Source organism: Lissotriton helveticus, chromosome 2_2 (genome assembly GCF_964261635.1).
Source record: "Lissotriton helveticus chromosome 2_2, aLisHel1.1, whole genome shotgun sequence".
NCBI lineage: Eukaryota > Metazoa > Chordata > Amphibia > Caudata > Salamandridae > Lissotriton > Lissotriton helveticus.
This window is the reverse complement of record NC_136060.1, coordinates 518,462,330-518,606,508: the sequence shown is the minus strand read 5'-3', so window position 1 is coordinate 518,606,508 and position 144,179 is coordinate 518,462,330. Positions and strand designations below refer to the sequence as shown.

General features: G+C 49.7%; 1 protein-coding gene across 1 annotated transcript; it reads right to left on the bottom strand.

Annotated features, from left to right (window-relative positions):
- Positions 1-61,654: 61,654 nt before the first annotated feature.
- On the bottom strand, positions 61,655-121,353 carry LOC144821607 (uncharacterized). Its single transcript, XM_078678838.1, has 3 exons — positions 121,201-121,353; positions 113,412-113,493; positions 61,655-64,358 (listed from the first exon to the last, which is right to left on the bottom strand). Exon 3 carries the CDS (start codon positions 63,941-63,943, stop codon positions 62,174-62,176), a length of 1,770 nt encoding a protein of 589 aa, XP_078534964.1. The 5' UTR covers positions 63,944-64,358; positions 113,412-113,493; positions 121,201-121,353; the 3' UTR covers positions 61,655-62,173.
- Positions 121,354-144,179: the final 22,826 nt, after the last annotated feature.

Here is a 144,179-nt window from a genome sequence, read left to right as displayed (position 1 = left end):
CACCTCATTACACTGTATGAGGGACAACATTCTGATCCAGGTCCGTTACATGATGTTCTGAACGAGTTGCTCCAGTATAGATGGAAAGGTTTAGGTACCGATTTAATTAGTGTCATTCTAGAACAGCGCCACAAATATAGAACGTTTCTGAATCCGCATTTTGTTCATGTCTCACCTCCAGAAAGTAAACCGTTTTACATAGATAGACAGCACCCGTTACGAGAAGTACACCCAGTTAGGACAGCGGGTGGTGAAATGCAACGAGTATTTGTTTACACCCCTATTACAAAGATGGAACTCTTAGAGATGAAGAAATTAATTCCCTGTCACGACAAAGATCCAGCAGGGTTCCATCGAGAATTAAAAGACATGCTCCGTATGGGAGAATACACGTATCCAGATGTCATTAAAATGCTAAAGGTCCTGTTGCCCGCAGGGGTATATGAAAAACTCAAGGAAAAAGAATGGGAGGTGGGAGAGAAAAAGATAGATTGGACAGCTCTAGAAGCTGAAGATAAAATACGAGTACCAGGTACCGGTCTTGGGGACAAATGTAAAGAATTGCCCGAGTTATTGATACAAGTTCTGCCAAGGTTACTAGCCACGAAAAAGGAAGATTGGGATGCAATCTCAGCATGTAAACAGAAACAGGATGAAGACACTAGTGATTTTTATTCTAGATTTGAGAAATGTTTTATTATTAACAGTGGTTTGAAGACAGGTAGCGAGTCATACCCTCATATTTTTGTTACTAAACTAGTCGAGAATTCAAGCCCACAAGTTAAAAATCGAGTTTTGAAAGTCGAAAGTACCTGGCAAGCTAATACCCCGTCACAAATGCTCCAGATGCTCCAGTATCACCAGAATAGAATCAGGGAAGAGCAAGAACACGAAAGGAGACGTATGAAAGACACGAAAATGAAAGTACTAGTTGCACAATCTGTTCCACAAGACAGTCAGAAGAGGGGTCCGAATCAAGCCAGTCATCCTGCAGCTCCCGTTAAAGGGACATGCAATTATTGTAAACAGCCAGGTCATTTTATAAACGAGTGTGCAGTTCTGAAACACAACATAGCTACTGGTAAGACTAAAGAAAGACCACGTCCGCCTAGACCAGAACAAGTCTCACAGATTTCTCAGTCACCACAGAATGCACAACAGACAGTTCCAGCTCCGCAGCCTATCGCTGCAACACAGCACGTTACACAGCAGATGTACCAGTATGCCCAGTCAGAGTATCCAGAGTACCAGCAGTACTCATGAAACAGCCTAGAGAGGGAGGTAGGCTTGCCTCTCATCGAGATACCTGTAGATCAAGAGGGTCCCTATGTGCACAGTCAAGTATTAGGGAAAGACAGAAAGTTTTTGATTGATACAGGGGCAAGTAGGACTACTATCAGTCATGACGAGGTTCCAGGGGCTCCGCTCTCAGGCTCTAGAAATGTTTCCCTTGGATTTTCAGGAAAGCCTATTGTTAACGAGATTTCAAAGCCAGTTACTCTAGAAGTTGGTCCATTGTCCCGAACTACTGATTTGTTACTTACGAAGTCATGTCCAGAAAATTTGTTAGGCATTAAAACATTGAAAGAATTAGGTGCAGTTATTTGCTGCTCTCCAGAAGGAATACGATTGTTTTTGAGTGACTTTAAAGGTCACTATGTATTACGCGATTTTGATCCAAGATTATCCAATGTACCGCAGCATTTATGGGCGCAAGGTCCAACTGATGTAGGTTTTATGCAAATCACACCCCATCGTGTGACTCTCAAGCAAGGTATAGTCTTGCCACGAATCAGACAATATAGATTGCCACCTGAGGCTGTAGCAGCCTTATCCAAAATTATTGATGAGCTCATTGCTCAAGGAGTGGTTGTAGAAACTGACTCCAATGTATGTAATTCTCCTATCATTCCAGTCATGAAACGTACTGATCCAAATGCACCTCCAGTATATCGATTAGTGATTGACCTTCGAGAGCTTAATAAATGTATCATACCCCAGTATCCAGTAGTCCCAGATATTTCATCCCTATTGACAGCTATTGATTCTGAAGCTACATTTTTCACCGTTATCGACCTCAAGAATGCATTTTTCAGTGTTCCCATTCATCCAGACAGCCAGTACCTTTTCGGTTTTTGTTTAAATGGAAGGAGCTATAAATTCACACGAGCTCCTCAAGGTTTCACAGAAAGTCCTAGTATTTACAGTCAAGCACTTAAAAGACAACTAGACAACATTCACATGCCATCAGACACTGCCCTGCTCCAGTATGTCGATGATCTACTGATCACAGCCCGTTCTGAACGTGACTGCGAGCGTGCGTCACTTACAGTTCTGTATTTCCTAGCCGAGATGGGGCACAAGGTGTCCCCTTCGAAGCTTCAGTTCTGTGTCCAGCAAGTGATCTACTTAGGCCACTTACTGTCCAAATGGGGTAGGCAGTTGACACCAGACCGTATCCAGTTGATAGCGAGTCTTCCACAGCCCAAGACACAGAAGGAGGTACGTGCTTTTATTGGCCTCACTTCTTACTGCAGACAATGGATTCCTCAGTATGCATTTCTAGCCAAGCCACTGATACAGTTAACGACACAGGAGGCAGCCGTATCGACTGTCCTCCCTTGGACATCTGAACATACACTTAGTTTTAATGAATTAAAGAAAGCCTTATGCCAAGCACCTGTTCTAGCAACACCGAACTACAGTAAGCCTTTTACACTTTTTGTCACAGAACGTGATGGTACTGCATTATCTGTTCTCACACAAGATCAAGCAGGACAGTACAAGCCTTGTGCTTATTTTTCGAGCACATTAGATCCAGTAGCCCAGGCTTTGCCTGCGTGCCTCAAGTCAGTTGCAGCCACAGCCCTAGCAATCAGACAAAGTGATTCCATAGTATTAGGACACTCCTTGACAGTACAAGTTCCACACTCCGTGGAAGTTCTTTTAAACCGAACACAGACACAGCACTTGACCATTGCACGTTTAACAGGTTATGAACTGACACTGTTCCAGCCACACATAGAAATCAGACGCTGCAACGTTCTAAATCCTGCTACCCTGTTACCATCAGTTACTTCAAATCCTGCCACACATGACTGTGTGGAAGTCATTAATACTATGACTAAGCCAAGACAAGATCTGACAGACATTGCATTACCTAACCCCGACCTGACACTTTATGTGGACGGTTCATGTATGAGAACTAGTACAGGAGAACTAGCAGCCGCGTACGCAGTGACTACTGACACTAAAGTTATAGAAACACACCGTATTGACATCCTGTCTGCTCAAGCAGCAGAGCTAGTTGCTCTGACCCAAGCCTGCATACGTGCCAAGAACCTGAAAGTAAACATATATACAGATTCACGTTATGCATTCGGAGTTGTACACGACTTCGGAGTACTCTGGCAGGAGAGAGGTTTCATGACTTCTCATGGAACCAAGATTCAGCATGGTCTCCTCATTCAAGCTCTGTTAGATGCAATACATTTACCGACAGCTATCGCTATCATGAAGTGCAAGGCACATACGAAAGTTACTGACATCATTTCCCAAGGTAACGATCTAGCAGATCGAACAGCCAAGCTTACAGCTCAGACACCAGACATTCCAGTTAACAAGACACAGACATCCACTCCAGAACAGACTACCTGTATGACAGTTAAGGACCCTACACAAGATGTCTTAGACATACAGTTACATGCTACTCCTGAAGAAATCAAGAAATGGTCCGAACAAGGAGGGGTCCAGACAGATCAGGGATGGGTGACGAAGGGAAAAGCCACATGGTTTCTCCCCGACTCCATGGTTCAAGTCATTATCAATACCGCACATAGTCCAGCACACCTAGGAGAAAAAGCCATGTTAGACAGTATACAGAACCTCTGGTTCAACAAGCATTTACGAGCTGCAGCCAAGCAGAAAGTCCATACCTGTATGATATGTTGCCAGTTCAATCCAGGTAAAAGTGTCCCGGTGGAACAAGGTGGATTCCAACCTCCTGACCACCCTTTTGAAGTCCTCCAGATGGATTATATTCAGATGGAGCGATGTCGAGGTTTCAAGTATGTCCTTGTAGTTGTATGCGCTTTGTCCAGGTGGACAGAAGCATATCCAGTTCCAGATTACACAGCAGCGACCACTGCCAAGCAGTTGGTTCGTGAATTTTTTCCCCGTTATGGACTCCCTAGGGTCGTGTATTCTGATAACGGCCAGCCATTCTCATCCGAGTTAATGAAACATGTTTCCCTTCTGTTAGGGTACCAGTGGAAGTTCCATTGTGTGCGCCATCCTGAGGCAGTCGGTCTCGTAGAGAGACATAACCAGACTCTGAAAATCCGAATTGCAAAAATATGTAAGGAGAAAGGTGTAGACTGGCTCGTAGCCCTGCCAGTTGCTCTATTTTATATGCGCATGATCGCACATTCCAGATCAGGTCTGTCCCCGTATGAGGTCGTATTCGGCCGCCCCCCAAACATGTGGGGTACACCTAGACCCCGCAGTATTACAGATGTTTCCAGCAATATGTTGACAGATTACCTAGCTTCCTTGATGTCTGCCCTACACTCTTGTCGTTCACAGGTTGCCGCTGCATTTCCAGACAATACTGAAGTGAAACCGCACGAGGTCATACCAGGGGACCTCGTCCTTGTAAGGAACTTTGATCGTTCAAGTCCGCTGGAGCCTCGTTGGAAGGAGCCGCGACTTGTTCTCCTGACCACCCGCACGGCCGTGAAGTTGGAGGGCCGCAAGGGGTGGGTCCATCTGTCTCATCTAAAGAAGTTCCATGGAGTCCGAAAAAAAACATTTGCAAAGGACATTTCTAAAGACTGCCTGAAACCAGACACTGATTTGAATCCTGAACTGAAAGTTCCTCTGTTAGAGAAAACTCCGCAACAGGAGTATAAGTTAAAGCTCCAGTCTAGTAAAATAAGTCAGCCAGTTTAATTGTCTAAGTCCCTCTCGGGTGAAACGGTTAGACAGGTCCCTGACATGTATGAGATAGACCCCCATAGTGAGAGAGTTAGTCAAAACTCTATACGATGTATCGTCATTCTAAGTTTCCTATTGTTTCTAAGTTTGATGGTTACCTGCACAAGTTATGCATTACATTTATGTTTTCCAATTTCACATGTAAATATGTTTTCTAATGCTACAGTAGAGCACACATTTAGTGATCTGCCTCCTCACGAGCTATCCTATCGTCTTGCTATGAGAAATAATACATTTATCAGAATGTTACACTATTCACACCAGACCAGCAATGCTACTAATTGTTGGGTGTGTGGTCGACTCCCCCCTTTCCAGACACCGAAGGGAGTTCTGCCACTCTTTCCTTATCCGTTTTCACATAATGGTTCGTGTGGAGCATGGTCCATGTTAACGTCATCTTCAAATGATATGTCCCTTCTGAATAGAACATGTTTTCCAGACAAGCAAGGTCTCCCCCATAGAACAGGGTTAGATCTAGAAAATGAAGTATATAATTTAGGTAATTATTCTTCGAATTTTATGGTATTGAATGTTCAGTCTGATACTACTCCAGACTTACCTGCTATTTCAGTACTACCAGTCAAAGGCGAATTATGTGTCAGAAATAATGGTTCCGCACATGTAGGACATAGTGATTGTACTACTACTGTCAAGTATAGTGACAGTGGGAAATCTATTTTCAAAGCCTCACGTCATTCTTATTTTGTTTGTGGTCAGACCGCATATGTTCGTCTGCCCCTCGATTGGGATGGAACATGTTACATTGCCTTCCTACTGCCACCAGTTTTTCTAGCCCCATCTGATTATCATAGAAACACACATCTAGTACACGTCAGACATAGAAGGGAGATTGAGTCCCCGATTGTCGATCAAACTGAAACTACTCTAGAACAATATCAAGATTTCAATAAAGGTTTCTTCTTCTTTATAGGACCTATCCAGAATAGTAAGTTAATACGTAGACTAACCAGAACCCTTGAAGCAGTAGTGAATGAGACTACTTCTGCTCTAGGTAACTTAACCGAAGAGCAATCTGCTATGAGATTTGTCGTGCTCCAAAATCGTCTCGTTCTTGACGTCATACTGGCCGATAGAGGAGGAGCATGTAGAGTCATCGGATCTAGTTGCTGCATTTTCATTCCTAATAACGCGCCGTCTGTTTATTCAGCTATAACCAGACTTCATAAAATTGCCCATCAGTTACACCAGAATCCAGGCACCTGGACATGGTCCGGTTGGCTCTGGAGTATCATATCTGCCTGGGGATGGAAAGTATTGTCATTTCTAGGTATTGCAGTAATGATCCTATTCAGTTGCTGCCTCTGTATACAATGTGGCCCTGCGATTTGCGGCATTTGTGCTACCTCTTGTATTCCTAGTCCTAAGTCCCGTTCCAAGACAATTCGAGACGAGCAAATGATGCTATATGAAATGATAGATGGTATCATGAATATTGATGTTTCCTGATGGAAACGTAGGGCACAAGGAGGGAATGTGGAAAAGTAAATTTTGCCATGTCATATGTGCCTACGTGTTCCCCATCTTATGTTATATGTGCATGATCGATATGCACGTATTCCCCTCTGATCGATTAAAGACGCAATTACAGTTGTGTCCATCTCTAGTATGCCAGTTTCCAGTTTTCGTGAATATAACGAATATCAGGCCTATGTAAAGCTACGTTGCAACGTTTTACAGTGTGCACGTTAATTCATTGAATTGTCCCCGTTTCTAGGCCTCAAAAGGGCCCGGACTCAGATTCAGCTCCTGTTTCCTGAACTCTCCGAGGAGCGATACAGCCCCCACCTGTATCCCTGACCCTTCACTTACTTTCATGCCTCGCAGTGCCCGGCTCGGCCTGGCTCTGCCTCCCAGTCTGCCAAGAGTATGTTATGTTTCTAGTTATCAGTCCAGTCCTCCTTCTCTGCATTCCTAAGCTACTGAATCGCATCAATAGTTTCAGCCATGGTCTAGCCTTTATGTCTCCATGTAAGAGAAATACTGTATTCATATTCATAGAATATTCCTCGCACATGCAATACATTTAGAATAATGCATGCACCAGTCTTAATGTCTGTTAGCCTTTGCCCTGATAACTTTTGGATTCTATCAACATGTACTATAAACACCAGATACTAGATATGCCTAGGTACATGTCGCTCTGACCCTCCAGACTTTCGTCTCCTCTTCTAGTGCAGAAGTCATAGCCCCCAGTTCTCCCTGGTAACACGTCATTGCCAGTTTACGCGCACCACTAGGTTAGAGGTCCCAGCTGCTCAGGTAGCCCCCTCCATGTTTCCGCCCCGTTTATGACATATTCTGTTACGTTTGCATCACATGTCTATGTATACGCCCTGTACACACCTCTTGTTACACCCACTTTATGCCTTATCTTTCGCGACTGCTACAAACTCCGCCTACTGCTACGCCTACTGTATTGAATGCAATGTAATTGTTTTTAGTATATATATTAATGCACTGTTATTAAAAGCCAGCCAATTCCCAGATCCTGCCCCCGGCAGCTGCCATCCTATTCCCATGCAGGCTGTCCTGTTCCTGTCCTTTTATGCCTGATTAAAGCCTGTATACTTCAGCTACCTCGAATCTTGACTCTTATTTATTGAGCTATCTGTTATTAGAGTATCCTGAAAAATAGAACCGGTAATTAATTATTTATTTACCACACAACCTCCCGTGCTCTGCCTCATTCTCACTGGAAAATATGCTAGGCTCTCTTATCACCTCCATCTCCCAACTTACAGCTGCCATTTCAAATACCGTGATTGATTGATTGATTGATAGAGGTGAATAACTGTGAACGTGGGGTGATGGGACTAAAAACCCACTCCCATGCCAACAAAACATCTACATGTGAATTGAAAATCAAGAAAGTTGGCATACCGCAAAAACAAAACAATGAAATGCATAGTATTCTTTTACATATGAGAAAACATGTCAGAAATAAATGCATTAGAAATACACCAAAATACTTTTGAAAGATGGTTAATCACTAATATGAAGTAAGAATTCCAATTTAAGACACTAGATGGCAGAATAACACAGGACAGTGAATACTACAACGCATTAATGTGATGAAAAATGGAAAATATATGTGCATATGTACCAAGATCACATCATCGTAATACACATGTACCACCTGTGTAAAACCAGCAAAAATACGTGTATTAACTGCAGAGCATCTGACCTACACATTCAAAACTGCTCCGTTGGTAAAATAATTGCCAAAATGTACCAGTGCTGTAAAACGAAGTAATAGACAGAAAAACAACTGCCATGTCCTCTGTTAGACCGGTCAGCCCTAGGGTGGTCTTTCCCTATTTTTTTTGCCCTTGCCTTATTTTTCCCACCTTTTTTTTTGTTGGCCTTGGTCTCCAGGCACCTTCCCATTGCCAATCAATGCTAAGGTGCAGGTGCTCTCTACTTCAAACATGGCTGCCACTGGCACCTGCTACTGCAGCGTGGTCTTTTTGTGTAGCACCCTAGTTGCCAGGAGCTGGCTGGGACCCCAAACATTATTGCAATGCCAGCCTTCCATCGCCTGCCCATAGTTAGAGTGGGGAAGCTCCTGGAACCTTCCAGAATAGAGGTGGAGCCTATTTTTGCCGCCTTAGAGAGTGGTCACCTGACCTGGGCATATATAAGGAAAGGAGGGAAACTTTTTATTCAGTTGGAGCATCACTGACCTGGGGGAGCCACGCAGGAGATTTAGGCGGTAGGACCTAGCCGGGGGCCTATGCCACTGGGAGTGACAGGGCTTAGGTGCTGCCTTCCAAGTAGTGAGGAACACTGAACTAGCCCACTGATCTGGCCCGGCGGGAGGGGAACCCGGGGACCATCTTCAGTGACCTGCTGACAAGCCTTCAACTCAACCCCCCTCCTCTTCAAGCAACCAGGAACCTGCTTCAACCCAAGGGCGCCAGAACCAACAAGCGCCGAGAAGAAACTCCCCTACGCCAACCAGGACTACTGGGGATCAGCCAGGTACTGTGCTGTGCCCAGTCTGCCCCCTCTGCCAGCACCTGTGGACCCTGTGCTGTCCTGCCTAACTCCCCCTGACTGAACTGTCTGAATTGCTGTCCTGCCAAATCTGCCTGAACATTGCTGCCAATCCCAGCGCTGTGCCGCCCGACTGTTGTTCCCTAGAGACGCTACATCCAGCAAGCGCCTCCCTGTCTGCGTCGCGCGGTGGCCCTGCAGTGCTATACCCATGAAGAAGCTGTAGACGGACGGAGTCGTTGTGGCCATTAAACGCGCTGTATGCCCCTGTTAAGCGCTGGGACTCTAAAGACAAGTGCTGCCCATGAAGCACTTTGGCTGAGACTGCCCCCCGCCCCAGCAGCGCTTTGAAGTCCGAGTGCGCTGGCAGGCCGACTTACCGCCGCGGCCCCTGCTGTCCTGTCCGGGCCCCCGCCTGTCGTTTGTAGCCGCCGCGCGGCACCGAAGCACGCCCGAGGCCGTCTGACTCTGACGCGTCCCCAGCGCTCCCTCTTTGGTACTGCGCCGCCTTCATCGCCCCCTCGGCGGCCCCTGGACCAGGAGAGGGTCGCTGCTTCGTGACACTAGGCCGCATTAGGCCTGAAGCCGGCCTCTGCCTCACGTGACGGGGGCGCACTCTCTGCCCCACCCCCGCCTGATTGCCACGCAGCCATTGGTCCTGGCTGGCGCGCCCCCAAGGCAGGCCCCGCGATTGGCCGCTGTGGCCGGGGCCTTCCTCTCTCAGCCCCTGATTGGTTCCCGGGAACAGCCAGCAACACTGTCGCAGGGCCCCGAAAGAAGCCCGGGCCCTCCCTACACCGGAATCCTCTGCAGGGGCTCCCTGAGGAGCCGAAGACAAAAAGGTAACCCCCAGGGGGGAGGAGGGCGGCCGCAGACTGAACGCGGGGCCCCCAGGAAGATCGAAGGAGGCCCCGAGGCCGCCCCTCCCCTGCCAAGACTGTTGTTGGCCCCTGTAACTTGAAGAAGTACTCTGAACTGGGCCAGGAGATTATTTCAGCCCCACTGAACTGCCTACAGAGACCCCTTCTATCAGAAAGTCCATGGGGGAGATACAGAGTGTTTAGAGGCCCAGAGGAGATGTGTTATATGCACAAGCCAAGTGAATATGTTTGATGAAATGCAAATTTTCCCCAAATGCCTGGGTCTCCTTGCCTAATAATAATAATAATAATAATATCCACATTTGTAAAGCGCACAATCACCCGTTAGGGTCTCTAGGTGCTGGGGGCCGTCGGGAAGATTAAGCAAGCTATTGCCCAGAGTCACATGGTGCTGGGCTAACCTGCCGCCGGTGCCGGGGATCGAACGGTGATCCCCAGATTCCGGAGTCAGTCGCCCTGGCCGCGGCGCCACACCTCTTCCTCTAATGCCTAATGCAATGTTGGAAGTAATGTAATGCTCATTTGAAGCCTGATGCAGGGCTTATGGGGGGCTAAGGAAATACTTGGGGCTGAGTAATGGAATGGTGATAATTTTCTAATGAAAGGCTGATTCCTAATTGGGGAACTGTTATTTTTATCTAAAGGAAATGGTTACCCTTGCCTAATGAATTGTTGCCCAATCTTTAATGAGACGTTGCCTGGTCTTCAGGGAACTGTTTTAATCCTGCATAGTGATTATATGTCAAATGCAACGTTCCCTAAGTATAACTCCAGGAAATGTTTAATGCTGAGTAATGTGACGTTTTAGTCTTTAATGAAATGAGTTATTGCTATTGAGATTATTGATGGCTCTACCTGAACTGTACTGGAATGTCGCTTTAATGAATTCCTTGCAGGGACGGGCTTCATGAAATGTGTTGAGGAGCTAATGTATTGAGTAATTGAATACCCTGCATTTTATTCCAGTTAAAAGTAGATTGTTTTAAATCAAAACTCAATGGTGTGGGCTCAGTCTGTGCGTGCATTTATTGGCTCAGTGGAAGTGTGTGTTGTGTTGTCACTTAACACCTGAGCTTTCGGGTGCCTACCTGCTCATGCCAGGCTACCCCCGGGGAACTGGTGACCCCAGTTCTTACATCCTCCAACTTGGAATCGTAGTCATGAGCAGCTGATCTCACGCACCCCTTATCGTCCTCCACGAGCATATTGTATATCAAGCTGTGCTGAACCGACAGTTTGACGCTGTTAGTGCCGGCCCCGATCATTACTCTTCAAAATGAAAGGTTTGTTTCCACACACACTACGATGCTGAACCCGAAATAAACTTTATTGAAAGCAAAGATGGCGGGACGTATGGGAGACACATGCCGGAAGGCTCACGGCGCGCTCCAGCTTCTGAACGTCCAAAAGTAGCATTGATGACAATGAAAGCTGAAGACGTCATGGCAGGTTGCTGAGAAGCTCCGCGCGACACGATTGAGGTGAGCTGCGCGAGCCAATTTATATTTAAATTCGAAGTGTAACTGTAATTACAAACTGGGCGTAAGAAGACCATTCAGATAAATGTCTTTCTACTCTAAATGTGACAGAGACTCTGGCATCTGTAACAGTCAGCGTGCCAGTAGACAAATAAAGCAGGCAGAGGCACAATAATAACGCTAGCACGATTTCAATTATAGAGAAATGCGTGCACTGTCAATTTCCTTTCCACTTAGCCGCTCATTTCTTTCACACTTACTTGCTCAGCTGTTTATTTTCAATTATTCCACTTATGCTGTATTTAGCTGTGTTATTTATTTTCAACAGTTTTTAAATTAAGATATATCACTCGCGGGGGCGTGGCCAACAGCATGGCCGAGTAAGCCGCTAGCCTCTGCAGCTCTAGCCAGCCAAATTTCTCCGACGAGCAAAACACTGTCCTGCGGTCCCGATTTTGACGTGGCGGTAAAGTTTAAGATGCGGACACGACCTGGGCACGAGTAAAAGCGGGCGGCACAGCGAAAATCTACAGAATTCTGTGGAAATCGGCGGTGACCCTGAGAGACGCGAGGCCGGACCCACAATGGCGGAGTAACTGCGCAGAGTGAGGGGCGCAAGGAGCTGAATACGGAGCAGCCGGGAACAGAGAACAGCGTAAGGAGAGTGGCTTGGTGCTCCAGTCCTGATCGATGTTAGCCCGGGACTGAGCGGTGGACCACCGGGGCTCTGACGGGGCCCTAAACGGCAGCACCACCGAGGAAAAACACAGCGGAGACTGGAGATCGGCAGCCGAGGCGGCGGCCCGGAGAGGTGGGTCCGCCTGGTGCTGGAGTGAGGCGCCTTCGCCTGCCATGTCAGCCGGAGCGCCCTAGCATGGCATAGGGCGTGGAGGCTGAAGCCGGCGCTACACGGAGGATGTGGAAAGCGGTCCTGACCTGGGAGCTGGAGTCGGAGGTGTGGCAACCGGGGCTGGAGGGGTGAAGAGAGGCCTAGCGGACCGGCAACGGTGAGGGGAGAGGCCATACACAGACGCTCCCACCCCAACACCGCCTTCCTGAAGGATCCGCAACACTGTGCAGCCCGCTCCCTTGGTCGGGGAGGGGGGGAGAGAGACGGACGCCTGAAACCCCAGAGGGGAGTGTTGGAGCACCAACGAGGCTGGACATAAGACCAGGAGCGCCCCTTGACTGAGAGCGGAGTGCAGGTACCGCTGGGAACTGATCGGGGGCGCCAATGCGGGCCTGAAAGCGCTGATCGGGCTGGTGGGCTGGGGTCCTTGCAGCCGCTATGGGGCCTGCCGGGATAAGGGAGATCACCAAGTGGAGGAGTGGATTGAGCCCGGGGGGGGTCATTGGTGGTCCACGATGGGCAAGAAAGAGGCTCAACAAAGGACCCCACGCCAGGGGACCATGGACCGTTATGCTGTGGCCCCCCTCCCCCCAGAGACTGTCCTGCCCGGATACGGCCCTCTTGATGGAGGCCTTACAAGCGTCCCGGGAAGATATAAAGGCGTCTCGAGCGGCCCTGGAGGTCAAGATCGGAGAGGTGGGCTCAGAGGTTACACTATTGCGGCAAGACTTTCGAAACTTGACGGAGCGGGTGACCACGGCTGAGACCAGACTGCGAGAGGCCGAGGACACCATTCATGGCCTGAAGAGGGAATGTGCAGATCATGATCTTCCCGGATTACAGTCAGGAGGTGCAGAAGCAGAGGCGCTCCTTTGATACGGTGAAGGCCAAGCTGAGGGATCTACATATTCAGTATATGCTGCTCTTCCCAGTGAAACTAAAAGTTATATATAAGGAAAAGACGCTCTTTTTCACAACCTCAGAGGCTGCATGGAAGTGGCTGGAGAATCGCCCTGCCTTGATGAGACTGGTGATCGGGAGGAGCAGGACGGCCGAGGTGGAGGACGGCGCCGCGGTCTCGTGGGGGACACCAAAAACCCAAAGACCGAGACAAACACGAAGTAACAGGCAGGCGAAAAAGACACCTTACCCTACGCAGGGACCAATTATTCGACAGAGGAGGAGTTCGGCGTCCCAAGAACAGGATGGTCAAGCAGGATCCAGGTTTCATTGCCTTGCCAGGAACGACCGTTCAGAAGGGGAGCCACAGCCAATTTGATTACTGTCCCCAAGTTTAAACTCACCACCAAGGGAGGAAAATCATTGGCAGTTCTTGGGGCCAAAGCCTGGAACACACTCCCTACAGACCTTCGTCTAATAACATCAGAACAGACTTTCAAAAAATCTTTAAAAACTTGGATATACGGACTTCCAGAATCCAAATGTAAAACTTTGGTTTGATTTTACTCAAATGTTCCAAACACAGTCGAAACATCATACTACGGGTCAGCAATGAAGAATAAAGCGCCAGGATGCTCCATGGAGTGACAGAGCGCTATATAAAAACCACAAAACATCAAACATCAAACATCAGGGGAGGAAGGAACTGGTGGCAATTCATCCGACAGAGAGTACACTGGGGAACAGTTTCTGCACCCACTTGTGGCGGCAATCAATGTTATGGAGCAAGAATCGGTCAGGGAGGCGGGAGCCTCACAGGACGACTTTTGAACCTGGCCCTCTTCGCAGGATCATCCCTGAACTTTTTGCCTTCCTCCAATATTCTTGCTGACCTGTTTTTGTTGGCTTAATGACTCTGGGCACATGCTCTCCCTGTGTAAAATGTGTACATTGTTTGGATTCCATGATTGGCTTATTTGGTTTACTGTCAGACCCCAGTAAAGTGCACCAGGAGTGCCAGGGCTTGTAAATACAAATGCTGCTAGTGGGCCTGCAGCGCTGGTTGCGCCACCCACAGAAGCAGCCTTTTAAAATGTGTCTAGGGTCTGCCATTGCAGAACCTGCGTGCAGTCTGGTACTGTCATGCTGGCTGGGCAAGTGCACCCAGTTGCCAGTCCCTAAACCTTCCCTTTTCTTCATGTGAGTCACCCCTATGGTAGGCCCAAGGGCAGGGTGCATTGTAAGCATAAGGTAGGACAAGCTCTGATGTGTGTGGCATGTCCTAATAGTGAATTACAGCCATTTTCGTTTTTCACTATTGTAAGGCTACCTGTTCTTAGGCCAGAATGGGCTGCTGGAATTATTACACTCTATAATCCCAGCAGGCTCGGGGAGCATGGTAGAAAGTCAAGTTTAGTATGCCTGAACTCAGAATAATAAAATACATCTTTTAGTAAAGTTTATTTTAATATCCTATGTTTGCAAATGCTACTTTTAGAAAGTTAGCATTTGCTTGCCTGGCCATTTCAGCCGGCCTCTGCTAGGATGTGTATCTGCTGTCTGGTTTCTGTGAGTGACAGGGCTGGGGAATTCCAGGGGACAGTCTGGGCTGTCAGGTGGTGAATAGAGGGATTACCCCCAGGATAGGTGGGAGGAGTGCCCCTTGACTCTGAATAGGGCTGTGCTCTGCCACCACAATGCTGGCTCCACCTCCTGCGGAGCGTCTGATGTCCCTGCCCTGCACCCTGAAAGAAGAAGGCAGCTTCCTGTAAATAGAGTGCAACAAAACTGGGCTGAACCAGGCTCAGGCCACCTGGCCGGCAAGAACAAAAGAAACTGTGTATAAAAAGAGGAGCCCTGCTCCTATGAAATCAGATCCTGTTTTCGCCAAGAAGAAACTCTGCCCGAAGAGGAGGACCCGGGAAAGCTACATGGAGGACTACTGTCTCTAGCCTGAGAGACTGGCTTGTGGTGGGTGCCTTGCTGCAAGAAGGAGAGAAGATAAAGACTGAGAAAGACTTTTATTTCAATTTGTGCAGGATCTCTGAAACCGATCTCCAAGGGCTTGGACTTGAGCTTGCCCCCTGACCTGAGCCCCGGGACCATTGGGCTCATCCTGTCTTCGCCCGTCTGCTGCTGGGCTGCTGTGTTTCCCCCCCTCGCCGGATCCATGATCTCTGGTGCCCTCGCCCCCTCCTAGGGCCGTGAAACTCCGGAGCCCGGCCGCCCTGCCTGGTGAGAGCCCGGCTCGAGTTCAAGCCGCTCTCCCTACGCTGTGCCGGGTCGCCTGCTCCCCTGTCACCTTGCCTGCAATTGGAGAACGCTGTGCGCACCTCACCCCTCCCACCGGAATTTGATCGGAGCGCACTCTACAGCCCCAGACGGCCCGTACATTTGAAACGTACCTGGCCGCCCCGCTCTGCCCTCCTGCATCCAAAGGGCCACGCCGCACCCTGAAGAGTCTCCAGTACGGTCCGTACTAGAGGCCCTGTGCTGCGCCTGCCTGCCCGGAAACACTACACTACAGAAGACCCAAAGGTACGCTCCCCGCAACCCATACTAAAGAAGTACGGCTCGTACGCCGCAACCCGAACATTCGCAACGCATTTTGAACCCCTGGGGGCCCCGGACGTCCGCCTCGCCTCCCCGAGTCCCGCTCCTACGCTTCGTACGCCTCAGCCTGTGCAAGCCGGACACCGCGAGGGAAGCCGCGAGTACGTCTCGCACCCACCTTCACCAGCATACGCATCCCGGGTACTACTGGCTACGATCAAAACAAGGTACTGTGCGACTCGTACAGAGTCTATTGTGTGCATCGGGCCACAGGGTCCGCAACGTGAACTAAGCCATTTCTTTTGAAGAACGAACTCCTCCAAAACCAGTTGCACAACCAGCGCGAAGCGCACAGGAATCAAAGCTAAGCCTTGTTTTTAACAGAACTTGTGAATTAAGCATTACCCAAGAACTCTTGCCTACCAAAGTATTGTGGCCTCATTTTGACATCGTTATTGTGGTCTTGTGATATCAACCTGCATAAAAACGTATTCTTATATAAAGCATACGTATTTTTTATACATAACTACGCCTGGTGTCCATTTGTGGTGGGTCATTGTTATTACTGTATGTGGTCATAAATGCTTAAGATGCGGAAATGTATTTGCAATGACTGATTACATTTTGCACGTGGAATGTGCGGTGGATACATACGCCCTCGCGTCGCTACCAAATCTATTCATACCTCAAACGACATAATATCCAAATCGCACTATTGCAGGAGACACATTTGTCTGCCCCGGAAGTGCTCACGTTACACCGTAGATGGCGGGGGCAATTACATGCAACAGGTTATTTGGCATTCGCACGGGGGGCGTTAATCTGGATACGCCCTGGGGTCCCCTTTACACTTTCCCATTCTACAATAGACACAGAGGGTCGGTATGTGGTACTCCATGGTAGATTGGATGGCCAATACATAGTCCTTGCTTCCCTATATGCCCCTAATACCGACCAGGGTCTTTTTCTTACTCACTTATCAACGGTTTTAGCTCCGTGGCATGGCATGCCACTCCTGCTCGGAGGCGATTACAACGCTGTCTTGGACGTTGCCTTAGACCGCTCTTTCCCCCCCTTGGCCAACGCACCTGTAGTGGGGGCAATGAGGGCTCTCACAGACTGGGCGGTACAGTGGGACCTACATGACGCCTGACGCAGTCACCATCCCCAGGAAAAGGTATATTCATATTACTCAGACGCCCACACACTACACGTCCGTTAGATAGGTACATGTTGACGAGTGATTTACTACCTTACGTCACGGACACCAGCTATCTCGGTCGTACTCACTCTGACCACAATCCTCACACCCTTGACTTTGCTTGGGTACGCCCCCACCCGCCGATCCCGACCTGGCGGCTCCAACCTGACGTCCTGCTGGACGCGCCGTATAGGGAGGCATTGTCACACCGCCTATTGCAGTACTTCGAAGACAACAATGGTACGGCGTCCACCCCACAACTCAAATGGGATGCCTTTAAGTAGTCATCCGGGGCCACTGTCTGGGCATGCAAGCAGGAATGCGAAAACAGATAGAGACAGACCTGACAGACTGAAACAGCGCTACTGGAGAGAGATGGTGAAGCAGCGGAGGGTGACGGTGGGGCTTTACAGTTAGCCAGGGAACGTCATACACAACTGTTGGACAGGTTGAAGAATCTGAATTATGCTGCCCACTCAGCGCCAACACACCGATCAGGCGACAAACCTGGTATACTGCTCTCATGGCTGATTAGGCGCGACACTCAGACTGCACCGGTGATGGCTATACGCACTTCCCAACACACCATTGTCTACACTCAGAGTGCTATCCATGAGGCCTTCACGTCCCACTATGAGGGCCTTTACCGCTCTCTTCTTCGTAACTCGCCTGAAGATATCTCGGAGTATTTGTTGGCCTGGCCATCGCCGGCAGCCACCGGTGAGCAACGGGGAGAATTGGAAGCGCCGCTCACAGCGGAAGAACTGCGAACGGTTATCTTTTCCCTCTCTAATGGCAAGTCCCCAGGGCCAGACGTACTGCCCGCGGAGTTCTATAAAGCGTACTCCGTTATCCTTATCACCGAATTGCTGCGCATATATAGGGCGGCAATTGCAGATTCAGCCCTTCCGCCTTCCCTGAACGAGGCGAACCTAGTGTCCCTCCTGAAGCCGGGCAGAGATGAGCTCAATCTGGGCTCGTATAGGCCACTGGCTCTCCTCAACACCGACTACAAAATCCTAGCGTCCGTGCTGGCTCAGCGATTGGCCTCCCTGGTGCCGGGCTTGGTACACGCGGACCAGAACGGTTTTGTGCTAACTCGCATACGTCATATAACATCAGACGCCTGTTTAGAATCCAAAGTCTAGCTACGACCCGCTGGCCTTCCTCCGGATGCCTGGTCCTTGACCTCGAAAAGGCGTTTGACTCTGTGGAGTGGCCCTACCTGCGACTAGTGCTAGAGAAGTTTGGCTTGGGTGATACTTTCCTCCAGATGGTGGAACTCTTGTACCGGGAACCTACGGTGCGAGTCTGCACGGGGAAACTGCTCTCGGACCCTATCCGAGTGTGCAGAGGCACTAGACAGGGGTGTCCTCTTTCTCCCTTAATATTCGCACTCATGATGGAACCCCTGGCGGCACGGCTCCGAGCCCCCGGAGAAGACTGGGGCATCCCTCTTGCCGACGGGCTACACGCAGTGTCACTATACGCAGATGATCTGCTCCTCTACCTTAGGGATCTGACCTGCTTCCCGCGGGCACTTTCCAATATCTTTCACGGATTTGGGCAAATATCGGGGCTTAAGGTCAACTGGGCAAAGTCCGGAGTATATTTCATTGCAGTTGACACGCCAGAATGTGCCATAGAGGTATTAGGCGAGCGACTTGCTTGGTACCAGACCGCATTCCGCTACTTGGGGGTGCACGTGTATCGTGACCCTGCGGATCTGTTGGACGGCAATTTGGTGCGAGCAGTCTCATCACTCTCAGCTCAGGTAACATTTTGGAACTCCCTCCCACTCAATGTCCCAAGTCGTGTCACGCTGCCAAAAATGATTATGCTGCCTAAACTGTTGTATTACTATACTAACATTCCTATCTATGTACTGATCAGAATATTCCGGGAACTGGAGACTAACCAGGCATCTGATATGGAACAAGGGGCGACCCCGGGTGGCCCTGAAGACACTGTATGCCTCGGTGGAGAGTGGTGGATTGGCGGTTCCTAACCAGGAACTTTATTATCTGGTGGCCCAGCTACAATGGGTGACCTACTGGTTAGGCGGGAAAAATCTGGGAGATACTGCCACGGAGGACATAATCATGACAATTATTATTATTATTAGGGAGTTTTGTAAAGCGCCTGGTTACGCTCAGATAGCGTGTCCCCGCGCTAAGACAGATGGAAAAAAAACGGTTAGTCTACAGGTCTGCTCGAAATGACCGTGTGTAGAGGTGAGTTTTTAACTTCTTTCTGAAGCCAAGTTCAGATGGCTCCAGGCGAAGGTCCCGGGGTAGGGTGTTCCAGCTTTTCGCCGCCAGGTAGCGGAAGGATCTGCCTCCCATGCGTGTCTTTCTTATCCTGGCGACCTTTAGTAGTCCTCCATGGGAGGAGCGCAGGGCGCGCATGGGCGCATATCTGGTAACCAGACTTTGAAGCAGCACTGGTGCCTTCCCAGTAAGGATTCGGTGGCAAGTACAAAGGGCCTTAAACTCGACCCTACTCCTTACTGGGAGCCAGTGAAGGGTCTGTAGAGCTGCTTTAGAAGCAGATCTTTTGGGAGATTTCAGAATCAGGCGGGCTGCCGCATTTTGCAACACCTGGAGGCGGTTTATTGACTTACTGGTCGCTCCCAAATACAGCAGATTACCGTAGTCTAGGCGCGATGTGACGAGGGCATGCACCAGCGTCCTACGGGCTGCCATAGGAAGGAGATCTAAAACCTTCCGCAGATTTTGTAGGACGCTGAAGCAAACACCCGCCACGCGGTCTATCTGAGGTCCAAAGGTTAGGTCTGCGTCAAGCCAGACCCCAAGGTTCCTGGCTTCCTGACAGGGTATTGGAACCTCGCCCAAGCATGAAGGCCTCCAAGCCGACAACCAGACAGATGGGTTTCCCCCCGCCACGAGCACCTCGGTCTTACTGCCATTTAATTTAAGGCAGTTGGTGGACATCGAGGTTGCTAGTTCTAACATGCAAGCTCTGAATCTGTCCACCGCAAGATCGGGTGCGCGCGAGAGGGAGATAACCAACTGTGTGTCGTCAGCGTAGGACACCATGCGCAGGCCGTGGCTCTCAACAATGGGTGCCATCGGGGAGACATAAAGATTAAATAGGGTGGGGCTCAGGGATGAGCCCTGGGGCACGCCCAGCCCAAGCCGATTTCCCTAGAATAATATTCTCCCTGGCGGACCTGAAAACCTCTCCCTGTCAGGAAGGACTGGATCCATTGGAGTGCCGCACCAGATATCCCGCCGCTATTCAGACACTGTAGCAAGGTGGTGTGAGCTACAGTGTCGAATGCTGCACTCAAGTCCAATAGGATGAGGGCCATGGTCTGCCCCTCATCCACCCCCTGTCGCAGAGTCTCCACAGCCATCAGAAGCGCTGATTCAGTTGAGTGGCGGGGACGGAAACCAAACTGGGTGTCGTGCAAGAGGGCAGCCTTTTCCATGAAATCCAACAGTTGTATGTTTAACGTCTTTTCCGCCACTTTGGCCAGATATGGTAGAAGAGAGATAGGTCGGAGGTTCTCCTTCTTCTCGAAGCTGATGTTGGATTTCTTCCTAAGAGGTAGAACCACCGCCTGTTTCCAATCTCTGGTCACGATCTTCGTCCTAAATGACACGTCCAGCAGGTATCTGATGTACGGTTCCAGCACTGGCAAGCTGGCAACTAGCCGTTTCGGTGTGGTGGGGTCCCGTGGGGAACCTGACTTGACGGATCTACAGATCTTTAGGAGGACTTCCGGGGATGGGGTGACCAAGTTGGTCAGTATGTGTCTATCCCCCCATTCCCTCGGGCTTTCCGCAAACTCTGTCCCTGCGATGGGGTGACTAGGGAATGCCGAGTAAACGACAACGACACAGGTTCATGCGCTGTTCCACCCTCTAGCCACAGTCAGATGCCCAAAACAATTACATCTAGCGATAGCACGGAAATGCTACATGAGGAGTTTGAAGCTCACAAATTCCATTACACCGTATGCTCCTAACCTACCACTGTTGGGGCTGCCCTGGGAAGGCGGTGCTCTTACAGAAGCTGCGCTGAGTAGCTGGACGCGAGCTGACCTGGAGGGGCTGGGGGACTTGTTCTCTGAAGGTATACTGCTGTCATTTGAGGCGCTGGCGGCCTCCTCTGGGCTACCGGTCGGACAATTCCTCACGCATGCGGCGATCGTACGCTCGTACTCACAGGCCTGGGGCAATTTCACGGAAGAGCCACCCACACACCTATTGATGCAGTATCTGCACATTATGGGGAATGGTTCCCACATTGTTGATTGGTTGGCACAGGCCCTACATTCGAACACCCAGTTCTCTTCACAGCGCTTGCGTGACAAATGGACTGAGGATAGGGGACGGGACTGGACTGATTAGGAATGGGTGGGGGTGTTAGCGGGAGTATTGAACATCCCGCGCAACTCCCGATTCAAAACTATCCAATACTTCATCACCCACCGTGCGTACCTATCCTTGGATAAAATAAATCGCAACTTTAACCTTACCACGACGGCGTGCCCCAGGTGTCGGCTAGTAGATGCCAACTTTTTGCACATGCTCTGGGCGTGTCCACGCTTGCTCAGTTATTGGTCAGAAGTATCGACTTCCCTTGCGGTGTCTACCGGGGGAAGCCTGCCTCACACATGGGAGGCTTGCCTGTTGGGCCTATACAAACGGACAAAACAGTTGAAAGCCCGGGCTATATTCTGGGACCTTGGGTTAATAACGGCAAAGAGACTTGTCACAAAGCACTGGAAAAATAGTAAGACCCCCCAGGCCATACATTGGCGCACTTCATTTGTTACCTGGGCGCAGGCAGAAAGTGTGGCTCTGCACAGGGAGGAAACGGCGGGGACCCGCAGGTACCCAATAGCTCATGACATGGGATGACACACTAGCTGCCTTTCACCGGGTGTGTACCCAAGGTGAGATCACATAGACGCTCTCCTCACAGGGTAACGCTTAGTCCCCCCCCCACCTTCCTTTTCTCCTTCCTCTTTCCCCCCCTCAGACGGGGACTTCCCCCGGGAGCTCCCCCTTATTGCTGTCGCCTTTGCGGCCCCTACACATGACACTGGATGACACCCACTGCAGCCACGGTTGCACATGCACTTACCCCTACACGCAGCCCCGCCTCATTTATTTCAATACAAGCCTCTTCTTTTGTTAATATTCCCCCCCCCCCACCATACTATTATTTTCTCCCCTGTCGTTGGCTTACAGCCCCTGTTTTTATGGGTTCTTTGATCACTGTTTAGCGTTCGGAGTAAATAATATTGAATATTGATTATTTGCAGATTTCTCTCTAGCGCTCTGCGGAGTGCCTATAGGACGACGTTGCACACTCAGTCATGAATAACACCCTTGGGATGAGTGTGACACTCAGGGACATAACATACGGATTGCGCCCCGTGACAGGGAGACGATGCCTAACGCTACACTTGCTTCATTAGTGCGACAGCACTCTGCCTGCCTGGCTATCCCCCAATATACCACTTCTTGAGGCTTGGATATTCTCTACTACCAGTGACGCATTACACCTGTCCTGCTAAGTGTGCTTTCGCCAGTCCTCTGACGTACTCAGACACTTCTCGCCAGACACTTTATTGTTTAGAATGTCCTGACATTTAGAGGTTCGTTTTACTATCGGGTGAAACTGGGCAGAGCCTTACTACCAGCAGACTGTTGTCATGTAGAAGTATTTTTGTACAGCTGCATTTTTTCATTCATGTCGGTCTATGTTTACAACTAATTCCTAGAATCCTTTTTTTCTTTTCTTTATGTATTCATGTGTAGATCATAGCTGTATGATGACATACCCGATCAATACTACTGCTGTACTATATTGTTTTCCTATACTCTACTGTAAGAAATGCAATAAAATATATTCAAACAAAAAAATGTGGTCATAAATGCTTAACTAAACTAACACCCTGAAGATTAGCCTTGTCTGCTCGTGCCACACTACCTAGAGGGTGAGCAGGGGTTATTCTTAAAGGGTAGGTCCCTTGCCCTGACTAGAGGAGAGGGTCCCTGTTTGTCACAAGTGCATACCTGTGCCAACCAGAGACCCCCAAATCTAACAACGACATTCAGGACTCCCATTCCTGAGCAGGGACATGCTGGACTGACTAGATGCAGGCTCATAGCAGGGCAGCACGCAAGTTGTTTCACCCCCTATATACATTGCTCTGTTGTTTATTGTCACATGTACTTCTATGCAAGTAATTATTGGAGTTAGAGGCTTCAGAGCCAGTTAGTTGGGGGTTCTTTGGGGAGGGCCACAGACCTTCTTCACCCGGAAGTCCTATGTGCAGCCCATTGCACCGGCGGGACTGGTGGGTGGAGGGAGGTAGGGAGGGGGGGGTTGGGAGAGAGAGCAGTTGTTCCCAGTTTGGGGATCCATGGGGGGGGCGGGAGAATGAGCACCAGAGTTTTGTTTGGGGTTGGTAGTTGGGGGAGGGTTTCAGCATGTCAAGATTGTCAAAAGCACCAAGGAGCCAGACACCTTACTTCCACAACACTTGAGTAACTCGCACTACGATGCCGTGCGTGTTGCCAGATAAGCATAAGGAGCCAGCCCAGGTTCAGGAGGGGACTAAGATACTAACGTGGAATGTTAACGGCCTAGGCTGTAAGATCAAGAGAGGATTAGTCCACGCCTATCTGAAGCGAGTGGGCCCAGATATAGTCCTGCTGCAGGAAACACACCTACAGGGCACTAAATGCAGCTTTCTGGCTAGAGGGCACTATATAGTACTTGCGCATGAGCTCGTCATGAACCGCGGGATTCTGCAATCTTCAGCGCACAGCGGGAAAATGCGCCGCACCGATGCGGTTAAGAATGTTTTGATCTCCTCCTTAAAGTGTGCCAACGACGGAAGACTTCTGATGGCGGGTGGGATAGAGTTCCAAATGCTTGGTGCGGCCACAGAGAAGGCCCGCTTGTAGGTTTTTTCCTCCCGGAAGCATGCTGGTTGCAGCAACAGGTCTTTGGCAGATCGGGAGTTTCTGGCTTATCTGGATACCACGAGTTTTTATGCGAGAAAGGTAGGGGAATTGGAGTAGAGAGCTTTGTGAGTAATGCAGGCCAGTTTAAATTGGATTCTGGCCTCTAGGGGAAGCCAGTTCAGAGCTTTGAGGTGGGGAAGGATATTGGTGAATTTCTTTGGGCCAGTTAGGAGTCTGGCGGCCATGTTGAGGCATGCTTTCAGTGGGGCCAGAGAGTTCTTGGGTAGCCCTGCGAGAGCAGAGCATCCATATTCTAGTCTGGACATTACTAGGGCCTGGATTGCCATTTTAAGGTCGACACATCGAGGAAGGGTTTAAGATTTCTTAGGTAGCTCATGTGGAATCTAGCCGTTTTGGCCATCGAGTTTATATGGCCACTCATTTTCAGGCTGCCGTCAAGGCATATTCAAAGGGATTTTGCCGAGTCAACAATGGTGGGACGGCAGTTTAGTGCTGTGATGGTCTTGATCCATTCCTGGATCTCTGGATTGGGTTTGGGTGGAGAGATCAGAAGAAATTCAGTTTTATTTGCGTTGAGTTTAAGCTGGTTGGCAGTGAGCCAATGGACTGTCAGCTTCAGGGCCTCATTGATGGAGAAAATGTCCTCAGAGGAAGAGATTTTTATGTAGATCTGTGTATCGTCGGCGTACATAAGGTAGGAGACGTTGGTGGCACGAAGCACCTCAGTCAGAGGTTCAAGGTAAAGGTTGAAGAGGGTAGGGGAGAGGGTTGATCCTTGGTGGACTCCAACCATGACCGGAGAGGGGGCAGAAAGATTACCATTGAAGAGGACTCTCTGAGAGCGGTTTTGGAGGAAGGAACTAAACCATTCAAGGACGATGCCATCCAACCCCACCCTGAGTTTGAGGCGTTCTAGGAGAATTTTGTGGTTAACCGTATCAAAGATGGAGGAAATTTCTAGAAGGATTAGGAGACAGGTTTTGCCTCGGTCGAGGGCTTGGAGAGCGTCATCCACAATGTGGAGGAGGGTGGTTCCCGTGCCGTGCCCAGGTCTGAAACCTGATTGGAAGTCATCTAGCATGTGAACGTTGTTGATGTGTAGGCTCAGCTGCTGTTGCACACATTTTCCCAAAACTTTGGCAAGGAGAGGGATGTTGGATATAGATCTATAGGTCTCAGCGAAGGCAGGGTCCATTGTGTTTTTATTTTTTAGGATGGGGACAACTTGGCCAGCCTTGAGCAAATCAGGAAATGAGCCCTGTAGGAGAGAGGTGTTGATTATTGAGGTCCAGGAAGGGATGATAGCCTGAGAGGCGGCAGCTAGGCAGTTAGAAGGGAGAGGATCATTAAAGTGATTGTTCCATTTTAAGGAGGCAAGAATTCTCGAGATAGAGTGTTCGTCACAGATTTTAAAGTTGGACCAGTGGGCTAGGTTTTTGGGTGGATAACGTGGAGAGAAGAGGTGGAGCTGGCAGATTTTGATTTTGGTGGCGAGTTGTGGATTTAAGTTCATTTCCTAGGGCAGAGATTTTGTCGCAGAGAAGAAGGAAGAGAATTATTTGCTTGATATTAGGGGTTTAGGTGTTTCTTTAGAGGTTTTCGCTAGTTTGTTGGATTGGTGTTTGACCAAGTGAACAGCTTGCAAGGTCGATTTTTGGCGTTCTCCAGTTCAGTTCTGAAGAATTCTTTTTTAGTGTTGAGGATTTTCTTATTGTAGGCATTTCTGGCCTGGCGGAGAGTTTTTAGATGAGCTGCTGATGGGTGTTGTTTGCAGATTCGTTCAGTCTGTCCAAGGGATCTCCTCTCCTTGTTGAGGGATCTGCTGAACCAGGGATTTCTGTCTTTGATCTGGGTTCTTTTTAATTTTAGTGGTGCTAGGTCATCGAGAATGTCGGATATGGTTGAGGAGTAATGATCCGCTCAATCAATCATATCATTTGTAAAGCGCCCTACTCACCCAAGAGGGTCTCAAGGCGCTGGAGTGGGGGATGCTGCTACTGCTCGAAAAACCAGGTCTTTAGGAGTTTTCTGAAGGTCAGCAGGTCTTGGGTCTGCCGTAGGTGGATGGGAAGGGTGTTCCAGGTCATGGCGGCGAGGTGGGAGAACGATCTGCCGCCGGAGGTCGCTCTTCGGAAGCGGGGGACTGTAGCGACGACGAGGTCGGCAGAGCAGAGCTGGCGGGTGCGGGTGTAGAGGCTGAGTCGTTTGTTGAGGTACGTTGGTCCGGTGTTGTGGAGTGCCTTGTGTGTGTGGGTGATGAGCTTGAAGGTTATCCTCTTGTTGACTGGGAGCCAGTGCAGGTCTCTCAGGTGGGGTGTGATGTGGCTGTGGCGAGGGATGTCGAGGATCAGGCATGCAGAGGCGTTCTGGATGCGTTGGAGCCGTCTCAGGAGTTTGGCCGAGGCTCCTGCGTAGAGGGCGTTTCCATAGTCCAACCTGCTGCTGACGAGGGCCTGGGTGACTGTTCTTCTCGTTTCAGTGGGGATCCACTTGTAGATCCTGCGGAGCATGCGGAGGGTGTTGAAGCAGGATGAGGAGACGGCGTTTCCCTGTTTAGTCATGGAGAGGGTGAGTCCGGGATGACCCCTAGGTTGCGTGCGTGGTCGGTGGACGTTGGGGCGGTTCCCAGTGCAGTCGGCCCCAGGAGTCGTCCCAGGTCGAAGGGGTGAATCCGAGGAGGAGGACCTCCGCCTTGTCCAAGATCACCTTCAGTCGGCTGTTCCTCATCCATTCAGCGACGGCCTTCATTCCTTCGTGAAGGTTGGTTTTGGTGGTGTGGGGGTCCTTGGTGAGGGAGAGTATCAGCTGGGTGTCATCGGCGTAGATGATGTTGAGGTTGTGCCGACGAGCGACATGGGCGAGCGGTGCCATGTAGATGTCAAACAGACTTGGGCTGAGGGATGAGCCCTGGGGTACGCCGCAGATGATCTTGGTGGCTTCGGAGCAGAAGGGGGGGAAGGTGGACGTTCTGTGTTCTGCCGGAGAGGAAGGAGGTGGTCTTCGATACCGGCGTTGTGGAGGCGTGTTCGTAGTGTGTGGTGGCAGACCGTGTCGAAGGCAGCAGGCAGGTCCAGGAGGATGAGGGCCACCGTTTCTCTGATGTCCAGCAGGGACTTGATGTCATCGGTGGCGGCGATGAGTGCAGTCTCTGTGCTGTGGTTGCTGCGGAACCCGGACTGGGAAGGGTCCAGGATGTTGTTCTCTTCGAGGTATCGGGTCAGTTGTTCGTTGACTGTCTTCTCTATGACCTTTGCCAGGAACGGGAGCAGGGAGATGGGCCAGAGGTTCTTGAGGTCCAGCTCTCCGGGAAGGTTGCTGTCTCGAAGGAGGTGTTGATGACTTTCCAGAGATGGGGAGCGATGGCTGTGCTGGCTTTGTTGAAGATGTGGTGTGGGCATGGGTCTGACGGAGATCCGGAATGGATGGTGTTCATGATCTTGATGGTGTCGTCGTCGTTGATGTTGGTCCAGGAGAGCAGACGTTTGGTGCAGATGGTGGTCCTGGGGGCGGAGGTCTCAGTGGTTGTCGGGGCCGTCGTGGCATTGAAGCTGTCGTGGAGGTCTGCGATCTTGTGGTGGAAGAAGGTGGCCAGCGAGTTGCACAGGTCTTGCGAGGGTGGGATGTCGTTGGTGTTGGAGCTGGGGTTGGAGAGTTCCTTCACGATGTTGAAGAGCTCTTTGCTGTTGTGCGCGTTGTTGTCTAGGCGGTCTTCGAAGATGGCCCTTTTTGGCGGATCTGATGAGGCGATGGTGTCTGTGGGTGGCTGTAGGAGAGTAGGGTCTGCTATCCTATGGTCACCCCAAATTTTTGCTTTTTGCTTCACTGGTTTTCGACTACTGAGGCTGTGGGCCTGCTGATCAGACCCCCAGCCTGCTGTTCTCTCACTAAATTAATGATACATGTGCTATAGGCACATAACCCAATTGGAAATGGACTCCTTGTCAGCCCCTGTATAATGCACTATAGGTGCCCAGGGCATAGGGGCCACCAAGGCCTACCAGGGGCTGCAGCATATCTTTTGCCACCCCTGGCTGGTTCTTAAATTGACACAACTGGCTGATCACTCAGCTGGGGTAAGGTGGTGTAAGCACCCCTTACTTAGATATAGTATACCTATGTCTAAACCTATATCTGGACACATATGAACCTATAAGCCACTCCTATGGAAGGCCTCATCAATCCTGGAGGCAGAGTGCGTGGTTTAATGTGAGATGGAGCTCTAGCATGAGCTGAGCCTGTCTGCAGCTGTCGGGAACAACTCCCTAAGCTGTTTCAGGATAAGGCCATACCATATACTCTTAAGTGCCTTATAATCCTCGCGGTTATATAGCAACTTTGGTTTGGCTTTATCAAAACATGTCGTGTAAGGTGTCATACGATTTGGAATACTATCCCCTCGCCAGTTCTGGCGACGGGGATAGCATTCCACCCCTCTAGAGGGGTAAGACATGTTCCTTTACTTAAATGCGGTTAATTTCTAAAAGGGCCTTAGATCCACAAAATGGATGCCTCTGCCACAGACACGGGTCTGGACCCCTGCAGCTGACCGAAACTCAGCCAAATGGGGCCTGGACAAAGGGTTTCCTGTCGCAGGGGGGTTTTACCACCCTCCAGACAGGAGATAGTGGATTGTAGCAGGGAGGTCTGAAAGAAACCAGACACTGCTTGGGGCGCACAAGGCTGCCCCTTGCATAATCCGGCCAAACCGGTTCTGGGGCACTCCAGCCCTCGTGCCAGGGCGGCCTGGATCAAAGGAAGGGGGTGTATCCACCCACTTCCTGGGTCCCACCCATAGGGGGGCACCTAGCAGGTAATCACGCCCCCCAGATTCGAATAAGAGTGGGAGCAGTGCCAATGCACTTTAGATTTCCTGACGAAACATAAGAAACGAAACTCTGGACCCTTGGACCTCCTACTCAACGTGGAAGCCCGAAGAATCTCCCTTGTGGTCAAGGAGTGACCACCCTGTGTAAACAGGCACCATCCAGCCCTCGACGTCTACTTTGTCGCAGTTCCCGCCGGAACTCGAGCGACAGAGATCGACGAGATCAAGCTTGCCTGCCTTCCTACAGCCCGATCCACAGTCCCTGCAGAGCTGAGACCCGTGGAGGCGACCGGAAGCGTGGGGCACGCCATCTTGAATTGACCACGAGACGCTGACCGTGCAGCCCACGAGTGACCCTCGAAGCTGTACACCGGGGCTTGAGAAGCCCCAACCCTGAGCCACTCTTGCAACGAAGTTCAGCCCTCCACACTCGACGAGTGCTGCGTGGGGCCCTTCTGCTCCATTTGGCTCAACGCGTTGGCCCGGTCACTTGCCAGCCGGCTAGTGGTCCCTGTGCCGACGAAACCACGAAAACGACTTGTGAATCTGGTTGCTCCAGATCCACACCAGCTCCCCTGAAAAGGAGCCCCCACTCTGACCTTCCTGGTTCGAGTGAGAAGCAATCTCCCGGTTCCGCGTGGATTGCTTTTGCCAAGTGTTGTTTGCTCCAATCTTGAAGCCGACAGCGCCGACGGCGAGAGCCTGCGTGGGACAGATCGTGACCTGCTCCTGGACGTCGCAGATGCCCCAGAGCCCACGTGACAGCGGAGAGAAGCTCCTCGACGACCACCTGATTGCGCCCGACATTGCCTGGTTCCGTCCTGGTTCCACCCTGGTCACTGCTGAGTGACCCAGACTCTGTCCCCTCTGCTTTCAGGTACTTTTCGACTTGAGTCCACCCTTGGACTCCACCGGACACTTCTCTTTCACCCCGCCTGCAGCCCTTTCAGCTTCAAGCACCAAGAGCCTGCGTGACGAAACCCGACTCAACTTCGACCCTGTGCACCCGCTTCCTGTGGGTGAGGTAACTTTGCTCCGCCGGTGTTCCCACACTGGAACACATCTCTAGGGTCTGTGTCTTAAGTTTTGTTCCTCTAGGTTCAGCGGAAGTGCCCTTAAACTTTAACTTTACAACTTTTACGCACCATTGGTTAACATTGGTGCATGCGTGCGCTTCCCGCACTGCACCCGAATCCCGCGGGCTTTTCCCGACTTCAGCACTGCTTGTCCTGACTGCTCCCAGCGATTCTCTAGGCCCTAGGCCTAACCACTGTTCGATTGGTATCTCTTATACCACTTGTTTAGTATATGGTTTGAGTGGCCCCCGCCCTCATCCATAATTGTGCAACTTTGTATGTTTAAACAGTGCTTTTGATTTAACGCTTGTGCCCCTTTATTCATAAAGAATACTGGGGATTGTTTTTAGTAATAAACACATATATTTTTATAATATATACTTGTGTGGTGTCCTTTCATTTGATATTACAGGATTGTATGTGGTAAAACAGCTCGCTTAACACGACCTCTTAAGTTAAGCCTTTAGGCTGCTTAGTCCATGCTACCCCTAGGATAGCTTGTCTAATAAGGTTGACTTACAACCAGACACCATAAGGGATTGCTTGGTCTGATAATCGGTGGTTCCAGAATTGGAAACATCACCTATCAGGCCAACTTCTCACATTTGTGAGCAGCGGTGCGGATTTGAGCTTGCTGTTGTTTTACCATTGCAATCTTTTTATCAAATTGAAAGATCACATCAAGTACCTCTAGGTACATATAAATCAAAAGCTTAGCATATTAAGTTCTACTGAACTTAGTAGTTGTAGATTAAAGGGATTAGCACACCCTGACTACAACTCACTAGTAAGGTACAGTAGGGAAACACTTAGTGTAGGTAGGTGCATCACTTACACCACACTAGAGTCATGTCTGACACAGGAGTGGCCTCAGGGTCTACCCCTGTGACAGTTGACCTTACCCAGGCAACTTCCAGCTATGACAAATTAACCCGAAAGGACTTGATTGCCTTGTGCGTTTCAAGAGGGTTAAAAAGGGGCAGAAGTCCCACCTGTCCTATCCTGATAGCCATTCTAGAACAGGATGACTTAGAGAAGGCGAATGGAATTCCCTTAGAGTCAGGAGATGGAGTAAACCCACCTGTAACTGGTGCCCCTCAGGAGGAAGAAGGAGAAGAAGGAGAAGAGGGGGAAGAGGACTCAGATGTTGAGGACACAGAAGACCAGGATCAGAGGGGTAGCCAGGTCCAAGTTGCCAGGCTTAACCAGGCCAACTTAGACCTACTGGGGAATGGAGAGGGCCAGCACCTCCCCAGACCCTATAACATTCTCCCAGGCAACAGAAGAGTGAGATCTCCCTCAGGGGACTCTCATATTTCTAGTGCCTCAAGAGAATCTGAGAGAGGTATGACTGCCTCTCAGAAGACTGAGCATAGGGCCAGAATGAGGGCTGTCAGACTCCAAATAGAGAGGGAGGAGGTAGCCCTGGCTCAAGCTAAACTTACCTTGGCTCAAGCTAGACTTACCTTGGCAAGAGAGCAGAAATTGAGTGGCTTAGATGCCACTGGTGGCAGCAATAGTCCTAGAGACAAAGACAGGGGCTATGATAATAGAAACCTGACAAAAATTGTGCCCCCCTACAAAGAAGGGGATGACATCCACAAATGGATGACTGCTCTTGAGAGAGCCTGCATGGTACAGCAGGTTCCTCAGGATCAGTTGGCTGCAATTTTATGGTACTCCTTTTCTGAGAAAGGGAGGGACAGGCTCCTCACAGTTAGACCTGAGGATGCCAACAACTACTCTGTTTTGAAGAGTGCTCTTATTGAAGGGTTTGGCCTAACCACTGAGCAATACAGGTTGTTGTTCAGAGACACCCAAAAAGCACAGACTCAAGACTGGACTGATTTCGTTGAATGTGCCACTAAGGCTTTGGAGGGTTGGTTGCAGGGAAGTAAAGTTTCAGACTATACAGGATTGTACAATCTTATAATGAGAGAGCAGATCCTTAATAACTGTACAAACCAGCTGTTGCATCAATACCTTATTGACTCTGATCTGACCTCTCCCCAAGAATTGGGAAAGAAGGCGGACAAATGGGTCAGAACAAGGATTAAGCAGAAACCCCAGAACCAAGGTGGTGACCAGAAGAAAACAGACCAGAAGGGTGGAAATCAGAAAGATAAAGAAAAAGACCAGAAGTCTTCAGGCCCCCAAACTAATAGTAAGGAGGGTGGTTCCCAAAATGGAAACAAGAAGAAGAAGAATAAAGGTCCAAAGACACCTTGGTGTAATACCTGCAAATCAGTTTCACACTGGGGCAGTGAATGCACTAAGACAAATCCAGTCCCCACCACTGCAGCTCCTAAAGCAACTGCAACCCCTAGTCCAGTAAGCAGTGGTGGAACACAGTCCAAGGGTGTAGCTGGGTTGACCCTGGGTATTGAAGTAGGATCTGGCCTAGTCAGAACCCCTACTCAGGCAGTTCTCCTATATGATGTGGACCTAGATTTGTCCACTGCAGTAAGCCCCAGTAACCTGGGCAAATATAGGCAGACGCCTTTAATTAATGAGAAACTGGCTCAGGCCTACAGGGACACGTGCCAGTGTCACAATGGTGACACCTGACTTTGTGGACCCTGGACAGATTGTACTAGGTGAGAGTTACCTAGTGACCAATGCAAGCAACTCCACTACTTCCCATAGTGTGGCAGTTGTGAACTTCTCCTGGGGAGGGGTAGATGGCCTAAAGAAAGTTGTTGTGAGTGCAGACCTCCCAGTAGACTGTCTGTTAGGCAATGATCTTGAAAGCTCAGCTTGGTCAGAAGTGGAGTACAGGACTCATGCAGAAATGCTAGGGATTTCAGAGCACGTCCTTGCAGTGCCAAGGTCTCAGGCTAAGAAGTGCCTTCCTGAACCAGTGGTGGATCTTGGAACAATAGACCAACCACAACCCAGGAGAAGGAGCAAGAGAGGAAAGGCTGAGCCTTCCACCTTGCCCCAGGTTGAGGATCAAGTTTCAGAGGAAACTGATTCTGCAGTCCAAGAGGAGACTGTCTCTGAGGAACTTGAACCTGACCAGGTTGAGTTTCTGGGGACAGGGGGACCCTCAAGGGCAGACCTGAGGCAGGCTCAATTAGATTGCCCTTCCCTTGAACCCCTCAGACAGCAGGCTGCTGCTGAGGCTGCTGGGGATGCCCAAGGTACCCATACTGTGTATTGGGATGATGGACTCCTTTACCCAGAGGCTAGAGACCCCAAGCCTGGCATGACCAGGAGGTTGGTTATACCTCTGCAGTTTAGGGGGTTCCTTCTTACCTTGGCCCATGATATTCCCCTTGCAGGACACTTAGGCCAGAACAAGACGTGGGACAGGCTTGTTTCACACTTTCACTGGCCTCACATGTCAGAAAATGTCAAGGAGTTTTGTCGCTCCTGTGTCACTTGCCAAGCCAGTGGTAAGTCAGGTGGCACAACAAAGGCCCCCCTTATACCACTACCTGTGGTGGGGGTTCCCTTTGAAAGAGTTGGAATTGATATTGTGGGTCCAATGGACCCCCAAACAGCATCTGGGAACAGATTTATACTGGTGGTAGTGGATCATGCCACCAGGTATCCAGAGGCTATTCCCCTGAGGACCACCACAGCACCTGTGGTGGCAAAAGCCCTCATTGCAGTTTTCTCAAGAGTGGGCTTCCCAAAGGAGGTACTATCAGATAGGGGCACGAACTTTATGTCCAGCTATCTGAAGGCAATGTGGAAGGAGTGTGGAGTAAACTACAAGTTTACCACCCCATATCATCCACAGTGCAATGGGCTTGTGGAGAAATTTAACAAGACCCTTAAAGGCATGATAAAAGGATTACCAGAGAAGCTCAGGCGGAAATGGGACATTCTTTTACCTTGCCTGCTCTTTGCTTACAGAGAGGTCCCACAGAAGGGGGTTGGCTACAGCCCTTTTGAACTTTTGTTTGGCCACCCTGTGAGGGGTCCATTGTGTTTGGTGAAGGAAGGATGGGAGTTACCTCTCAAAAAGCCCAAACTAGACATAGTGGACTATGTACTTGGTCTTCGCTCCAGGATGGCTGAATACATGGAGAGAGCATAAAAAAATCTGGAGGCCAGCCAAGAATTACAAAAAGCTTGGCATGACCAAAAGGCTGTACTGGTAGAGTTCCAACCAGGACAGAAGGTGTGGGTACTGGAGCCAGTGGCCCCAGCAGCACTCCAGGACAAATGGAGTGGACCCTATCCTATCCTTGAGAAAAAGGGGGAAGTCACCTACTTGGTTGACTTTGGGACCCCTAGGAGCCCTCACAGGGTGATCCATGTGAACCGGTTGAAAGCATTTGTGGACAGGGAGGACATGAGCTTGCTCATGGCCACAGATGGGGAACAGGAGGAAGAGAGTGACCCTCTCCCAGACCTGCTTTCTCAGAACCCTGATGATGGTTCAGTTGATGGAGTAGCCTTGGCGGGCAGCCTCACTGACCAGCAACAGATGGACTGCAGACAAGTTTTGCAAGCCCACAGGCAATTGTTTTCACTCACACCCAGCCAGACTAACTGGTGTACCCATGTGGTGGACACTGGTGACAGTCTGCCTGTTAAGAATAAGATCTACAGGCAACCTGACCATGTCAGGGATTGCATCAAGGCTGAGGTGCAAAAGATGTTGGAGCTTGGAGTGATTGAGCCATCAGAGAGCCCATGGGCCAGCCCAGTAGTCCTGGTGCCAAAACCTCATACCCAAGATGGAAAGAGAGAAATGAGATTTTGCGTGGACTACAGGGGTCTCAATGCTGTCACTAGGACAGATGCTCACCCCATTCCAAGAGCAGATGAGCTCATTGACAGATTGGCTTCTGCCAAGTTTCTGAGCACATTTGATTTGACAGCTGGCTACTGGCAAATCAGACTAGCTGACGAGTCAAAAGCCAAAACAGCATTCTCTACCCCTAGTGGACATTATCAGTTTGTGGTAATGCCCTTTGGTTTGAAGAATGCACCTGCCACTTTCCAAAGGTTGGTGAACCAAGTCCTTGCTGGGTTGGATGACTTTTGTGCAGCGTATCTAGATGATATTGCTGTCTTTAGCTCCACCTGGGAGGATCACCTGATCCACCTGAAGAAGGTTTTGGAGGCCCTGCAAAAGGCAGGCCTGACTATCAAGGCCACCAAGTGCCAGATAGGGCAGAGTAAGGTTGTATACCTGGGCCACCTAGTAGGTGGAGGTCAGGTTCAGCCACTGGAGAGCAAAATCCAGACCATACAGGACTGGGCTCCTCCAGTTACCCAGACACAAGTCAGAGCCTTCTTGGGCCTGACTGGGTATTACAGAAAGTTTGTGAAAAACTATGGGTCTATAGTGACACCATTAAATGACTTGACATCCAAGAAGATGCCAAAAAAGGTTCAGTGGACAGTTAGCTGTCAAAAGGCATTTGAGGACCTGAAGAAGGCCATGTGCTCTGCACCTATCCTAAAGAGTCCCGACTACTCCAAACAGTTCATTGTACAGACAGATGCTTCTGAGTTGGGGGTGGGAGCTGTGCTCTCACAACTTAATCAAGATGGTCAAGACCAGCCCATTGCTTTCATTAGCAGGAGGCTGACCCCTAGAGAGAAACGTTGGTCAGCCATTGAGAGGGAGGCCTTTGCTGTGGTTTGGGCCCTGAAGAAGTTGAGGTCCTACTTGTTTGGAACTCACTTCCTAGTTCAGACAGACCATAAGCCCCTCTTGTGGCTCAATCAGATGAAGGGTGAAAATCCCAAACTACTCAGGTGGTCCATTTCCCTACAGGGGATGGACTTTACAGTGGAGCACCGCCCAGGGACTGACCATGGTAATGCAGATGGTCTCTCCAGGTACTTCCACTTAGAACATGAAGACTTATCTGGTCAAGGTTAGTTTAATGTCCCTGCGTTTGGGGGGGGGGGTTGTGTAGGAGAGTAGGGTCTGCTATCCTATGGTCACCCCAAATTTTTGCTTTTTGCTTCACTGGTTTTCGACTACTGAGGCTGTGGGCCTGCTGATCAGACCCCCAGCCTGCTGTTCTCTCACTAAATTAATGATACATGTGCTATAGGCACATGACCCAATTGGAAATGGACTCCTTGTCAGCCCCTGTATAATGCACTATAGGTGCCCAGGGCATAGGGGCCACCAAGGCCTACCAGGGGCTGCAGCATATCTTTTGCCACCCCTGGCTGGTTCTTAAATTGACACAACTGGCTGATCACTCAGCTGGGGTAAGGTGGTGTAAGCACCCCTTACTTAGATATAGTATACCTATGTCTAAACCTATATCTGGACACATATGAACCTATAAGCCACTCCTATGGAAGGCCTCATCAATCCTGGAGGCAGAGTGCGTGGTTTAATGTGAGATGGAGCTCTAGCATGAGCTGAGCCTGTCTGCAGCTGTCGGGAACAACTCCCTAAGCTGTTTCAGGATAAGGCCATACCATATACTCTTAAGTGCCTTATAATCCTCGCGGTTGTATAGCAACTTTGGTTTGGCTTTATCAAAACATGTTGTGTAAGGTGTCATACGATTTGGAATACTATCCCCTCGCCAGTTCTGGCGACGGGGATAGCATTCCACCCCTCTAGAGGGGTAAGACATGTTACTTTACTTAAATGCGGTTAATTTCTAAAAGGGCCTTAGATCCACAAAATGGATGCCTCTGCCACAGACACGGGTCTGGACCCCTGCAGCTGACCGAAACTCAGCCAAATGGGGCCTGGACAAAGGGTTTCCTGTCGCAGGGGGGTTTTACCACCCTCCAGACAGGAGATAGTGGATTGTAGCAGGGAGGTCTGAAAGAAACCAGACACTGCTTGGGGCGCACAAGGCTGCCCCTTGCATAATCCGGCCAAACCGGTTCTGGGGCACTCCAGCCCTCGTGCCAGGGCGGCCTGGATCAAAGGAAGGGGGTGTATCCACCCACTTCCTGGGTCCCACCCATAGGGGGGGACCTAGCAGGTAATCACGCCCCCCAGATTCGAATAAGAGTGGGAGCAGTGCCAATGCACTTTAGATTTCCTGACGAAACATAAGAAACGAAACTCTGGACCCTTGGACCTCCTACTTAACGTGGAAGCCCGAAGAATCTCCCTTGTGGTCAAGGAGTGACCACCCTGTGTAAACAGGCACCATCCAGCCCTCGACGTCTACTTTGTCGCAGTTCCCGCCGGAACTCGAGCGACAGAGATCGACGAGATCAAGCTTGCCTGCCTTCCTACAGCCCGATCCACAGTCCCTGCAGAGCTGAGACCCGTGGAGGCGACCGGAAGCGTGGGGCACGCCATCTTGAATTGACCACGAGACGCTGACCGTGCAGCCCACGAGTGACCCTCAAAGCTGTACACCGGGGTTTGAGAAGCCCCAACCCTGAGCCACTCTTGCAACGAAGTTCAGCCCTCCACACTCGACGAGTGCTGCGTGGGGCCCTTCTGCTCCATTTGGCTCAACGCGTTGGCCCGGTCACTTGCCAGCCGGCTAGTGGTCCCTGTGCCGACGAAACCACAAAAACGACTTGTGAATCTGGTTGCTCCAGATCCACACCAGCTCCCCTGAAAAGGAGCCCCCACTCTGACCTTCCTGGTTCGAGTGAGAAGCAATCTCCCGGTTCCGCGTGGATTGCTTTTGCCAAGTGTTGTTTGCTCCAATCTTGAAGCCGACAGCGCCGACGGCGAGAGCCTGCGTGGGACAGATCGTGACCTGCTCCTGGACGTCGCAGATGCCCCATAGCCCACGTGACAGCGGAGAGAAGCTCCTCGATGACCACCTGATTGCGCCCGACATTGCCTGGTTCCGTCCTGGTTCCACCCTGGTCACTGCTGAGTGACCCAGACTCTGTCCCCTCTGCTTTCAGGTACTTTTCGACTTGAGTCCACCCTTGGACTCCACCGGACACTTCTCTTTCACCCCGCCTGCAGCCCTTTCAGCTTCAAGCACCAAGAGCCTGCGTGACGAAACCCGACTCAACTTCGACCCTGTGCACCCGCTTCCTGTGGGTGAGGTAACTTTGCTCCGCCGGTGTTCCCACACTGGTACACATCTCTAGGGTCTGTGTCTTAAGTTTTGTTCCTCTAGGTTCAGCGGAAGTGCCCTTAAACTTTAACTTTACAACTTTTACGCACCATTGGTTAACATTGGTGCATGAGTGCGCTTCCCGCACTGCACCCGAATCCCGCGGGCTTTTCCCGACTTCAGCACTGCTTGTCCTGACTGCTCCCAGCGATTCTCTAGGCCCTAGGCCTAACCACTGTTCGATTGGTATCTCTTATACCACTTGTTTAGTATATGGTTTGAGTGGCCCCCGCCCTCATCCATAATTGTGCAACTTTGTATGTTTAAATAGTGCTTTTGATTTAACGCTTGTGCCCCTTTATTCATAAAGAATACTGGGGATTGTTTTTAGTAATAAACACATATATTTTTATAATATATACTTGTGTGGTGTCCTTTCATTTGATATTACAGGATTGTATGTGGTAAAACAGCTCGCTTAACACGACCTCTTAAGTTAAGCCTTTAGGCTGCTTAGTCCATGCTACCCCTAGGATAGCTTGTCTAATAAGGTTGACTTACAACCAGACACCATAAGGGATTGCTTGGTCTGATAATCGGTGGTTCCAGAATTGGAAACATCACCTATCAGGCCAACTTCTCACAGTGGCGTTCTTGTGGGCTGTGTGGCTGTCCGGTGTTCGTTCACGGAGCCAGATCTCCTCCAGCTTTCGGGAGGATTGCTTGGAGGCCCGGAGGTCTTCAGTGAACCAGCTGGCTTTCTTGTTGTTGTGACTGTTGGAAGGTTTCTTGATCGGGGCGAGGGTGTTGGCGCAGTTGTTGATCCACTCTCTGAGGTTGCGAGCGGTGGTGTCGGGTTGGTGGGGTCGGCAGGTGGGCTCTGGGCGAGGGTGGTAGTTAGCTGGTCTTCGGTGACTTTTCTCCAGCAGCTGCAAAGCATCTGTTGGGTGCGGTGGTGGGTTTCTTGAAGGTGAAGTGGATGCAGCGATGGTCGGTCCAGTGGAGTTCGGTGGTGTCGTTGAAGGAGACGTGGGGCCTTGCGGAGAAGATAGGGTCAAGCGTGTGACCGGCGGAGTGGCTGGGTATTGTGACAAGTTGTCTGAGTCCGAGGTTGGATAGGTTATCGATCACGGTGGTGGAGTTGGAGTTGTTGTTGTTCTCGAGGTGGAAGTTCAGGTCTCCGAGGAGAATGTAGGCCGTGGAGGCGAGGGCATGTGTGCTGACGAAGTCGGCGATGGAGTCGCTGAACTGTGGTTGGGGTCCGGGGGGTCTGTAGGTTGTTAACCGAAGTGCATGGGGGGGGTGAGGTGGGGGGGGGGGGGGGGGGAGGTCGGTCTCACAACGCGCAGCCAGTTTCTCGTGATCAATGTTCTTGGTGTCTCTAACCCATCATTTGGGAATCACGGGTTGAGGTGTCCATGTCTTGTGGGTGCTAGGCAGGAGGAAGGTGATGGCGTGGTGATCAGACCAATCACAGGGGTCAATAGAGAGAAGTTTGATGGCTGATTCCTTAGCGATGATCCAGTCAAGGGTGGCGCCTTCGAATGAGTGGGGAGGAAGCAGGCTTTGATAAGGGCTTGATCGGCCAAGAAGTCTCCGATGGCATTGACCTGAGGATCCTTAGGATCGTTCCAATGCAAGTTGAAGTCGCAAAGGAAAATGTCATTAGAGTTTGGAGAAACCTTGGCTGTTATGATTTCCATGAGGAGGTCCGTAAAGGTGTCATTCTTGCCTGGAGGGTGGTAAAAGGTGCACAGCGGTGAGGTGTTGTTGGAAACGGAGAGTGTGAGGTATTCGCAGTAAGTCTGTAGGGTCTACCGGCAGTTCCGTAACAAGGAGGTTGGTGCGGTAGCTACAGGCAATGCCACCCCCTTTTTAGGTTGAGAGCTATTTATAGCTCTGAACTATTACAGGGGAAACAACACCCTTGAACACTGCGGATTCCATGCAGTTCATTTGAGAAATGCGCGTGCACAGAAATCCGCTCCCCCACCAAGACAAGCCAAGAACATCAAAGCGACCGCCCGCTTTGAGTCCATTTGCCACCAGCCACTTCACGCGCTCCGCAGGTCATAAACAGGACCATCTGCTCGTGAATGCTGGCATGCTTGCCCAGCCCCCCTCCCAGCGCTCGTGGCACGTGCACGCAAACGCCTCATGCTCTCCCTTCATTCATTCTCTCCAGGTCTTTCTTCCCTGTGTGCCCGCTCTGCCTCCTCAGTTTCCTCCTCTGTTTCACTGCCAGTCTTTCTTTTGCGACCTTCTCTCCCTCCCTCTTTCCTTTCAGTCTACACACTATTTACTTCACCCTCATTTTTCTTTCGCCGTGCGCCTCTCTTGTCTCTCTCCCTTCCTATCTTTCCTATTACTCTGCCTTGAACCTCGCTCCATCCTGTCTCACTTCCTCTGCCTCTTTCTAATGTCACTCTCTTTTTCACCCCCTTCGAATTCTGGATTTTTGCGCTTCTTTCTTCAAGTCGCCTCCCCGTAACCTCTATTTAATTTTTTTTCTTCATTTTTTCTTTCTCTCTATTTCATCTCTCTTGGTCTCATTTTTATTTTACTCTTTCTGTTCCGGCCCACTTACGACTGACTCTTTAACATCCCCGCCTCACACTGCTGCACGCCGCACACTGCTGCCGCACACTGCTGCACGCCGCACACTGCTGCACGCACGCCGCACACTGCTGCACGCACGCCACACACTGCTGCACGCCGCGCACTGCTGCACGCCGCGCACTGCTGCACGCCGCGCACTGCTGCACGCCGCGCACTGCTGCACGCCGCGCACTGCTGCACGCATCACACTGCTGCACACATCACACTAGTGCACGCATCACACTGCTGCACGCCTCGCACTGCTGCACGCCACGCACTGCTGCACGCCTCGCACTGCTGCACGCCTCGCACTGCTGCACGCCTCGCACTGCTGCACGCCTCGCACTGCTGCACGCCTCGCACTGCTGCACGCCTCGCACTGCTGCACGCATCACACTGCTGCACGCATCACACTGCTGCACGCATCACACTGCTGCACGCCACATACTGCTGCACGCCACACACTGCTGCACGCCACGCACTGCTGAACACCATGCACTGCTGCACGCCACACACTGCTGCGCGCCACACACTGCTGCGCGCCACACACTGCTGCGCGCCACACACTGCTGCGCGCCTCACACTGCTGCACGCCTCACACTGCTGCACGCCTCACACTGCTGCACGCCTCACACTGCTGCACGCCCCACACTGCTGCACGCCCCACACTGCTGCACGCCCCACACTGCTGCACAACTCACACTGCTGCACGCTGCTGCATTACTCACACTGCTGCACGCCACACATTGCTGCACGCCACACACTGCTGCACGCCACACACTGCTGCACGCCTCACACTGCTGCACGCCTCACACTGCTGCACGCCTCACACTGCTGCACGCCTCACACTGCTGCACACCTCACACTGCTGCACGCTGCACACTGCTGCATTACTCACACTGCTGCACGCCACACACTGCTGCACGCCACACACTGCTGCACGCCACACACTGCTGCACGCCACACACTGCTGCACGCCACACACTGCTGCACGCCACACACTGCTGCACGCCACACACTGCTGCACGCCACACACTGCTGCACTCCACACACTGCTGCACTCCACACACTGCTGCACGCCACACACTGCTGCACGCCACACACTGCTGCACGCCACACTGCTGCTGCACGCCACGCTGCTGCTGCTGCACGCCACGCTGCTGCTGCACGCCACACTGCTGCCGCACACTGCTGCACGTCGCACACTGCTGCACGTCGCACACTGCTGCACGCCTCATACTGCTGCACGCCACACACTGCTGCACGCCACACTGCTGCTGCACGCCACACTGCTGCTGCACGCCACACTGCTGCTGCACGCCACACTGCTGCTGCACGCCACACTGCTGCATTACTCACACTGCTGCACGCCACACACTGCTGCACGCCACACACTGCTGCACGCCACACGCTGCTGCACGCCACACGCTGCTGCACGCCTCACGCTGCTGCACGCCTCACGCTGCTGCACGCCTCACGCTGCTGCACGCCTCACGCTGCTGCATGCCTCACGCTGCTGCACCTCTCATGCTGCTGCACCTCTCACGCTACTGCACCTCTCACGCTGCTGCACCCCTCACGCTGCTTCACGCCTCACGCTGCTTCACGCCTCACGCTGCTTCACGCCTCACGCTGCTGCATGCCTCACGCTGCTGCATGCCTCACGCTGCTGCACGCCTCACGCTGCTGCACGCTGCACACTGCTGCATTACTCACACTGCTGCACGCCACACACTGCTGCACGCCACACACTGCTGCACGCCACACACTGCTGCACGCCACACACTCCCTGTTCTATTCTCTTCTCTTGTGCTGATCTGCTGCTCTTCCAACCCGCCTCCTTCTCTAACTCCCTGTTCTCTTCTCTTCTCTCGTGTTGATCTGCTGCTCTCTTCCAACCCGCCTCCTTCTCTAACTCCCTGTTCTCTTTTCTTCTCCTGTGCTGATCTGCTGCTCTCTTCCACCCCACCTCCTTCTCTAACTCCCTGTTCTCTTCTCTTCTCTCGTGCTGATCTGCTGCTCTCTTCCAACCCGCCTCCTTCTCTAACTCCCTGTTCTCTTTTCTTCTCCTGTGCTGATCTGCTGCTCTCTTTCACCCACCTCCTTCTTTAACTCCCTGTTCTATTCTCCTGTGCTGATCTGCTGCTCTCTTCCACCCCACCTCCTTCTCTAACTCCCTGTTCTCTTCTCCTGTACTGATCTGCTGCTCTCTTCCACCCCACCTCCTTCTTTAACTCCCTGTTCTCTTCTCCTGTACTGATCTGCTGCTCTCTTCCACTCTGCCTCCTTCTCCAACTCCCTGTTCTCTTCTCCCGAGCTCATCTGCTGCTCTTCCACCCACCTCCTTCTTTAACTACCTGTTCTTTTCTCTTCTCCCGTGCTGATCTGCTGCTCTCTTCCCCTCTGTCTCCTTCTCTAAATCCTCTCCTTCTCTAAATCCCTGTTCTCTTCTCCTGTGCTGATCTGCTGCTCTCTTCCCCTCTGTCTCCTTCTCTAAATCCCTGTTCTCTTCTCCTGTGCTGATCTGCCGCTCTCTACCACCCCACCTCCTTCTTTAACTCCCTGTTCTCTTCTCCCGAGCTGATCTGCTGCTCTCTTCCACTCTGCCTCCTTCTCACTCCCTGTTCTCTCCTCTTCTCCTGTGCCGATCTGCTGTTCTCTTCCACCCGCCTCCTCTTTAACTCCCTGTTCTCTCCTCTTCTCCTGTGCTGATCTGCTGCTCTCTTCCACCCGCCTCCTCTTTAACTCCCTGTTCTCTCCTCTTCTGCTGTGCTGATCTGCTGCTCTCTTCCACATACATCCTTCTCTAACCGCACACGCACACACATACAACCACGCACACACATACAACCACGCAGACACAACCACACAAACAACCACACCACACACACAATCTCACACACAACCACACACACATCGCCCTCACTCTACCACTCTACCGCCCTCACTTTACCACTCTACCGCCCTCACTCTACCACTCTACCGCCCTATCTCTACCACTCTACCGCCCTCACTTTACCACTCTACCGCCCTCACTTTACCACTCTACCGCCCTCACTCTACCACTCTACCGCCCTCACTCTTCCACTCTACCGCCCTATCTCTACCACTCTACTGCCCTCTCTACCACTCTACCGCCCTCACTCTACCACCCTCACTCTACCACTCTACCGCCCTCACTCTACCACTCTACCGCCCTATCTCTACCACTCTACCGCCCTATCTCTACCACTCTACCGCCCTCACTTTACCACTCTACCGCCCTCACTTTACCACTCTACCGCCCTCACTCTACCACTCTACCGCCCTCACCCTACCACTGTATCGCCCTCACGCTCTCACTCTACCGCCCTCACTCTACCACTCTACCGCCCTCACGCCCTCACTCTACCGCCCTCACTCTACCACCCTCACTCTACCACTCTACCGCCCTCACTCTACCACCCTCACTCTACCACTCTACCGCCCTCACTCTACCACTCTACCGCCCTATCTCTACCACTCTACCGCCCTATCTCTACCACTCTACCGCCCTCACTCTACCACTCTACCGCCCTATCTCTACCACTCTACCGCCCTATCTCTACCACTCTACCGCCCTCACTTTACCACTCTACCGCCCTCACTTTACCACTCTACCGCCCTCACTTTACCACTCTACCGCCCTCACTCTACCACTCTACCGCCCTATCTCTAACACTCTACCGCCCTCACGCCCTCACTCTACCGCCCTCACTCTACCACCCTCACTCTACCACTCTACCGCCCTCACTCTACCACCCTCACTCTACCACTCTACCGCCCTCACTCTACCACCCTCACTCTACCACTCTACCGCCCTCACTCTACCGCCCTCACTCTACCACTCTACCGCCCTATCTCTAACACTCTACCGCCCTATCTCTAACACTCTACCGCCCTCACTCTACCACTCGACCGCCCTCACTCTACCGCCCTCACTCTACCACTCTACCGCCCTCACTCTACCACTCGACCGCCCTCACTCTACCGCCCTCACTCTACCGCCCTCACTCTACCGCCCTCACTCTACCGCCCTCACTCTACCGCCCTCACTCTACCGCCCTCACTCTACCACTCTACCGCCCTCACTCTACCACTCTACCGCCCTCACTCTACCACTCTACCGCCCTCACTCTACCACTCTACCGCCCTCACTCTACCACTCTACCGCCCTCACTCTACCACTCTACCGCCCTCACTCTACCACTCTACCGCCCTCACTCTACCGCCCTCACTCTACCACTCGACCGCCCTCACTCTACCGCCCTCACTCTACCGCCCTCACTCTACCGCCCTCACTCTACCGCCCTCGCTATACCGCCCTCGCTATACCGCCCTCACTCTACCGCCCTCACTATACCGCCCTCACTCTACCGCCCTCGCTATACCGCCCTCGCTATACCGCCCTCACTATACCGCCCTCACTATACCGCCCTCACTCTACCGCCCTCGCTATACCGCCCTCGCTATACCGCCCTCACTATACCGCCCTCACTATACCGCCCTCACTATACCGCCCTCACTATACCGCCCTCACTATACCGCCCTCACTATACCGCCCTCACTATACCGCCCTCCCTATACCGCCCTCACTATACCGCCCTCACTATACCGCCCTCGCTATACCGCCCTCACTATACCGCCCTCGCTATACCGCCCTCACTATACCACTCTACTGCCCTCACTCTACCGCCCTCACTCTACCGCCCTCGCTATACCGCCCTCGCTATACCGCCCTCACTCTACCGCCCTCACTATACCGCCCTCACTCTACCGCCCTCGCTATACCGCCCTCGCTATACCGCCCTCACTATACCGCCCTCACTATACCGCCCTCACTCTACCGCCCTCGCTATACCGCCCTCACTATACCGCCCTCACTATACCGCCCTCACTATACCGCCCTCACTATACCGCCCTCACTATACCGCCCTCCCTATACCGCCCTCACTATACCGCCCTCACTATACCGCCCTCGCTATACCGCCCTCGCTATACCGCCCTCACTATACCGCCCTCACTATACCGCCCTCACTCTACCGCCCTCACTCTACCGCCCTCACTCTACCGCCCTCGCTATACCGCCCTCACTATACCGCCCTCACTATACCGCCCTCACTATACCGCCCTCGCTATACCGCCCTCGCTATACCGCCCTCACTATACCGCCCTCACTATACCACTCTACTGCCCTCACTCTACCGCCCTCACTCTACCGCCCTCACTCTACCACTCTATCGCCCTCACTCTACCCCCCCACTCTACCACTCTATCGCCCTCACTCTACCCCCCCACTCTACCACTCTATCGCCCTCACTCTACCTCCCCACTCTACCACTCTACCGCCCTCACGCTACCACCCTCACTCTACCACTCTACCGCCCTCACTCTACCACTCTACCGCCCTCACGCTACCACTCTACCCCTCACTCTACCACTCTACCGCCCTCCCTCACTCTATCTATTGCCCTCCCTCTATCTATCGCCCTCCCTCTATCTATCGCCCTCCCTCTCTTCCACCCTGCCTCCTTCTCTAACTCCCTGTTCTCTTCTCCTGTGCTAATCTGCTGCTCTCTTCCACCCTGCCTCCTTCTCTAACTCCCTGTTCTCTTCTCCTGTGCTAATCTGCTGCTCTCTTCCACCCTGCCTCCTTCTCTAACTCCCTGTTCTCTTCTCCTGTGCTAATCTGCTGCTCTCTTCCACCCAACTTCTTCTCAAACTCCCTGTTCTCTTCTCTTCTCCTGTGCTGATCTGCTGCTCTCTTCCACCCAGCCTCCTTCTTTAACTCCCAGTTCTCTTCTGCTGTGCTGATCTGCTGCTCTCTTCCACCCGCCTCCTTCTTTAACTCCTTGGTCTCTTCTCTTCTCCTGTGCCGAACTGCTGTTCTCTTTCACTCTGCCTCATTCTCTAACTCCCTGTTCTCTTCTCATGTGCTGATCTGCTGCTCTCTTCTGCCCCACCTCCTTCTCTAACTCCCTGTTCTCTTCTCCTGTGATGATCTGCTGCTCTCTTCTGCCCCACCTCCTTCTTTAACTCCGTTCTCTTCTCCTGTGCTGATCTGCTGCTCTATTCCACCCCACCTCCTTCTCTAACTCCCTGTTCTCTTCTCCTGTGCTGATCTGCTGCTCTCTTCCACCCGCCTCCTTCTTTAACTCCCTGTTTTCTTCTGCTGTGCTGATCTGCTGCTCTCTTCCACATACATCCTTCTCCAACCACACACACACACACATACAACCACGCACACACATACAACCACACCACACACACAATCTCACACACAACCACACACACAACCACACAAACAACCACACTCAACCACAACACAACACACCCAACCACACACACCTATCGCCCTCACTCTATCTCCCTCACTCTCCATCTATCTATCTATCTCCCTCACTCTCCATCTATCTATCTCCCTCACTCTCCATCTATCTATCTATCTCCCTCACTCTCCATCTATCTATCTATCTATCGCCCTCACTCTATCGCCCTCGCTCGATCTATCGCCCTCGCTCGATCTATCGCCCTCGCTCGATCTATCGCCCTCGCTCGATCTATCGCCCTCACTCGATCTATCGCCCTCACTCGATCTATCGCCCTCACTCGATCTATCGCCCTCACTCTATCTATCGCCCTCACTCTATCTATCGCCCTCACTCTATCTATCGCCCTCACTCTATCTATCTATCCATCGCCCTCACTATCTATCTATCGCCCTCACTCTAGCTATCCATCGCCCTCACTCTAGCTATCCATCGCCCTCACTCTAGCTATCCATCGCCCTCACTCTAGCTATCCATCGCCCTCACTCTAGCTATCCATCGCCCTCACTCTAGCTATCCATCGCCCTCACTCTAGCTATCCATCGCCCTCACTCTAGCTATCCATCGCCCTCACTCTAGCTATCCATCGCCCTCACTCTAGCTATCCATCGCCCTCACTCTAGCTATCCATCGCCCTCACTCTAGCTATCCATCGCCCTCACTCTAGCTATCCATCGCCCTCACTCTAGCTATCCATCGCCCTCACTCTAGCTATCCATCGCCCTCACTCTAGCTATCCATCGCCCTCACTCTAGCTATCCATCGCCCTCACTCTAGCTATCCATCGCCCTCACTCTAGCTATCCATCGCCCTCACTCTAGCTATCCATCGCCCTCACTCTAGCTATCCATCGCCCTCACTCTAGCTATCCATCGCCCTCACTCTAGCTATCCATCGCCCTCACTCTAGCTATCCATCGCCCTCACTCTAGCTATCCATCGCCCTCACTCTAGCTATCCATCGCCCTCACTCTAGCTATCCATCGCCCTCACTCTAGCTATCCATCGCCCTCACTCTAGCTATCCATCGCCCTCACTCTAGCTATCCATCGCCCTCACTCTAGCTATCCATCGCCCTCACTCTAGCTATCCATCGCCCTCACTCTAGCTATCCATCGCCCTCACTCTAGCTATCCATCGCCCTCACTCTAGCTATCCATCGCCCTCACTCTAGCTATCCATCGCCCTCACTCTAGCTATCCATCGCCCTCACTCTAGCTATCCATCGCCCTCACTCTAGCTATCCATCGCCCTCACTCTAGCTATCCATCGCCCTCACTCTAGCTATCCATCGCCCTCACTCTAGCTATCCATCGCCCTCACTCTAGCTATCCATCGCCCTCACTCTAGCTATCCATCGCCCTCACTCTAGCTATCCATCGCCCTCATTCTAGCTATCCATCGCCCTCACTCTAGCTATCCATCGCCCTCATTCGAGCTATCCATCGCCCTCATTCTAGCTATCCATCGCCCTCACTCTAGCTATCCATCGCCCTCACTCTAGCTATCCATCGCCCTCATTCTAGCTATCCATCGCCCTCATTCTAGCTATCCATCGCCCTCACTCTAGCTATCCATCGCCCTCACTCTAGCTATCCATCGCCCTCACTCTAGCTATCCATCGCCCTCACTCTAGCTATCCATCGTCCTCACTCTATCTATCGCACCACCACAGCATCACTCAGGAGCACCACAACATCACTCAGGGGCACCACAACATCACTATGTGCTACCACAGCATCACTGAACGCCACAGCATCACTCGTTGCCACCACAACATCACTCAGCGCCACCACAGTATCAATCTGTGCAACCATTCAACAACAACAACTGGTTCAAATATGTTCGGTCAATGTTTCAAGCTTTATTACAAATGTCACAAAAAGATGTTAATATTTCACTTCTGTTCTTGGATTTTCGTCACAATAAAATACACTGAACATAATCTTTACAAAAGTTATATACAAAAGTTTAATCTATTGCCATTATAAATAACAATAACTTTTATTTAAGTATTAATTATTTAAAAAAATTAAAAGCCATTGTTATTTGTAATATCAATACATCTGAGTCACGTAAATACAAAAGATGTTGCATTACAAATGCTATAGGTGTCACATTTGCAAAAGATAAAAGTATTGGCATTGTAAATGACAAAGCTATTAATTTCGCTATTTTCAAAACCAACACATGAATAGAAATGTTGTCATTTACAAGACCAATACCTCAAACTTTCCTAATGCGGGACCTATTGCATTGCAAATGCTTGTTTCTTAGAGTGCCTGTCCATCCTTATGATGTTATAGTTGGGCGGAACTAAGAGGTCTAGGGAGGGCGATGAGGATACATAGAAAGGTACAGCACGGACCACTTATGTGCCTCGGGCAGAGATGGACAAAGAAGGTTACAGGAATTGATGGACATGGCAAGAAAGTAAATCTCAAGCTTTGAGAAAAACACTGAAGGGATAAACTTAGTTACAGGGGACATCAAAAGTCTGCTCAGCAGCCTCACCAGTACAGTGTCTTCCCGAGCCTGCATCCTTTAGTCACGCAGATCAACACCGAGCATGATGTGGCCGCATTTAATGCATTCAGACAGTAGATCTAGATAGCCCTGAGGGAGATGTTCCCTCGACCGCCCAGCTGTAGGAGAAGTGATGTACGGAAGCACGAAGCCTGGGGAGACCATAACTGACTTAGGCAGATTGAGAGAACTATGGGGACAAGAGGCAGGACAGCCCTGGACCAACACGGGTCCTCAGGTTGCATTCTTCTACAACATCCTCAAGAAGGGACTCCCTACTGAGATCCAGACCGGACTAGATGGTGTAGTAAGGATAGACACCAAACCTTGGTGAGAATTACAGGCCCACAGACCCAAAAACCTGCAGGAAGGGAGAGGTCTTCAACGGCGGCAGAATTAAGGACTGTCTGAGCGCAGTCTTTGCGTGGTTTCAGCGGCACAGCCTGAAATGCAACTCAGACAAGTCTGAGCTGCTCTTTTTCGGCTGTGCCCCCGACCCGGGCTGGAAGACATGGTGGCCCCAGGACATGTTTCCCCCAGAGAAACCATCTTCTCAGGTAAAAAATCTTGGAGTGGTGTTCGACGAGGATCTTTCTTTCCGTCCACACATTCTGGGATTAACAGGGAAATGTTTCAGCATCCTCAAGATGCTTAGGAAATTCCTTCCTCTGCTTTCACTGCAGTATCGTAGGAATGTAGTCCAGGCGCTTGTGGGATCCCGCCTGGACTATGCAAATGCACTTTTTGCAGGCCTACCTAAGTATCTGCTATCTAGACTGCAGATTGTCCAGAATTCGGCGGCCAGAGCCATTTATGGCCTGCCCAGGAGAGCCAGTGCTTCTGCGCTCCTGGCTAAGCTGCACTGGCTGCCAATTTCTGGGAGAATTAGATTTAAACTCCTCACTTTAGCGTTTAAAGCCCTTCATGCGATGGGACCTAACTATTTGAGGAAGCGAATTGCTTTCTATGTGCCACGGAGGTCGCTGCGGTCGGCGGACCTGGCCAAAATGGAGGTGCCTGTGGTCAAACGTGTCCGGATGGGAGGCCGTTCCTTTCAACACGTGACAGCATGCTTGTGGAACGAGCTCCCACTCTCTCTCCGGAAAGCGAATAACCTCCTGGCTTTCAGGAAGGAGTTGAAGACTTTGCTCTTCACCAAATAATCCGCTGTGACTGTAGTGTGTATGCCTGTGGTTTCCTGTTTCTCTGGGCATCTTTGCTAAAGCGCCGGGACACCCTTTTGGGGTAGCCGTGCGCTCAAAAAGTGCGGCCTAACATTAACTTTAACATTAACAAAAGTCATGAGCAGGCCCAGAGAGACCCAGACAAATTGGTCCAACATAATCAGAAAAAGACCACCCTTGAGGGGGGCGTGTTGGCCACAAATGTCAAGATGGCACCAGTCATTTAAAGAGCTCCGTCTCTAGACCCCAGGGATATCCGCCCAATCCAAAGATATCCACCCAATCCTAGCAGCTGAGGCCAGGGAAGCTGGCTACCTTCAGGCCTCAGAGTGCCACTATTGGTACAGACCAGACCACACGGCCAACCAATGGGGGAGAGGATATAGCCTTATGGCTAGAGCGGTTGGCCTTGACGCTGGGGAACCAGGCTCGAATCGCGGCGACAATGCTCAACATCCTGTGATTCTGGGCAAATCAATCACTTAATCTCCCCGTGCCGAACAAAAATGAATGTGTCCATCTGTATCGAAACTGGTACTCATGTAAAGCGCTCTGAAGCGCTCTCAGGTCTAGTTTGTGCTGTATAAAACTCTTATTAATTTTTTTTTTAAATGTCGCCTAACAGCATATCACGAGCAGAAGAATAGTCACAGGACAGCCCCAACAAAATACCCATCCACAAAATCAAGCTCAGAGCAACGCCATCACATCCTACGATCTGTCCCAGGGAAATCAGGCAACAAGTGCCCAGCCACAGTGGGTTTCAGATGTTTGGCTGAGCACATAGCAAGAGCCACAGACCACAGGGAGCCTGCCCAGCAAGAACCGGGGTCACAGCCATGGCAGGCGGGGGTACGCCTTTGCACAATCACAGAATATGAACATGCAGCAGTCCAGAACCATTTCCCAAAGAGATTTTTCCCCTTCAGACCCTGGATACATTGTCCTCATCTACACCCGCAACAACTTTGTAGGCCGCCAAATACTAGGTCGATCGGGAGGACACGTCAGGGCCAAACGGGCCTGGGCGTCCCTCCGCTCTTGATCCCCTGGGTCGGGCTGGCTGACCACACTCCCAGGAGGTAGACAGTCTGACGAGGAAGAAGGAAGCCCCTAACTGGTGCATAAAGCAGGAACCAAGGTCCCTTTGCCCAAGTCACTAAGGCATGCCCCAGAATAAAAAGGACCCCATCCTTCAAATTTTTTCAGGCCTCCAGCAAATCAAGGCCCCCACTTCGGTTTCAAATCGAGACGATGCGCCAATGCCGGAAGCCAGGTTTTCCATGCACTTAGGCTGATGAGGTGACCATTGACATCTATAGTCCATGCACAAATGTGGCATTAAGCCTTTAGGCAATTGGCAGAATAGATTGCCGTTGCACTCAAGACAGTGTATACAATGTTAAGTAACACAATTCAACCAAGCACATGACAAAATGACAGAATTATCAAAACAAAAGAACTCTCAATGAGTAGATCTTGGAGTCTTTAATGTTGTAAACAGCCAGCCGACACGTGTTTCATCGCATTCGCGATTCCTCAGGGCTAAATGGCTGTAATCCAGTCAGAAGGTCGCTCAGCTGGTGATATTTCCAACCCAGCCGGGCCCTTGACCACAGATACTCCGATCGAGTCCGGATCCGACGGCCGTGTTCCAAACAGGAACACGGCCGTCGGATCCGGACGCATCACACGCCGCTTCTCCGCTTGATTGAGCTTGAAGCGTAAGACACACCGATAGCTACCACGGCAATAAAGTATACCGTATACCAATAGAGCATTACTCTACTCGCCGTGGGCCACCTATAAAGAAACCCTTACAATTTTGATCGTCAAGCGGATACTTACTGATATACATTGAATAAAATTGTTCTCACATCGGATACTCGATCGGAGTATCTGTGGTCAAGGGCCCGGCTGGGTTGGAAATATCACCAGCTGAGCGACCTTCTGACTGGATTACAGCGATTTAGCCCTGAGGAATCGCGAATGCGATGAAACACGTGTCGGCTGGCTGTTTACAACATTAAAGACTCCAAGATCTACTCATTGAGAGTTCTTTTGTTTTGATAATTCTGTCATTTTGTCATGTGCTTGGTTGAATTGTGTTACTTAACATTGTATACACTGTCTTGAGTGCAACGGCAATCTATTCTGTTCGTGTAGGGGTAGTTTTCTTTCTACTCAATTGAGTGGTTCAAGGTTTTCCACTCGCCGTCTTGCACCTGAATAGTCAGCAATTCTAGACTGATGTGCGTATATACGGGCTGTGCACCCGGTTCTTATACTGATTAAAAGCCTTCCTATCCTGTTAGTTTAGGCAATTGGCAGTCTCATTTCATTACTCACAGCAAGAAAAGTCAACCGCACACCTGACGCCCATCATGAACAGGACATTCTTCCTCCTCCTCTCCTCTACTGCTTCCGATGAAGGAGATCAACACGAGGAAAAAGGTTTCCATAGCTGACCACCACAGCCCCTGCACAACGTGCATGGATAGGCTCACCACCGCACCCAGCCTGTCGAATAGGACACACAGCACCTCCTGAAACCTCGCCCAAGAAAGCCAAAGGCCCGATCCCAGTCATTGCCACATTAGAATTATGGGGGTCACAGAACAGCTTCTCAGCGACTACAGGACCCCAGCCCAAAGGGAAAAATCTATCAAGTCCATTAGCGTTACCCACATCGGGCCAGGAACACTAGTCCCTGTTATTCCGGAGTAACAGATCAGACTCTCAGCAAAAACACAGCAAACAAACACGATTCCAGCATTCCCCTGCAGGACCGTATGGGGCAATGAACGACCCCCTGAATACCTCTGATATGCTACGTTAGAATCAGCATCGCCCAAACCACAGGTAAAGGCCCGATGGAACACACACAAACTAGTCTAAAAGTAGCCCAAAATAGACAGACCTTCCAGAAGGAGGGCACAACTCAACAAAGCAGCCCCCTTAAAGAAAATCTCGTTTCACGCCACATGCACAGACCCATGGGATGCACATGTGTCAACGGAAACCTCAACCTAAAAATTATACATCTACTTCGCCTTGCAGTGGCATGTAGCCCATGCAGGGCAAAAGGATACGCCCCACAGGTTAAAGCAACACAACCTTGAACGGAGCATCCCACAGAGGAAAATTATTGTCTCCACCGTAGCAAGGAGAGGGGAGAAACAAAAGTACTAGCTTAAACTCGCCATTCGCTACAATCAGGAACAGCTCCTGCCAGTACCACACTAGAAAGTATCACTCACAGTGGAGCCATACAGTGTATCGGTAAACAGTAAACGCAGGAATGTTCTGAAAAACTGCCTAACAATGTGATTTTTCAAAGTTAACCTACATCTCAAAGCTCTGATCCCACAGGTCTGCGATTGAGACGCACGTTCAACCAACAGTGTCGCGGTCTACCACCCCTTCGATCAAAGCTTTCAAAAAGACTTCTAAAAAGCCAATCGCTCAAGAACCTAGACTACAAATTGACATTACCTCTTTTATACAAAGTTATTTTTTCACTGCACGAAGACAAGACACCCCTGGGCGCCCAGACAAGACATCTCCCCTGAAGACCATCCCACAGCGTATGAATGGTTTTAAGTTATGTATTTATATATTCTTGTAAGGCTCTGTTTAGCATGGGTGCTCTCGGGTCCCTGCGGAGCCAGAAATGTGCCTAGTCTCATGAAATCTACTTCGACATTCTTGCAAAACATGCGCAAGTCACTCTCACCACTTACACCGATGCTGAACCAAACGCTCGCATTCCCCACGCACTACATAGCGCACTCCTACACAACACCTGGAATAAACAAATGACTGCCATTGGCACTCAATCCACAAACAGGTCATGTTACATATGTCCACTGATATCCCACGCGGTAGGCACAGACAGGCTTTACTTATCCCAAGAGATAGCCCCGGAAAAAGCAAACAGCCTCATCCATCTGTACCTATGTGGGATCAGAGCCATGAGCAGCTCAACAGAGTAGAACCCGTAGAGCAATAGTAAACATCACCCGCATGAGACTAACCCCACAGCACTGTACCTTTTCTTCGAACCAAGCGACATACAAACTGAGATAGACAGGATGCACAGAAGGGGCACTATAGGGGAGGACACGGTTTGGCCCCGGGACTTTGTAGAAAAGAGATTCTTGGAAGGAGCAGGCCCACCGTACCAGCGCACAAATACGTCCGCTTCTGCCTCCATCTGCGGTGCCAGGGTCGCCCTTAACATATTTGGGAGCCACCTTTTTTAATTACAAGTGGACCCCGGACATGGTATTCCACTACCGGGTCACTCACCTCGATCATGCTAGGAGAAATGAGTCTCATGGGAGGGGGTCAAACGCCAGCATAGAATCCATGTGCCAGGAAATCTGGGATACCGATATTAATAGCTGCACATGGTTGCAGGAGAAGGAGCAACCCCTAATTGTACAGTCATTTACACTGTATTCCTCATGCTTCAGAAGTGAAGGAACCATACCGCTTGGTTAGAACGAGAGCTGTGAAGTAGTACTGCATATTCCAGACCGGCAATGGGGCACCTCCACGTTGATGGAATTCTACTGGCAGTGTGGTGAGCTTGCCTACACCCAGCTCATCCACGGATGGCGTGGCCTCTGAACCCTCGTGACCATACACAACCCAACGCTGGTCATTCCTGGTGAAGATCTGTCTGAGGTGTCTCAACATCTGCTACAGAAGAAAACAACTGCTGCATCAGGCCTGAAGAACTGCTGATTATTTTGGCTGGGTGTTGCGTTCAGTAAAATAATGATGAAGACTCCTCGTTGTAATGTTCATGTAGTGTATTTATTTTTGGGATTAGATGGTCAGGTACAGCATTCAAGTAGAAATGTAAACTGGTAAGAACCCCCACCGGGAGCAGATAACCTCCTGCTCAGCCTCCAGGTCACTGATAAATCCCTTGAACAGCAACAGGTAGAATCATGGATGAGATCACAGAGACATGACATAGACAAGCAGACACCAACACTAAGGAGGGACAACGAGGGAGGAAGAGCAGGATGTAACACACCTCCCCCTTTAACTGAAAAGATGAAGGTAAAACAGAAGATGGCAGAAGAAAGAAAGATGACAAAGCCACAAAATGAAAACTAAACATCTCAAAACCAAATGAGCTAAAGTACAGTATGGCTCAGTACTGTAGATAGAAAATGAAATTTCAACTCCTCAAATTCGAATATTTTCGATTCCTTTAAAAATAAAGCACTATAAAAATAAGCCCAACTCCTCACAGTAAATAACAGAAAATCACCAATAAAACTGAGCCCATGCAGCTCTTCACAGAAAATAAATGAGCTCCTCTAACATAGAGCACTATAAGTGGTTCATCTGAAATGACAATACAATTGAGCCCCTACAGCTCCCATTAGCAAGCACATGAACACCTCGAACAACAGAGCACAATAAAAATGAGCCCAACTCCTCACAGTAAGTAACATAAAATCACCAATAAATCCTCGTTGCCGGTGTACCATTCAGTAAAATAAAAATGAAGACTCCTCGTTGTAATGTTCATGTAGTATATTTATTCTTGGGATTAGCTGGTCAGGTACAGCGTTCAAGTAGAAATGTAAACTGGTAAGAAACCCCACCGGGAGCAGATAACCTCCTGCTCCGCCTCCAGGTAACTGATAAATCCCTTGAACAGCAACAGGTAGAATCATGGATGACATCACAGATATGACATAGACAAGCAGACACCAACACTAAGAAGGGCTCAGAACAAGGACACTCTGGAAGAATTTAGACTGTTTCCAGAGACTCAAGTAAACGTAGGAGGGTCCAAACCCTTCTTCCCCACGCAAGCAAAGCCGAACACCCGCTGGTTACAAATAACCAGGTGGGAAATGTTAAAAATGATCAAGGACAATGAGTTCGGCCTAAGCGCTATCAAGGAAGAACTGAGAGCCATCCCCTTAGGTAAGTGGTACCCAAACTGTGTTCTGCGGAACCCCGGTGTGCCTTTACAACTAGCCAGGGTCGCCGTGCAAGTCTTTTGAACATGGGAAAGGTATTTCTGCTGAAGAAGAAATTTATAAGGTGCAGAGTTTAAAAACTATGAATCTTTTGTGGCCCCGAGTAACCCCTAAAATATTCCCAGAAATGCATACTCACAGAGAAGCACCAGGGACGGTATGCCTCAAAAACGAACACAGAGGAGGGTGCAAAGTTTTTGACAGTCTTTTTCCTTCTATTCTCAGGCAGTTGGTCGGCATTTGTGACCGAGGTGGTTTCTCATTATTAGCAAACCAAAGCTCTCATTCTAACCTTCTTCCCCTGGTAGTAACACATTCTGTGTTGCACTGAGCATGCCACGAAGAATGAGAAGCTTTCAGACACATTGAAGCTGGAAGTCCCTCGCAGAAGCCATTGCCCGAACCATGCACAACATGGCAGAGGAAAGAGAACCGTACGCTCCTGTAAGTGGCCTCTGTTTTCTTGCATGCAAGGCTACCACCTACAGGGCATTAACTGACACTTTGAGCGTTGTAGGGAGGACGTTGGGTGGTCTTGGATCACAGTGACGTGTTCCAAGTTGGAACGCTTCAAAAGAGTTTTCTCTTAACCATGTCTCTACTCCTTCGTTAAGAATATTAAGGAAAATAATAAAAAATATTATTGGAGTCATAACTTGTTTTTGTGTACAGCGCTTCTGTAATTTATAAGCACTGACAATGACAGGGTACAGCTTCCAAATCATTTTAGTTACCTTGGGGAGGTAATGTTTACCAGCAGTGAGCATGCTTCTTTGAGCTGTATGTGTGGCAAATGCAAAAGCTCTCTTTAATTAATGTTTTAAAGTTGGGGATATCGTGAGGGCTCCACATAAATAGTGCAGGTAGTTAATTAATGTCTTAAAGTGCTGTCCAAGCTTCTGACACCATACAGTACATGCCAAATCTGCTATGAATGTGAAAGGCTGCAGTAGCTTCCCTGCCCACCCACTCATGGACCTCTTGGCTGGCACTGTTAACACTGAGCATCTTTCCTGTACTTCTCTATAGGTAACTCAGAACCTCCAGGCACAGGTTTCAGGCAAGAGAGCTACACCACAGGACAAGAACTTGCAACCTACAGGCGCTGTTCGCAAACAGCAAACCTGTACAGACCAATTAAAGTTTTTTATTAAACGACTGCTATATTTTTCTTTTGTTACACAATTGGTTACAATACCTTTATCAGCTTCATCCCAATTAATTTCAGGGAGAAAAATGCAAGTACTCCCGAGGTCAGGTTTACATCCACACACCCGAATAAAGTGACATGATGGGGAGCCACGGCCAACGGCCTATTAGGTCAAGGAGCTGCAGGTCAAAAATGTTTGGGAACCACAGCCTTAGGTGATCCAACATAGGTACATGTTGGAATTGATGACCGCGATGGAGGGTGGGGTGTGTGCCAAGACTGGTGCTTCCTGTTGTACTTTTATTCCCGGAAATGATCTCGAAAACAGAACACTCTCTCTTGCCATCCAAGCACTGCATCATCTACAAGGTGACATGAAGAAGGAGAGAGGTGCCCCTGAGCAGAACTGGTTTCATAGTATTTTTTCTTGGATCCCCCTATGGGTGTCCAAACTATTCAAATCACTACTTCCAGTTTTCGTTGGTGTACTACTGCTGTAAAAACACAGTCTCTAACTAGGAGTGTGCAAATAGGTAGGGAAAGGATAACAGACTACAGCTACACACACAGTTTCGATTAATGTACCTGTCATGACATAAGAGGGGCATGAAGTAGTTGAAAATTGAACTGGAGGGGGGAATGTTAATATCCGTGAATATGTCATTACACACCATGATATAGGCAGGCCCAACCACTGCAATGTCTATGAATGCCATAAAATGTGCTTGCATAACAATGTCGATGACAGTAGGAACAATGTAATTGTATGCCATAATCTATACATGCATAACAATGTCAATATCAGTAATGACAATATCGATGTATGCTATGACAACTGTATGCACAATACTGAGGATATCGGTAAAAATTATATCAATGGCCGCCATATTAATTGTACACATTTGTGCGTACTCATATCATTGCTGTCGGACTAACCCAAGGTTACCTCCCCATCAACCCGAGTCAGAGATATGCGATCAGACAGGCCCTGTGACCCAAACTGGAGCCTAACGATTGACAGGTCACAGTTGGGTTACACTTAGTCCAAAGACAAACCTGCACCCAGGGAAAACACCGATTGTTCCCACAGACAGGCAGTTACACCGCAAACAGGTCAGATGGAATTGGCCCCAATAAAACACATTTTGGCAAAGGTGCATGTTCCTAAAATACCACGATAGATGCCACCTACAGTTAGGAACACTCATCCATAGGTCTCCTCCGTAAAGTGTTCCCTCTATTCCCCGATTCCACCAGAAAAACCTTGGTGCAGGCCCTGGTGCTTAGTGGCCTCGACTATTGCAACGGGCTGTTGGCATCGGCCAACGACGGAGTATTAACCAAACTTCAAGTGGTACAAAACACCGCTGCTAGGCTGGTCCTTAATGCCCCTCCCAGATCTCCCTCAAAACCTCTTCTGGATAAGCTACATTGGCTGTTAGTTCGCCAAAGGGTTACATTTAAGACATGTCGCGTCATCCATAAGAGTTTACACGGACTAGGTCCTTCATATCTGGCAGAAAAATTTGTGCCATATAATCCCTTCCGTACCCTCAGATCTAGCAACCAGCTCCTCCTACGAGTGCCTATTGTAAAAAAGACAAGACAGGGCGGCAAAGCTCTGTCAGTGGTTGGTCCTGTACTATGGAATAAGCTTCCTCTTATGCTCAGGCAGTGTTCGGACCACCTGACTTTCAGGAAAAAGCTGAAAACTTTCCTGTTCCAGAACTAGCCCATCTTTAAATGATTGCTCTCTTCCATCTGCTACTGGTGTTTGTGCGCAGAGATACTCCTTCGGGAGTCGATTCAAGCGCGGTATAAGCCCACAAATAAATAACAAAATAAATAAAGACACAGCATACACACCACATGCAGTGATCATGCGCTTCCTACACTGGACATCTGGACATATACATACTGGCACCCACTAGCTCTCCCTGAAGTCGAGAGCCACCTGTGTCCCCCTTATCAGATGGTTATACTTTAATATAAGACGCTCTACACAGGCTTGTCTCAGCGTACGCTGGTTTACACGGTCTTGCTTTAATATAGGACGGTCTACACAGGCTTGCCTCAGCGTACGCTGGTTTACATGGTCTTGCTTTAATATAGGACGGTCTACACAGGCTTGCCTCAGCGTACGCTGGTTTACATGGTCTTGCTTTAATATAGGACGGTCTACACAGGCTTGCCTCAGCGTACGCTGGTTTACACGGTCTTGCTTTAATATAGGACGGTCTATACAGGCTTGCCTCCATGTACTCTGGTCTACGAAGGTGTACTTTGATATAGGACGGTCGATACAGGCTTGTCTCAGCAAACGCTAATTTACACAGGATTAATTTTAATAAAGGGCAGTCCACAAAGGCTTGCCTCAGTGTACGCTGATCTACAAGGGCTTGCTTTATTATAGGACAATCTACACAGGTTTGCCTCAGCGCACGCTAATCTACACAGGCTTGCTTTATTATAGGACAGTGTAAACAGGCTTGCCACTATGTTCGCTGGTTTACACAGGCTTGATTTAATATTGGACAGTCTATAATGCTTGCATCAGTACATGCTAATCTACACAGGCTTCATTTATCATAGGACAATCTACACAGGTTTGATGTAATATTGGACAGTCTGTACAGGCTGGCCTCAGGGTACGGTGACTTACACAGGCTTGACTTAATATTGGACAGTCTATACAGGCTTACCTCAGTGTACGCAGGTCTACACATGCTTGCTTTAATACATGACAGTTTATACACGCTTGCCTCAGTGTACGCAGCTACACAGGCTTGTTTCAAATGCTAGTTCTATGGTTAATCTCTCTTTATCAACATCATCTTCCAAAGACTCAGGGGGATTGTTTTGGTGGTCCAAGAAACTTGGAGCACAGTGCAAATATTTTACTAGTTTTAACACTTAATTTGTGACTAATTCGATAAGCTCAGAGCCAAAAGGGGCTGTGGAATACAATCAATGCCTTCGAACCACACAGCGTTAACTCAAAAGAAATGTGTATTTCAAGTCATTCAAGTTAACCGCCTGTACTATTCTATGTGTCTGCACTGAGGCAAATAGGAGGTCTTTCTCATGTTGACGTAGTGTCACACTCACAAGCAGGACTTAGAAATCCAAGTGTTACCACTAGAGGTCAAGTAACTTACCAGTATCACTAGACACAGAGCAGTTCTAAATGATATATTTTATGTTTATAGATTTTAATGTATTAAAATGATTGCAATTGACCATGAGATACACTAGGGTTTGGGTAGAGGCTATCAGATGTATGAGAGGTCTTACATTGTGTGAGTGATTCTGCCCCAACTCTATTGTCCTCTGAGATGCCAGACTAGCAAATCCCGGAATCTTCTCCAGGTGTTTCAAACGTGGTCCCAACATGTGACGGACTCTTCACTGCACAAGGAATTGTTCAGTCAATGACATGTGACTGACTGGGAACCAGCCCTACCATTGTTTCATAGGCAAGTCTTTCATCCTTAATGCCCTATTACATTGCGGCAGGTTCTCAATCTGCCAGTGAAGACTCTTCCAAATCCGCTCTTCTTCCAATGATGATCTAGAGGTGGAGCCACCAGCCTCACCAGGGCCTCACCCTACCCTCAGCCTCACCCGGGCCCACCCTACCCTCAGCCTCACCCGGGCCCACCCTACCCTCAGCCTCTCTGGACATTTAAGTCAGCAACATTCTGCTTTCTGAGGCTTGTAGTTTTATTTTCCATTATAGGTTCAGACTTCAAAGTGTCCGAAAGTGAAGCACTATTGGCTAATAAGCCAGGATTGCCTGCACGTATCACACTCATGATGGGACCTCATGGCGTATATGCGCCTGCTCCTGTGCCCTGTCAACAAGGCTCGAGAGAGCTAGTCATACATACAATAGCATACAAATTAGGCAATTAATAAGGCACATCAGATAAATACTGCTAAACACTACGCCCCTATTACTAAAACACCACCACCACTTTGAGCATTGCATTTACCTGGTTTCATCCACGGAGTGATTTGAATCATACTCGGCACAGAGGAGGGCAGAACCAGGTCACTCAAAAAAGGACCCAGACTAGCATAATTCTAGAAATTCAAAGGACACGGTTACTGGCAAAGTAATTTACTCATCACTTGTCAGGTAAAGAGGTCAAACAATTGTTCTCGCTAATAGCAGTTGGCAATGAAAGCAGGAAAATAACAATTTACTAGGCCCGATACACATCTTGATATGTCCTGTAGGGGGAACATCGTTTACAACGCGGTGTTTACACCGCAGTGCCTTTACTACGGTGCCATTACAACGCAAGTCGTTACTACGACTTGCGCTGGATGGCGCTGTTGTATAAGGAATATTGTAATTTTATATTCCAACACCTTCCCTACTGTTACGTGGGCTGGTGTTAGAATATAAAATTATAATAATCCACAATCCACGCACTGTTAATCCCCTGGTGTTTAATAATCTTCGGTCTTATAATGAGACAAATGTCACACAATATAAATGGGTTTTTTTCATTGCAGATTGCAGATTTAGCATTTTTCTTTCACCCTCCCTTTAGTTTCCTAGCAACTCTAATTTAACATTGCAATACTCTGCTTGATCATTTCACCATCCTCTTGAAATCATTTTAACTTTTCCTCTTGTGCGTGCAGTCGCTGATGCTTTAAGAATGCGTTCTGGTACCGAAAGCTTTTAGGACATTCAGAGCATCTATGCGGCCTCCCTTCTGTGTGGACTTGTTGATGCCCTTCAAGAGCTTCATTTGAGCAGAAGCTTTTGTCACATTCCTTACATTTATAGGGTTTCTCTTTTTCATGGTCATTGCAGTGTTCTTGAGAAGAGGAATTATCTGTGGCACATTGCTGTTGGCCGCATTTCTTACAGGTATAGGGTTTGAGCCTTATGTGAAGTAACTGGTGTTTCACAAGAGTCTGCTTGCAACCAAAACTTGAACAACACTCAGAACATTTGTAGGGCTTCTCTCCTGTGTGGCTTCTTAAATGTCTAATAAGGAACGAAGTACTGACAAAACTCTTGTCACACTCAGTACACGGATAAGGTTTCTCTCCTGTGTGTAATCTCTTGTGTAAGCCTAACTCCGAAGCCCGACTGAATCTTTTTCCGCATTCTTCACATGGAAAGGGTTTTTCTCCTGTGTGCGTTTTCTGATGTATTTTCAGAGAAGAGTGAACAGCAAAGCTTTTGTCACATTCGCTGCACGCAAAAGGTTTCTCTCTCGTGTGAATTTTAATGTGCTTCAGCAGTGTGGATCTAAGACTGAACCGTTGTCCACACTCTTCACATGAATGTTGCTTCTCTTCTGCGTGAATTACCTGATGGTTTACAAGCCCTGATTTAAGGACAAAACACATCTGACACTTAGTGCACTGATGAGGTTTTTCTCCTGTGTGTGTTTTTAAATGTCTAACAAGACACGAGCGGACACCAAATTTCTTTCCACATTCCTGACAAACATGGGGCCTTTCTCCAGAATGACTTCTCAGGTGTGTCTGAAGCAACGCTTTCTCAGTGAAGGCTTTTTCACACTGACCGCAGGGATAGGGCTTAATCTTCATGTGGAGTTTTTGATGTCGTGCCAGACCCGAGCCGTCATTAAACCTGCGTCCACACGTATCACACGGGTAGGGTTTCACCTCTGAATGTATCACCAGATGTTTCGTAAGATAATTTTTTTCAGCAAAACATTTCCCGCACTGAGGGCACTGGTGGGGTTTCTCTCCCGTGTGCAACTTCTGATGTCTTACAAACGTTGGCTTGTCAGCAAAGTTTTTCCCACATTCACCACACACATGTGGTCTCTCCCGCTGTTTATGTATTCTTTGGTGCTTATACAAAACTGAGCGAACATAAAATCTCTTCCCACATTCCTTGCACAGATGGGGTTTTACTCCTTTGTGCATCATTTGATGCCGCACGAGAATTGAGTGGACTGTGAACCTTTTCCCACATTCGTTACATTCATAGGGTTTCTCTCCTGTATGATTCCTCATATGTACAAGTAGCTCAGAACTAAGACAAAAACTCTTCTTACATTCACTACATGCATATGGTTTCTCACCTTTATGCTTTTTTGTATGTGTCACAAGAACTGCTTTTATGCTGAAACGTTTGCCACATTCATTACATTTATACGGTTTCTCTCCTGTGTGGGTCCTCAAGTGTATGGTTAATTGTGTATTTCGAGTAAAACTCCGCTCACACTGATCACACTTGAAAGGTTTCTCTGAAGAATGGACATTTTTCGCTCTAGAATGGACATTTGGACTAGATTTAATATTGGAGCCAATATCCAGTTTTTTCCCACGTCGGTTTGATTTAGACTGCCCATTCTTTTGGGTTATTGTCAAGTTGGGATTGTTACGGGTACGCATTGTTCACCGATTTACTAATCCTGTCATTAAACTCTATGGTGTTCCAAAAGACTGGATGTGTATCCAGATGTTTTTGCACATCACAGCACTTCTAAGGTTGTTTGACGGAGTGTCTCCGGTTGCTCATACTCTGTTGCTCCACTACATCTGCCGTTGCTGGAGCATTTTTTCTTGCTTCGTTCTACAACTTGGACTTTGTTCTTCCTGCTGTTTTATCATATCGGAATTGATGATGAAAGTTTCCGATGTTCATTCTTTAGATTGACCATTCACTCAAATCGGTTTACAAATGATGGATAGATCAGTCCTCTTTTGACTCAACGCTCAGGTTTCACAAGTGACCATGTGCTAACGTCCTTTCCACAGTAGGAGCTCTGGTTGATGCACCTTCCGGAATCCGTCATAGTTCCATTCCCTGTAGGATTTAAACATTAACATTATTATAAAGCCATATGGGAAAGACAAGGGTCATTGGTTTATTAGTGAGACATTTATGGGATTAACAAAGATCAATCCTTATCACAAAGTTAATTTATACTGAAAAGACATTTCACTACTATAACACACTGTACCAAATGCATTGCCTAATTTCATGCCAGTTTAAGAGGGTGGGTCACATTCTTAACAAGCAATGGCAAAGCCAACAGGAAGTTCCTTTGAAAGGCATTAGCTGACCTTTTGGCTTTGCCAATGCTTGCTGATGGAAACAAAGGTTGCTGCCTATACAGAACAGCCCTGGCAAAAATATGTTTTAAATGAAAATGCCATGTTCCAGCTTGTATGGGTCATGATTCTATAGTGGCTGTTTGTTTTTTTGTTTTTTACACTTTAGGTAGATTTTTTTATTAACGAGAACATTCAAAGCATGGCACACCAAACCCCATAGAAGGAAACAAGCATTGGAAATGCAATAGGTCTCGCACCATTAGAGTTAGTGCTTTTAGAATTGTTTATGGGTTTTTTTTGTAAATGTTTAGCATTTTTGTTTCCTGTAGCCAATGCTAAAGAATTACAAATAAAAAAAGCCATAAACATTTCTTAAAGCTCTAACTGAAATGGTCTGAGACCTATTGCACTGTGTGAGGGTGAGGGGTTGAGGATGAGTGAGGGTGAGGGTGAGAGTGGGTGAGGGTGAGTGAGGGTGAGGGGTTGAGGGTGAGTGAGGGTGAGGGGTTGAGGGTGAGTGAGAGTGAGGGTGAGTGAGGGTGAGTGAGGGTGAGGGGTTGAGGGTGAGTGAGAGTGAGGGTGAGTGAGGGTGAGGGGTTGAGGTTGAGGGTGAGGTGTTGAGGGTGAGTGAGGGTGAGTGAGGGTGAGGGTGAGTGAGGTGTTGAGGGTGAGTGAGGGTGAGGGTGAGTTAGGGTGAGGGGTTGAGGGTGAGTGAGAGTAGTTGAGGCTGAGTGAGGGTGAGTGAGAGTGAGGGTGAGTGAGGGGTTGAGGGTGAAGGTTTGAGGGTGAGGGTGAGTCATAGACGCCACTGCTACCAGTCAGTTCCCCTCCACAGGTCCCGCTTCATGAGGCCGGTGTACTGTTGTGGTATAACTTGGCTGTGGAGCGTGACTGCATAGATTGGCCCTGGAGTGTGGGGGCTGTGAGAGTCTGGGGAAGGAGGAGCATGACCACCTAGATTGGCACTGGAGTGTGGGGGCTGTGAGAGTCTGGGGAAGGAGGAGCGTGACTGCATAGATTGGCCCTGGAGTGTGGGGGCTGTGGGAGTCTGGGGAAGGAGGAGCGTGACCACCTAGATTGGCACTGGAGTGTGGGGGCTTTGAGAGTCTGGGGAAGGAGGAGCGTGACTGCATAGATTGGCCCTGGAGTGTGGGGGCTGTGAGAGTCTGGGGAAGGAGGAGCATGACCACCTAGATTGGCACTGGAGTGTGGGGGCTGTGAGAGTCTGGGGAAGGAGGAGCGTGACTGCATAGATTGGCACTGGAGTGTGGGGGCTGTGAGAGTCTGGGGAAGGAGGAGCGTGACTGCATAGATTGGCACTGGAGTGTGGGGGCTGTGAGAGTCTGGGGAAGGAGGAGCGTGACTGCATAGATTGGCACTGGAGTGTGGGGGCTGTGAGAGTCTGGGGAAGGAGGAGTGTGGTGGCTGTGAGTTTCTGGGGAAGGAGAAGTGTGACTGCACAGATTGGCACTGGAGTGTGGGGGGCTGTGAGTGTCTGGGGAAGGAGAAGCGTTACTGCACAGTATGAGACTGGAGGGTAGGCAGCCTGGGAGTGCCTGGGGAAGGAGTAGCATGACTGCACAAAATCAGACTGTAGGGTGGGGGGGATGTGAGTGGTTGGGGATAGAGCAGTATGATGTCACAATACGAGACTGGAGATTACAGGGCCAGGGAGTAAGAGGATGCAATACAAGAGTTGAATGAGAATTTAGAAGTGAAATGGCACAGCATGAGACTGGAGGATGAGGGGTCTGTGAGTGCCTGGGGACGGAGGTGTGTGACTGCACCGGTATTAGACTGGAGGGTGGGGGGGCGTGTGAGTACCTGTGGATGGAGGGGTGTGATGGCACAGCATGAGACTGGAGGATGAGGGGTCTGTGAGTGCCTGGGGACGGAGGTGTGTGACTGCACCGGTATTAGACTGGAGGGTGGGGGGGCGTGTGAGTACCTGTGGATGGAGGGGTGTGATGGCACAGCATGAGACTGGAGGTTGGGGGACTGGGAGTGTCCAGTGTTGGAGGGAATGATGACACTGTATGAGAATGGAGAGTTGGGGCCTGAAAGTATCTTAGGATAGAGGCGTGGGGTGGCACAGTGTGGGGAGCTTTAGCGCCTGCAAGGATGGTGAAGTACGAAGTCACAGTAAGAGTCTGGAGGGTCAGGGGCCAGGGAGTTTCTGAGGAAGGTGGGTGTGACGTCGTAGTGCCATATTGGAGGGTGAGATGCTTGGGCACCTCCAGAGACGGCGGAGCGTGATGCACAACATGAGTCTTGAGGGTGAAGACCTGGGAGTGTCCTGGGATGGAAGAGTGCAATGGTACAGTATGTTCATGGGGGGTGCGTGGGGGGAGGGGCGTGGGAGTGTCTTTGAGTGGAGGGGTGTAATGTTGCAGTACAAGCCTGGAGGGGGAGAGTATTGGGCGCCCATAGGGATGGAGGAGTGTGCTGTCACAGCATGAGCCTGGAGGGTGAGGGGCTGCATAAATAATCACCTGGCCAATGCTGGTTTGTCTTGAAGCCTGCACGTTGAAAAGAAGTGTATCCTTTTGATTGGCGATTTTAATGCATTCCATAAAGAAACAAAGAATTTAGCTAAATGCAAGTTAACGTGCAAACCAATTTGGGACAACTTTAAGTTCCCTCTCGCTTACTCCCAAACGTTGACACGTATGGCCGAGCTCTAATGACCACTGTTTGCGGTGTGAGCACAGCCCCGCAACTGAGGAGCAGGGAGAACGAAGACTAGCATTCGGAGCAGTGGCAGCAAAAGGATGTATGCAGCCTACCCCTGCTGAGCACCTTCTCATATAACTGTACGTGTGCAAGGGGACAGTATAGTACATGGCGGGACGACGCATAAAAAGATACCGAAAGGCGACGGCACACTCTCCTGTGCAATGCCCCATTCCCTAGGAAATACCAGTGAAGCCATTAAACTGCTGGAAACTCCCCAGAGAAAGTATTTTCACCAGGGCAGATATGCACTGCACAGGAAGTGTTGGATGCGGCCACAGGACACTACGCACCACTGACACAGAGTTATACAGGTCGGGTGGCTTTGGTCTGCGGAAGGTTAATCCCCAGCATCGGTCCCTGTTGCTTGTTTCACACTGTTCTACCTGCTGCTTCAGGACGCCGATCGCCAAAGTGGTCGGTGAAGAGAGAGGAGCCAGTTAATGTAGAAGGGACGCACGCAGCAGCTCGGCATGCTGTGAAAGCCAGCATCACTCCGCAAGAAAAGACAGATGGCAGAGAAGTGCAATAGACAAGAAAGGGTGGAGGGGGCAGGGGAGGAGGGGGCAAGGGAGGAGGGGTCCGGGGAGGAGGGAAGGGCCAGAGGGACTTGATGGGAGTGGTGGGGGGGAGGGGGAGGGTATAGAGAGGGAGAGGAGGAGAGACAGGACAGGGGGAAGCAGCAGAGACACGGGGGTAAAATAAACAAACAAGCCTTTCACCGTAACACGGCTGGCAGGGGAGGGGGCGGAGAGGGGAGAGGTGCGACACGGCAGTAGGAGGAGGAGGGGGGAGGAGAGTAGGGGAGGCACGGCCTAGCGGCAGGCAGGCAGGGGAGGAGAGGAGGAGGGGGGAGGAGAGTAGGGGAGGCACGGCCTAGCGGCCGTGCAATCAAGTAGTGAGGGGGCGGAGCTGGGGGAGGCTGTGAGAGAGAGTAGGCAAGGCAGGCGGCTGGGGGCATGTGCACGCGCTTTTAAGCTCAATGCACATGCGCATTGAGCTTAAAAGTCACGGGCACTGCAAGGAATCGCCACGATTCCTTGCAAGTTAGATAAAGTCTGGATGAGCCCCTATAGTCTCGCTTGCTCGATGCGCATGCGCATCGACAGGCGAGACCTAAAAAGACACAAACAAACATCGCTAAGTGATTCTTTTCCAAAACAGCTTGTAAGGTGTCATCAGATGTTGTCTTTATGCCGAATGTGTAACAGAGTTAAAGTCGGACACAACACATTCAGTGCTCAACATATACATGGTTGCGGAGACGTCCCACTGATCACTGTTTAACTCCTCCCTCAGAACCTAGTTGGATAAAGAGACATGCACAGTGTTTGAATCTACACAGTTCCAGTGTGAAAGTTTCTTGGACATTGCTCATTGAGAGTTAGCAGCTCTTCACAGCACATTCAACTCACTCCTTCTGCTACACAAATAGATCCTTCCTGAGCGCATCTCTTGTGTCTCGGGGTCTACGCTGGAGAGCCTCCATCATGGCGATGTCCGATGCCATATTTTTGCGAGTAGCAGCGTCTCTCAACCAGTCTCTGGTTTCCGGCATCAGACCTTTCATCCAGGCTCACAGTAGGCAGCGCTTTGCAAGAATTAATACCACCCCCAGAGGTCTGATAGGCTGTTAGATCAGTTTAACGTACCCCAAAAGTAGCAATTTAGTGGAATTCTCTCCATCGAATCCTGCCACTTTCCTCCAATACATGCCCACCCAAGGACAGCTCGATGCTAAATGATTAAAGTCTGCCTCAGCATTCTTATATCTGGACCAATTAGCTGCCTGGTCAAGGTCAATCTTATTTAACAAGCATTTACAATGCAATGGTCTCGGCATTCTTAAAGTTAGAGCTATTGGCATTGCTCTGTATTACCCATATTGAGACAAAATCTGCACCTCACAATTGAAAGCTCTGTAAGTTAAAGCACCCTATGTTCTAAAATTGAACTTGCTTGCACAACTTTGCACATCACACACTGTTTACATTATCGGCAGTGGGCGTGAGATGGTGTAAACACGCAGAGAAAACAAGGGCATAATATCAGCTGTGGCACTGCCAGCACAATCTATGTTGGGCATTAGTTGGTATCAGCCTGCAGCCACGCTCTGCACTTTTCATGGCCCCTAGAGTGTACAATACATAGGGCCTGTGCAATAATGAGTAAACAACACCAACTCCTCTCCACCCCCCAGAAAGATGCCACGAAGGGGTTATCTGTTAGCAAAACAGATGCATTTCACACAAAAACCCGTGCCCTCGCTCTCTCGCCCCACACATGGCATCAAGACAACTATGGCACGTGATGGGTTTAGCTACAGTCTAGATTTCCTACAACCGCATCCCAGAACTTTCGGAGCAAGCTAGCATACCGCGTGACGCCTTCATAAGTGCATTACAGATTCAAATCCCTTTCAAGAAGCAGGGCACACAAAAGGCTGACAGCTCTTAACTGAAAGGGAAAGGCTTCGCCTGCAGTATTTCCCAGGTAGCCTTTCCAGTAGAGGTTCATGAAACTATATTTCCATCTTCTTGAAATATTTATGAGTTCTCAAAGATCACTCTATGAAAGAAATAGGCCTGGAAGCAGGAACATAAAAGAGAAACACATTGATGTTTAAACAACTAAAAGCAAGTGTAAGGGGTAGCGCAACCCACATATCAGCACAGAAGATGAGGAATGAGAAACAGGCTCTGGAGAAAACATGGTTTATTTTCCCTTTACCTTGCAGATTCTGGACTCGGATGTCGCTTATCTGTCCAATCAGCTCCTCCCGCTGGAACCAGTCCTGTTCGTGCCCGGCCATGGTGGCTATCCAGGGTGAAATGATAAATGCTGGAAACACACACCAAACGGTTCAAAGAGAGCGTGGCGGCGGAGGGGTCCTGTTCCTGTGCCGGGGGGAGGAGGGCGGAGTGCAGCAGCTTCCCAGCTCAGGGAGCAGAGCGGGAGGGGGACGGCCAGGGGGTGGGGGCAACACCACATGTCAAAGAGAACCAGTGGGGGGGCGGCACTCTGCTGACCAGGATCACACCTGGTGTGCCCGAGAAGCTGGGATGAGTTATGGGTAATCCTGCCCAGGATCACACGTGGTCCCGTCGATGACCTGGTGGGGGGTTTCGGCCAGTCTGTCCGAGATCACACGGTGTCCGCGAGAAGCGGGTGGAGAGATGCCGGAGGGTAGTGGAGTCCCAGCGATAAAGGTGCTGAGACTCCAGCTGGGGGGTGTGGGCCAATTGATACTGCCCTGGATCACACGTGTGCCAGGGAGGCGCAGGGACTCCAGCAGGGAGTTAAAGCGGTGAGTACTGCCCTGGATCACACCGTGTGCCAGGGAGGCGCTGGGACTCAGGCAGACTACCGTGGATCACACTGTGTGCCAGGGAGGCGCCAGGCTTCAGCCTAGTCATTGGCCTGGAGTTGGCTATGTGGCGGCGAATGACGAGGGTTACATTTGGAGTCTGTCACGATCCCCTTTGGAGGATCCCTTTGCACAAGATCACATCATGGAAGGATGCTGTGCTGTGAACACCGCTGTACCGGTGAAGTCTGATTGGAACTGGCAGCAGTAGCACCAGCAGGACCTGAAGGTGTTAATTGAGGGAGCAGCGACCGTAGGAGCGGGCAGTAGTGCCAGCAGAGGGCTGGAAGGGTCTGAGCAGGCACCCCTGGTGAGATGATCCGAGGGTACAGACACTACATGTAGGATTGGTGCACTCGGCGCATGACTTTAAGTATGTTGATCCCTGTGACAAACTACGTTTCCATTCACGCCAATGTCTATATTACACTACATGCCCCAGCGCGCTATGATTCGACAAACCCCCCCGCCCCCTATCTATCCCTTTTTGGGTGATGTAGTTTTTCTTTCTTACATGGCGCTTTGAAACAGACGAGGCGGTATAAAACTACAACCCCCTTTTCTTCCTCATTTCCGGTACAGTGTGCGTCCGCGGTCAAATACCATTCAAAGTCGTTCGTTCTGCTGCCGGTTTTCTCCTTCGTCTCCTGATCCCGTAGAGGTGACCTGGGCCAGTGTGGAGGTTGCAGCCGCCGAGTGAATAGACTTCTCGCCTGCTCCGTGACTACTTCCTCACCATGGTCAGTGGGCGTTCTTCTGTAATTTTCGGACATTTAGGCGTCATGATGTTTGCTATTATTTCAGGGATTTAGAATCCGTAGCAATGCAGAGCCCGAGGCTGCAAGCTCCGGGAAGGCGTAAATCCCGACTCAGGCTAGATCAGCAGCGGGTTAGCACTTCTTTGCAGGTTTATGTTCTGTGGGGTATCGGCAGTGTTGTGTAATTGGGAGAGCGCCTCAATGCAATGGGTCCTGGAGGGAAGCACTTCCGGGTCGCCGCGGGCAGCGCGGCGGCCCCTTCAGGTCACTGCAGGCATTGCGTCTGAGCGCTTCACAATAGGAACAGAAATGATCCATGAGAAGATTACGATACGAGTGAACAGGTTACAAAAGCAGACGTTAAGTTACATGAGGCAAAAGTGACAATTATGAGCAAACAAAATACAAGAGGTAGCAAAGGGTACATTACAGGAGGAATAGACTGGGACCTCGGCGAGAGGGAGGGTGTGGGGGGTGGGACTTAAAAAAAGAGACAGAAACGCCCACGGATCGCATCAAGGCGGGGAAAATAGTAATTGACACACATCTCTTCCAATGGCTAGCCTCCATTTACGAAGCTAGCCAATGGAAGAGAGAGGCAGAATAAAGCACACTATTGAAGTCATAAAATCTCGGGCTCCGCCCACACTGCTTACGCAGTGTGACGCTAGGCCCGAGACCTAAAAACTGGGAGAACAATTGTAGGAAATGGGATCCCCGGCCGACCAGAGCTTGTGCCAGTCAGTCAGAGACCACCACTCCCCCGTCAGGGCCAGGGGGTCACCCACCAAGACAACCCCTACTCGCCCTCTAGGTAACGTGGCGCGAGCAGCCAGGCCTATCTCGGAGGTCATGTGTAAAGCATTTGAGCACGCACCCCCAGCGACAACCTCCCGGGCCCCCCCACAAAAGGAACTCCACACAAGATATATATGAAAATAGCTTTTGTATTGAAGAACACACTTCGACAGGAATACGCAATTCACAAGGTGCCAGGGGCACGGGCAGGGTTTACAAGGGACTATATACAGGGCAGTGCCATGGGGCCACTGCCAGGGATATGCACATGATGGAACTGGCATCTGAACACATAACCACTGGGAGCTTCCTAGAACTAGCTCTAGAACACATTCACCCAGGAGCTTCAGGGAACTAGCGGTAGAACTCACTCTAACCAGGATTACAGGCATGGGACATCGGATACTCAGGAGGGAAGGAAGGACAAAGTACATAACACAATAGAGGCATCATCAGAAGGCAACACGTAATACTCTCAGAGTCACAATTAACATTAATCAATACTTCCAGCAGGCAATGTCACGATGTTCAGGGCAGGCCGCAGGTAGCCAACAATACCTAAACGGGGCAGCTGCCCACGAAGTGCTGGGCAGCCGTAGAGCAAGGATGGGGCCCTTGTGGGAGCCTCGCAGGCTCTGAAGGAAAAGGCACCAAACGGTGGAGCCTCTCGGGCTCGAAAATAACTGGACGGAGCCTCGTAGGGCACGGGACACTGGGCCACGTGGGAGCCTCTCGGGGCTCAGGGGGCAAGGCCACGGTGGAGCCTCCTCGGGGCTCGGGGGGTAAAATATAGATGGAGCCTCTCGGGGCTCAGAGGCCAGGAATGCCGATGGAGCCGCTCGGGGGGGGTAAAACTGTGGCAGGCGGGGTCCCCCTCGGGGGACCCGGCATCACTGGGGGCCCCAGGGGCCGTGACTGAGCCTAGCGGGGCCCAGGGACAAAGCTGCGGGCAGGCGGGCCCCCCCCTCGGGGGACCCGGCATCACTGGGGGCACCGCGGGCCTCTAAACACATGGCGCTCGCGCTGGAGGGGAGGGGCGGGCACCGACAATGTGCCCCGAAGCCCCGCCTCCCCTCCGGCAGCACTCACCGGTCGGCGGGCCGGCGCGCCGGTCTCTCCTCGCTCTCCGGGGCTCCCTCTCGCTCCTGGGGGCGCGGAGTAGGCTCCCGCCGCTCCCTGCATGCTCGGCTTTCACTCCTCCGCCTCTGCAGCTCCCCGGGCCGCCGGCCAATCAGAGCGCGGCCCGGGGAGACGTCATCAACACAGCCCGGGCCGGCAGCCAATCAGAGCGCGGCCCGGGGAGGGCCTCACGAGGGTCCCGGGCTGCGGCGGTGAACACGGGGGAAATTGACGAGGGCCAGGCTCCCTCGATAAGGGCAGCAATGACGGGGCAAGCGAGGTAGGCACTCGCTGGGGGCTCGGGCCCCCTCCCACGAACGGGCAAATGCCGGGTGGGCACCGGCTTGTAGAATATAGCGCTCCCAGCGCTAGGAGCAGGAAGGCAGCGCCCCAAGGCGCTAGGACGGCAGGAAAGCGCTAGAAACCGGGATGAAGCGCCCCAAGGCGCTAGGACAGCAGGAAAGTGCTCCCAAGCGCTAGAAGCAGGAATGAAGCGCCCCAAGGCGCTAGGGTAGCAGGAAAGCGCTCCCAAGCGCTAGGGCCATAGATAGCAGAGTCCAAAGGAAGTCCAGGATCCCAGTAGTCCAGGAGCAGGGCAGGGCTCAGGGAGGCAAGCCCTTCCCCTGAGCCCCAGCAGCAGCATGCCCCTGGCAGGATTCAGTCAGGACAAGCAGGCAAAAGAGAGAGAGAAGAGGGCTCACCCTCCTTTTATACAGGAGACCCCTTTGTCTAAAAAGGGGCAGGCAGGGTGAGAACCAGCTAGAATTGGTTATATGGAATTTCTTGTTACTGGCCAGGCTAGGACACCAGACGCACCCCAGGTGGGTGGAGCCAGCATTGTGGGGGAAAGCCCAGACCCATACAGGACACAGGCACAGCCCCTCCCTCACACCAGCATGTTAATCTCTCCATTCACAACCGGGGCAGACCCACACAGACTCCTGGGGTCAGGCTCCCCAGCTGGCTTCAGCCAATCATGCGCCAGCATACTTACTGCACACACACACCGATGTCTAGAAGTGGCACTTCCCTTCTAGTCACACACACGCCGCTTACATCATCTTTCAGCATTCAATCACACGAGTCCACACATACCAGACTCGAGCCTGTACACCCCACGCACCAGGAACTATCAGGGACACACCCATTCCCCATGCAGTCCTATGGGAGGGCAGGCTTCTCTCATCTACACGCACTCAGAGTGGGAATCACCATCCCCAGGTCACATATAACAAGCACAACTTCAGGGGTGGACCTGCCAGAAGGGCCCAGTCCAACAACAATATAATCTATTAATGATTATAAAATGAATATAAAATGATAACGTTTAGGTCTACAATTGCTCGACACCCTTTAAGTTGGCGCCTACTAGTCCTTCCACACCACTGGCTCAATTATTTCTCCAAAGTCTGGTTTACACCTCCCGTGTATATTAGTTCAAGTCAAGACAACTGAGTCAGTATATGGGTTCTACAGCCGGGATACCCAGCACCTGTTCTAGGGATGTTGTAGCATTTCTTTGAGTAGAGCTAAGTCTGATGCCTCATCCGGGAAGGATGGCCATACCATTCCTGCAGCGTGCCTTAATCCAAGCTAGTCACAAATGTCTGCCTGTGTCAGTACTCTCACCCTCAGGAATTCACCCATTGTTAGAGACCAAGGGTCAAAGAGTCTGTTCACCTTTAGGAAACCTGCTCTTTTGAGTCTGGCACTGCCCCCTGTCTAGCACTGGAGGGAGTGCAGGATTATCGAGTAACAATAGCTCTGGAGCGTATACCCGAGGGAGACTACAGCATTTCACCATCGTCCTGAATGACCAGCTTACTTCACTGTCGTATCAAGGGACGAGGCAGTGGCGTTGCCCTATAAGTTCTTTCGTATCCCATATATTCTTGGTCCCTATCGATCAGCAAATGCAGTAATTTACATTAAGAATCAAACCAGTAAGTCGCACAGTGCGGTTTTCCAGAAGGATAACAGAGTTCCCTTCCCGCAACTTCAAAAGCACCTTCTGGTCATCGGGATAGGTAGGTTGTTAAAATCCTTCCTGCTTTTGACAGCGGCAGAGTGGGCCATCGTTTCACTCCGCTCGCTAGCTTTTCAATGACAGGGTCATAGTGATCTTGTATAAAGCAAGGCTTTGCCCTCTTTGTATACCAAGATAGCAAAGCGAACAAGCACATCATCGCAGCGGACTGTCCAGCCGAGGTTCCAGTGAAGCTGCTGTGTGGGGACCCATTCCTGATTTGTTTCAATTAATATTTGCAGTAGATGAGACCCCAAATCTGTTCATTTCTTTAACTGTATATATTAAATTAACATCAGGGTCTGTCACAAATAAGACAGCATATAGAGACAGCAACACAAGTTTATATGGAAATGTGATGCCTCTGAGAAGATACTTTCCATGTAGCTAGGCTGCCATAAGCTTGTTATCCAGCACAATGAGCAGGGGTGGGTGCACAGCCCTGCCACGTCTCCCTATGAATGCGAAACGCAGGTAGAACTTTTGATAGTTATTCAAGCTACGGGATCAGTATAAGTGCTCTATAAGACAAAAAATGTTAGTGCTTAACCATGGCTACTCCAAGAAATAAGAGGCCTTCTCCACATCCAGACAGATGGCGAGGGCATTGGCCTCGAGTTCATTTGTGCCATGCAGCAAACAGCAATCTCAAGATATTGAAAGTGACTATCCGGTACAAAGCCTGACCGCTCTGATAGCACCAGTGCTTTCATCAGAACCATTTTAGCTGCTACCCAAGCCAAGATCTCCAAGTCAACATTCAGGAGAGAGATTGGGAGGTATGATCAGCAGTCCTGAGCAGGGTTGTATGGACTGTGACAGAAAATGGGTCTGGCCACCAAAATAGAAGTGGCCCTTAGTAATGAATTAGTGGACGATGTTTGCAAATTAGGCATTTTTATATTTTTTAAACGCACACCGTGTAACTGTTTTGCATGCTATGGAAGACTGGGTAGATTTGAGCTTGTTGCAGGCAATGCTGGTTTTAATAGCAATTAAATCAACAGTACAAAATGACCCGGCAGACCATGAAGGAGTCCCATAAACAGCTAAACAACCACCAGACACGCTGACCTGTCACACCAGCTCATGGGGCACTGCCTGGTTGCCCTATAGGCTAGTCCGACCCTGGTCCAGAGGATCCTTACTGGTTTTTAAGATGGCCAGAGTTATTCCTTCCCGGCATTTACACTCCCCGTTGCCTCGGAGTCCAGTCAGCGCAAACAGAACCTCTGGAGGAGGAGCTAAACCTTTGTAGAATAGTCTCTCTACTGCCCGCCACGTCTCATTGGGATTTGCTGCTGGGGTGAATTATACGGTCCTGGAGAGAGAGGAGGAGAGGTTGAGTAGTGGCCATCTTTTTTACCTCTATGGTCATATGATGACATACATGAGTTCACATGTTAGCGCATATATGTGCATGTGTCACCATGCATGCTCACCAATGGAAGGACAGGGGAGCAACGGAGGAAAGGGCAACAAAGTATGAAAAAAGTACTTCTTGGAATGTGACCAATGGAAGAATACAAGTCATCCGATAAAGGGATGGTAAGGAAGCTATGCTCCATGAACGGAACAAACAAAAGAAGAGTTAGGCAAGCCATCACATAAAAAGCAAGCACATGATTGACAAGAAAGCCCACCAATGATAAACAGCGGCATGACCCAAAGCCCATACATAGTAAGAACAGGTATGTACACAGTAAGTCTTTTGACAACAGACATCTACAGCAAGGCCTAAAATATATACCAATGCATTGAACCTGGCAACGCCCACTTCAGCCTCCGCCCAACAGATTAAAGTGTTCTACAGAAGATGGGGTACACTGGGGCGCCTCCCTCCAAGTCACCCTGTAAACAGGTGCTGGCTTCCCGGCTAGCATCACTTCACTGGTGGAGCGCACAATGTGTAGGCCTGAAAGCGGGATACCGGGTTCTCTTCGAGACTTTGCAGTCGCCCCCGGTTTGAAGGAAGCAGATTTCCTTGCATGATGGTTTGGAATTTTAAGAGCGAAAGAGTGGAGAATGAATTAAGTAAACACGAGTAAAATGGTTTGAAAAGTAAAGAAAAAAATTGCAAACGCAGCATTGGCAGTGCCATCGGTTCTGGGGTGAAAAGCCGCCCCTACAAGATGTGGTCAAGTTTTAAACGTGCAGTTTGGGCTAAGCACGTCACCCGTGAGCGCACAACAACAAATCCTAAAGTCAAACAAGGAGGAAAACAATATAAATTCAAGGTGTGCAATCCGCCCCATTTGCCACATATCTCCATATCTTTTCATCAGTGATTAAAAGTGGCCTTGGCTGTGCCCTGCTGAAGTGGTTTGATGAGAGCGAGAGAGGGAGCTTTACACTTGCTTTAGCGCCTTGAGGGAACAGCAGAACACTAGACTTCGTGGGTCACAGCAAAGTTTAACCTGTTCAGCCGCAGCTTCGGGACCGACTCAGATGAGAGATGCAAGGGGCAGGCTGGCAGCCAATATATTCCATAAAGATCGGGACTCTGTTCAAGGACTACAACAACCATGCCCCTCAAGTTTATTCGCAGAGAGACGCCGATGTTGAAAGTAACCCGGAAGCGGCCCCGAAGGACTCCGGAAACACTTTTGACGGCCCAATGAAAGGAGGCCGATTTCAAGGGGAGGGGTCTGAGACCGGTGGCGCGAGAGGAACAGGAAGGGCGACGAGCGAGCGGAAGAGTGAGGACAGGGGAGTCGAGAAAGAAGACGGGGGACCCGAGAAAGAAGACGCGGGACCCGAGAAAGAAGACGCGGGACCCGAGAAAGAAGACGCGGGACCCGAGATAACGGACGCAAGACCATCAGAAAACCCCGAGGAACCGGGGGAGAGCTGGTGTGAAGACTGGTGGTGTCAGGAAGATGCTGGGGAGAGGCCGCAACTCTGGAGAGTTGCGGTGGAGCCGGTGAGTGACAATGGCTCGAGGGAACCTGGAGTTGGGTTGTGGGAAGCGGGTGGGGGTACCGGGCTGGGCTACGGATAGAGAGTCCTTCTACATTTCGCCCTAGTTTGCAGGAATATCCCGGCAGCAAGTTCACAGATCTTTTTAGGGACTCGAGTGTATGAGTTTCTTTGCCATCACAACCTGAATTGTATATGTCAATTATGTTCAGAACTTTCTACCCCAAACACCACCCTAAAACTAAAACTCCCTAGGCACTAAATAAGTTTCCCTCCCTCACTAATCTAACCTCAGCACAAAAGAACGTCTGTCAACACCAAAGGTGTGGTGAAGGTATTACTCTTATGTATACGTACATCAACCCCTTATCCCACGGCTTTCCCTTTTTTTCCCTCCTATGAGCCTCCGGGGAGACCACCTTAGCACAGAGAAAGAGGAGCAAGAACCACCATCCTTGAAAGCCCTATCAAGCTCAAGTTCGTCACACGACACTTCGAAAGAGGAAAAGTCACCCACACACCCCATACCCTCCACTGTTGAAAATAAAAATCCTCCTTTTTGAAAATTCATACAGCCTCCTCGCCTGTTTATCAAACCCGCCCTCCCACAGCCTTATACCCAGAGAAGTTATATGCCACGGGGAGGATAAATACCATACCGGGATATCCGCATTCTACGCCTAATGTTCTTTTTGCAGGGGATGCTGATGAAATGCATAATGTGCTTTTACGCCTAATGCTCCTACCCTGAGGATGATGTCCCCTGCTAGTGTATGTCTCGTCTGATCCTTCCTGATTCCAGGCCTATGGTGAATGTCAAGCTAAGAGGTTTTATTGCAGATGTTCCTGCCTAATGTGTTATGACACAGTGATCTACGCTTCAGGTTCCTACCTGATGCCAAATGTTAATGCTTTACATCTTCATTGCAGGATTGAGATGGATGGACGGACCTTTTTCACGTATCTTTTGTCCCTTAGCGATGGTTCTGGCAGCGGCCCGATTGGCCCTGCCATGTAAATAATCCCTTGTAAATATTGCCCTGGCGCCAGTTGGCGTAGTATAGCGAATATTGGGATTACTATTGTATGTTTGACACAATACAAAAGTTATTCTTTTCTTTTCACCTAATCTGGTGTGGTCTCTTTTTGTGGTGTCACTTGTGTGTCGCCTGTGTGTACTGCGTGGATGCTTTGCACATGTCCTCGGGAGTTTGTCCCGCCTGCTCTGCACCACGCTACCCCATTTCTAACACTGCTAGAGCGTCAGACACACTCTTAGTCCGCCGCATTTCCACCACCATCTTGGAAGTCCCGTCCGAATGCGGTACGGGATTACATAAAATAACAGAAAAGTTCTGGCTCCAAATTCAGAAAAGATTACAGTTCAAGATCCTGACCCACGACTACAAGGCCTTGTACAACGAAGGACCAGCATACATCAATAAACACCGGACCTTCCACCAACCAACCTGACACCTTCGATCAGCTTCCCTCTCCCTCGCAGACACCCACGGATCTGCAAAGCCAACAGCAGAAGACGCTCCTTCTCACACCTGGCTCCCAAAACTTAAACCAGCCTCCCCCTGCATCTGAGGACCGCACCATCACTTCAGCAATTCAGGACGCACACATGGGAGACGTGCACTCTAGACCTCTTTCACAAGAGTAAATGGCAGAGGGTTACTTCACGCTTTATTTAGTAAGGGCTACTGACGGCCAAGCGTTTAATCACCAGGCGATGGAAGTCGCCTGAACCTCCCTCCCACATAGCCTGGAAGCGATTGCTTTTGGTATGAGCTCAAGATGAAAGCAGCGCGCTGCATACGGAAGACACCCTGGGGCGGCAAACGATCCTAATGGCTGCCAACTGGGACACCATACTACATGATATCCAGAATGAACGACACTCAGACTCTGACCACTCAACCATCACTGACTAGGTAGAAACACCAGACACTACACCTCAAACGAAGCATAGCAACCATGCGCAGAGGATGACGACTTTGTGCAGGCGCCTCACGCCTCCAGGTCCTATTGGGTTAACCATAGGGTGATGTGCATAATGCTACATCCTTTCGGACACCTGGGAGGGGGCGGGTGTACTGGAAAGACTCAAGGTGGGAAAAAACTCCCCCAGTTTTTTGTCCTTTCCCCCATATACCTTTCTGACGATCGTGACTACCAATAATCTCACTGCTAGTCTTCGCCCACAGCTACCCGCCATGCTTTAGGCCACATCGGGAAGCATAAGAGCTTCGAATAATGGCTCCTGCACCTTGTGAATCCTGTACTTCTGGGCATCACAAGCGTGCCCACTCTCGACCGTGTAGGCACTGATCACCTACGTACTGGACGTTCTTTGCATCGTTTCTCTATTTAACATGTTCTTTCTCATGCAATAAGGATGTATGTTTGGCGAATATTAACACCTTGCCTGCGTCGAACGTTCAGCTCCAGTGCTGAGTGTTCGTAAAACAGGTGCGGCACAGTCGCTCGAAAAAAGGATGGGGCACCGTCGGCCAACGGACGTTCGCAGCACTACCAAGGTAGTGCACGTGACGGCCGTTGGCCGACAGCAGCAGCCAAGGGGTTAATACTGAAATGTCAACCCCATACTATGCTTATGCACTATTTTTGAAAAACAAATAAATTTAAACAACAAAATCACTCCAGCAATTCAGAAGATAACTAAAGACCTGGCTGTCTAAATGATGAAACCCACGCAGCAGCAAACAGCACCAGCACATAGAGACCCCCAGGGGTGATTTACTGTGCTCTACAAATATCTTATTATTCGAATGATTGATTGAAAGCGCAGTCCACAAGCGTTTAAAAGTTACAAACAGAAACAACCTTGAGAAACCATGCATTTGGACCAACACACAATTCCAAGTAGTTTCCTATTGTGTTTATACTTTCAGTCTAAACAAATAATGTGTTATCTGATCTTTGTATCTGTATACTCAGATATTTCATCCACTGTTATGTTGTTCTGTATAGCGCAGTAATCTCTCAGGAAGGTATCCAGGCGCTTGTGAACCTGTAGATTTGAGACAGGAGTCACCGAGCACATCGGTCGCGGGATGGCACTTTCCATCCGCTGGAAAAAACTGAAGTACATTTTCTAATAGATTCTTTGTTCTTGTTGCTTCATATTTTATCGTTCCACCCGATTGTGACGTTTATTGCAGTATCGATTCAGATCACGTTTATTTTCACTTTTTGTTCAATATTTCGTAAAAGCAAAGGACAGATACTAGTCATATGTGCAGCATCCAAATGTCTCCATCCAATGTGTTTTGAGCCAATTGCGCTTTATCTCTGAGCAAAACCAACCATCAACCCTCACTCCACCAACACCAGCATAGTGGGTGACTCTACTACCCTCCAAAACTCTGCTGGGATGTGTCAGTCTCCACCAGGACAGTAAGTGACACAACTACCCTCCAAAACTCTGCTGGGATGTGTCAGTCTCCACCAGGACAGTAAGTGACACAACTACCCTCCAAAACTCTGCTGGGATGTGTCAGTCTCCACCAGGACAGTAAGTGACACAACTATCCTCCAAACTCTGCTGGGATGTGTCAGTCTCCACCAGGACAGTAAGTGACACAACTACCCTCCAAAACTCTGCTGGGATGTGTCAGTCTCCACCAGGACAGTAAGTGACACAACTACCCTCCAAAACTCTGCTGGGATGTGTCAGTCTCCACCAGGACAGTAAGGGACACAACTACCCTCAAACTCTTGATTCAGAATACACCAAGGAGGACTTTATCACCATCTCACCCATCACTGGGTTAACGCACAACCTTCCATAACCAAAATATGGACTCTCTCACCAGCCTCAAGTACTTGAAAAGACCATAAGAAAATGTGTAATCTGGTTTGAAAATACCACCACATCCCTCTTCCAACAATAGTCCCCTGGGGTCCTTACAGAAGCTTGGTTAGCTACCAAAATGATAGTATTCTCGTTGTAGACTGCTTCACTCGGTTACCCAGTCCGGAGAGCGTTCTTTGTATACATAAGCAAGCACTGTGGTCCATAGTGCTTTGGCCGTTTGCAGAAGTAAACACAGACTTATTGTAACTCGCACCAGGTTACCTACAGCTCACTTGCGACTGTTAACTAATAGATAATTCATAGATTTATAACAACGTCCAGTACTTGTTAAAAAGCTAGATACAGCAAAAGCGTGTTTTTTGATCTTAAAGAGTCTGTAAAAAAGTAAGAGCTGGTCTGTATAACCTACAATTGTGGAATTTTACAATGGCCAATAAAAACAACCTGGTATATTTTCCATAAAATCTACAAACATAAGCAAAGTAGAATAAGGTTTGCTATGATACTGGATCGCAAGGGCAGGGTGGGCGAGTATTAGTCTCGCAAGAGGCAAGAGGGAAGCCGGTAAAGGTGGTTATGAATCTCCACAGCGGAATCTCGTCCACTGACTTGGGGTGCACAAGAAGCAGGTTCCTGTGCCTGCTGTCGTCTGTAAGGGTAGGTACTGTCTTTTGGTGTTCTTTAAATCCCTCAGTCGATGCCGAGCACGCATGAATCCAGTGCTGAAGCCAGCAGTAACCCACCTTAATTTTACAGGCAGGGTTGGTAACAAGATCAGACCTCGCGAGTTCACCGAAGGAACTATGACCATGAGCCCCCCATGCTATATTCATGCCCCGCTCACAGCGAAGGCCATCTTTAATCACTTGGTGGTAAAACAGGGCACGAGGATTATTCCAGGTCAAAGACCAAGGCAAGAATGGTGAAAGCTTGATGAGGTCTTCAAAGTAATGAAGTCCCGGTTCCTCGTGACAAATAAATGGGTGCAACTAGAGTGTGGAGATAAGAGCATCCAAGAGAATCAATCTTCTTCCCTCTGGATGCTGTTCACGTTAGGATGAGCCCCAAACACCCGCCCGTGGCTACCGAAAGACATTGCATTTTATAAATGTCGAGAAGCAGCCAGCGGTTTACCAGCCATCAAGGGAGCCAGGTTAAAAAGCGCCAATGGACCGAAGCCATATCATCTGCCTGACCGAGATGCTAGAATGCCAGAGGCCGGATGATTCAATCTCAGATCAGCAAAACACACCACTGAGGACAACATGTTAGAACCGATATACACGGCTTGAATCTGAACGCCTTTGGGTCGCAGACCGTTCCATGAGATTTGGCACACTTTATGTCCATATCTTGGTCCGTCATGAACCTGGTGCGCCCTTGAAGGACAGGTCACAGGCTCTTTGGCGTGTGTGCCAATAACAGCGCGTCATCTGTGTGTAATAACGCCGGCGCCTGAAGACTGCCGTTCAGTGGGACTACTTGTCCACAAGAGGTTAAAAATTGGCAGAGAGCGTTAAAGTAAAGAATAACTACAATTGGGGCTAAAATACACCCATGGCGGACTCCTCTCTCTATCATGAATGGCTCGGCCCAAGTCTGCCCCAGCATTTAGATTTTGATGAAAAGTAGCCACAAAGTGTACTAGGGCTGGGTCCGAGCTTTTCACCGCAAGTAATGGGGCTACTTGGATCTAATCACCCGGTCAAAGGCGGAGGAGCGGTCCATGAAGGCCCGGGGCAGAGGGCAGAGCTCAGCCGCGACTGATAAACAAATAGTCAGTGCAAGGGACAGACACTGCTCCAGTGTACCGAGGCCCCCGGGACCTTCTTGTGGCCCAGCGCCTCAACCGGTTAAAGATATTTCTCCCAGGATGTTAGCCTGCACGATAACACCTGGGGTCAGATCAGCCCCCCTTCTTAAAGATGGGCACGAGGACAGACCCTAAACTGCATAATGTCATCACTGAGGACGTCCTGCTTTGGTCGCAATGACAGACCTGTCGTAAACTGTTGCAACATCATGAAACTGTTGCATAAAGACAACAATAAAAACATCAAACGTATGTTGCTTGAAAGCGTTTATACTCGCAGTCTACGCGGTACATACAACGCACACGCATGTATTCTCCAACCTGATGGCTTCCATGGCGCCGCCCCTGCTGCACTCGGGGCACTCATATTACCATGTACAGATGGCAGCTTTGCAGGTCAGAAACTTTCTCGAATATCAACGTACATTTTTTTTTTCTTTTTTTTTAAAGACCTTTATTACACGTAGTCAGATATACACAGCCATGTGCCTACAACCCTGGGGCCGGCTGCTAAAACATCTTATACACGTTTTCAAGAGATGTAACAATCATAATCAGCCCAGTGCATAGAGACTCAGCATTTAGTTTGCAAGTCTCAAGGTCATAAATTTTCAGTTTCAACAGTAACCCGACAGTTGTGGACTTAGAACTATCCACAATAGGAACAAAAGAACATTGAGACGTCTACATTTCTGCCAATTTAGTAACAACATGTCGTGGAGTGATGTTGGACCATGCTCCGGGGGCCCCAATGCTGAACCGATTCCCACTGTCAAAACCACCTCTCAATCAACCCTCTTCGTCTGTGTTCCGCGACAGTAAATATGCTGTAAGATAGCACCAGAAGTCTTTGGGCCTAGATCTTGCCGGTAACTCTTCCTCATAAGTCTGTAGCTTGTCTCTACAGCTGGTCATATCCAGTATCCACCTGCTCGTTGTGGGTTTTTGTCTGCTATGCCAGCATTGTGCGATCTGCCTCTTGGCCAATAACAGCGCTATCGCACAAAATTTACGCTTTGTAGCCCTTAAATGTGGGATAATTCCCAGTAAACAAACACGAACGGTGCATTCCATCTCCACTCCCAACATGGCAGCCAGTGTAGTAGTGACTTCCTCCCAATAGGTGTGTATCGCTGCACAGTCCCATGCCAGGTGTGTGAACCCTGCCCCCCCTACATTACACCGTTTACATCTGTCATTATCCTGAAGGCCAAATCTATACATACGCGCCGGCGTGTAGTATGCCTGGTGAATAAATTTATAATGGATAATCCGTAGATTACCGTTTGGCGTTAGGATTTGTGTTAGCGCACATGTTTGTTGCCATTCCTCCTCCGTTAGTGATGTCTCCAGTACCTTGTCCCATCTTTCCTTTGCTCTGTCCCCCGCCCCCGGTATCTCAGCCTGCGCTGTTGTGTATAATCTAGACACCAGGTGTGAGGTGTCTTGAGAGGTGAGGATCATTTGGAGGGAGTCCAGGCTCTCCGGTTCCTCCGGAAATGTTGGGAAGAATGTTTGCATGGACCGTTTTAACCGGTAATGTGTGAATAGGAACAGTGGTGTTTTATTCCGAATATACCCCATGTCGCCTGTTTCTACAAAGTGTCCCTCATGGAACATGTCTCCCATTGTCCCAATTCCGACCTGTTGCAGTAACGACATTCCTACCTTCTCCCCCGTGACTGATAGTTCCTGGTGGTAAGGCAGTGGCATCGCTGGTGCGTATAATGGCTCTTTGTGCGCTAATCTTGCCAGTTTCCTCCAAGCCTTAACAGTGGTGTCAATTGTGTTAATATCGCGATTGTGCAGAGGTGGGCGCGTGTGGGAGAGCATCGATGACAGCGGGATGGGCGCCGCATCACCTTGTTCAATGGCCGTGTGTGTTAAATATGGTATTGCGTGGAACCAGTATGCCGCGTATTGTGCTTGAGCACATAAATATTACAACAGAAAATCAGGTACTCCGAAACCTCCTCTGTTGTACGGCAATGTGAGTGTCTGTAAGGGCACGCGTGCTTGTTTTCCCGCCCAGATCAGTTTTAAAACCAGGGACTTGATGTTGTTAAAAACTGCCGTAGGTGGTTCAATAGGGATATTATTGAAGAGGTACAGTAACTTCGGCAGGATATTCATTTTTACGATTGCTATTCGATCCGCTAATGACAGAGGCAGTTGTATCCAGCGCGACACTTTATCGTCCAATTTGGACACAGCCGTACCATAGTTCGATCTAATCACCACCTCAGGATCTCTGTGGTACATTACGCCCAGATATCTCACCGGCTCTGACTGCCACTCCAATGGGTAGTCCGTATCTTGCGAGGTCGTCGTGTCTGTTAAAGGAATAATAGAGGATTTGGTCCAGTTTATCGTCAAACCAGAGTGTCCTCCGAATTTTATATATTCTCGCATTATTGGATTTAAGTGGGTGTTAGGGTCGCGTATGTACAAAAGCATGTCATCCGCAATCAAGGAGATATGCAGAGGTCTGGATGGGAATTGCAAGGCCGAAGTCTTGTAATTTTGCCGTATTATGCAAGCCAGAGGTTCTAGTGCTAGTGCAAAAAGTAGCGGTGAGAGCGGGCACCCTTGTCTAGTGCCCCGTTGAATCTTAAAGACTTCCGATACATACCCATTAACTCGCACCCTTGCACATGGATTAGTGTATATTAGTGTGACCCATTGTACAAAACGTTTGGGGAACCCCATTCTGAGCAGAATAGTGAGTAAATAATCCCATTCGATGGAATCGAAAGCCTTGGCGGCATCTAACATGACCGCCACAGCTTTGGTTGATGGTTGGAGATAATGAGATAATGCAAATAACGACCTAGTGTTGTGGGTAGTGGAGCGTGTAGGTATAAAACCCGCCTGATCTGGCAAGACCAAGCTCGTCACAAGTGGCTTCAGACGTGTCGCTAATAACTTCGCCAGTATTTTAGAGTCAGTATTTATAAGTGAGAGTGGCCTGTAAGACTCACAGATCTCCGAGTCCTTACCAGGTTTGAGGAGCGCTATGATAGCCGCCTCACGCAATGTTGGTGGGAGTTCCGAGTTCTCGAACGCTGCCCCATACATGCTCACCATGTGTGGAGCAAGGAGGTCAGCATACTTTTTGTAGAACTCATTAGTGAACCCGTCTGGGCCCGGTGCTTTACCGTTAGGAAGTGAAGTGATTATGTCCGTTACTTCCTCAACTGTTATTGGTGATGCCAACATTTCCCTCTGCCCATCCGAGAGCCATCCTATCGCCACTTCATCTAGATAGGTAAACGTGTCTTCTCTGGATGCGATCGGCCTTGATTTGTACAGTTCCTCGTATTCTCCAGCGAAGCACTCCACAATGGCAGTAGCCTGTGTGTGTGTCGATCCATCCTTCGCCTTAACACGTAAAACAGGTTTATGGCCCTTACCCTCACAGATTTTGGTTGCCAACCTATTGCCTGGTCTGCCACCTTCCCCATACGATCTGGCTGAAATCTTTCTATCAAGGTATTTGATTTCGTCCTCTACAAATGACTGATGTTCGGAATGTAGAGTTCTTAACTCGCCCAGGTGTGTAACATTGTGTGTGGTTTCATAAGCCTGTTCTAGCTCCCTCATGCGTGTTTCACATCGTGCAATTTGCCGTCGGATATCTTTTAGGATGCCAATCGTCGTGCTCATGCACACCCCACGTAATGTGGCCTTGAATGCTTCCCACAAAAGACCCGGGTCTTCCACCGTAGGCTCGTTGATTAGGAAATACTCTTTGATCGCTTTGTGGATAGTGTCTGTATAGACCGTGTCTGTAAGTGCGCGTGAGTTGAATCTCCAGTGAAAGGGAGGAGCGATATAGTTCGGCAGTGTCAGTGTCAGCCTCACAGGATTGTGATCCGACAGAGTTCTTGGCAGGACTTTAATCTCTGTCGTCCACAATGCAATGGCATCCGACCCCAGCCAGTAGTCTAAACGTGACCAGCTGTTATGAGCTGCAGAAACGTGTGTTGCGCCCGGATCAGCTGTGCATTTGAGCCTCCATATGTCTGTCAGTGACAGGTCTGAAATCATGTGAAGTAGCTTAGCCCTGGCATGTTTATGTGGTTCTAGGGAGTTCGAGGAGCGGTCTACCCCTTCCATCAATGTTACGTTCCAGTCCCCACCACAGATTATGTGAGTATCTGGCAATGTTTGAATGTGTGACCATAATTCCTGATAAAAGCCCGGGGTGTCAGTGTTGGGGCCATATACATTTAGAAGTGTTATCTTTTGACCCCTAAGTGTGCCTGCCAGAATGACATATCTACCACATGCGTCGCAGATCACCTTATCTACTGTGAAGTTCACTCCTTTCCGTATCAGTGTGATCACCCCCCTCGCGTAGGTGGAGTAGTTAGCCATGTAGGAGGATTCCGCCCACCTACCTCCAATCTGAGTACGTGTGTGTGGCGCAATATGTGTTTCCTGTAGTATCGCTATATCTATTTCCCACCTCTTCAAGTAAGCGAAGACTTGTCGAATTTTTTTCGGTTGAGTCAGCCCCCGTACATTCCATGTCAAGAGGTTAATGTGATTCTTGCTGTGGCCTCCTGTTACCTGCGCCATGAGTGGAAGTGAATTGTCAATCCTGACATTGGAAGATCATCTCGCACCACATAGCACCGCAACACCCATCCGCAAACTAGGGGTGCCACCTCGGTTCCCAGCCCATCACCACACCATAAATACACTCGTGTTATCCGTCTCAGTCTCAAAACTTCAACAACCCCCCTTGTCCCCCCTCCCCCACCCACTCCAGCAACCCAATTCTGCCGAAGCCATTGACCCATTTGTAAACTTTTACAACTAACCGTACTCTGTGAACAACTTTGGTGGGGTGTACCCTTTTGGAGGACCGCCAGGGGCACAACTCTACACCCACACTAGTGGATGCAGACGACTCACATTGTGATTATACTTCCATGTGTAATATTTGTGTCCTTCCCATCCCTCCCCGCTGACCCCGGACAACAACATACAATACTTGGCAGTATTCGACTTCACACTCGTTACCCTCCTTCGATGCCAGTCCTCGCCCATGTGGCCGGGTCGGCAATTTCTATTCAGCCAGCCCCGTTGTGCTTGGTCTTGTGCCGTCTTTGCACCTCCACAGCGTGACTCAACATAAGCAGGTTCAATGTCCCACCTCCAACTTTTCAGGTGTCCTGCATGCTCATATCAGTAAATATCATTATCCGGGCCTGAGAGGAGTAGGCCTTCAGGCGCATGTGATGTTTATCCCGTCCTCCTCAAGGCCTGTCCAGTTCACCTGCCCTTGCACCAACAGAGCACAAGGCTGCAATTAGCACATGCTGCGGAGATGAAATCAACGGATTATGAAGAGAAAAAACTGCATGGCTGTCCACATGGCAGGGCCATTGTCCGTGCAGAGTCACTCCGCCACGTCCGAGTCCTCGTGTTGCTCCTCGCGTACACGTTGTTTGTTGTGTTGTATGATTTTTTTTGACGAAGTCCTGCGCTGCTTTCGGTGTCTGTAGTATCACTATCTTGTCCTTCCATGTCACTCGGAGCCTCGCTGGATACAGCATGGAGTACTTCACGTTCAGGTCCCTGAGTTTGGTTTTTACAGATGCAAATTCTTTCCTCGCCTGTTGGACCGCCATGGTGTGATCTGGGTAGAACTCTAGATTGTTGCCTTGGTGCGAGATTTTGCCCTTTTCGCGCGCAAGACGCAGTATCGTGTCTCTGTCGCGGTAGTTGAGTATTCTCGCCACAATTGGTCTTGGTGTCGCTCCAGTTTTAGGTTTGGGTGCCAACGATCTGTGGGCTCTTTCCACTATGAAGATATGGGATAGGGCTTCTGCCCCGAAAATGTCTCTGCATAGCTGCTCAATGTAGGTCTCCATTTTGCCCGTGTTGGTCGTCTCCGGCAGGCCAGCTATGCGTACATTATTACGTCTGGAGCGGGCTTCCAAATCCTCCTCCCGTGCCTTGATCACCTCCAGAATACGCTCCATACCCGTACACTTGCTAGTCGTGGCGTGTGATTCGTCCTCCACCGCTGATATACTCGATTCGGCCTCATCCAGTCTTTCATCATGTTTTTCCAGTTTGCTCGACATCCCGTCCATTCTACAAGTAAGATTGTCTAATTTACCGTTAATGTCCTGCACATTAGCTTGTATGGACAGCAATATTTTTTCCATGGTGGACGTAGTTTCCGCCATCATTGCTCCTTCTCCTTCTGGCGCCTGTTCCGTGCCTTTCGACGTTTTCCTGTTTTCAAAGGAGATTTTCGGCTGTTGCCTATCTGGTTTCCCCATTACTGGTGGTGTCGGGGGATTCTTATACTGCGGTGTCGTCGTGTGCGCTGTGGGCCTGAGGAACGCTGCTGCGGCTGTACTCCTTGTAGTTATTCGTGTGGAAGACCTCGTTGTTCCTTGGGCTTCCAGCTTCCCTGTACCTCTCACACTCGATCTCAGATGTGTGACTTCCCGCTTGAGGGCTGCTGCTCATGCCCGTGTGTGAAATGGGAATACCTCCATCATGTACCTCGGCAGGGCTATTGTACTCTTTTGGCCACTGATGCGTGTGGTAGGACCTCTCCTCCTTGTAGTGCTGGGGGTGATTATTCCCAAATGTTAGAGGGCATCCTACTTGCCAGAGATCTTGGGCCACGTTAGGTAACGCCTCCACATGGCACGATGACTTGACTCACCACGTGAGGTTGATAGGACTGCGCTGAATTCTCCTATGGTGTACTGGGCAACGACCGCCCGTCTATCTCTCTGCAGGTCGCACCCTCAGCCCCCTCTGAGACCAGCGTAGGACCTCGGGTTCTGGCTGTTGATCGCCCTGTTCTCACTTTCCCTTCCGATCTCTCCCCTCGTTATGGCCACGACGTGGAGACACTTCACTACACGTCCAGACCAGGACCGCCGGAATCCTCAACACGTCAGCAGGGGGGATGGGCCGCCGAGGTCATTTACCCGCGTCTTCTATGCGTGTCTCAGCCTGCCTGGTGTATCACGCTCCCCTCCCGCTTCATACCGCAGTTGCAGGCAGTCTCTATGGGCGCGCGGCAGGCCTCCTCCCAAGCAGATATGTGCGAGCGCACTCCGTTGCTTATCACCGTTCCGCTCTCCCCGTCTGGTAAATGGGCGCCGCCATCTTGAGCGCGACCGGTCCGTCTCAATTAAAGGGGCCGTGTCGAAATGCGTGTCAGTGGAGCACCGGTATTTTTCCCTATTGTCCCCAAATGTCCATGCGGGTCGCACCTTCACGGGTACTGCTCACCTGGCGTTGATGGTAAATGCCGTCGCCAGGGCTGTGGGGGTCCTAACGGTGCATAGATTGTTCAGCGCGCTTGGCGCCCGCCGCCATCTTGCTGGATCCTGTCCGGAGCTCCCGCGATCTTCACCGTTTTATAAGCGAATAAGCTCCGCTCCGCAGCCGGTGTCCGCGCTAGTCGGTGCCCGGGATCATCATATCACCGATTTTGTGTCTGCTAGCATTTGGGGTGGCCAATACGGACACTTAACATGTGTGTCCGTGAGCCGTCTGGCGGAGCTGTGTAGCTACCCAGCCATTCCGCCGTGCGCCCCCTAGCGCCTCCCGAATATCAACGTACATTGCAAAGGAATATAAAGAGTAGCAGGAAATATTATCTGCACAGGATCTAAATAACTCTTCATACTTATGTTCTATTCTCACTATATGATGGAGAGAAACAATTGTGTGTTACCTTCTAGAAAATAAAAAGCTCAATTTGTTTTCGGAATCTCAGTAATAGTTTACCTTACTTCTGCTCCTCAGCTTGAAATTGTGTGACCGTATAGATTCCTGGTATGAATATTGACCTGTTCTTCATTGGGTCCCCGTATGTTTAGGGGCGAGCAAATCCCATCAAGATTCCCGGGTGTATTGCAGGGAGAAACCTTGATTTGTGCGGTCTCCCGCCTCCCAATCTGGCATCTCTCAGGAGAGGTCAATATACATACCAGGAATCTATACGGTCATATAGGATGAATCTTGGAACACCTCAGGCTTCAATATTTTAAAAGACAAAAACGATGCCCTGATGAAGTCCACATGTAGTGGGCGAAATGCGTTGGCTGTTCTGTGTCACTCCTATGAAAAATAAAGATTGTCTTGGACGCCATATGAAAAGAATGGACTAACTTTTCGTGGAATTTTATTGTGCGGTGCACGTCACATTTATACGTTGAACCTTTCTGATCCTTTGAGATTGCACCTTGGAAACAACAGGTGCAGTGGATGTGCACGCAATGTTGCGCCCTACAGTTTATACTTGCACTTGCTACCGGGGATAAGGAAGGAGGTGCGAATGCGGCATAGGCTCGCTGTTTCATTGTTTTGCTAAACTTGGATATTCAACTACCGTAATGCCTGGTGGGTCTTTACATAGCGCTAGCTGCAAACTCTTAAAAGAGGTTGCATGTCAGATACGCAATCTACAAACCCTTAACCCAGGAGGTTGCACGTCACATACGCTAGCTACAAACTCGTACCCCATGCAGGTGCACGTTCAATCAATCAGGACATTTGTTAAGCGCGCTACATACCCGTGAGGGTCTCAAGGCGCTGGGGGGGTGGGGATGGTGCTGCTACTGATCGAAGAGCCAAGTTTTGAGAAGACATCTGAAGGCCAGATGGTCTTGGGTCTGCCGTAGGTTGGTGGGGAGGGTGTTCCAGGTCTTGGGAGGGAAGAGGAGGAGCGAGGGAAGAGGATTAGCGAGGGAAGCGGAGGGTGGAGGGAAGAGGAGGGGCGAGGGAAGAGGAGGAGCGAGGGAAGAGGAGAGCGGAGGTAAGAGGAGGGGCGAGGGAAGAGGAGGGGCGAGGGAAGAGGAGAGCCTAGGTAAGAGGAGGGGCGAGGGAAGAGGAGGAGCAGAGGAGGGGCGAGGGAAGAGGAGGGTGGAGGGAAGAGGAGGGGCGAGGGAAGAGGAGGGGCGAGGGAAGAGGAGGGGCGAGGGAAGAGGAGGGGCGAGGGAAGAGGAGGGGCGAGGGAAGAGGAGGGGCGAGGGAAGAGGAGAGCCCAGGTAAGAGGAGGGGCGAGGGAAGAGGAGGGGCGAGGGAAGAGGAGGAGCAGAGTAGGAGCGAGGGAAGAGGAGGAGCAGAGTAGGAGCGAGGGAAGAGGAGGAGCGAGGGAAGACGAGGACCAAGAGAAGAGGAGGAGCGAGGGAAGAGGATTAGCGAGGGAAGAGGATTAGCGAGGGAAGCGGAGGGTGGAGGGAAGAGGAGGGGCGAGGGAAGAGGAGGGGCGAGGGAAGAGGAGGGGCGAGGGAAGAGGAGGGGCGAGGGAAGAGGAGGAGCAGAGGAGGAGCGAGGGAAGAGGAGGGGCGAGGAGGGGCGAGGGAAGAGGACGAGTGAGGAGGAGCGAGGGAAGAGGAGGGTCGAGGAGGAGCGAGGGAAGAGGACGAGCAGAGATGGGGCGAGGGAAGAGGAGGGGCGAGGGAAGACGAGAGGCGAGGGAAGAGGAGGGGCGAGGAGGGGCGAGGGAAGGAGGGGCGAGGGAAGAGGAGGGGCGAGGGAAGAGGAGGGGCGAGGGAAGAGGAGGGGCGAGGGAAGAGGAGAAGCAGAAGAGAAGCAGAAGAGGAGCAGAAGAGGAGCAAGGGAAGAGGAGAGCAGAAGAGGAGTGAGGGAAGAGGACGAGCAGAGGAGGAGTGAGGGAAGAGGACGAGCAGAGGAGGAGTGAGGGAAGAGGACGAGCAGAGGAGGAGCAGCCAGGGAAGAGGAGGAGCAGCCAGGGAAGAGGAGGAGCAGCCAGGGAAGAGGAGGAGCAGCGAGGGAAGAGGAGGAGCAGCGAGGGAAGAGGAGGAGCAGCGAGGGAAGAGGAGGAGCAGCGAGGGAAGAGGAGGAGCAGCGTGGGAAGAGGAGGAGCAGCGTGGGAAGAGGAGGAGCAGCGTGGGAAGAGGAGGGGCGTGGGAAGAGGAGGGGCGTGGGAAGAGGAGGGCCGAGGGAAGAGGAGGGAAGAGGAGGGGCGAGGGAAGAGGAGGGGCGAGGGTAGAAGAGAGAAGACGAGGGGCGAGGGAAGAGGAGGAGCAAGGGAATAGGAGGAGCGAGGGAATAGGAGGAGCGAGGGAATAGGAGGAGCGAGGGAATAGGAGGAGCGAGGGAATAGGAGGAGCGAGGGAAGAAGAGGAGCAGAAGAGGAGTGAGGGAAGAGGAGGAGCTAGGTAAGAGGAGGAGCGAGGTAAGAGGAGGAGCGAGGTAAGAGGAGGAGCTTCGCGTGTGACCAAGATGGCCGCGTGAGCACAGGGCTCCCGAGACCCTCGCCACCTCTCGCATCTATCCTGACTTTTATCATGATAACGACGACGGGTTATTGAAGACGCAGCCCAGCTGATCTAATAGCTGTTTTCAGAAATCGATTTGGACTCCGGGGACCGAAATTACGATTCTTTGAACTTCTGTGGCCTGCTCCATGAAATCGCCCGGGGCTCGAGTCGTTGTGGTGCCCAGGTACTAGTTGAACAACAACGGCCTGAGGGGTCCTGCCCACGACCCTGCAGTTAACTTTCGGTTTTGTTTTTGGTTCATTGGCCTCCTCTTATCTCAACATCGCTCTGGCATCCCGGGATGCAGCCTGACCCCGCAACTTCATAGTGCGCTAGCTGCTGATTGTTCCTGGTCGTGGGCTACCCTGCTGGAATTTGCTTTTGGAGATCCCGGCGGTGCGAATCGTGAGGAGTCATTTTTACCAGGTCTCAAAGGCCCCTTCAGGGCGCGACATTCAATATGGCGGGCAAACCCGACAGCGAGAAACGAAAGACCAAAACCCTCACCAAGGGGGGCACCATTCAATTGAATATTATGGATCGCTATACCCATCCTAAAGGATCCCCCGGTGGTGCGAGTAGGTCTTTGGATGAGACGGGTGACGGCTCAGCCACACCGGATGATTTGACCCTTCATGATGTCATGGGCGCCATTGCCAGCATGAAGACCTCCATTGGCCAACAATACGAGGCCCTGGCCCTGAAACTCGACACTGGCAAGTGATGTCAACTTGATCAGGGCGGACTTATCAAAGACTAACGAGAAGGTCAAATCCTTAGATTTGAAGACCTCCAGCCTTACGACCGATGTGTCCAATTTACAGACGGAGGTTCGCATCCTACGATCCTCCAATGATCTTTTTGCTCGTAGGCTGGAGGATTTTGAAAGTCGGGCCAGACGCAAAAACGCACGTATTATTGGGGTCCCTGAAAAATCGGGAGAGCCAGCCGCAGATCTCATCGTGGAGGACCTCATCCTAAATCACCTCGCCCCCAAGGGCCGGAGTACATTTTTCACGGTGGAAGGTGCACACAGAGTGCCGGGTGGGAAGCCGAAGCTGGGCGCCCCTCCGCGGCCTATAATCGCCAGAATTTTCAACTTCAGAGATAGAGACGCTATCCTGCAGGCATCGCGGGTGGGTGGCCCCACAAAATTTGAAAAACACTACTGTGAGCTTCTACCCTGATTTCACCCAGTTCATTCAGAAACAAAGGATGGGGTTTCAGGGGGTGAAGCGACGATTGCGAGACATGGGTATGAAATATGCAATGCTTTTTCCAACCCGGCTCCGTGTTGAACTTGAGGATCAGACGTTTTTCTTTGACCGCCCTGAAAGCGTGAGTAACTGGCTTGATACATTGCCTACGCAGCGTGATCGATCAGAACATTCTGGAGGAGCAGAAGGCGGCCCGTTGGAACAAGAATGAGAAGTGATTTCTGACTCCCGGACATTGTACTGAACTGGCAGCTGTGGTTCGATGACTTTTACACTTGCGTTACTTATAGTTGACTACCCAGAGGTGGCGGGGAGGATGGGACTCTTTCCTCCTCCGGGTTTCTTTTTGTAGACTAGTTTAATGTTAGGGCGACAGGCACACTGCAAGTTGGGGTGGCTTTTGAGTCTAACGCAGGGGTGCCGGGTGGGGGGGGTGTTTCGGGGTTTTGTTGGGGGATTTGTTTTATTTTGTTTCAAGGCAACGCATTGTTTTATGTCTGGATCTGGGTGTGGTGTTCGCCATGGGGTGGATTTTGCGCTTACTTCTGGGATGGGGGGGTAAGGGGTTGAAGATATTGTGTTGGAATGTTAACGGGTTGGGGGATTGGATAAAACGTGGGGTAGTGTTGCAGCTACTGAGACGCCTTTCCCCTGATGTAGTTTTGTTACAAGAGACGCATCTGATCGGAAACACATGCCAAGCTATGAATCGGCGAGGATACCGCCTAATTGTACATTCTGGTTTCACTACTGGTTCTAGAGGGGTTGGTATCCTAGTTAGGAGCTCCCTCCCCCTGGAGGTAGATGACACGATCCTTGATGATAGGGGACGCTATGTTGCTCTCACTGGTAGGTGGGAGGGGAAGACTGTTTCACTGCTTTCTGTGTACGTTCCACCTGGTCTGCAAACTACGACCTTTGCAGACTTGGGGAGAGTAGTTTTGGGGCTTCCTGACGGCATTTTGGTGGTGGGCGGGAATTTCAACTCTGTTGTTTCTGGTAGGGAGGACCGCTACCCCCCCAGGGACCTCACGAGATCAGTCTTGGTTGGGTGGCTTTCTGGAGGCGCTGGGACTGGTAGATAGTTGGAGGCTACTGCATCCGGGACAGACGCAAAGCACCTTCCACTCTGGTGCTCACGGTAGTCTCTCCAGACTTGATTATGTTTTGATGCCGGCAGCACAAGTTTCTTCGATTAGGGAAATTAGACACTTGGCCAGAGGTATTTCAGATCACTCCCCACTGTGGCTTTCGATGGACATGAACCTGGGTGCTGAGGGTCGAGTAGCCCCCATTAATCCCTGGTATCTCCGTAACCCCAAAACCCAAGCGGAGTTGGTTAAGGCTCTGGATTGTTACTTTGTTGAAAATGTGGGGTCTGTGTCCTCGTCTGTTTCGCTATGGGAGGCTTTTAAGACTGTTATCCGGGGACAGGCATTATCGTTAATCGCTGGCGCCAAGAAAAGCAAAATCGAGGCGGTAGTCCGCCTCGAGACCGAAATAGCTGAACTGTAGGCGGATTTGGAATTGGGTATCACCCATGATAAAGTTCATATCCTCAGTCTAAAACAACTTGAGTATAGGGCTCTGGTCACAGACGCTGCTAAAGTTATGAGTAGAGAGCAACAGGGACGGTTGTATGATGTGGGAGACAAGGCAGGGAAGCGGATTGCTTGGTTAGACAGGAAGGAGAGAGCGAGTCGTGTGGTCCCGGTGGTTGAGAGAGCTGATGGAGTGCGAGTGACGTATCCTGTCGAGATTGTGGAGTGTTTTGCGGAGCATTTCTGAAATGTTTATTCTCCGGTCTCCGATAGACAGGAGGAAGACTCGCATCTGCTATTGAGAGACATTAAGTTTCCTAGCCTTTCGGACTTGGACAGGGATTTGCTTGATGCAGCTTTTTCTGTTGACGAGGTTGCAATAGCTATTCGTTCTGTCCGCTCGGGTAAAGCTATGGGCCCAAATGGTCTCCCCGTTGAGCTTTACAAGCTGCGTCCTGACAAAATGGCGCCGTATCTCCGCGACATGTTCATGGAATCGCGAGACATCGGCTCCCTTCCTCGTGATCAGCGTCTTGTGACCATTGTGGTGATTCATAAGGAGGGGAAGCCACGGGATCGTTGCACATCTTATAGGACTATTTTGCTCCTGAACGCGGAGCCCAAGATCCTAGCAAAATTGTTGGCAAATCGCTTGATAAAAGGTGATCGGCGATCTGATCCACCCGGATCAATCTGGTTTCATTCCGCATCGTAATACAGCTTTGAACTTGCGACGCCTACATGGCGTCCTTGCGAGGGCTGCGTCATTGCGTGAACCAGCCATCTTGGTCTCCCTGGATGCTACGATGGCCTTTGATACCGTCGAATGGTCGTATCTTTGGGCTGCTCTTGCAAAATTTGGTTTTGGTCCTGGCTTCATCGGCTGGGTAAAACTCCTGTATGAGAAACCATTGGCTCAGATTGTGGTGAATGGTCGGGTTTCTAATTCCTTTGTTCTTGGAAGGGGCACGCGACAGGGGTGTCCGTGATCTCCATTACTTTTCGCCCTCGCTCTAGAACCCCTGGCTGCTTGGCTGCGGTGGGAACCATCGATGAAAGGTATCCAGTGGACCCCCGACTTTGAGGATCGCATATCACTTTATGCAGATGACATTCTGTTGTATCTTACGTCGCCTCGAAAGTCGTTAAATGTGCTGTTTGATGTACTAAACTCGTTTGGGAAGAACGCCGGCCTAGTGATTAATTGGGCTAAGTCCTGTATTTATGTACTCTCTGGTGACGCTCCCTCCTTGCCGCGCGGTTGCCCCATACAAGTTACGCAGACGGGATTTAAGTATTTGGGGGTCTTTATCACATTAGACCCCGTTGTCCGTTATAATCGTAACCTCCTTCCTCCGCTCCTGCGGTTAAAATCTGACATCGCGGCCTGTAGTAGACTGCCATTGTCCCCCCTTGGGCATGCTGCTCTTTTCAAAATTATGTCACTGCCGCGGTTTTTATATGCCCTGCAGAACACGTTTGATGTCATTCCGGCGAGTTATTTCCATGAGGTGGAGCATTTGCAGAGGCGGCTGATATGGAGGGGGCGCTCACGTATTGCCCTTGCTAAGCTGACGCTTCCCTGGTATGGCGGCGGTATAGCACTTCCGGATATCAGGAGGTATTATTGGGCCTCCCAGCTTGGAGCAATCAATCATGGGATGTACGGACCTGCGTTAAACCCCGCGTTCGAGATGGATAAGTACCAGGTGGAGATTACAATAGGGCGCTTTATTCTAGGCTTTCTGGCAGAGAACTTCTGGGGCCCACTAAGATAGCGGTGCGAGTGTGGCATTGTGCCAATGGGCAATGGGGTGGACGGGTCGTTTGACCCGGGCGACTCCGCTCTACGCATCTGAGAGACTGGGCAGTTTGTGGAGGACGAAGGGTTTTGAGAAATGGGATATGATCGGTATTTGCAAGGTGGGTGACCTTTATGCCAAGGGTAGGATTAAGACCTTCGAGGAGTTGAAGGTAGAATATGAACTGAGTGACAAGGAGTTTTTCCGTTACGTACAGATCCGCCACGCGTTGAGTTCTGTTTTTCCTGCAGATGTGTTTATCCCGGAATCGTCCCCTCTCGAAGATCGGGTGCTTGACGGGTATGTTCCGGACAGCACAATTTCTCTGATATACAAGAAATTGATAAATGATCGTGTTGACCTATTGGTGCACCTTAGAGAGCTCTGGACCAGTGATGGTCTGGAGTTGGATGATGAAGACTGGCAGTCTGCAATATCCTCTCCCAAGGAGGTCGCGATTCCGGCCCGTCTCCGACTCGTGCAGCTTAAGATCCTGCATCGGGTCTACGTAACCGGCCCTCGTCTGATTCGGATGGGTTATTCTGCGGATGGGTTGTGTAAGCGTGGATGTGGCTTGCTTGGTACTTTCCTCCACATAATTTGGGAGTGCCCGGAAGTGGTGGTGTTTTTGAATCGAGTGCATGCAGTGATGGATGAGGTCACGGGTGTTACGCTGCTGCCCGAAGCTAGGCGCTGTTTGCTGAATGTGTGGGAACCCACAGATTATAATGTGGCGCAGACTCGATGGGCGACCCTCGGGAATATGGTTGCCAAGAGAGATATAGCACAATTATGGGGCTCCCCGAGACCAACCACTATTTCGGCTTGGAAGGAGAACATGGATTGGTGTATGTTCAGAGAGAAAACGGTGTATGTGGCATGCGGTAGACCGAGGAAGTGGGGCACGATCTGGGGCCAGTGGAACTTGTACCGAGGAGATATCTGTACGCCTCCCTGCACTGTTATTCTGGATGTTCCTTTAACCCCCTGACCCGACATTCCTAGTGTTGTCTGAGTTTTAATACACTGTGACTCTGTTTTCCCGCCTGCCCCCCTTCTCCCCTTTTTTTGCACTAACGATTTGTATTACATGATGATGCATTTTCCTCCCTCCTTGAACACGTATCCAGCTGCATTGTCTTTTATTGCCTTGTTTTGTTTATGTTTTTCATGTTTAATAAAAAGAGTTATAAAAAAAAAAAAAAAGAAGAGGAGGAGCAAGGTAAGAGGAGCAAGGTAAGAGGAGCAAGGTAAGAGGAGGAGCAAGGTAAGAGGAGAAGAGGAGCGGGGGAAGAGGAGAAGGAGGAGCGGGGGAAGAGGAGAAGAGGAGGAGCGGGGGAAGAGGAGAAGAGGAGGAGCGGGGGAAGAGGAGGAGAGGAGGAGCGGGGGAAGAGGAGAAGAGGAGGAGCGGGGGAAGAGGAGAAGAGGAGGAGCGGGGGAAGAGGAGAAGAGGAGGAGCGGGGGAAGAGGGAAGAGGAGGAGCAGCGAGGTGAGAGGAGCAGCGAGGTGAGAGGAGCAGCGAGGTGAGAGGAGCAGTGAGAGGAGCAGCGAGGTGAGAGGAGGAGTGAGGTAAGCGGAGGAGTGAGGGAAGCGGGGGAAGAGGAGGGACGAGGGAAGAGGAGGGTCGTTATTTCGCTCTTTTAGCTGCCGGTTCAGCCTTCTTTTGGTCGCGCCTCTGCCTGCTAGGTTTCCCCTTGCAACTCGGTGCGGAACGCGAGCGGAGCCTTTGGCGGCTCCGGTGTTTTTGGCATTTTGCTTTCCTGCGGAGAGGGAGCAGCGGCTGGTCGGAACCCTGCTGTGGCCCCCGTGAACCTCAGGGATTCAGTGTGGGCAAAGGCGGGGGCTGTGCTCCGGAAAAGCAGGAAGGCTACAGCAAGAGTTTCCTTCCGGGCGAAGGTTGCTATTAGCAAAGGGGCCGGTGGAGGGGAGAAAGAACTGGCAGACAGAGGGGAACAAGCGAAAGGCAGCAGGGCTGCCGGACTCTCAAAAAAGGATCAGAGCAAGACTTTGAAAAAAACAGAAAGGAGTCTAACAGATACCCAAGTAAGTGGAAAATGGGGTATTAATTGGTGGGTAATACTGTAATAGCTCAGGAATTGGTTCAGGGATTGACTTTGAAAGAAGGATCGGGGGTTGTAAAAGCACAGTTATTGATACCGTAGATATTGATTGTGCAGATAAATCACCTGATAGAGGGATAACATATTGCCTAAGAAGCAGGAACCTCTCAGAAAATCCACTAAATACTGCGACACTGCAAAGGGAAAAAGAAAAAAAAAATCAAAGAAAAAATTAAGCTAGTGTCTCCACCGCAAACCCTGGAGTCTAATATTGTCCCAATACGAAGCAAGGCTTCGACAAAAAAGGTATAAATCACCCCCTCTCTCCGCACATACTTTAAGGTAAAACATACCCTCCCCAAAGAATTGAAAGAGCTGAGCCCAGAGAAGGAGAGCACCATTATTTACCCAGAAGGAAGCTCACCACAATTTATAATGGCTGAGAGGAATCTAACCGCAGGTATCCCGCATAGCCCCAATCGTTTCAGTGAGCTGGTAACGCAAGATCAGGACAAGGAAGGGGAAAAGGATGAATGTACACACCCCGAGACCGTGGAGGTATGGGACACGAGCACAAAATCAAAAGAGGGAGTTAAAACTACAGACCAGTTAATGGAAACCCTGATCACGGATATGAGATCGAGCTTTGCCATATCTGAAAACAATAAACTCAGAATTCAAGGGGTCTGTGAGTCACTGGAGACTAAGATGAATTCAATAATGGAAAGGGTCACTACTCTGGAGACCAACATGGAAGAGTTGGATAGAAGGATTACCTCCAGCCCTGCAATCCAGCTAAAAGGAATTAAGAGGGAAAATTGAGTCTCTAGAAAATCAGGCTAGACGGAATAACCTGAGACTCTTGAATATTCCAGAAGGTCAAGAGGCAGGTGATATAAAAAATGTTGTGACACACCTTCTGAAAGAATTCTTCCCTTGGATCAAAACTGATGAACTCTCTGATGATATACAAAGGGTTCATAGAAAACAGAAATAGGGCGAACCCCAGGAAGATTTTGGTTAATTTCAAGACTTTCGCATAGAAAGAAAGAATTCTAAAAGAGGCAATAGGTGCAGGACCTTATAAAAAGGATGAATGGTCATTCCGAATAAGATCAGACATATCAAAGATGACACAAGACCGCCAATGGCAGCTAGGCCAATACATGCAGGAATTAAAGTCCTTGGGTGCAAATGAAATTCCCAGCAATGCTAAGGATCATGTGGGACAACCATATGTATAACTTGAAGGAACCGTAGGAGGTAGAGGCACTGTAGGGTACGATAAAGGCACATAAAGTTTGAATGTAAAATGCCCATAGAGGAGGGATCTCGAATAGGCAGGATACACTTGCCAATGAATAAAGGGAGGGTTCTCTACGGGAGGGGTGAGACTGGGGGTGGGGCACGGGTTCTGTATAAAATATTGCACATATGGTCTGGGAGTATTATGGGGGGGAAAAACAAAAAGAAAACTGGTCCGAATCACGCATGTTAAAGGAAAAAGTGAACTCACTATTTTAGATTATGGGAATTAAAATTCTCTCATGGAATGTGAATGGCTTGAGAGTCAGAGCAAGAAGGCAAAGGATTCTAGACTACCTTAAATGTAAGGACTGTGACATAATAATCCTTCAAGAAACCCATCTCTTGAAATCCGAATGGGAGGATATAATGAAAATCCAACGCTGGGTAAATCTTTATATTTGCACTGAACAAACATGCTGTGTTAAGGGGGTAATTAAATAGATTTTAAAAATCAGCGAAAGTAACTTTAGACTCTTATAAAACTGATATAAAAGGGAGATGGGCTGTTGGAAACATCTGTTGAGGTGGTAGGCCATTAGTGATAGCGGGGTGCTATGGACCTAATATTTATGATCCCTCAGCTTTACAGGCCCATCAACCTTGGTGGTGATTTTAACATACTGCTTGACCCTGTACTAGATAGGAGCCCTCCCAAAAAAATACCCACTTTGCCTAAAATGAGGAGATGGCTTCAAACTTACCTAGAGGACCTAGGTCTTATAGACGTATGGAGAAGTAAGGGTGAAAAAAATCACTGGTTTACGTTCAAAAACTAAAATCTGGGACATTCGTGTAGAATGGCCTACTTTTTAATTGACAATTCAATATTAGGGGAAAGTAAAAAAAGGTCAGACATCTGCCCGAACACCTATCAGATCACTCCACAGTATTATTGGAGATTGAACTTCATAATCACTGTATCCAATCAAGGTGCACCCTAGATAAGGCATAACTTTTAGATGATAAAATAAAAGAGGCTCTTAGCGAGGAAACTACATCAAACTTCCACTGAAATTTGGAACAGACCTCTAGTCAGGTTAGATGGGAGGCCTATAAGGCGGTACTTAGGGGAAAGCTGATTAGCTCAACGGCCTATAGAAACAAATTTGGGAGAGGGGCTGGCCTAACGGCTAAGGCGCTCGACCTCGGACCTGGGGATCTGGGTTCGAGTCTCGGTAACGACGCCAAAACCTCCTGTGATTCTGGGCAAATCACTTAATCTCCCCGTGCCTAAAAATGAAAGTGTCCTCATGTAAAAAAAAAACTAAAAAAAAACGTGACTTGTGCTATGTAAAGCGCTCTGATACCTGATTCGGTTCGGGTCTAGTTCGCGCTATATAAAACTCCACAAAAAAAAAAAGGAGAAAATAGAGAGCTTAGAGGGAAAAATCTACAGATTGGAAAAGAATGTCAGTGAGGAAACATCAGATGAGAAAAGGTGGAAACATCTAGGAGGGAGCTAATCAAGGCAAAAAATAATTTTGTAAATATTTAGATACCCGAATCAAGAAGAAATGGTAGACCAGAAAACTGGCTCATTATCAATATGGGGAGGGGTGCGGTAAGCTTTTAGCTTGGAAAACAAAGATTGACCTAAACAGGAATAAGATTTTAAGCATCCAAAAGGTAAATAGCAGTCAACCTCTTATAGAAGAAGCGGACATTAAAAAAGCCTTCTTTGACTTCTTCTCAGAGCTATATAAAGAGGATACGAATAACAGCGAGGCCTTAACCCAAGAATATCTCAGCCAATGGGTTAAGCAAACTCTGTTAGAAGAGCAAAAAGAAGAAATAAATGCAGAGTTTACAGAATTTGAAGTCAGCGAGGTAGTTAAAGCTCCAAAAAGTGCTACGGCTGCTGGGCCCGATGCCTTGCCTAACGAAATTTATAGGGGCACTGAGAGGGGACCTCGTACCAGAACTCACTAAACTATTTAATGATATATTTATAAAAGAAAAAGCACCTCCTAAATCATGGAACGAGGCTACTATCTGTATTATATTAAAACCAGGGAAAGACCCTAAACACTGTGAATCCTACAGGCCGATCTCTATGTTAAATTGCAACTATAAAATCTTTACGCAGTTGCTAGCAAAGAGATTGGGAGAGTGTGCAGGACAACTAATTCACACAGACCAGAAAGGTTTTATAATGGGTAGACAGGTTCAGGGACTCACGCATGAATTAATAGGAGCAATAGATCTAGCAAATGAGGAAAATCTTCCCCTATCGATTGTTACCTTTGATGCCGCCAAGGCGAGTGATCGGGTTAATTGGAGTTTCTTACATAACCCATTGGAGGCTTATAATTTAGGCAACAACTTCTCAAGAGCAGTAAGAGCTATATATAGCTCCCCAACCTCATGTGTGTTGCTTAACGGGTCTCTGACGGAGAGAATACACATAGAAAGAGGTACCAGACAGGGGTGCCCGTTATCTCCTATACTGTTTAACCTTTACATAGAGCCCCTGCCCTGTGCTTTAAGATATGACCCAGCTATACTCCCCTTCAGATGTAGGAATTGGGGAAAAAAGTTGCGCTTTATGTGGACGATTTAATGATATATACGAACAACCGGATAGGTTCCCTCCCTGAAATAACAGTAACACTGCAGCAGTTTGGAAGTCTATCAGGCTACCAAATTAATCGAAAGACTGAAATAATGTGTTGGAACGCACAGGTGAATGTCCCCTCGGAAAAACATCAAATACGATATTTAGGGATCCTAATTGTGCGTGAGATTAAGAATATTGCTCAAATAAACTTTTAAAAAATCCAATCTGAAGCCAAAAAACTGCTTAATGCATGGAGATGTCTCCCTCTATCATTTAAAGGTCGCTCTAACCTGGTCAAGACGGATGATCTTGCCCAAATTCACATACTTGTTTAACTCGATACCATTGAGTTTAAAAAAGATGGGATTGCTAAAATGCAGGGTGAAATCAACAGCTTCATTTGGGCCTCCAAGGGAGCTAGAATCTCATGGAACGAGCTACGAAGGAAACAGAAACACAGAGGGATAGCCAGCCCGGACCTATTCCAGTACTGCAGGGCGTTCCACTTTAAGAACATTGGAGTACTTTAAAAAAAATATATTTCTTTTCCAATCTTTATGCAAGCAATGACAGGTCCGGAAGGAGACCATTTTTTGTATAAATTTGGCCACACGCAATTCTTCAAAAAGATTAAATGAAATATCCTGTGAGCAGCCATTAGACTGTGGGCTCAGATAAGACGTCTGAGGAAGGCCCCTACTATAGTCACCATGCCCCCATTTGGGATTCGCCTGGTACGCCTGAATGTTTAAAGGATGTATTATCAGTTCCGCTGAGAGAAAGCGGAATAGTGGAATGGGGACAAATATTAATTGGACCTAATATCGTTGACTGGGATCGACTTGTGCTAGCAAATGGGGGTTTGTCTAAGTTCAAGTTTTATCAGTTAATAAGCTGGTCCAGATCCCTAGGAAAAGATGGGATGGGAAACACAGAACGAGAGGCGAAGCTCCTAGGGATATTTGAGAAGAAAGAAGTAGCCTATTGGTACTGGGCGCTTATCGATGAAGGACGAGAGGAATTTACATTACCCAACGAGATATGGGGGAAGGCGCTACCTTCGCAGGATGTATCATCATTATGGCAAGTATCTGTGGCTGCATGTGGGGATGTTATCAAATCCGCACCGTTGAAAAAGAAATTCTTATTTACTCTGCACAGAGCATACTGGACACCAAAGAGGTTATCGAAAATGAATAAAGGGAGAGTAAAGAGTTGCTCTAAATGCGGAGAAGAGAGAGCTGATGACATCCACAAGTTTTGGCAGTGCCCGCACCTCCAGACCTATTGGGAGAATGTAGGTAAGATCCTTTCTGATGTCCTCCATCAAGAAATACAGGTAAGCGCCCAATTGGTATTATTTGGGGTAAAACTAGACGATAGCGGGGGATCTAGTCTTAACAAAAGACAAAGGAATCTAAGATTTCTGCTGGTTTTAGCTGCCAGACATGAGATCTGTATAAAGTGGGTCAATTCCCTTTCCCCTACAGTAAAAGAATGGCTGAATAAAGTCATAGAATAAATCCAATGGATAGAGCTGGGCCACATAGCAACAGATTGGAGTTTTGGAACAATTGGGAACAGTACTGGGCAGAGAAATTGTAATATACCATGACCTGGCGACCTGTTGAAGTCCAATGATTAGGCGCAGGAATAGTTTGGGTGTTGGTTACAGAGTTTCCACCTATGAAATGAGTGGGCAAGCTGCGGAAGAGATGCTTAGCAGGCCGTTAGGATACCCCCACGTAGGATTTAGAATGATGCAAGTGCGGGGGAAGGGCCATGAAAGGTACAGACCAACAAGAAAAGCTCTCTTTAAGTGGTTACTTTTGCTACAACACTATTTCTCGAAACTTTGCGTGATGAGGAAAAAAAAAAACAAGCACTGGCGTTGCCAATAGGTCTCGCAGTAGGAAAGTTTGAGCTATTGGTTTTCTAAATGACATTTTATTTTTTTGTTTTGTGATTTACAATGCCCATACTTTTAACTTTTCACATTAGGAAAGTTTGAGCGATTGGTATTGTAAATGACACTTTTTTTATTTATGTGTTGGTTTTGAAAATAGCAAAATTAATAGCTTTGTCAGTTACAATGTCAAAAATTTTTACTTTCGCAAATGTGACACCTGTAGCATTTGTAATGCAATATGAGTTGTATTTACGTGACTTACATGTTTTGATATTACAAATAACAATGGCTTTTAATTTTGTAAATAATTAATACTTAAATAAAAGTTATTGTAATTTATAATGGCAATAGCTTAAACGTTTGTAAATAAATTTTGTGAAGATTATGTTCAGTGTATTTTATTGTGACGAAAATCCAAGAACATTGCATTTGCACCTACACACACATATGTGTTGTAGCACTGAGTGGTGTGAGGGTGAGTGAGGGGGTGTGAGGGTGAGTGTGTGAGGGTGAGGGTGTGAGGCTGAGTGAGGGTGAGAGGGTTGTGAGGGGGGGTGAGGATGAGGGGGGGTGAGGGTGAGTGAGGGTGTGAGGGTGAGGGTGGGTGAGGGTGTGACAATGGGTGAGGGTGAGGGTTTGTGAGGGTGAGAGGATGAGAGGGTGTGTGATGAATAAAAAAAAATACATTTGTATGCGCTTGCACAATGGCAATACAAAAATGCTCAATGCATAATGGCACGTTTGCATAAAGCAGAAAGTAAAGTCAGACATCAGCGAAGTAGCCATCTTTAAAGACAAAAGTATAGCCTTCTGATAAACGTAGTAACAACCAAAACACTTCTGTTCGCAAATATTAAAAACGCTGTGCAGTTAAAAAAGGAATAGAATCAAACATTATGAAATGTAAAATAAATATACATACTTAAAAATATGAAGACACTCGCTATTGAAGTTTTTCAATATAAGTTTAAGCCTGGGTCGTACTTACTCGCGCTTACATGTCGGCACAAGCACAGTGCACACGGCCCTTCAACCTGATTGTTGCCCTGGTAACGGACGCCGCTGAAACGCTGCTGAAGGAGCGGTGGTGGTGGAATAGGCAGAATCCTGGTGAGGAATCCCAGGGGCAGATGGAGAAGGACAGCGGGTGGGGATAGATCCGGGGCAAGGGGTTAAGGGGTGGCATATGTGTGAAGGGAGGCGGGAAGAGAGCGAGATACGCCTGATCTCGGTAAGCTCTGTTTAAGCCGCAATATATCGAGCTCCCGCTCAATGCGCATGCGCATTGAGATAGGTCGCTCGACCTAAAAAGAACAAAAAGTAGTGCTTAAAAAAGGAGCAGTATAATGAGACAAGTGAGGCATCCATGCTGCAAGAAGTACAAACACAAGAAGAGAGTCCTAACAATTGACCTCGTTTGATCAGGTTGACCAGATAGGATTATAACCAATTGAGAACACTACCACAATATATACATTGGAATACCCAACGAACCATTCAATACCCCAATATGGACAGTACCAAAGGCATCAGACAAACCAAAGATGGTCAACAGAAATGAAGTGCCCGAGTCAAACACTCTCAGGGCCTTGTCTATGATCTGGAGTATATAGGATGACAAGGGCGGTGACTGATCAAAGTAGGAAATGTGAGGATGCATGTGTGTGGGACAGAAATGGGAGATTAGGTGAAGATCAATGCACGGAGGGGAGGGGAGGGAAGGGGAATGCACGGAGAGAAGGGGAGGGAAGGGGAATGCACGGAGAGGAGGGGGGGAGGGGAATGCACGGAGAGGAGGGGGGGAATGCACGGAGAGAGGAGGGGAGGGGAATGCACGGAGAGAAGGGGGTGAGGGGAATGCACGGAGAGAAGGGGAATGCACGGAGAGAAGGGGAGGGCGGGAGTGGGAATGCACGGAGAGAAGGGGAGGGCGGGCGGGGGAATGCACGGAGAGAAGGGGAGGGCGGGCGGGGGAATGCACGGAGAGAAGGGGAGGGCGGGCGGGGGAATGCACGGAGAGTAGGGGAGGGCGGGCGGGGGAATGCACGGAGAGTAGGGGAGGGTGGGCTTTGTATGCACGGCAAGAAGGGGAGGACGGGTGTTGTATGCACAGCAAGAAGGGGAGGACAAATGTTGTATGCACAGCGAGAAGGGGAGGACGGGCAGTGTATGCCCGGCGAGAAGGGGAGGACGGGCGGTGTATGCATGGCGAAAAGTATGCAATACAAGAAGGGGAAGGCAGGCAGGTATGCACGGCGGGAAGGGGAGGGCAGGGGGGTGTGTACGGGTATGCAACGTGAGAAAGGTAGGGCTGTTACCGGAATTTGGCAAAAGAGTAGGGACTTGGGTTGACACGCGGGAAAAAAAGATTAAACATTTTTAACAACCATATAGTTAGTAAAATAAAAAATTTATAGGCGCATGCGTGAAAAGTAACCCACTGATTATCCCGCAAGTTGCCGCCTTTAAGCATGAACGTCGTTCACCTGTTGGGCTACGAGCTTGAAGTAACATCGCCTCTTCACCTGGCAAAACACTGAAACCCACGAAAATAAACATGACTGCTTAGCACTGCATTTGCGTACCTTCCTCTCCCTTCAATCTACTGCACAGGGGCCACGCGCTGTCGATGAGGATCGCGCGTGGCTCCTCTGCTATCGCCTGCCATGCTCACCCGTTGCCAAGCAACAGTGAGCATGGCCTCTCGAGCAGTGGTGTCGTAATCCATGGAATGACGTAATGTACGATCAGAGTACACACACAAACGTATATCTGAAGTTTTATAGAAAGAGTGATAAGTGACCGCAAGAGAGTAATTTGTGACAGGGAGCGAGTAGTCGCCCATACGGAAAGGCTGGCGAGAGACAGGGAAAACACGGTCACTGACGGAGAGTAGCTAGTTCCTGCGAGAGAAAGGGTGCTTCCAGAGAAACGACGGGCTGTCAATAGGAGGGAGGGGTCAGATGCCGAAAGGCAGCGGGGACTTGATGAAAGAAACCTGTGAGCCTGCGGCCGTCAAAGACTGAAAAGCTGGTAATGCAAAAAAAAAAAAAACAAGACGGAGGGCATTGCTGTGGGGAGGGGGTGGAGGAGAAATGCACACGGCGGGCAGGGGAGGGGGCGGAGCGGGGAGAGCGGCATGTGGGTGTGAAGAAGCCGGGGCCTTTGAAGTGAAGCTAAGCTTCACTTCAAAAGGTGTCGGAGGAATGCGGCTGAGGGAACAGACGGCGATTGCGGCTGAGGGAACTGATGTGCACGCGCTTTTAAGCTCAATGCACATGCGCATTGAGCTTAAAAGTCACGGGCACTGCAAGGAATCGCCACGATTCCTTGCTTGTTAGTTAAAGAGTGGTTAAGCCGCAATAGTCTCGCAAGCTCGATGCGCATGCGCATCGACAGGCGAGACCTAAAAAGAGGAGGAGGAGCAGAGTAGGAGCGAGGGAAGAGGAGCAGCAGAGTAGGAGCAGCAGAGTAGGAGCAGAGTAGGAGCGAGGGAAGAGGAGGAGAAGAGGAGGAGCGAGGGAAGAGGAGGAGCAGAGTAGGAGCGAGGGAAGACGAGGGAGGAGCGAGGGAAGACGAGGGAGGAGCGAGGGAAGAGGAGGAGCGAGGGAAGAGGAGGGGCGAGGGAAGAGGAGGAGCGAGGGAAGAGGAGGGGCGAGGGAAGAGGAGGAGCGAGGGAAGAGGAGGAGCAGAGGAGGAGCGAGGCAGAGGACGAGCGAGGGAAGAGGCGGGGCGAGGGAAGAGGCGGGGCGAGGGAAGAGGCGGGGCGAGGGAAGAGGAGGGGCGAGGGAAGAGGACGAGGAGAGGAGGGGCATCGAGGGAAGAGGACGAGGAGAGGAGGGGCGAGGACAGAGGGAAGCAGACAGGAGGAGGAGCAGACAAGAGGAGGAGCAGACAAGAGGAGGAGCGAGGGAAGAAGCGTTCTCAGGGGACTAAAGTATCCGGCATGGCAAGGAAGAGTAAAGTAGCACAGAGGAGCCGTCCAAGCCTCGTGGAGATGGAGTCCACATGCGAGGAGACCTGGAAGAGACAGAAGCCTGGATCCAAGAGTGGTGGACGCCACTCCTAACAGGTGAAGCCACAAACCCACCCCTGTCCAGGGAACGAGAGCCTTCCAGCTGCATGTCAGGGTCAGAAGGGAGTCCTTAATCATGGAGGGCCTCTGTGGGGACAAGAAAGAAGGGAAAATGCTACTAGAAAGTCTGAGTGAAGGTCTGAGCACCTGACAGCTCGAGTCCCGCACTGTACCGGGAAAAAGAAGTGGGGGAGAAAGCAACCCCTCCCCCCATAATCCACTGCCAGAGAATTCATTCTGTCGGTGACTACATTAGGGTTCAAGGAGGGGCTCGGACATCACAAACGCTGAAGCCAGCCCCGAAATAAGGCCAGAGAACTTTATGAGCAGTCACAGGCTAAAGAGAGATTTTCTGGCACATGCATCAAAGCTTTTTGCGATCGCAAACGGTTCAATTTGCAAAAATCGTCCGTTTGCGATTGCAAAATTAGATTTTGCGATGCATCAAGGGTCAAGGCCCTGCAATTTGAGAGCACGCAATTAATTGCAAGTTCTCAAATTGCGATTGCATTTAAGGAATCGCATTTTTCGATTCCTTAAATGCAATGCAAGAACCACTTTGAAGTAGAGATTTCGCTACTAGGGGTCGCAAATTACCATGAAGTTGAACTTCATGATAATTTGCAAAAACTTTGAAAAATGCACTAAAGTGCATTTTTCAAAGTTGTAGGTTACACACACACACGTCTTTGGGACCTGTGTGTGCGCAACATTTGTGCTCAGATCAATTTCAGGGGTGCAACAAGGTGTCCTTTTGATACCATTGCACCCTTGAAATTGCATGCGTAGTTTGCGAGGACCTATTGGTACTCGCACATTGCGCATGCAATATCCCATTCATTCCTATGGGCCTTTAGGAATGAACGGGAAGCCATTCCTTATTTGTGAATCGAAATTTGCGACTCGCAAATAATGAATGTGTAGGAATCGCTATTTTTATAGCGATTCCTACATGCATAGGCTTTTGCGAGTCCTAAATTCAATCAATCAATCATAGACATTTATAGAGCGCACTACTCACCCGGAGGGTCTCAAGGCGCTTGGGGGGGGGGGGGTGCTGCTACTGCTCGAACAGCCAGGTCTTGAGCTTCTTCCTGAAGGAGAGGTGGTCTTGGGTCAGGCGCAGGTCGGGAGGGAGGGAGTTCCAGGTCTTGGCGACCAAGTAGGAGAAGGACCTTCCTCCTGTTGTCGTTCTTCGGATGCGGGGGACGGCGGCGAGGGCGTGACTGGTTGATCGGAGATGGCGTTTGGGAGCGCAGAAGTTGATGCGGTTGTTGAGGTAGCTCGGGCCTTGATCGTGTAGGGCTTTGTGTGCGTGGGTGAGGAGACGGAAGGTGATTCTCTTGTTGATGGGGAGCCAATGCAGGTCTCTCAGATGTCCGGAGATGTGGCTGTGTCGTGGGATGTCGAGGATGAGTCTGGCTGAGGTGTTCTGGATCCGCTGGAGTCTCTTCTGGAGCTTGGCGGTGGTTCCGGCGTAGAGGGCGTTGCCGTAGTCCAGTCGGCTGGTGACGAGGGCCTGGGTGACCGTCTTCCTGGTCTCGGTGGGGATCCACCGGAAGATCTTCCGTAGCATGCGCAGGATGTTGAAGCACGACGAGGAGACGGCGTTGACTTGTCTGGTCATGGAGAGGGAGGAGTCCAGGATGAAGCCCAGGTTGCGTGCGAGGTCTGTTGGTTTGGGAGCGGTGCCCAGGGCGGGGGGCCACCAGGAGTCGTCCCAGGCTGAGGGCGAGGAGCCCAGGATGAGGACTTCCGTCTTGTCCGAGTTCAGTTTCAGGCGGCTGGTCGTCATCCACTCGGCTACGTCTTTCATCCCTTCGTGAAGGTTGGCTCTGGCGGGGTCGTTGGTCAGGGAGAGGATCAGCTGGGTGTCGTCAGCGTAGGAGATGATGTTGAGGTTGTGTTGGTGTGCGATGGCCGCGAGGGGGCTCATGTAGACGTTGAAGAGGGTGGGGCTCAGCGAGGATCCTTGAGGGACACCGCAGATGACTTTGGTGGCCTCTGACTTGTACGGTGGTAGGCGGACTCTCTGTGTTCTTCCGTTGAGGAAGGAGATGATCCATTCCAGTGCCTTCTCCTGGATTCCGACGTTGCTGAGGCGCTGCACAAGGGTGCGGTGGCAGACAGTGTCAAATGCCGCGGAGAGGTCTAGGAGGATGAGGGCCGCTGTTTCTCCGTTGTCCATCAGGGCTCGGATGTCATCGGTGGCAGCGATGAGGGCGGTCTCGGTGCTGTGGTTGGCTCGGAAGCCAGACTGTGAGGGGTCGAGGGATCCATTCGTCTCGAGGAAGGCGGCCAGCTGTTTGTTGACGGTCTTCTCGATGACTTTGGCTGGAAACGGGAGGAGCGAGATGGGGCGGTAATTCTTGAGTTCGGTGGGGTCCGCTGTTGGTTTCTTTAGTAGAGCGCTGAGTTCGGCGTGCGATTCTTTAATAATCACAATTAAGGACTCGCAAAGTCCTAGCTTGATGCATGTGCCCTATAGTGCAGAGTTGCTTCTTTAGCTTACTGAGTGTATTTTATTTACAAAAACAGACAAGAAGTGCGTCCAAAAAACCAGTAAGTACTGTGACCGAACAATAGAGAGAGAGAAAAGATGGAAAGCCTTAAGCATAGGAAAGGGATAAAGCAAATCTGTAGTATTGATTATTTTCCATATTTATATACACTTACTTGGTTATTTATTTATTGTTTTGTTCTTTTTTCTCTCTTTCACAGTGAACTACTGGCCCGGACGTAGGAAGAGGAGCAGCATCTGCGAGGAAGAGGACATCGAGGAGTTATTTGGATCTCTGTGTGGGCTTAATACGGTTAAAATACATCATCATCTATTCTAACACCCTCCCTATACCCTGGCTTGGGTGTCACTGAATAAGATTTGCAACCACAGTCAAAGGCTACCAAAACATATCACTGAAACTCTAACAGGAGGCGGACCGCCTTTTCCAGTTTGTAATTCAAAGTGTGTCTTTAAATCAATTTTGGAAGTCAGAAGACTTTTTGGGTCGCAAAATGGCATTTTTACAATGTCTGTGTAATTTTGCAAATCGTAACCGACTTTGCAACCACAAAATACTTTTGAACACCAGGCACAAAGTTCAAAATATATATATATATATATATATATCGCCGAAACGCGTCGGATCGCGGCACCTTTGACACTGCATTTGAAAATGATAAAATAAAAAAAGAACTTTGCTGCTGAAACTACCGGAGTGGTGTCCGTTTCTCTGTCTGGCTGTGCTGTTTGTTCGGTGCTCCAGGGAGCGTTACACACATATATATATATATATATATATATATATATATATATATATATATTTATATTTGTTTGTTTAAGAAGATCGCCACCTGCAGCTTATTTAGCTCTAGTGAGGGGTTTCCTGTCAGCACACTTAGCTCTGGAGTCTGCTAACTGTGCTGAATGCTCACTCTACCGAGGGCGGACACTTCATCAGCGCCCACTCCTCCCTCTTGCTAGAATGCTACTTCTTATCCCCCCCTTCTAAAAAAGAAAACCACCCAGTCTCGATCCTTTTCCGGCAACGCTCCTTGCATTTGGAATGCCCTTCCAACTGACCTTCGCTGCAACCCTTACTACTCTAGCTTCAAAAAAGAACTCAAACTACATCTCCTCAATAAATACTGGGGACCCTAATCCCTATCTGCTCTCTTCCACTGGCCACATCTGTCCGACCCTAGATGCATCCGCCCTCTCTTATTCAGCCTTACTCGCCCTTCCTCCTCGTCACTTCCCCCTCCCTGTTTACCACCTTCACTCTTCCTTGCACCCCCCTTCCCTTGTCCACCCTCAGTCCTCATCCCCTCCAACCCCCCCTCACTTCTGCCCCTCCCGCTTTTTTATTTTCAATTTGTGCCTTTTGATATTTTTGATTATTCACATCTTCCACATTTTGGTGTGCTCATTTCCCATATGTATCATTTTGAAATCTGTCAGGCGGAGACCTATATGTTGTTTATATTCATTGATGCTGTGTATGTCCCCTGTCTTACTGACCTTCTTGTCTCGAAAATGTAAAGCGCTCTGATACCCCTGGGTCCAGCTAGCGCTCTATAAAACCTCTAAAATAAATAAATAAATAAATGTAGTAACAAAAGTGTGCGAACCAGAGCTAGGTGTAGTGACAATCATCAGCCGCTTGTGAACTTCTTGAAAAGGTTTGTGAGTACCTTGGATTAGGCGAAAAAATCTAGTTGTTTCAGACTCCACAGTTAGTTTTTATCTGCTTGCCCATTTTGTTTTAACTCCTTCTATGCTAAGGGTTTACTCCCAGACTTTAAACTACATTTTTGACATTTAGCCTGTTTTCCTTACACTGATATCATTTGTTTTGTATTAATGCGATCCAGGCCAAATTGATGTCTACGTGATGGGGATTGTAAAGATACAAAGGATTTGTGATTTGTGTTGTACATACATGGCAAAGAACACAGGCAAAATGCAACATTTACCAAAATAAAAATAATTACGCAGAACATATTTTTGGAATAAAAACCGCTTTTAAAAAGTGATGTGCAAGACAGGATGTGCTGCTGAAAAACATATCAACAAAGGGTGTGTTTTGTAAAGCTAATCTTCTCATCTTTCAACAACAGATTAATTTGATGATAAACCACCTTTATTTTATTATTTTTTGTAACCTGTACTTTATTTCTCAAACATGTACTTTTTCTATACGCTTGCAGTTAGCAAGTCAAGTGAACCATAAAATCATACTTCTGAAAAAAAAAGTTTTGCCAAATCCTGGACCCTTACACCTGTGGTGGGAGGAAAGACCTCTCTGTCTCCCTCGATCTCCCACGTTGCAGGCGGCACACACTGGATAGGGAAAGCGAGCTCAGCACACACACAGTCAGGTGTAGCGCTCTGCACCTTTGTCCCCCCGGATGGTCCAGCATGCAGATCTTGGGTCAGATCAGGCCACCCGGCCCCTGGACCACTCACTTCCTTGAGATGACCTCCATGCAGGCTTCAGTCTGCTGGGCTTGCCCTTTGGTGCCAATACCAAACATTTCCAGACAACAGGCAGGCTTGCAAATCCACAAGGTTGGTCTGTAAAGCATGGCTTCTGGCCTACCATGGGTAGCCTTAAAACCTGCAGTCCAACCGATCAAAAGAACCCTTTTTGATAGGTGGGGAAACCTGCTTCAAAGGCTTTTTTCACTAGAGAATGGCAAAGTACAAGTTATAAACGTTAATCTGTAACTTTTGACAGAAATCGGATAAACTAGTCATTCAAAGACTAATTTCCATATTTGTTAAACGTCCAGCTCATTGGGATTTTTAATACATATTTAAAAAAGGAACTTTTAGAAAGTTACCCTTTCTCTACCTGAAGTTTCTGGATGTTAATCTGCTATAGCCCGGCAGCAATTGGCCACCTTGTACGAGGCCTTCATGGGCTGTGAAAACAGCTCCCAGATGAGATACAATAGTCTGGGTGTGGGGCGGTGTTTTTCTTACCCTTGCAGGAAAACCAGCGACTTCATTAACTGTAGAGGACCTGTCCTTTCACAGGAAAGTGTAGAGGGAGGCCTGGAGAAGGAAACCCTGTGTCCCACTGACAGGCTCTCTCCAATCCCAGTGGGAGAGAAGCAACATCCAGAACCAGAGACGAGTGACCACAAAGGAGGGGACAGCTCCTTTCCCTCGTCAAAACTCTTAATGGACAAAGCCGCTCTGCACAAGGGAGGAAGGGTTAACCATAGTGGAGTTTAGAAGGGAGGGGCATTGTGGGATTGTTTTCAGTAGAGCAAACAGGGACTGCTGAAAAAGTGGTTAGGGTAGCCCCTGGGAACTTTTACTCTGCTGCAGGTGCATTCACCTGTGGCGCTACTCACTGGGGATCGGAACCCGTTATGCACTGGTAAGGAGAAGGGGAGAGCCAAAGAATGCTTGAGGCAGAGGCTGTGCTCTGACTCAGCTCGAGCTCCTCTATGACCCTTGAAACCCAAAACAGGCGCGCTTTAGTATGGCTCCTGCCTGCCAACACGCTCTGACTACATGATCATAGATTTGAAAACAAGCATTGCCGTAGCCAATAGGGGTCGACTTTGGGACCTTATAAGTTTAGCCATGCAGCAGATTATCCCCTAATAGCATGCCCACACACTCAACATTTTCGAATAATCGCACACTTTTTATTTAAAGTCGATATGAAGTAAACCAAGATGCGTTGGAGATGAATGGGCAGCATGCCTGGAGCAGGGGTGCCAAGGCGGGACATGGCAGGTGTAATGGTGATGAGCATGCATGTGTGACCATTGACCTTGGCAGCATTATTAAGGATATATTGAGAGGGTGGCTGTATAAAAGGGGGCATGCTGTATTAATGCTGTTGCAGCGTGAAAACAGGCTTGTTTTGTTTGCTGGTGCGGGGAGAGGACTAGGGCTAGGAAGAAACCAACATTAGTAGAATTGCGGGCAGCCATGATAATATAAGCACTGTGTTTTATAGTGTAAAGACACAAAATGTACAATTGACAGTGTTATAGAATAAAAAGAAAATGCACACAAAACCACTAAAAACAAACAGATGCAAAAAACCTGTTGTGCTCTTTTTAAAAAGAAAACTTGAGTACTGTTTTGACTAAACCGTTGAAGCTATCGCATCAGGCAGTGCACTAGACAACTCTGGTAGCTAAACAGAATATAATAAGGCTGGCAACAAGATCCTTCTAATCTAAGCAATAAACTGCTGTACCGGGGAGATAATGATACAGCTGGACTTAGTGCAGAAAACCCAGAAGAAAGTCTGTGCTTGTGCAATTACAATGAAATGGAAAACTAATCAACGCAATACACAACACAGAATCCACATGTCCTGTGCTTAATTTGAGTCGATGGTTGCCGGTGGGGGCCACTGCACTCATTTCTTTAGACCGGCAATCATTTTTCCTCATCTGACATTTCCCAAGAGCGGGAAACATACAAACGGGAGAGACGGAGGAAGAGAAAGATGAAAAATCTGCCACCAAGAGAGAAAACAGGAACCTGTCAAAGTGAGTTAAAGGTGCATTTAGTTTCTGGTGAATTAAAGAGGTCTCCGGTCGATTCAGGTCTACTCTGCCTTAGTTTTCGGCGCGGAGACATCTAATAGCTGCGGCCATGGGCTTCTGGGCAACTTATTATTTTACAAATTAAGCACTGCGCATGCCCCTGTAAAGGATATAGAGGATGGCTTCGGAGTGATCATCTTGCGATGGTCACAGTCCCTGAGCTGTGTCTCTTGTTCTCAGTTTAGGGGAATGTATGTGCCTGCCTGTGTGTGCTTATCTCTCGATGTGTCTGTATATAGTGCTTATCCATGCCTGTCTCGACATTAGAAGTGAGAAAGCCAACAAACGAATTAGGAGATCCAAGCCAAGCTAAGGGTCTGGCTTGGCTCTAGGAGCCTGGGCACGAGTCATGACTAAGATTGCCTGGCAAACCATGCAACTAACATAACAATACCATAAGGTCTCTTCAGATTTCAAAAAATATATGCCGAAGCGTGTGATCTTATATTGGATTTTGCACTTTGTGGAATTTATTAAAAAGTGAATTTTTTGATCTTTGAAACATTCCTGCTCCCTCCCCACCATAGCGACAATGCCATTTGTGAATTAAGAGGCAAGTCGGTTGTCCTTTCTAAACTATGTCTCCTTTATTCCTTATTATAGATGGAGCAACGCAATATAGACAACTAAATTAAACACAAAAGAAGTTTTTAAACAGCGCACATCGCCGACTCATGTATTTCAGGGCGCTCTGATAGGCAACAAGGAGGCAACGTGAAATAAGATATCTAACCGTGATCGCATGATTTGCCCAAGCAAGGAAGACGGAACCGATCCCAGGTTTTCTAGTTTCATATTGCGCAATTCAGCCACTAGTTGATAGGGTATCTCTTTCTCTTCCTCGTGCTTACATCAAAGGCTAATGGTTGTCTTGAATTACTGGCGCACGAGGTTAGAGCGTGGGTGGCAGGCAGAGACCACATGAAGGCTCGGCTCGTTTTGGGTTCTGGATCAAGCTTCTGGTTCGACCCCCCTCTAGAGCGCCTTTCTCTCGCTGAGAGAATTAAGATCTTGAGGCGCAAGGACAGTGTGAGGAAATAGTTTTATGCACTTAAGAATGTGGCCAAACCCGCCCTCTGGCCCAAGCACTGAAGCTAATCCCCCTCCCTGAGGCTGTCCCGCTCACAGGCCACGATGGAAGGAAAAGTGCGCTGGCACCGGTGGAAGCGCCTGAACGTGTGCCATATGTTTTTGTATCACTGGAATACAAAAGTGATGCACAAAATATAGGGATTATAACTATACCCTCTCGGCTGCAGTTTCGACCCCACCCACTGCGCACATTCGTACTTTGCTAAACTCGATGAGAACAGAATTTGGTACCCGCTTTTGCACTACGTTCACCAGGACGCTGCAATCCGCCTGCAGCCACGTAGCAGATGATGACAGCGAAGAGCCAGGGGTGCCGCCGCTTGTCTGACCCCGCAGTCTGATGGAAAACAGCACACGAGCCACAAGACTGCTGCAGCATTGACAGAAACTAAAGTGAAGTGCGTCTCATTCCGAAGCAAAGCCGGCCAGGCCGGATCCTGCGCACGCAGAAGATGCCCTTTAGAGATTGCTCACAGATCTTTCCAGTGAGCGAGATGTTACGGGCTCATGTCTCTGTCCAGGGGGGAAAGCTGTGGGGGCCGAGACATAGGAGGAGCTGCATTGTGTGCGCTGAGGATATAGCCGCTGCCCAAAGCGATAGGAAGTCTTCTAGCACAAGCCAACATTTAAGGAGAGGAAAGTGGGAGACATAAAAAATAAACTAGCGGGAGCAGTGGCGTGCGGCCCATGTGCGTGAGCTGTAAGGGTGCCCGCGAGCGATGCGCTTAATGAGCCATGACAACGGAGCATCCCGCGAGTGGCGCGTGCGCGAGCACCAGGCCATATGTTTTGAATTACCGTGCCCGTGTCTGGGCACGATAATTCAAAACATATGGCGCCCATGCAAGCAAGCAATAGCCACTTACGCACGAGCGTGTGGTGAGCTTTTGAAAGCTCCTTACTATAAGTCTCGCCGGAGCAGCGCATGTGCGCTGCTACAGGCTCGACCTAATAAAGCATGATCCTTTGAAAAAGGAGTGAAAAGAGCCATCCAGTGGCTGAACTGCATAATTGGAAACCAGAAAACCTGAAATCAATCTTGGCTTCTCCACTTGATTAACTTTTCCCTCCATTTTCTTCGTTTCACACACGGTAGCCCTTTCAAATAGGCGAGTTGAGGGCGCGTAATGTACAAAAACCTCTTCCATGTGATTTACTAGGATAGAATGTTGCTCCATGTATAGTAAGTGTTTAGGCCACATGTGCAAACAGCAGCTGACTTGCCTCTTAGTTTGCTAATGGCGTTGTCATCAGGACGAGGGACAGGAATATATCCAAGTTCATATTTGAAAATGATCACTTCTAGTAATGACCTCACAACGCAGTGATATCACCTGATGGACTAAGGTGAAACGCTTCTGCATATTAAACAAATGCATTTTTTAAATATTGCCATATTTTTACCCATTGTTTGTTGCATGATTTACAGGCTATTTGTGCATGCTCAAGTGATGCTCGGGCTGTGAGGGCCAGTCCAGCGCCCGGGCTCGGCTGGTAAGGCCACAGATTCAGGGCTCTGGGGCGGGTGCATGCACCCCCAGAGCTGCAGATGGGGTCAGACACCGGTACCTGCTGTCAGGTTACATTCGCATCTCTGCAGCAGGTGCATCAACCCTCTGAGCTGCCCACCAGTACTGCAGTCAGCTACCTGCAGGTGAGGTTAGATTCAGGGCCCTGCAGCAGGTGCATCAACCCTCTGAGCTGCCCACCAGTACTGCAGTCAGCTACCTGCAGGTGAGGTTAGATTCAGGGCCCTGCAGCAGGTGCATCAACCCTCTGAGCTGCCCACCAGTACTGCAGTCAGCTACCTGCAGGTGAGGTTAGATTCAGGGCTCCGGTGTGGGTGCATTCACCCTCTGAGCTGCCCACCAGTCCTGCAGTCAGTTACCTGCAGGTGAGGTTGGATTCAGGGCTCTGCTGCAGGTGCATCGACCCTCTGAGCTGCCCATCAGTACTGCAGTCAGCTACCTGCAGGTGAGGTTAGATTCAGGGCTCCGGTGTGGGTGCATTCACCCTCTGAGCTGCCCACCAGTCCTGCAGTCAGTTACCTGCAGGCGAGGTTAGATTCAGGGCTCTGCTGCAGGTGCATCAACCCTCTGAGCTGCCCACCAGTACTGCAGTCAGCTACCTGCAGGTGAGGTTAGATTCAGGGCTCCGGTGTGGGTGCATTCACCCTCTGAGCTGCCCACCAGTCCTGCAGTCAGTTACCTGCAGGCGAGGTTAGATTTAGGGCTCTGCTGCAGGTGCACTGACCCTCTGAGCTGCCCATCAGTCCTGCAGCATGATTTACCTGCAGGTGAGGCTATATCCAGCTCTCCGCTCCAGGTGTATGGACCCCCAGTTCAGCCCTGCACAGCCCGGGCTCGGCTCGCGGTGCACGTCTTGCCTGCTGCACGAGCCTTGCCTGGTGTTGGCGTCTACCCGGAAATGCGTAATGAGTGACTCGGAAGTACTACCCTCTGCCTGCTGCAAGATGGCGGGCCCGGAAGTTCGTTCCTCTGCCTGCAGCAAGATGGTGGACCCGAAGTTCATTCGTCTGCCTGCAGCAAGATGGCGGACCCAGAAGTTCATTCGCCTGCCTGCAGCAAGATGGCGGACCCGGAAGTTCATTCGTCTGCCTGCAACAAAATGGCGGACCCGGAAGTTCATTTCTCTTGCCTGCAACAAGATGGCAAGTTCGGGGAAAGTTCATTCGTCTGCCTGCAGCAAGATGGCGGACCCGGAAGTTCATTCGTCTGCCTGCTGCAAGATGGCGGACCCGGAAGTTCATTTCTCTTGCCTGCAACAAGATGGCGGACTCGGAAGTTCATTCTCTGCCTGCTGCAAGATGGCGGACCCGGAAGTTCATTTCTCTTGCCTGCAACAAGATGGCGGACTCGGAAGTTCATTCCTCTGCCTGCTGCAAGATGGCGGACCCGGAAGTTCATTCGTCTGCCTGCAGCAAGATGGCGGACCCGGAAGTTCATTCCTCTGCCTGCTGCACACGGCTGCCGGGGCTGAGTGCACCGAGGAGTGACATCCAACAACTGAGTCACCCCCCCCTGCTGGGACCGCCCCAGTGATGTCCCTCTCTGCCCCACCCTCGCCAGGCCTCTCTTTCCTTCCAGGCACCCTCTGTCCTTTTTCACAGCTGCCGAGGTGTCAGCTCGGCCATGAGTGACAGTCACGCACTATGAGTGACACTTTCTCGCGAGCACAATCCAGCAATGAAGTCAATGGGAACAGTTAAATATCAGAAATGACAACCATTTGAGCAACGACAAAATCTAAAAACTGCTTCAAAGGAGCTGAAATGGAAGAGCACTAACATAGTGCTCTTGTAAGCGCATTGTACTTAAAACAATTGTGTAACCATGGGAGAGGAGTTGGCCTAACGGCTAGGGCGCTTGACTTCGGACCTGGGGATCTGGGTTTGAGTCTCGGTAACGACGCCAAACCTCCTGTGATTCTGGGCAAATCCCTTAATCTCCCCGTGCCTAAAAGAATGAATGTGTGTCCGTCCTCATGTAACGTAACTGGTGCTATGTAAAGCGCTCTGATACCGGATTCGGTTTGGGTCTAGTTTGCGCTATATAAAACTCTGCAAAAAAAAAAATTATAATAAATAATAAAGAAAAAAATGGTATTAATCAACGCTCTTTGTACATATGCAAACACACACACAGTTAAATACAAAATAATAATTACTGGATGTGGGAGATTGTCACTTCCATTATAAGATAAGCAAGGTACTCTTGAAGTTCATTTCTACATACGGTCAAGACCTAGTAGAACACTTTCACAACTGGACAAAACTATCAATGTCAAACAGTGACAGACATCACCGGCTCACTCTTCAAAGGTGACATTAGCGCAGGTGGTGTTATGTTATGTAGTTTTATAGAGCGCGCAGCTGCCCCAGCAAAGGGGCGTCCGGGCGCTGGTGCTCGATGTATGAATGAATGAATGAAAACAATATTTAATAAAGCGCACTGCTGCCAAGCGGCTTCCTGGCGCTGGGGGACCTGGGTCAGAACTCACGGAGGGGGACACAGGGGACCTAAGAAGGAAAAGCCAAAGAAAAAAGAAAAGTTTTTAAGGCTTTACGGAAGTGGCTGAAAATAGGAATGGAGCGAAGATGAAGTGGGAGACTATTCCAGAACTGAGGGGCCAAGATGGAAAAACGAGTGCCCCCGGATCTGGATTTGCGGAAGCGGGGAATGTGAAGAAGGGAGAGAGAGGAAGAGCGGAGAGTGCGACTGGGAACATAGGAAGAAATGAGGGAAGTGATGTAGACAGGGGCAGAGCGGTAGTGGGCGCGAAAGGCACAGCAAGCAAGTTTGAAGAGGGATCTGAAGCGGATGGGGAGCCAGTGAAGGGATTTCAAAACCGGGGTAATGTGAGAGGATTTGGGGAGGGAGAGAATGAGACGGGCAGCCTGGTTTTGAATGGCCTGTAAACGTCGGGATTCGTGGGAGGGGATACCCACGTACAGGCCATTGCCATAGTCGAGGCGTGAGATGACTAAAGCCAAGACTATGGTTTTAAGCGCGTCGATGGTGAAAAAGCGAGATATTTTCCGAATAAGACGGAGGGAGAGGAAACATGAAGACACAACAGAACTGATCTGGCTGTGCATGGTTAAGTCAGAGCTGACTTTAATGCCAAGGGTGCGAACAGAGGGAGAGGGCATGGGGGGGGGGCCAAAAGAGGGGGGCCAATGTGCAGGGGACCAAGGGTTAGAGGGACCACCAGTGAGGACAAGTTCCGTCTTATCGGGGTTAAGCTTAAGATGGTTGGCGCTCATCCACTCCGAGATAAAGATAAGGGTGGAACTGAACTTGGGAATAGAATCAGGAGAGGAAGACAGATCAAAGACAAGCTGGAGGTCATCTGCGTAGTTATATACAGAGACCCCCAGCTTGAGAAGAGAGGAAACAAGGGGACAGATATACAGATTAAAGAGGAGAGGGGAAAGAGAAGAGCCCTGAGGAACACCACAAGTGACCGAACAGGAAGGGGCAGAGAAACCAGAGAGATGAACAGCCTGATGCCTATCCTGAAGAAAGGATGCTAGCCAGGAGAGGGCCGCACCCCGAATGCCCGCTGCGCAGACACGGTCGAGAAGAATGGAATGGTCGACCGTGTCAAACGCAGCGGACAAGTCGAGAAGCACCAAGGCTTGGGGAAGGTTAACATCTGCCTTGCCCTTGAGTTCATCCAAGACCGCTAGAACCACCGCTTCTGTAGAATGGCCAGGGCGGAAGCCCGCCTGGTGGGAAGCTAAAAGGCCATTGTCCTCGATGTATGAGGAGAGGCAGGAGGTGACGTGGGTCTCTAGGATTTTACCCAGGTAGGGAAGAAGGGAAATGGGACGGAAATTAGCGGGGAGGGAAGGATCTAAACCAGGTTTTTTTAGGATAGGGAGGACAACAGCAGATTTAAAGGAGGAGGGGACAGCACCAGAGGCCAGTGAGGAGTTGAGAAAAGAGAGGGGAGGACCAGGACAATTAGTGAAGAGGATTTTGAGGATCCGTGCAGGAACACCGTCCAAAGGAGAGCCAGATTTAACTTTAGACAGGTAGTTGTGAAACAAGTCAAGGGAGATGGGGGGGAAAGTGTCGAGGGAAGAAGAAGGGGGAGTGGCAGGGCTGGTGAGGGTAGGCTGAGGCACGATAGGAATGTCAGCTTTAATTTTCGCAATCTTGTCGATAAAAAAGTTATTAAGTGACAGACTGAGGGGTTGGGAGGGAACCAGGCTGGGGTGGAGCGATCAGAAGTGGCAAGATTGCGAACCAAAGAGAAGATTTCACGAGATTTATTCAAGGAGAGCGATACTCTCTCCGTGAAGTAAGAGGTTTTGGCATTAAGGACTGCTTTTTTGTAGTTGGTAAGGAGTTGTCTGTACTGAACTCGCAGAGGAGGAGAATACTGACGTCTCCAAAGGCGTTCCGCCCGCCTGAGATCAAGTTTTAGTACCTTGAGCTCAGTGGAGAACCATTTGTGCGCGTCGTATGGACGAACCGCTTTGATCTTTTTAAGCGGGGCCACACGGTCACACGAAGCAGCAAGCCATGTACTTATGGCTTTGGCCTGAGATTCAAGGGGGAGACAAGTAAGATCAGGAGCAGAGGATACCAAAGAGAGTGAAAGGGAATCAAGATCGGTTTGGTTCCAGTTGCGGGCTAGAAGGTTTTTAGGGGGAGAGGGTTTGACAACCATACCTAAGTGAACAGAAAAAGAAATAATAAAGTGATCAGACCAGACACAGGGAGAGATGGAGGGAGGTGAAGCAAGGGGACAAGACGACCAAATTTGGTCAAGTATGTGACCATGCACGTGGGTCGGGGCTGTGACATAAGAGGTAAAGTTCAAACATTGAAGAGTGACAGAGAAGTCTTTAGAAGAAAGGTCTTCCTTAGGGTCTCCTGGCCAGAAGTTAAAGTCACCAAGAAGGAGCACAGAGGAGTTGTTGACCACAAGGGTGGCCAGCAACTCCTGGATGGAGGCTACAAAGGAAGGCATCGATTGAGGGGGGCGATAGACAAGAACCACAGTGAGGGGGGAAGGAAGGTTGAGGGAACGGGCCACCAGGTAGTCCACGTTAGGAATGGGGGGGTGAGGAAGGAGCTGAAATTTAAATGGCGACCGGACAATCATCGCCACCCCCCCGCCAGCCTTGCCATCCGGGCGGTCAGCTCGGAGAGCATAGTAGGTGTCAGGGAGGATGGCTAGCAGATCAGGGAGAGAGTCAGAAGTAAACCAGGTTTCGGTCAAAAATAAAAAGTCAGGAAAATCAGTGGTTAAAAGATTAAAAAGTGCTGTCTGGTGTTTAACTGCGGACCGGGTGTTGAGTAGGTAGGCAGAGGCAACCGTAGGGGCCAGAGGGGAACGAGTAACCGGAGGGGAAATAGGGGGGAGAGGAAGGGAATCGGAAGAAACAAGAGTCGGGCGAAGTAAAGAAGAGGAGAGAATACCAAGTGATTGTAGGTGATGAAGGGGGAGAGGGGCAGGAGAGGGAAAGGCAGATAGTGCAGTAAGTTGGGCAGCAGTATAAACCAGGCGAGAGGCAGAGTGGATGGCCCCAGGTCCCGGCCCGTCGCGGACGGGCGCAGACGGGCTTAACTTAGGCGCAACTTCGGCGCGCCTTCGTCGCGCCCGCTGCGCCAGCCCGCTGCGCCGCCGGAGGACAGGAACAGTTATGTGGGGACGACACATGAAGAGGGAGGGTCAAGGGGGCGTGGCAGGGGAGAGGAGCCAAAAGCGCTGCAGCGCCGAGGACAGACCCGCCCAAGATGGTGGAGCCGCCCGTCCCCTCCGAGAGTCAGGCGAGGAGGGGGCGATCAGCGGCGGCGGTCTGGTCTCTGGTCGCGTGCAGGGAAGGGGCAGCCAGGAAGGATCCAAGCGCCGGGATCGAGGCGCAGTGCAGGTGAGTGAGCAAGTGTTTTAAAAAAGCAAAGCAAAGTTGCTTAGGAAGTCTCGTTGCTCCCGGAGACGCCTCGGGAGATCACAGCAGGTCGGAGAGCCCAGATGAGTGAGCTCCTTAAGAGCTAAGTCAGGGGGGAGGAGCCAAAAGCGCTGCAGCGCCGAGGACAGACCCGCCCAAGATGGTGGAGCCGCCCGTCCCCTCCGAGAGTCAGGCGAGGAGGGGGCGATCAGCGGCGGCGGTCTGGTCTCTGGTCGCGTGCAGGGAAGGGGCAGCCAGGAAGGATCCAAGCGCCGGGATCGAGGCGCAGTGCAGGTGAGTGAGCAAGTGTTTTAAAAAAGCAAAGCAAAGTTGCTTAGGAAGTCTCGTTGCTCCCGGAGACGCCTCGGGAGATCACAGCAGGTCGGAGAGCCCAGATGAGTGAGCTCCTTAAGAGCTAAGTCAGGGGGGAGGAGCCAAAAGCGCTGCAGCGCCGAGGACAGACCCGCCCAAGATGGTGGAGCCGCCCGTCCCCTCCGAGAGTCAGGCGAGGAGGGGGCGATCAGCGGCGGCGGTCTGGTCTCTGGTCGCGTGCAGGGAAGGGGCAGCCAGGAAGGATCCAAGCGCCGGGATCGAGGCGCAGTGCAGGTGAGTGAGCAAGTGTTTTAAAAAAGCAAAGCAAAGTTGCTTAGGAAGTCTCGTTGCTCCCGGAGTCGCCTCGGGAGATCACAGCAGGTCGGAGAGCCCAGATGAGTGAGCTCCTTAAGAGCTAAGTCAGGGGGGAGGAGCCAAAAGCGCTGCAGCGCCGAGGACAGACCCGCCCAAGATGGTGTAACATCCCCAGCACCTCCCTTTCCACAGATACCCTTACTACAACCCTCCATGAATGCCCTACATAACCCCTCTCTCACAAGCATTTCATTTCTTTTAGAGCGCTGCTATATATCAGCGGAGAGTGTCAGAGTACTTTACATCATACAACATTAAATCTTGGTTGTTGCAGTGTAGAATAGGCACTTGAGTATTTTTAGTGCCGTGAGGTCACAGCCTGTGATAGAAAGCACTGTGAATATGTAAGTCATTATTTTATACTTGCATAACATTATACACGGTATAAGATAGAATGATACAAAATGTGTAAATAGCTTTACGATAAAATGGTGCTTCTAAAATATAGATTTTAATAATACCAGGGCGTATGTAATGCAATTTTTTTTACATATCTGTCCCATCAAACACCTCCTTAGGGGTACTAAGGGCTCTGTAAATACAGTTAAGATTAAAAGCAAGCACTTCGCAGCCCAGTTGTTAACTCTTTGCACTACCACAAAAAAATCTTTGTCATCACTGCTAAAGGAGAAATGTCGAGAAGTCTTGTTTCTTACAGACACCTGGCTTAATTCAGGATCGGATCCCGATATCGTCCAAACCCTCCCTCCTGGTTACCTAATTCAGAGGATAGACAGGACTGTAGGTAAAGGTGGCGGTATCGCCATCATTTATAAAAGTCACCTCAGCTGATTTACCCCCACGCGCTCCCTGTCAGGCATCGTAATTTATCGTCCCTCCGGGTCAATGGTTCAATTCTGTAAATCACTGCCTGAGATAGCTGCTTATCACGCCAGTACCCTCCTAATTTTACACTACTGGGTGATTTTAATCTGCATTTCGATGATCCTTCACATTTGGCTGCGGCAGAGATTACAAAGGGTCTTGCTGCTTATCAGTTCAAACAGAAGGTCACTAACGTGACCTATTCGAAGGGACACCTCTTAGACCCCATATTCTCCAATCTGTAGGAATTAACTGGAAAGGAACCTATCCCAATACCCTGGTCAGATCATTTTCTGATATCTTTCTCTTGGACCCCACCCTGTGTTACCCCTTCAACCAGGCCAATACGAATTATGTCACGTTCCTGGCCTAAACTTCCCTCAGAAAAGTGGGTATTGGAACTAGAAACTTCCAAGCCAACTCCTGATATCGATCCAATTGTTGCCAATGAAAGATTTAACAACTGGATTGAGAGCCCTTTAGATCAGGTCCTCCCAAAGGAAATGACCCAGATGAAAGTAGGGTCCAATAGGATGGCATGGTACTACCCCAAGCTCCCGAAATTAAAACAGATCAGCAAGAAACTTGAGAGAGCTTGGAGAAAGGACTTCTCTTTAATCAAGAAATCGGAAGACAGGTAGGCCATGAGAGCATACAAGGTTGAAATTAAATTGGCCCAGGTCTCCTATTACGAGGAAAGAATTTCCTTGAGCCAATTCCCCCGCGAAACGTTTCGCATAGCGAAAGAATTACTCAAAGCCTCTTTACCCCCAGATATACCTGATGCTACTGGCCTAACCTGCAATGAACTTGCAGACTACTTTTATAATAAAATTCAAACTATCTACTCATCATTTTCTTCGGTAGATAGCCACAACAATTCCCACTCAGAGGATATTGGTCCGCATAGCAGGGAACACTCCTTGGAGGCATTTACCTTGATGAACCGTGAGTCAGTTCATACCATCTCAGCACAGGTGAAGAGCGGAACGCCTAAAGACCCAGCTCCATCCGTATATTCTGAAACAAGTGTCCAAAACGGTCTCCCCGATCATCCTGGACTTGGTTAATGCCTCTATCTCCACTGGATTGGTCCCACCTCTGTGGAAAAGAGCAATGGTGAATTCTCTTTTTAAAAAAAACAAGTCTGGACCCGGATCTCCTGGGCAATTATCGTCTCATCTCGCTTCTCCCCGGGGTCAGTAAAATAGCAGAGAAAAATGTCAACTCAGCGCTTTCGACTTCTGGAATCCCACAACCTTTATTACCCCTCTCAAACCGGCTTCCGCCTGTGTCAGGGAGCAGAAACTGCTTTGTTAGCAGTTGTCGAAGAGTCTAAAAAGATTCTCCACGCTGGAGGTTCCACAGCCGTGATTCTCTTAGACCTCAGAACAGCCTTCGACACGATCAACCACCAAATTTTGGTCCATCGACTTAGAAGTTTGGGGGTGACTGGAGTAGCTTTAACATGGCTACAATCATTCCTGGAAGAGAGATCCTTCCAGGTGTTCGAGGGTGAGGTCACTTCAAAATCCATGCCTCTCCACTGCGGAGTCCCTCAGGGATCATCCCGGAGTCCTACTCTTTTTAATGTTTATATGGCTCCGCTTGCAGAGATTGTGCTCCCTTTTGGGTGTCCCTGTCTGGAAGAAGAGGCCAAGTGGATTAATCACTTGTATTTAAAATTGAATGGTGACAAGACCGAGTTGATGATCCTCTGCAATCCTTCTCTCTTTAAAACGGATGTAATATGGCCAGCCTGTATGGGACCCGTCCCTGCCCCCAAGACCTAGAAGAAGAGTCTGGGCATCTGGCTTGATCAAGTATGGTCGAGGCATGGAAGGCTGTGGCTTCCTGCTTTGGTATCATAAGGATGCTCCACAAACTGCTCCCACTTCTACCCCTCCAGGCAAGAAAGCTTTATGGTACAGGCACTCATTCTTTCGCACTTGGATTACGGAAATGCCCTTTACCTTGGAGCTACGAGCTCGACCTTCGCAAAACTCCAAACAGTTCAAAACTGTGCAGCGAGGATTCTTCTGGGGACCTCGAACAGGCAATCTACAAAACAAAGTCCCTCCACTGGCTCCCTGTTCTGGAGAGAGTTAACTTTAAGGCTATGTGCATCGCCCACAAGATGTTAGCAGGGAATGGACCAGCGATCCACTATTCCATTGTCCAGCCTTACCTGGCGAATAGACGGCTGCACTCAGACGATCTGTATCTGGTCGTCATTCCCAGGATTAAGAAAGCCAGAAGTGGTGGTCGTCTATTCTCTTATAATGATGCTAGATTGTGGAACTCCCTCCCTCTCTGCCTATGGAGGGAACCCAACCATCTGGCCTTTTGGAAACTGCTAAAAACTTGCCTCTTCCCCTAGGTGTTGCTATGATGCCTCTCGGTTTACTGCCTTCAGCACTGGGATGCCCCAGGGCAGCTACGCGCTTAATAAGTGCTGTTTCATTTCATTTCATCACAAATGTTGGAGTGACTCACTGACCCCAAGCACCCTTTGCACTTGCAGATTAACTAATAGGGCACATTTGCATTTCTTTCAGGCGACATGCACCCTGGCACCAAAGCTTTTCAGAGTACAGGAGACTCAGCTGAAGCATTTTGACAAGCAAAATTAGCCGTCCCAGGAGGGCTGTCTTTTTCCAAAACCAAAACAAACGTTTTGGAATCCAGGCACAAGTGAGGTTTGGGAATGTGCAATCCCCTTCCCAGGACTCCATGGGCCCCTGGGCGTCGCTCCGCACAGATTGGACACCTCTGTCCTAGAACCACAGTGACCTCCTGGCAAGATGCTCCCTCGGCAGACCCGGTGGTCAGCAAAGTGTGGTTGGTGCCTGCAGCTGAGTGGCTCCTCCACCCCAAGAGATGCTGCAAGGCTGTTGGAGCACTACACAGTCCTCCCAGACTTTAGGAGGATGCGCAGCTTCTAAACAAGTTGAGTCTTTGCAATTGTGGGGACAGCAGCAGCCACACAGGGTTTGGTGCCAATTTCCGAGCTGGTCAACAGTTCCTGCGATGTTGGCTCTTCTTAGTCCTTCTTCGGTTCCCAGGTAAGCAAATCAGAATTACTGGTGGCAAGGGGACCTCTAAATACTGAATTTAGGGGAGTGTAGGGTAATAGCCAATGGTCTACTTACCCCTCGGGTGAATAGACCCCCTATATGACCACTTCCTGTAGAGAATGGGCATAATCATGACACCAAATTCACAATGGTAAAACACTTTCTTGACTGTCCACTTCAGGTGGCACAATTTAGGGTTGTGCCTAGCCTGAAATTGCAACAAGCCTACCGACTATCTAATTTCCCGCCTGCTCTGGTGCCAAATGGGCCTCAGAGCAGTGGGTGGCATTCCCAGGTCTTCGGGGAAGCCAGGGTTGCATATCAAAGGCAGCAGAGGCTTTGACGCCTCTGGTCTTGATATACTAAATCAGTCATCCTGCTGGAGGAGGTGGGAACCCCTTCCTCCGGAGCAGACATTGTTTCTGGCCGCTGGACGATTCCGGTCAGCCAGCACACCAGAGGACTGGTAGGTTTTCAGGGGGCACCTCAAGGTGCCCTCTGGATGCAGGTTATAATAAATCGGACACTGGCATCAGTAAAGATTTGAGATGAGGTGCTTGATACAAAACACCATTATTTTCAGTGAAGCTATAATGTAGCCGGGTAACTCGTAATGACCAGTTCCCAGTACGTATAGTTAAGCTCGATGCCTGATCACTTGCGATGTCTCAGTATCGGAACTAGACCTCACAGGGGCAGATCTGCTCATGCAGATATGCCCTCACATGTAACATGATGCACCTTGTCTTAGGGGTCAAAGGCCTGCTGTAGGGGTGATACTTCTAGTGGGTAATGCCATTGCACACAGGGAGTTGCAATTTTGTGTTTTCAGAATGGCTTGCTCCCTTTCACACATACTGCAAAGGCAGTCTGTCTGCAGTTTGTGTGTGGGTCCCTGTGGGTGACCTACTACATGCTGCAGCCCATTGGGATGCTCTTTAGAACCCGTGCCCTGGGTACCAGGGACTTGCAGGGGTGCTAAAGTCCTTGCTAATTGGAGTACAACTGAGCAGGTTGCAGTTTTTAGGGAAAGAGCATTGGTACAGGAGCCTGTTTTCCAGGGACCCAGTGCACATCCAGTCAAGAACATCAGTACCAGTGGGCAAAAAGAGGGGGTGACCATGTTGAAAAGGGGCCCTTTCCTACATAGAGCAACTCGCTCAGGCGCTTTCTTTGAGGTGGTTAAGAAGCAGCAGACCTGTCTCTCGCCACATACAGAACATATTCACTCTTTAGCTAGTCATTGACATTCACGTGGTGCACTGCCGCTCTGGTATCACAGAATGATCCGTTTCCCTGGTTTTGGAGATGCCTTTCTTGACGGCACAGTTTTACCTTTAGTCCAGACACTGCTTTTTGTGGCCAGGACGGGCTTCTTCAAACAGCTCCAATGACATTCCTCTCGTATTTGGTAAGAGGATTACAGAATATGTTGAGATGGCCTCTCTCAGCTCTGATGGGTGCAGCCTTGTATGATTTGATGTCCTTATGAAGGTTTGTCTAGTGGCACATGCAAGAGGTCTAAGTCTGGCAAGCGTGGTCCAAGATTATAGTTTCATACAGCTCCTTGAGCGCTTGGCAAAATATAAAAATGTCAGATCAAGGGGATTCCATCGACGTCATGGTCTTCTTGACTGTGTGACTGCAGTATCTTGTATATATTATGTACGCAACTGGTGCTCGTGTAAAGCGCTTTGATACCTTCAGGTCAAGTTTGCACTATATAAAACAAAAAAATCTCAGCAGCAAACAAGCATTGGCAAAGCCAATAGTCTCAACTACCCAACAACTATTGGCTTCGGCAATATATTTTAGCCATGATGAACACCAGTGTGGCATGGGGTGAAGTGGGGTAGAATGGATTGGGGTAGATTGGGGCAGAGGAGGGTATACTGGAGTAGGGTGTGGTGGGGTGCAGTGGGGTGGACTGAGTGGGGTGATGTGGCGGTGTGATATAGGGTAGATTAGAGTGCGTGGGCTTAAGTGGAGTTGGACAGAATGGTATGGAGTGGGGTGAGGTAGATTGGGATATATATGAGTGGAATGAATTGGAGTCAAGTGGGGTAGATTGGACTGGAGTGGGGTAGATTGGAGTAGGGCAGATTTGGCGGAAAGATACAAGCAGAGTGGAGTAGATTGGAGTGGGGTAGATGGGGTTAGATTGGAATGGGGTACAATGGAGTGGAGTGGGGTAGAGCAGACTGGAGTGGGTAGATTGGAGTGGATCTGAGTGGGGGAGAGTGGAGTGTGGTAGATTAGAGTAGACTCAATCAATCAAGGATCTATAAAGCGCTACATATTACCCGTGAGGATCTCAAGGTGCTGTAGATGCGAACAGCCTTGTGGTGATCTGTTAATTCGAACAGCCAGGTCTAAAGTCCTTTCCGGAATTGCTGGAGTGATCCTGAGATGCAGGGGAAGGTCATTCCAAACTTTAGCCACCAGGTGTAAGAAGGAGCGTCCTCCGCTGTTACGTTGGCAGTCCCAAGGGGGTGTCTGTGAGGAAAAAGGAGGCAAATTGTGGGTGTGTGTTGATTGGTGGAAGGTCATGCATTTGCTGATGGATGATGGTCCTTTATTGTGCAGGGCTTTGTATGTGTGGGTCGGCACCTTGTACCGGCATCATCTGGATGGGGAGCCAATGTAGTTTCCGGAGGTGGGGTGTGTTGCGGGTCCATCTGGGGAGGACGAGTCTTGCCGCTGAGTTTTGCATGGTCTTTCGTCTCTTCGGGAGGCGTGCAGTGACTCCTATGTAGAGTGTGTTACCTTAGTCCAGCCTGCTGGTGATGAGGGCCTGCGTAACAGTCCTTCTGGTGTAACTATGAGCCACCCGGAGATCTTGTGAAGCATGCGTACGGTGTGGAAGCAAGCAGATAAGACAGCATTAACCTGTTTCTTCATAGATCGCTTGCTGTCCAAGATGATACCAAGGTTGCGTGCGTAGTCTGTTGGGAGGGGCGGAGTTCAGCAAGCTACCAAGTGTTGTTCCATGGCGAGGTGTTCCCAAAGATGTGGACTTATGTCTTGTCTGTGCTGAACTAGACAGTTGTCCTTAATCCAGTCGGCGACGTTCGTCATACTTCTGTGGATTTTGGCTCTGGTAGTGGAGGGCACTTCTGATGAAGAAGATGAGCTTGGTGTCGTCCGTGTTGGAGATGATGTTGAGTGTTTTTGATTGGAAGGTGTTGACCGGGGGGGGGCATGTACACGTTGAAGAGGGAGAGTCTGAAGGACAATCCCTGGGGGACACCACAGATTATCAGCCTGGGTTCCGAGGTGAATGGCGGAAGACAGAATCTATGGTTTCTTCTGGATAGGTATGAGGCGATCCATCGAAGGGCCTCTCCCTGGATTCCGATGTGGTGGGGTGTGTCGATCAGGATGTGATAGATGGTGACACAGACAGCTGGCAGGTCCAAGAGCATGAGGGCTGCCGGTTTGCTACAGTCCAGGAGGGACCCAATGTCATCAGTGGCTGTGATCAGGGCAGTCTTGGTGCTGTGGATGACTCGAAGTCCAGGATTGAGAGGGGCTTAGGAGGTTTTTTGTGTTCCAGGTGTTTGGTGAGTTGCTGATTGATTTCCTTCTTGAGTGTCGTGACCCGACAGTGTGGGCAATGGACAGTAGGGCATTAGGACCCTGTGGGGCCTCAGGCAGAGTGACCAAATCACCGGACATCAGATCCGGTGACGGGGACAGGAAGGGGAACACACAATGACTAGGACGTGGACGGAGACGGACGTGCTGACCAGCAGCTGAGCAGATGCTAATACGCTGTAATGAGCGATGCAAATAAAGGAACAAGAGACGAAACTGTGTCCCGTGTGTGATGTACCTCCCGGCGCACGAGCCGAACATGACAACTGGCGACGAGGGTAAAGAAACGGATCGACGCGTGGATCAAAGTGTGTCCAGCAAGTACACCATCGTGAGGAAACAAGAATAAAGGTGCTCACCATGGATGCGCCGCAAGCAACATGGAAGACGGGAAGAGCGACGCGGGAGCCCACCAGACAGCGACAGTGGAAAGTTGCATGCAGATAGCGGTAAGCGCTAAGACTAAGCGCGGGCCTTTGAAAACAAGGCGCGAGGTCCCGCGAGAGCTTAGGAGTCTCGGCGGCCATCACTAAGTCAGGCGGCTGAGCCAATTAAAAAAGGGAAAACGAATGAGGAGGCCATTATGAGGTCAGGAAAAGCGAGATTTCGATCGCGAGATAACGGCGGCCATTTTAAATGGGACATTGGAGAAATAGGCCTCAAGAAAAAGCGGGGCTGCCATTTTAAGGCCAGGCGAAGTGAGACAACATTGAAAAAGAGACAATTAAAGAACACGAAGAGAAAGAAAGGCAAAGAGAGGCAGAAAGGGACTAAAGACCCCCACAACAAAAACAACATAGAAGAAAAACAAGGGGCAAAAGAAGACAAAAGAGAAGAAAATAAGTACACCTAGAAGCCAGAAACAGACAAATTAAAGGCAAAAAGCAAGGAGAATAAAGAGGCATAATAAGAAAAGGAAGAACAAAGACGACCAAAGCATTGTGAGAATGACGGCGGACATTTGAAGGGGACATTCAAGGAAAGGTCATAGGAAAAAGGAGAGCAGCCATTTCAAAGCCAGGCAAAGGGCAAAGAAGAAGAAGAAGAACATAAGACAAGGTGAATTAAGGAGAACGCGAGCAAGAAGAAAAGACAGGAAGAAAAAGAAGATAAAGAAGAAAAGGAAGATAAGCATGGAAAAGGTCTGAAAAGGGAGACAAATGAAATGAATGTTTTGATAAAAGAATAAAGGATAAATAAAAGGCAAAAGAGCAATAAGGCAAAGGAAGATGATGGTGCAATAAGAAAAGAGATTACCAGAGAATAACAAAAGGACAAATAGAGAAAGAGAAAGAAGGAAAGAATATATACATATATAAGAAAGAAGAACAAGAGAGTGGAAGAAGCCAGAGAAGGCTAAATAAGACTGAAAAGAGACCCAACAAAGAAAAGAAAGAGAAACAAAAGGACAAAGATTACACAAGGACAAAGAAAGAGCAAAGGAGAAGTTACAAGGCAATAAAGAAAAGAAGAAAGAAGAAAGAGGAGTTAAATAACGAGGAAAGAAGGGACCAAAGAAACAGGAAAAAAAGGACAAGGAGAGCCTAGAAAAGGCTAAAAGGACAAGGAGAGCCCAGAAAAGGCTAAAAGAAAAGGAGAATAACAGAAGAAGAAGAAGAAAAAAGGACACAAAAGGGACACAAGAGAAAAGGACAAGGAGAGCCTAGAAAAGGCTAAAAGGACAAGGAGAGCCTAGAAAAGGCTAAAAGGACAAGGAGAATAACAGAAGAAGAAGAAAAAAAAAAGGACACAAAAGGGACACAAGAGAAAAGGACAAGGAGAGCTTAGAAAAGGCTAAAAGGACAAGGAGAGCCTAGAAAAAAAGGGGGTAAAAAGGAGCAACACGAAAAGACATACCGCAAGAGAAAGAGCAGCAAAAAAAAAAGAAAAAAGAAAGGACAAAGACATGCAATGAGCAGAGCGGACAAGCGCCACCAAGGAAATAAAGGCAAGAGGCACCTCAGGGCCAGGACCAAAGGTGTTGAGACAGAAATAATATAAATGATAAGACAACAAGTTCTCCAAAGAGTCACTGGCGGTGACGAAAGTGAAAGGATAGATGATAACGGCTGCCTACGAACAACAACGAATAACAAGAAACAGATAGCATTTCAAGGACAAAGAAGGCGGAGGAAGAAGAAATGGCAGCGACAACGGCAGCCACATGGACGGTGGAAGATAGAGGACAAGGAAGCGATGGAGACACTAGATTCATGAAGAAATGTAGAATGACAAGTTCTCTCTCTCTCTCTCTCTCTCTCCCCCTCTCGTTCGTTCACCCCCATCCATATAATTGTGAATGAGGACTATGGTAAATGTGTCACGAACTTTTGTTTGCAACAAGGGGGGAGGTGTCGTGACCCGACAGTGTGGGCAATGGACAGTAGGGCATTAGGACCCTGTGGGGCCTCAGGCAGAGTGACCAAGTCACCGGACACGAGATCCGGTGACGGGGACAGGAAGGGGAACACACAATGACTAGGACGTGGACGGAGACGGACGTGCTGACCAGCAGCTGAGCAGATGCTAACCCGCTGTAATGAGCGATGCAAATAAAGGAACAAGAGACGAAACTGTGTCCCGTGTGTGATGTACCTCCCGGCGCACGAGCCGAACATGACATTGAGAACCTCAGCTCAAAGGGGGAGAAGAGGCATGGGCCGGTACTTCTTCGTTCTGCTGAGTCGGCAGATGGTTTCTTCAAGAGGGGTCTCACTTCAGCACATATATACATAGGAGTTATTACTTATTCCTGTCGTTGATCAATTGTCTAGTTGCAGGACAACAGCTTAACAAGTCTACTGATTACATGGTCAGCTTGAAAGGGTACTTGTAACTTTCTGCACCCAAACCTTCTTGGCACTAATTTAACTGTTATGGTTCAGGTTGTCAATAGGATTTCTTTTATCTCTTAAACATGTCACTCCTGTTGATAGCCAAATACAGTAATCATTTCATTTCACTAATGTGTACACTGTTTACAAGTGTGATCCTGGTACATGCATTTTTAACACTTATGTCGTATCTTTTTCTATGTTAGCTCAGTATAGTTTCAGCTAATCCCTTCACTCTCCCTTGGTTTGCTAAAATCCCCTCATAGGAAAAGGGGCAGTCTCCTCTGCTAGTTCCGCCACTAGTAACCTCTTCGCCCTGACCCACTGTCTCTTGACAAGGCCAGGAAGCCTCGTGTTCTAGCAGGCCCGGTAGAGAGAGTTCTGTGTATCAATTTATTCTCCTCCCGCCCCCACAGTTGAAATCCCTGCTCGCGTTATCTTCGAGCGCTGCTCTGCTCAACCTGGCCGGTGTCTGCTGACTGGCAGGCCGGGATTCCCCACACGGAAGTCACACAGAGGTCTGAAGTCTGTCAGGCGCTAGCCTGAGGAGGCGGAACCTGGCCTTCTTTGGTAGCTGTTCGTCGTCGACTCCCTACACGGCTCACATGGCGCAGGAAGAGCGGTCTCCTCCCCCTGCTGCCTCCAGTCTCGCCTTCCTTCCTCCAGCACGCTCCGGCAGACAGCGCCGAGGAGGGGCCTCTCCTCATCTTCCTTCCGCCTTGCGTACAACACCGCAAGACAATTCACCACACACCCGGCGTCCCCGCTTTACGCACCAGCTATCCCCCGCAGGACTCGGCCGAAGAGTGGCCCCGTAACCCACACTGACAATGGGTTGTCCGACAGGCGGCAGTGGCCGGCTCCGATCCACGAGCTCTACAGCCCAGGGGCAGCGCACAACAACAGCGCAGGGAGCCCAGGGGAGGTTCCGGGATCCCCAGTACAGGAAGCCGGTAAGTGGTTCTTCTACAAAGGCCAGCCCAGACGGGTTATCAGGTGACTTACTCCTTCTTAGGGAGAGGGCAGGACAGCCAGGCCAGAGCCTTGTTCTAACAGCGTCTGACGTCAGTCAGGAAACAGTCTCGGACACCCTCACCTCAGTTCTACTCCAACGTTGTCTGGCCTGTTCCACTCACGACTCTGGATTAAAGGAGCCAATCATCAATGTCCCTGCTGGGCCAGGTCAGTGAGGGAGGGACAACATCCGGAGTGGGGGTCAGCAACCTATGAGGGCAATCAGCCCCCCCTCTCAGTGTCCAAATCTCCTCGCCCCACAGCCTTCACTCCAGACAAGTCAGCCGCCTTTATCTTCCTAAAATGGCTGCCTAACATTCCGCCTTATATAGGCTGTCCCCGGAGTGTCCAGAGAGGTGCAGAAGGTTCTGGAATATCCCTATTCTAACCTATTGGTCTTTCTCCTGAGGTGTCCGTTATGGCAGTTACTGGCAACCATTTTGTGTATCTAGGCTTTACCTCAGAAAAAGGAGGAATTTCTGGGTCTGTGAGGAAACATGGGGTCAAGGAGCACCTAACCCCCAGGTCAACGCCAAAAATTCCTAGTGGACATCATAAATAAAAAAGTTTGAGGGGCAAAAAGGGGACGAAAATAAATAAATAATTAGGAGGGACTTCCCAAAGGGCAGACAGGTCTAACATCCAGTCTTCTGGAAAGCAGGCTGAGGTGATGGAAGTGTTCAGGACTTTTTTGAGCTTCTCACCAATCGTCTTGCTCCCAAGGTTGAAGATGGGGTGGAGACAGGGGTCAATGAATGCCCCATAGTGCATGGATTTCATAATGGAGATTGTGGCTTGAGTAGTGAAAGGGAGAGCAGGGGTTCGTGTTTGTGGGTGTGAGCAGGCTGATGCTGTTGGTGGCACTGTTTTGTAGTAGGCTGAGATCTTGTAGTGGGAGAAGTCCACCAGGGTGCCACATAGTTCTTGAGAGCGTGTGATGTTCTCGGCGGCTGCGGGGATGGAGAGCTGCTTCACGATGGCAAAGAGCTCCTTGCTGCAGTTTGTGGTGGCTTCTATGTGGTCTGCTAGGGTGTTCTTTATTTCTTTAAGGGGGCGGTTGTACTGGATTAGTGCTGTCTAGAAGGTGGTGTGGTCTGTCTCTTTGCTGATGCGCCACTTCCTTTCTTGTTGCTGGCAGTTGCATTTGGCTGATTGCAGCTCTGCAGTGAACCAGTTGGCTCTTCTGGCAGGTCCTTTGGATTTGGCTGGCTTTGTGAGGGAGACTGTCAGGGCATTCTGTGATCCACAAGAGGTTCTTCGCAGCTTGCTTTGAGTTGGATGCTGTGTCTGGGAGGTGGGAGTTGGGAGCGTTATTCCACTAGTGGTCTGATATCTTTTTCCAATTTCTCAGCGTGGAGCTGCGGGCATGGTGCCAGAATTGGTAGGTCCTGAGATGGTGAAGTTGACGCTGTAGTGGTCGGTCCAGATGAGATGTGGTTGTACCTCAATCTGAGCAAGACATGAAAATGGGGTCGAGCGTGTGCCCTGCTATGTGGGTAGGGTAATTAACAAGATGCCAAGTGCCGATGTTGCTCATTCTAGGAGGTAAGGTGAGCTGGTTTTGCTGGGATTGTTGAGGTGGAAGTTGCGATCTCCTAGGTATATGTAGTGCTCAGAGTTGATGGTGAGCGGGGTGATGATGTCACACATAGCGTTGCAGAAGTTAGGGCATGGTCCTGGCTGTCTGTAAGTGAGGTTGCCTCAAACTGCTTTTTTTTTGTCTGTGTAAAGTTGGAAGTTGAAATGCTCCATTATGTGGGTCTGGTCATCTGAGGAGTTTATGCAGCGGATGGTGTGCTGTTAGATTATGGTAGTCCCACCTCCATGTTTGTTGATTCGGTCCTAGTGTGTTATCTTGTAGCCTTTCAGGGGTGGGGATGGATATGGCGATGTCCGGCGTGGAGGCGGAGTTCAACCAGGTTTCTGCGAAGAAGATAATGTCTGGGGTGAGGCATGATATTGTGTCCCAGATCTCTGTGGGGACTTAGCAGAGCACTCGTGTTACGTAGGATGCACTGGAGGTGCGCTGTAGCAGTCTTGGTCGGCGTGGTGGATGCAATTGTGTTTGCTGTGTCTGCAGCGTTGTTGGTTGCTTCACTGTAGCAGGTGAAGTGGCGGTGCTAAAAGGAGAAAAGTCCTCTGGTGAAGTGTAATGATGTACAGCAGTAGTTGTTTGTGATGTGCCCAGGATCGAAGAATCAGGGTTTCTGTCACTGGGTGCGGATGGGCGTAGACAGGCTTGCCTTTGGCGCACCAGCAGTGCAGTCATGCTGCGGCCTCCATTAAGTAGGTCCTGGGAGGGGGAAAGAGAGCAGCGAGGCAGGCCAGCCCGCTTCTGCACAGACACAGAAGAATAACTGCTACGGGACAAGTGTCACAGAATAGATATACCAGGCACGGACTAGCACCACACGAACAGTTGAGGGACAAGTGGCACAGAATTAGGGAAACCGGCACAGAAACGCATCGAAAACCACAGAACGCTCTAAGCTCCCTATTAGCGGGGCTGGTAACAAGTGCCGGCTCAATGGGGTCATGCTGCGACCGCCATCATGTAGGCCCTGGGAGGGGGGAAAAGCGATGGAAAACTAAGGGTAAATTGCAGGAAAGCGAGCAGTGAGGCGGGCCAGCTCGCTTCTGCACAGAGACAGAAAAACAACAGTTAAGGAACGAGTGGCACAGAATAAAGGAAACAGGCACGGATTGGCTGCACACAAATAACAGTTAAGGGAAGAGTCGCACAGAATTAGGGAAACCGGCACAAACAAACCAACAAAAACCACAGAAAGCTCTAAGCTTCCAAGAAGAGAGGTGGGGGCTGGTAACAAGGGTCTACCTGGGGTAGATTGGAGTAAAAAAGAGTGGGGTAGATTGGAGAGGAGTTTAGTGGAGTAGATTGAGGGTGGTAGATTGTAGTGGGATAGATGAGGCACAGGATGGTAGACTGTCGTAGAGTGGAGTAGGGTAGGGTGGGGTACATTGGAATGGGGTAGATTGCAGTGGAGTAGGACAGACAGGTGTGGAGTGGGATAGCTTGGAGTGGGGTACACTGGAATGGAGTGGGATGGAGTAGAGTGTGGAAGATTAGAGTGGACAGGGGTAGACTGGAGTGGATTCTGGTAAAGTGTAGTGGGGTAGATTGGAGTGGGGTGGATTTGAGTGCGGTGAATTGGAGTCAAGTGGGGCTGATTGGAGTGGAATGTGGCAGACCCGATTGGGGTAGACTGGAGTGCACTGGGTGGATTGGAGTGAGGCAGATTGGGGTGCAGTAGATTGTAATGGAGTGCTGTAGGGTAGATTGGAGTGGGGTGCTGTAGGATAGATTGCAGTGGAGTGGGACAGAATGGCGTGGAGTGGGATAGGTTGGAGTGGAGTGTGGCAGATTGAAGAAGAGGGAAGTTCACTGGAGTAGATTGTGGTAGACTGGGGTAGATTGGTTTGGAGTGAGATAATGTTGTGTGAATTGGAGTCAAGTGGGGTAGATTGGAGGGGGTAGTTTGGAGTGTGGTAGACTGGAATGGAATAGAGTAGATTGGAGTGGGGTAGATTGGGGTGGGGAAGAGTGGAGTGAGTTAGACTGGAGTGGGGCAGAGTGGAGAGAGTTGAGTGTAGCAAATTGGGGGGTTTGCTGCGCTGCACAAAACTGAAGCAATTTAAACAAACAAAAACTTTGTATGTGCAGAAAAGAGGTGGAATACATATCAGACTGAGGACACACAGTTAAAGGAGAAATTGATGAACGGTAGCGTTGCCCAAAATTGAGGCCGTTCAAAAAGCCACATCCTTGTGTTTGAAAAGGCACAGATGTATCCAAAATGTTCATGTTGCTTAGTGGCAGCCCGGCGTGAAGTGTGACTGGACTGCTTGTCTAGAAAGACTGTAGCGTATGCTTTAAACCGACTCATATTTGTATGTGCAGAGAAGAGGCGCAGCCTACAAGCACATGCAGTCACAGGGACTGTTTTAATATTCCATGCCATTTATTTGGTTGCTATAAAATGGTGCTGAACTGTAAAACGAAGTCATAAACTGCTCTAATAGTCCATGCCATCTGGTTGGGGGCGTAAAAGGAAGCGCCAAATTCCAAAATAAATTAAAACAACAAGCTTGTGGGACGGAAGTGAACAGTAACCCAAATGTGTAGCATAAAAGAGGAAATGATGGGCACCAAAATGGAAAAAAAAGTACCTTGAATCACAGCATGAGAAGCGAAGGACACTGATCATATTAAATTAATTAGTACTTGGTCCATGCTCCAGAGAAATAGAAGGGAGTCACGTGCGCCATATGCTGCCAATTAGGAGGCAGCCAAAAAAGAATGACAAATAAGCCAACAAATGGTATACAATGGACGGGCTCCAAGCCCTTTACTATGTACAATACCCCTTGCATCAACTGCATGTGCGCTGTTAGGCAAGACCCAAAAACAGCAGTTCTAATTATTTGCAGTTTCTTTTTTTAGCAGACGTAGTTTAAGAACTGGGCTCACATCATTTCTCAATATAGATCCCGAGCTTAACCCTTTCCGTGCGGTTGACGGCCAACGGCCGTCACGAGCACTACCTGGCTAGTGCTGCGCATGTCCGTTGGCCGATGCAGCTCCGCCCACTCAATAAAACTCCCGCACCGCGGCGGAATTCGCGCCGCGGTTAAGGAGTTAATGCAAGCTAATCGTGGACTTTACGTAGATTTTAAACATTATAAGGTAACAAACAGTCACTCAAGTCAGTTGGCACAGAAGATGACCGCACGCCACTATCCTATATAATTTTCTAGCTCTCACTGCACACTGGAACCAAGCCACACCCGACTGAAAGGCCTCAAGCAGGGCTAAACAGGTCTTGGGCTGCACAGCCGGATGATGAAGCATGCCACTCTTTGGTGGATTTGAGGTTGTGCGCCAACAAGTAAACGCTTCCCCTGACCTGATGGGGCCAAGTTACCCAACACAGTAGCCTGGACTCTCATTCCGGAACAGTACACTTTACTGATATTGTCAGGAGAGTGTACCAGGCCGAGGTCCTGTCGTTTCCTTCTTCATCTGCACATATTCTATCATCCAGCTCAATCCACTTACCTAGCAGCTCACTGACCTTTATCCGCTGCCAGATACTTTGGCTCTCTATTCAACCCGCCCATATGTCTATTCTTTATGATCACAACCACCACTTAAGTGGATTAACAATTTATAAAAAGATGAAAAAGCACCCTTTTATTCATTATCACACCGCCAATGCACTCAACTCACTAGTACTCAGTGAGGCAGACTAGTCTACTAATTGGTCTCCCTGAGCACTCGTTTCTCCTACTGGGGAAGGTTCTGAACTTCGCTACTAGAACCTTTTAGAACCTCATAAAACACAGGACCACCTCATTTTCTGGTCATTGAGACGGCTGGATCTCTACCAAAAACAGGGTCGTCTCTGCAGTAAAACTGAATACTGGTATTGAAGTCTATACATCAGTTATCATCCGATTACCATTACCATTCCACTACTCTACTATCCACAACCCATTACCTACCAATCAAAACTCCAATTACTTCCTCTCATTCTAATTCCAGGACTTCTGCACCGGACGCCTTTTCCGAGTCTTCTGAGGGTGCACTTCACTTCAGGACTTGGCGTACTAAAGGACCAACAAAGCAGTTTGACTATGAACAGGTTAGTTTGACCAGGCTTTTGGACATAAAAATGGGGTCTAGAGGGAGGATGGTTTAAATCCCTTTTCAAGGAAAGGGTTGAAAAGCTGGAACCATGAAGTATGGCTTTTAGTGGCTCAGAGTGCAGCATTGCAAGAGGGCTCATCA

Coding starts and splice junctions, on each gene's coding strand:
- LOC144821607 (XM_078678838.1), bottom strand. CDS start 63,943: ATGCGTACCCGTAACAATCCCAACTTGACAATAACCCAAAAGAATGGG.